The sequence below is a fragment of the Ambystoma mexicanum genome, chromosome 14, assembly GCF_040938575.1.
Source record: "Ambystoma mexicanum isolate Mex_15411 chromosome 14, UKY_AmexF1_1, whole genome shotgun sequence".
NCBI lineage: Eukaryota > Metazoa > Chordata > Amphibia > Caudata > Ambystomatidae > Ambystoma > Ambystoma mexicanum.
In genome coordinates, this window is record NC_090940.1 from 601,171,623 (window position 1) to 601,315,801 (window position 144,179).

A 144,179-nucleotide genomic window follows, 5' to 3' on the forward strand; every position below is an offset into this window, starting at 1 on the left:
CTCTAAACAGTGCGTATATGGGACAGTGGGACTAAAAGTCTTATCGTCAACACAACTGTGTTTCGGCCTAGTATAGCTGAGTTAGTGTGGCTGCTGTTGAGTCGGCCTTCATCAGAACGGTGTAACTTTATAATGAGAAGTATCCTGTGGTCTCTGTCAAAAAATAGACAGAGAGGCAAATTAGGGGTGTGTGTGGGGCTCTGAGCATGATTCATTTGTAATTCGTGGATAGCAAATTAATGCTTAATACTATAAATGATCCAGTGGATCATACCGTATTCTATACGAATGGCGGTAAAGATGAAAACTAGATGTCTAATTCTTCCAGGGATGTAGGGTGCCAAAAAAGTCTTCCGAAATGGTCCAATCTACCTATGAGGGCCAAAAGAATGAATCTTCAATCAGGTCTGATTAGGCAAGATGAATAGCCATAATACACAAAAAGTGTCAAGACATACCCGCTATTGGCAATCAGCAAGGTTAGTCATTGTGGAACTGCAACGAAAATTGCTGGTAGTCCCGCCGTCGGTGGGCGCAACATCCACCTCAGATCGTCGCTGCGGGAGAAGAAGAAAAAAAACAAGTTGGAGTCTCCCCGCTCAGGTAAGTGTAACAGGTAAGTGCACAAACAAGGTCATTAGGTATACTGTTACAAGTGAGTAAACAAACAAGGTCGTTAGGTATATTAAACCCATGACTCCATAGACTGGGTGCAGATTGAGCAGTGGATGGGCCGACACAGTGAGTGAGCAGGTGGAGGAGATGCGAACATGATAATAAAGATCATCAATCTGGTCTCCTGTGTACTGAATGATGATAAAACGGAACTCCTCATTCTGGGCACCACGGCCAATCTCAATAAATTAAGCCACTTATATTCCAACTTCACCATAGACAACAACAACATCCCAGTAGCCAAGGAAGTGAAAACTCTGGGCTTCTACTTAGACTCCACTCTCACCTTCAAAAAACAAGTCAACTCAATGACCTCGGCCACCGCGTACACGTGTAAGTTAATTAGAGCAGCTAAGCCATTCCTTACACCTAACAACTGCATCACTCTAGCAAGAGCCTTGGTATTATCTAAACTGGATTATTGCAACGCCCTATACATAGGCTGCAACAAATACATTACCAATAAGATCCAGATCTTACAAAATAATGCTTTAAGAGCAGCCCTCAACATTCCCAAGAAAGCCCACATATCCGACTTCAGAAGATCCAACAACTCGCTCTCCACCAAAGATAAAATTCTCCTCAAATCAGCCTCCCTAACTCATTAATGCCTACATATGGCCGCCCCCCAGTACCTTACTTCTAGATTCCAGAGACAATCCACTAACCGTCCTTCCAGAACAGCCAATTCTAATCTACTTCAAGTGCCTAGATTCAAACGTATGAAGACTGGTGATAGCAGCTTCCCGGTCAAAGCTGCCCAAAACTGGAACTCACTTCCACCCTCTTTAGGAGAAGACATGCCCTACCCACGCTTCAGATTTAGCCTCATCCAATGGATTAAGGAGCATGACATTTGACCCTCTACCACACTGCCACACCACTATCCATTATTGCGCATAACTGTATATATTTCTGTATCTGTATAATTGTATATATTGTATATAACTGTTGCTTGATGTCCTCTGATAATTTTTGTTCATTTGTATGATATAGCCCAGCACTGTTTTTTGTTAATATTTTGTACTGCAACGCACAGCAATGTAACCTAAGCTGAACAACCCTCTTTTCCATCTTCTGTGCCCTAATACCCTTGGGTCTGGTGCGCATTATAAATAAATAAACAAACAAACAAACAAACCTCTTTAGCCATGATTATATTTAGCCAAGATTCAGTTAGATGTAAATGTCCGCGCACTATAATATGAGCGCTATGATGAAGGAATGATTGGTGTTAGAAGGGTAATCAAATCCTACCCATAAAAGTGGCACATTCTAAACCCGCACTTTGGTGAAGTTATGTAAATGGGAAGTGACAGAAATAGTTCACAGAGTGCAGCGTGTGAATCTAGCTGCGGCAAGATATTGTGATCGTGCTATTTCACCATCGTGTGGTCTGCCCATAACATACACATGGTCCGCATACCTGGGTTATCGAGAGGGTGTAAAAAAAGTACAGACCCCGTAGCAGCGAAGCCTTCGGCTGGATAACAGAGACGAGTGATCTGGTGGTCATGGGAACAGCATTATTTATGCTGGTGGCCATTTTGGATTGCCAATGTGGCAGAAACCTGAAATAATCGCACAAATAATGATTTAAAGGTGGAATACACCTAAGTCACTAATTATGGGGCAAGTAGAGTGTGAATTAATAATATAGATGCCTGAAAATCGACAATATAACAACGGTTACCATGGCAACTGCCCTGTGACGTCAGACATTGTTGCAGGTCACCTATAATCAAATTAAATTGAAATGACACTAAGAGACATCATGGTTGCCATAATACATAAAAGGTAGCTGGTATTAACGGTGGTCTTAAAGTCGACGAGGACTTGGCCGCCACAGACTTCTCTTCATTTGGGTTTGGCTCTCCCCTTCGTCCGTCTGACTTCCTTTCTTCCTTCGATATCTCGTACTCTGTATCTTCCTCTAGGATGGCCTGCAGGTATCCCAGGTACCGGGACGTTACGTGATTCCAACCACGTAGTGGTTTCGGTGTAGTTGCAAGGGCCACCAGAGTATCTTCTTGGTCACACCACTACTTGCTACTTCTCACTCTCACCAGGTTTCAGGACACTAAACGTCCAGCTCTCGGGTTTTGGATCGGCAGCCAATTTGTAACTCAGTTTCCTCCCCTCTCAGGTGTAGCGTAGCCGTGGGCCTTCCCTGGCGTACCTCTGTGTCTCACTCTGTCAGCAGTGTCTGATTCTTCCTGCTCGTCACTTAATGCTGTGATGTCCCCCTCCTCCTCACCTCTATCTTCCGATGAAGAGAGATGCTTCTTCCCCTTCTTTCTTCGATCACTCTGCCTTTTCCAGAAGAGATACGGCCTCCCTCGAGTGGAAGCCACAGTGTCGTCTTGTGGAAACAGGCGGACACAGGGCCCCCTCCCGAGGACGCCAGAAAAAGAGGAAAAAGTCTTCGGCTAAAAAAACCTCTTGTGGTGGCGGTGCCTTGAATGAAGTCCTCGTGAACGGCACTGAGTTGATGAGTAGTGAGGAGGAACGGTACTCCTTAACCCAGGGTAGTGTGCGGGTTGTTGTATCCAAATAAGAGCAGTTCCCCCGGTATGCAGCTAATGGATCACAGCAGAATTGTAGCCCAGGGATGAGGTGAGCAAGATGGCAAAGTCTGCGGCGTTGGCTGGCTACAGAGCGGAGTGGAGAAGTGCTCCGAACAGGGTAGGCTGAACGGAGCTGATAGGCTCTGAGAAACGAAGCAGAATGAAAGAAAACGAGGAAGCAAAAAGGAAAAATGAAAGAGGTAAACAGATCACGAGAACAGAAAGTTAAAGACGGAACGAGGCAAGGACTCGGAAGGGGACAGTGTGGGAAACACTGTCAAAGGCAGAAGCAGAAAGGAGAACCGGCCAAGAGGCGGGGCGGGACCCGCGAACGAGGCAAAGCCGGCTCCAAAAGAACAACAGAAACGCAGGGGGGAAATACAGAGAAAACTAGAGGAAATATCAGAAGAGAGCAACGAAGCACGTAGGTAGATAAGGAACTAGCGTCGGACCCGGAAGGAAAGGTAAGGTCTGGGTTGCAACGCTCCAAGGAAGGAGAGAGGCGTGGATAAGAAGGAAAGAGGCAGCCAAGACTGCAAGAAACGAGAACATTGCAGAGGCAACGTAGAAAACGTAAATGAACAGTTCAATGGCAACGGGTTCTCCATGTGTCCCACAAGCGTCAGGATGGCAGACGAGTGACACACTCTCCCAGCCTGTTGTAGACTCTCGCTTCCTTGTTTCATCCTCCTCGTCTCAGTTAAATGGTGTTTTCCATTTAAAGGGATATTCACAGTTTCTGGTTTACAATAACACATAATTGTTCCTTTTCATATAAGTCCTTGTAGGGTATGCCTGAAGAGGTAATGTTGGGAGGATCTTTAGAGAGTTCCTTGCAGGAATGGGATTCCTTGTCCTAACAGGGGGAGTCCCTCCCGGTGAGGTCCCGCTCTCCTCGACCCCTAGGCCGGGTGTTGTAGAGCAGGCTCACCTAAGTAGACTCACAGGGGGGGTGCCCCCTTGGGGAGAAGCGACAAATTCCTGTGATTCGTCACATGTTGCAGATCTAATGAATGATCAAGTAAAGGAACATAAATACACAATCTTTTGTTGTTGACTGTATGTTATGGTAATTGCATTTTGCCATTACGCAAGTGTATTTATGCTGCCATATTTTGAGTCTACATGAACACTCATGAACAAAAATATAATTGAGTTCAAATGGCGCAAAACTAACAAGAGGTGCTGCACATTTCTTATCATTCTTATTATCATTCTCAATGGATGTGATCATTTAAAACCAGGAACGTCCCATATCCTGCTCCTCTACATCAATTGTGTTTTTCCTAACTCGCCATGCATCACAAGACGGTGTGTTGTTTGTCCTGCCTCATTATGCTGCGCTGCACTGTGATTTGTCTGTCCCCACCCTCTTTTATCTTACAGAGCCAACCAAGCACAGTGAGGGCACCGATGGCGGCTTAAGCAGTACACGAGTGGACCGGCCACAAAATGATGATGCCCTCAGTTACAGAATATAATCTCCCCTTACCTCCAAATAATTCCAGGAAATGTCTATGCAAGCAGCAAGTAAGTGGACAGGCCACAAACAGACGACACTTTGCGTTAGAACTAGTCAATGTACTTCTAAGACTTTTATTGGAAAAAAGATTTCTCAGACATGTCATTGGCAAAATGCCTATGCAATGAACAAGTAGGAAGGCTGGGCACACACATACAGCACATCTAGTTACAGACAGTAAATATAATCTCTTGCCTGCCACTGTCTCCTGTAATGGTGCAGAAGAAGGTGGCGGACACAAAGGTGGCATGTTTGGGGCTAAAGGCTTTTATTGATTGGTAAAGAAAACCTATCTATCCCTAATCCTAGGAGGGATTTCCAAGCCTCTTCTAAAGCAAAAAGGTCACTGTCAGGATGTCTGTCAACTCAAAAGTGTCCACCATTCTGTGTCAAGAAAACCCTACTTCTGTTCCTTACGACAGAAACTAAAGAATAAGGCAATACTGTTCTGGTTCCAGGAAAATGACTCCCTTCTCTTTGGTTATGATTCCTAGTTTTGTTAAAGTAATTCCCAAATCTTAGAACAGTCTCGTTTCTCACACATTGTCAGGGGGAATGCCTCCCTTCCCTGATGGTAAAGTTCCAAACAATCCTTCTATTCTTCTTCTGGATGGGCCAGGGGAATATCTCCCTTCTCCTGGCAACTGGTTGCACATAGCCCGGGGGGATGATTCCCTTCTCGCAGGCCTTTTGGACCTTAGTTTCGCTCCCATAGACCTTCCGATCATCAGACGCGGCAGATTGCCAGTGTCCTTGGAGCTCTCTCCCTCCCGATCAGTGACACAGGTTTGAATCTCCTGCATTCGGTGTGCAGCACACCTGCAATCTTCCACGGCTGCCCGAGACCGAGTGTTTAGTCCATTGTCGATCTTTATACAATATTGCCAGCAGTGTCTGGACCCATTGTATAAGTCATTCCATCTTCATTGTTCCACAGTGCCAACTCGTTCCAGTACTTGGATTACCTAGGCTCCTGTCGTTCTTCTTCGTCTCAGTATTTCCAGGAATCTTGAACAGTACATAGGTCTACTCTCTACAAAGAGGTTAGCAGAGGAAAAAGGGGCTAGAGTATGTTGGTGTGTGATTTTCTCATAAGGGCTGCACCCTAGATGGTTGTCCTTATCCCCAAAGAGGAGTCCCTCCCCATGAGATCCTCCCGCATTATACCACCCCCAGTAGGAATATCGGGGTAGCGGCCTGACCTCCCTGACCTCATGGGAAAGGGCTTCCACTTGGAAAGAAGTGACGACATCTAGTGAATTGTCACACTCCGCGCAATTCTGTTATCCAATTCTGCACAATCGGAGCAGCAATGGCGCATGCATGTATGTCATACAAGGTGGTCACTAGGGTTCTCTTCCACTGGTGATGAGAAGGCACAGTCAGTGATAGCCACTGAATATAGTCATCTTGTGCCTCCCAAGAATTCTAGTACAGAAGCAACAAGTATCTGTACTTGCCAAAAAAGAGCATGCACAGTTACAGACACTAAATTAATTCTCCTCCTGCCTCCAAAGAATTCTGAGACTTTTCTATGCAAGCAACGCGTGTGTGGATGGCCACAAAAATAAAATACTCACAAACAGTCAGAGAACCCAATCAGTTGCCTCCAAAGATTTCTAAAAATATTGATTGACCAAAAGACTTTTCTACTGAGGCAAGTATGTGGACTGCCTACAAAAACATGACATACACAGTTACATACCCTAAATGCACTCTCTTGCTTACAAAGATTTCTTAGATGCTTTATTAGCATTTCCAAGACTTTTCATTGACAAAAATTGTTCAAAGACTTTTCTGTGCAAGCAGCAAGTATGTGGACTGGTTGCACAAATTATTACAGGCACTACACGTGATCTCATACCTGCCACTGCCACCACACAATTCTCTGAATGTGTGGGAAGGCTTAGGAGCACCTACTATGCACATTTGGCCCTGCAGTCCAGCCGGTATCTGGAATGGGCCATGCAAGGTTCAGTAAGCAAAAGGAATCCCAGACTTGCATGGCTGATTGGCCATGAATGCTGGGGCACTGAAAACTGTCAAAGGAAAAGTGGTTTTCTTTTAACAGCAAATGCCAACCCTGAGGCACTCCCTCAGCTGCTTCTGAGTGTGGGTTTAGTGTTTTTACTGACTGGCTTGTCTGGTCCATATCTCCCCATTGCCTATTATGGACTAGGGCACTATACAAGACCATTTACATATCAGTTTGCACTACAACTTCTAGCGTGCAGCCGTTTCATATTCCCAACACCTGGGCTAAAATTCCCACAGGTTGCAAATGTTCCCAAAACCCAGATGATGCCAGGTAACACTACTAGCAAACCCCTGGTCACTATCACTCACAAAAGTCATCATTGTACCGAAAATAAAATCCAGACTGGATTAATGGAACTGGTGTTGGAAATAAAGAGCAGGACAGGGAAAATTAACAAGGACCATGGACTGCTGACAAGAATCCCAACAAACCCAGTGACCTTCGAAAACCCCAAGCCAGACCCCAGCAAAGGAGGGAAGACTGCTTGGAGCCAGCACAGCACAATTCTCAGTGTGTGTGCAGCCAACCACACAACCCCTAACAAACAACTCAGTAAAGATGACTTGAGACACTATAACTAACACAGAGTGACGTGAGAAGAGCCCCCTCTAACTTTCTCCATGAAAAAACATGTCTTAAACCAGCCCACAGTAAACACAACATTTTCAGGAGATAGAGATATTTCAAAGTACTAGAGGCTCTAAAATTAAATCTTCCTAGGAGACAGGTTATACACCTTAGCAACCCCCCCCCAGAACCAACAATCAAAGCCCTCAGACTCTTGAGGAGGGGGGAGAAGCAATCTGTCTGAAAGCATCAATCACAAATACTAAAGGGAAATTCAAGATGGACATCCCATGTCTTGAAATCTTTGCTCCTCCTGCCCGGCTTGTATCACTAACAAATCAGGATATGGGCCAGTCTTCATTCTTCCATTGGCTGACAGCTAACCTCAACCCACCCATAAAGAGAGAGAAGGAGCTTCCAGTGTTTGTTGCAGACCCCGGAAAAGCAGGCATGTTTTTCACCACTCCATGATTGAGACTACCTGGAGCAAGGTACTGTTGCTGTTTCCCAGTACACAGCAGACCCCCTCAGGCGGATGCAAGCTGGAAATCATAATACTAAGAAAAGACTGAGGAGAGGAACCCCTGATAGGAGGGTCATAATATCATCTGACTAAAAAAAGGTACCTGGAGTGAGGGGGAATAAATACATGTTCCCACTGAAGAGGAAATATTGGGAATCCAGAGGTCTTACCGCCTAGGAGTGACCTAAACAGAACCTATTGAGAACAGAGGTCTATGAGAGACCCGATCCATGAATCCTAAGAATCAGAGGCTGTGTGAGACCTCAGAAAGAAGGTCTGTTGTGAACCCAAGTTCGTAGTGAGATCTGAAAGAGAATCCTTGAGAACACACGACCACAGTTAGACCTTGCGAAAGTTCTACGAAACCAAAGGTCGTGAAGAAACCTCAGAAAATCCCAAGGCCATGAAAAAGGCCTCAAGATTGTGTGTAGGCTAGAGCTTGGCAGGCAGTAGGACAGCTTCATGGCTACCCAGGAGGGAGCTGTCCAATAAACCTGGTGTATGCTGATTTTGTTAGAGTAGAATTTGACTAGGTTTATGAACATTTGTGTAGGCCAAACTTGGATATCGCTCTTCTATTTTAGATTAGGGTTAGCCAGGAAACCAAAGGACTTGATAAGGATAGCTTTGAACATTTGTGTGGCAATCTCTTCAGATTTTAGTTGCTGGAATAGATTGTCTCTGAAGGCACAAAGACTTATAAGAAGATGTGAATGCGTTCGGTTTTGACCACCTCACCACCATGGGATGACGGAAGGACCACGAAAAACCTACTTTATATTCTTGAAATAACTGTTAACACGTTATCACTTTGTCTCTGTCTGAGTCTCTCAAAACCACATGACACGCCATCACAGACCCCAAGAACCCTATAGTAAACTCCAGTTAGGGGGAAAGGAACTCATATCCAGAGTTCCTACCTACCGATGTTCTCCCAAGGCGGGCAACCCAATCCACAAGAGCCTTGGTGCAGAAGGGGGGAACTATGGACCTGCTCACTGTGGAGATAATCTGACCCCGCAAAAGATGAGGGGGAATGATCACAGAAGGACATGGCACTATCCCCGGATGTGACGCAGCCAAGGCACTAACAACAAGAAATGACCAGGATCAGGAGGTAATGCATTGCACTTAAAATGTACCTTGGGCAAATCATGCTGATCATCCCGTAGGGGGACAATCGGGCACCTCGGACCCCTTGCTCGTGGTTGGCACGGCACGTAACGCTAAGCACAGGAGGTTGGGCCAGGGCGCTGCATGGAATCATGAAATGGGTACTTTGTTGGTGAGTTAGAAGGAACTAGGGATGACAATCTCTGACTCTAAGATCCTTTCTGAGGGTGAGTATTATGCATTCTTCAAGCACTTAGATCACCTGTGAAACGTAGCACTGTTCTTTGTTTATAGATGGAACCCAGGAAATAGACTTTGTTGTTTGCACATCTAACTCATTTCTCCTCTCGCACTCCACTCTTTCGCAAATTAGCGGAAGGCACGGTCTCACTCCACACACCCTGCACTCGCATATAACACAAACACTATTGCACATCACCTCTGCCACAAGAATAAAGCTACTTTAAACAACAAAAATGTGAACTGTAGCTTCCCACATAACTATCTCCTTAAACACAACCCCCCACCCCCATTAGTCCATAGTATACCTCTGCTACGCCCATACACATTCCATTTAGACATGGGTGACTACCAGGGTCTTTGCCACTGTCGAATAACTTAAGTGCTGAAATGCACACACGCATAATAGCACCTCCCAATTTCTTCAACATTTTTGGACTCCTGTCCCTCTGAGGGCATTCAACCAAAGACGTGTTGGGACCATAATTATGGTGAAAGGCGCTATAACAAATAACAAAATGAATGAATGGATGACTCTGTGAGGGTTGGACCTTACCAAGGAAAGAAGTGCACTGAGACACTATCACTTGTGGAGACTGTGAGTGAATATTTGGACACCCTCAAAGAAGAGATTCCCCAGATTACCTTAATTCTAGACTGGGGCCTGGACGCTTTGACTCTGGGCCCCAGGTCCTGCTGGAACAGCAAATACACTGTACAGTTTTACTTATCCTGACACTTTTTGTTGCTGTAGAAAGCTCCCTTCTTGTGTCGAATAAAGTAAACCTATGGTACCATGAGAATTCACTTAACCCTTCCCTGAGAACTGAAAGGATAGACTTCAGAAAAGCTATGTCCCCATCTGAACACAGTATTTGGTGAGTGTCCTTCTTCGGGGAAAGACTTCATAAACCCTATGGGTGTTCTTTACCATCTGGATATCCAGGACAAATGTCCAATAGCATTCGGAACCTGGCAAAGAGTCTAAAGAATGGATGGAATCATTATATTTTGTGTTTTAACACCTCCGTGCCTGGAGGGCTTCATGTTTCATTATTGTCCTTTGGACATAACTACCAAGAAACTGGATAAGGAAACCTGAACTCTGGTTGCAGAATGTTCTGTTCCACCCTCATTTTGAAAGGATGTTAATACCTCTAGTTGTAGAACAGTGGGGAAGACGTGCAGTCCCTTAGTTAGCACAGTGATGAGGTCTCATTAAAGAGGCTGGGGAATTAACGCAGGGAGATCCAAGGGTCTGGGGACCGACACTCGCTCCTTGTAGCTGGCCCCAAAGGCACTAGACAGGGGACCTGGTTATGGCCTCCCTCCTATCACCAGCCTTAAGGGTAAGATATCCTTACCTGCTCCAAGATCATCACTTAGATTTAAGAGTCAGCAGTCACAAACTGTTCTGGCTTCCCCATCACGGTCTGAGACTTAAAAAGAGTATTCTGAAAGGAGGAGTTTGAAGAATACAGAAGATACAGCTCATGGAAGTGTGACTGCTGTACTCTGAGTGCCCTGTGTTGTTGGCAATCTATGCATGCATGCTGACAATCCGTGTACGCGTAAAGTGAGAATTTGGTACGTGAAGGCTGCTCATGAGCGCAACTCGCTCCGGACCTTGTGTTCACGCTACAGGGTCAGAAAATCAGACCACAATAGGAGTCAGATGTCTGCGAGCCATTACGGGTCCGCTTGGTGGCAAAACTGCATTTATTTCCAAAATGGCGACCATAGATTATGTAACTTTAGTATGCTGAACCCCTGACCCATCAAACCTACCAGACAGAATTATATTCTGGACACCAACTCCAGACCCTGCTTTTAACCTGCACACAGCTGTCACGCATACAGAAAGAAAGACGGACACAAACCATTGATGGAGATATACTTCCTACCCCATAGGATACTTTGTTATGCTCAAGTACCTCGAGCATACTGGAATCTTTGGCCAACCCTGTAGGACATAGGGCCAGAAATCCTGGCACAAAATTGTGTGAGCCATTAGATCGAACTTTCATTTTAAGTGATTGTCAGTGTGTACTACACAAGACGCGCCAAAAAAGAATGGTTGTTATTTCCTATTAATGCCAAAAAAGTTTATTTAAACATGTCTTACATTGGAAACCATTCTGACCAGAAGAATTATTTGCCACCTGTTAGTCACCCCGAGCCCACTACAGTCTTGCTGGCGGATCATTTACTGGGGGGTTTCCACCTCATACCATGCGACCCTTCGACTGTGCCTAGCAGTTACATTTTGTCACCAGCTGAGGAGCGGGTCTGCCTGTCTCCTGTCAAGGCCACACCACAAATGGCAAATCTAGGCTCAGTTAAAGCAGTTTTAAAGACAGGCTCTGTTGTAGTGCGTAAGGAGCTCCTGCCACCAAGGAGCAGAGAATGCGATTAAGATCCTGCACATCATCATGAGTGGGTAGGCAAGCGAACTGAGCCCTCAAAAGTGTCAAAGTGCCATGTTATGCATCTGTACTGTTGTATACCTCTGTCAGGGCTTTAAGTGGGCCGGGGCCGGGCCCCGGCAGTCTCCAAAAAGTGGGACTGAGCCGGGGCCCTGCCAGGGCCCCCCCTTCCACTGCACGCAACATTGGTGGGATGCATTATCCCGTCGCGGCAGCAGCCGCGACGGGAGATGCGCCTGCCATGAAGTCAGGCATCTGACAGAAGTGGCAGCCAACCACAGCGATGCTGTGCCTGGCTGCCACTTCTGTAAGTCATAGTAACTGCCTCTGGTGACCTCTCGCGCGAGGGGTCACCAGAGGCAGTTACTGTCCCTTTGTTTCCCCAGGTCGCCGAGGCGTCTTTAACCCTCGGCGAACCTGGGGATTCCTCGACATTTTTCGAGGTTTATGAAAGATGGCTTGAAAAGTACACAATTCAAGCCATCTTTTGTAAAGCTTTGCCGACGGACAATTTTGTCCGTAGTCAAAGTTTTATAAAAGATGGCTTGAATTGTGTACTTTCAAAGCCATCTTTTATAAAACCGAAATGTTTAAAAAAAATGGCCTGAAAAGTAGGCAAACCGTAAGGTATGCACACAGATATATAACATGCATATATATGTGTGTGCATACCTTACGATTTGCGTACGTTTTAGGTCACGCCCCCCACAAGCCACGCCCCCAAATGAGGGCCCCCCCTCGATTTCTTACCCCACTTAAAGTCCTCTGTAAAGCGCTCCATTGTGTTTCTGTATTGTTGTTTACCTCTTTAAAGCGCTGTGTTGCTTCTCAAAGCTAGGTCTGCACTCAATAAATACCATTATAATAAAAATAATTAAACAGTAGAGTTATTCTACAGCACATCTGTTAGGATTGTGAAAATAGAGAAGGTGAAATCTGCAGCAGTGTGAGGGAATCCGCATATTTACAAAAATGTCCATGCTGATTAGGAATAGCTCAGCATCAACCTTTCATGGTCGTCTCTATGGAGAGAGACAGACAACACAGCATGTCAGCAGGGGAGGGAGGGTCCTAAATCTGTTTTAGCTATTGAGGTAATATTCACTCCATTTTATGATTGGTCTAACAGGAAATCCTGATTGCCTTCATATAGTAAGGACTTTTGACAAATTGGGACAAAGCAAGGTACCAAGCTCAGTTGAGTTGCAGTTGCTTTACCAGACCTTTGTGTGGGTCTGTTTGAATGTTACGTGTGTTGCATGCCCCAATTCAGGTACATTGTCAGGACCATGTGCAGAAGAAATGGAATAAGAAAATGCTCTACCGTAAACAATGGAGATACTTCGACTGAGTCGAGCCTGAACAACATGTACATAGCTTCAACCGATCAAGAATTACCCATCCGGAGCCTGAGTGTTTCTCGACTACTACCTTGTCAGCAAATTGAGGCCTCTTTACCTTAACCCATAAACACTGTGTTTGGCTTTCCTGAGCACTTCTCAATCTGTCGCTGGCACCGATGTTACCTAACAATTTCTCATAAAACAAATTTGGAGTTCCACAGGTTCATCCAATTTTGGGCACTACTCTGAAAATAGTTGCTTATTGTTCTAGTACATGCAATATTGTGCCTTTATCAAATATGTTTGTTCTTCTATTTTGTAAAGATTTGAAAAATGTTGCTTAATTAAACTGGTATGTTTTCTTTGTGCCTCTTTTCTTCTATACATCTATACAATGCACACTGGTTCCAATTCCTTTCTAGCAACTGTACTCCTCAATGTTCTACTCACTGCTTTACCACCTGTTTGACTGCTGGTAATCTGCTCACTGCTTGTTTTAAATATGTTAACTGCTTAGCAGACAGTGCCAATTACAACAAGGCCTGGTTGGCCATACTAGTGGTAATGGCACTGCAGCCCACAATGAAAGCCTCAGGTCCATCACCATGAGCTGGTGGGCCGTTAAAACCTGGCTCAGCCAGGTCTTATTAATGAAATAATAGAAAAGCATGTGTCACAGCATGTTAAGGTTGAGGTACATGGGCAAACATGTTTCTCACTCCAGGAAATCAACAGCTTCCTGGCAGGTGCCAATCAATTAGGTCACCAGGAAGGCAGGCTGATTCTGGCAATACAAGCCTGCATTCCTAGACGGCAACTGGTGTTTCTTCGATGGGATGCCATCTTATTTTCATTCCCAACATACACCCCTGGTGGCGTCTGCAACCCCCCCCCCCCCGCCCACTACCCCCAGATTCCCAAATCCTGCTTACCTGACTCCAGGCACCACTTACCTATCAATGTATGGTCTGTTCACTCCTCACTGCTAGCCTCCTGCACTTGTGTCGGTCACCATGGAAATAGCCCACACGTACGCCTGAGCTCGCTTTAATATTCTTAGACATGAAGTCTATTTCATAAAAAACAAAAAATGCCATTAGCATCCCACATGTTTACTCATGATGTTGGTGCTAAAAACAGTAGTGGCCGGGAGGGTGAAGCTTTCCACGGTGGTAATGACGATAAGCCTTTTGTGAAAGCCTTGCTTCACACATGCCTACATTCTAGGGCAGAGGTCTGCATCCTTTTGCTCTCTGGATGTTTCGGACTAGAACTCCCATTATCCCTAACCAGCAGAGTCAATAGTGAGGGTGCATGTAAGATGTAGAACAAAACATCTGGAGAGCCACAGGTTGCAGGCCCCTGATCTAGGGTTACTGAGCCATTAACGGCATCTTAAGCACAACCCTGTTAACTAACACTGTTGGAATATCAGGGATGCTTCATGCGACATTGAGGTACATTGGAGTTATTTTCAGCAGTAATAAGGTGCTGCTGCATAGATGCATTACCAGAGGTTGGTTTGGGAGAAGGTACAGACAAGGCCAGAATAGCAGCGAGCTGCTGCATGGCAGGCTTGTGGGACTTGCAGTGTCAAAGCTGTGATAAGAAAAGACGCAAGGTACCTATCATACATATGCCAACATTTTGCAGCACCTGGGAGGGAGATTTTGTAACAGAAAGCGGGAGAACTGAATCTCCCCATTGGATTACATTGGGGTTAGAAATATTTTTGGAGGGAGAAAGTAAAAAATAGTCATTTTTTTATTAAAAAATGAAGTCTCCCGTCTAAATTGAGAGGGTTGGTATCACATCACGAAGCTCTGAATACAGGAAAACGGGTTGGTACTTTTACATACATGCCAACTCTCCCAATTTAGGCAGGAGACTCCCGATTTTTCGGTGAAAAATATTGCTATTTTTCACGTTCTCCCGCCTAAAATAACTGTAGCCCTAATGTATTCCTATGGGGAAATATAAGTTTCCCGATTTCCCTGTGGAAATCTCCCTCCCAAGTGCGTCTGAATGTTGGCATGTATGCTTTTAAGCCAATTGTTATCTTAGACTTACATTCTTTCCAATTCAAAAGAACAGAATTTTCACCCAAGAATTTAAAAAGAATGCATTTACAGACATGCCAACATTCCGACTCACCTGGGCGGGATATTTCATCAGAGAAATCGGGAGTCGCACATTTTCCCATAGGGATGCATGGGGCATAGCTCTCAACCATTTATGTTGCAAAGGTGGGTGAAAACAGCGATTTTATTTTTGGTGGGTGAGAGGCCCATTGAAACGAATGGGCATGCAGGAGGCTTGGTGGGTGAGTCAGCTCTATTCAAGGCGGGTGGGTGACACCCGCCAAAAGCGTGTGTGTTGAGAGCTATACATTGGGGCTGTTGCGTAGTGTATACGCCATTTGCGCATATGCAGCCTATAACGAGGCTCGCACATGCGCACTTTGAATAAGGATGGTCCCGGCCAGCAGTTGCAGCTGAGACCTGAGCAAGCAACACACGTCCTGTGTGCATTCTTGATACTCGCATGCCTGCGCACGTGTAAATGCCGGCGGGGCCTCAGAGGTCCCCGCACCCACACAACAGGGGCTAGAAGTATTATAGGCGGGAGAAAGTGAAAAATAACAATATTTTTTCACGAAATGTCAGGAGTCTCTCGCCTAAATAGGGAGGGTTGGCATGTATGCATCTCCCAATTAGGACGGCCAACGATTTACTCTGTCAAGAGCTAACACAGTAGAACGCTTGCTGCACTGCGGATTTTCAACGTTGTATTTTGTACCTCAAAGACTTGGCTGCAACCATTTTAAATACTTCCCTCTCCCTACTCTTCCCTTACCATGTCCAGTGCAACCATTTTAAATACTTCCCTCTCCCTACTCTTCCCTTACCATGTCCTGTCTGTACTCCCGTTTGTCCAAAACAATGCTATGGTTTTACTTCATATTTTTATAATGTTTATCATATTTAATATTGTATGTAGTTAACTACAGCATCAGCAATTATCATATTTACTATGATGTATTTCACTTTTCATACAATTTACTGTAATGTCTACTTAATTATTCTTAACTTTCAATAAAAATCAATTAACTAAAAAAAAATAAGCGAGGCTGTGCTGGTGGAAAGTGAATTTCGCCGACTGCGTCATACTAGGGAACATCAACGCGCCCCGTGCTTCCCGCGCTCCACACCGAGCGTGGTCACCCTTGACCACGCCCTTTCGCCCACGTGACACTGCGCGACACCACGTACGTTTTACCCACACGTAACATGGCCGCCGCTCGCGAGCGCGGAAGCCTCGGTTGCGAAGTGGCCACTTCCTGTTTTGAAGAGGGCAGGGTTATGCGAAGCGGAAAGGCCTGCATTTGGCTCTGGAGCTCCCCTAGGCGGTGGATGCGAGTTATGACATGGTCAGTGGGGTCGTGCTTGCCCTCGCAGCCACTACTTGAAAGCAGTGGTGTGTTATATGGCCTGGGAGATGCCTTGGCTTGAGTCTCCACCGTTAATTCTAAATTCGTTTGCCTTATCTCCCAATGTTATTTTATAAAGCTCATCCACATTTTCCGATGGTTCGTTTGATTTGTATCCCATTAATAATGCCTGGGGATCCTTTTGTAAAAATCACATTGCATGTTTTTTCACATGTTGAAAACCTCAGGAGGTGGGAAGACCTATGCTTTGCAGGGTCACCCTATATAAGTAATTGGGTTGAATATTTTTGGCCAGTTTAAACGCTTGCTGATTGATCCCACTCAAGTCTATGGAAGACTGATCTTGTTGGGTGGGTAAAATTAGTCCAGGTGGGCAGTCACCCTCTATACAAGGGCTGAGTTGGCAGGTAGGTAAACTAGCCCTCGCCATAGCTCTCAACCATTTATGTTGCAAAGGCGGGTGAAAACACCCGTTTTTTTTTTTGCCGGGTGAGAGCCCATTGAAATGAATGGGTTTGAAGGAGGCTTGGCGGGTGAGTCAGTTCTTTACAAGGCAGGTGACACCCGCCAAACGCATGTAAATTGAGAGCTATGCCATATCTCCGTAATTCTTTTAGGCCATGACCATTCAATTGCAGATGGAGCCGCCTGAAGATGTCGGATGGTGGGGGCCTATTTCAACATGATGTTTAGGGCCCACCCTCGCCTTACGACTGGGGAAAACAATTGCATGTGCTGTGTGGTGTTTATATTGAAAAGAAGTACAACGAATGCTGCAGGTTGTTAATAGCTGCAGGTTATCGTGGGCACGCCGGCAAGGAGCCAAAACACGAATGGGGTAATTTTGAGCCTTGTGTAAATGGGCTGTTACGGGACTCTACAGTGTAAAAGCACAGCTCCCAACGATGGGGGGTGAAAGCCCATTCATTTATATGGAAGGTTAGAGAGATTGGCGGGTGAGAGAGCTGCTTTGAGGGCGGGTGACACCCGCCAAAAGCGTGTGAGTTGAGAGGTATGGAAAAAGCCTTTCACATTTTTTTTTACGCTGTAGGTTTCTGTCAGAGCCCATTTTCCTAGATTTGTATGACGGTGAGGAGGGGCAGAATGTGACTTATGTTTCCACCACCTCCCTTCCTCTTCACCATACAAATACTCTAGCATTTGGGCCTCATGTATTTTTATGCCAGCGCAAATGCTGAGAATCCCTGTCTTTTTGATAGACACATAGATCTGTTCCCATGTGCTCGATTGTGGCATAAAGGAGTGATAGGAAATTCTAAGCAAAGGGCTGGGAGGATAGCTCGGGGGTAATGTGTTTGTCTTGGAAGCAAAACAATGCAGAGCAACACAGGTTCAAATCCCGGTAGTACACTCGGAGCCTGGGCTCTAGTATTAAGGGTGTTAAAAAAGATTAATTAAGGCAGTATGATGTCATTTAATGCAGCCTTTTTCACCCAAAAATACCTGTGGGACCTTAACAAAATTCTAATAAATGAATGTCCCATGGAATTAACAATGATATGTGCGGCCATTGGCAAACGCAGTATAACGGGCAGAGCTGCAGCCCTGGCACTTATAGTGCAGTATATTCTATAAGGTTTCTCCCGATAACATAGCTATTTCTACGTGAAAGGGAGCCAAACTCTTGCCATTCCTATTTTATTGGAAGAGCAGATCACTATGAAATGCTTCCAAAGAAAGCCTTGCTTTGAATAGGCATAATCTGAAATATTGATCTAATCAAATTATTTTCACTTCCGTTTATAGTTTATTAACTGCAGTACAAGTAAGAAAAAAGTGAAATGTCTTCTCAGATGTTATTTTAGTTACCAATTGGATACAACTCTGCATGAATAAGTGAAGTCAAGGTTGACTTATGTTCTTTTTTTCAACAGAGTGACCTTGCCTTTGACCTAATATCAGAAAAGTTTGATTTCTTATCAATTCTGAACGACCATCCTGGAAATAGAATTTACCAGCGAAAAATACAGGTAGATTGTTCATTCCTTTTTGTTTGAAGTGTTCCAGGCAAAGCATCTTGCTGCAGCAAATGGACCAGAATATATTGTTTTTGAGTAAATGATTAACATGTGCATTGCTTAACGACCTGAAAAGAACAATGCAGTAAAACCATGTACCACACCTATTTATACTAAATATTTACCTATGGTAATCCAATTCAACTAGCCATGTTACTTTCACACCAGTTCAGGAAATGCATCTTCAGATGACATTATAGAGAATGGCGATCCCCTCTAATTTTTCAGCAAAATATTCAAATTCTCAATAAAAATTATTTCAGAGAATTCATGAACTAATAGGCTGGATAGGAGAGATAGTAGGTAAATCCAGCATGCAGAATCGGACAGCAATAATCATTATGTCAGACCCGTTGTATGTATTCGGTTATAGGCCAGAATAATCTGACAAACCCTTTAGTTGGCGACATTTCAGAATCGTTAAATGTTCTCTTCTGCTGCCCACCCATCAATAATGAAACACAGCCCCACTGATCTAGACTTATAAACCCTCTCTTGTACTTTATCTAATTTGGGGGGGCATATATCGCACATTACTAAACCTTTTATTATCAGGGTCTTAAAGCTTGATCGTCTCCCCTGCTCTAAAACAAAGCACTCTTTGACATTTCTGTTGAGTATAGGGTGGGTCTGCTGAATCTCTCTGATCGCAAACCATTGCTTCTTTTAGTGCTAATTTTGCTTATTACCGGCCCCTGGCTGTTTGATATTTTACACCTGTTGCCTCCTGCTTGTGATTCCATGAGTTTTGTGGATCTCTTGATCTAGAGCGGATGGATTTTTGTTGTTGAAAAAGTCACACATTTCACGGTATCTGGAGACCCACTGAAAGAGCTATCATCATATGCCACTTCCACTGGGTTACCGGTACAATTTTCAATTCAGATCACTGGTACTAACCAGCGCACAAAACAAGAAGTGGATGTTCCCAAAGTGGGGAACTCCCGTCCCCTGCACACTGTCTAAGATCTGTCAAAACAGACCAATAATTTTTAACCATATGGTGTCTGATATTCAAATCACCCTATGTAGTTAATGCTCTTCAAATGTATTATATACTGTTCATACAAAATAATTGAAATAGATTTTTTTCATAAGTATTAATAAACCAAAACGTTCATGATTAACACAAGCTTCAATTTAACTCCTCATTTGATGGCCCAACGCGTTTCGAGTATTCACTCTTCATCAGGGGCAAAATTCACAATTTCAAAGTTTCTACAAAAGCAAAACAAATTACGGAAGAAAGTTTTAATTAATAATATTATAAAACTTAAACAAATCTACTGTGCAACAACAGTTTGTGGCAATCAAAACAATATACATCTTCAAACCAAGCATGATAAATACATGATATGGGTAACACCTATGTAGTGCTTCAACATTGTCATTAACATTATCAACCTAATGGTGTACATTTTAAATTAAATTGGTGAATTCAACACTCCCATCGGTCCAGAAAACTAAGGACTATTTATTTGAACCAAACCTATAGATAAGTGTATGATTGAAGAATAAGTATTAAAGATGTGAAGAGAAGTGAATTCTGCTGACCTTGTGTTTAGGAAGTATTTTTCAAACTGGAATAGAACGTTTTCTTAAAATGGATGAAAAAACATTCAGCAGCATATGTGGGAGGGGCTATCACCCAGGGAGTACAGGATATTAACTGTAAAAAAATAGTAATTGGGGATATTAAGGGCTGAATAGGCACAGTTAACAAAAATAAATTTGTGTTAAAAAAGTAGGTGCTGACCTTATTAGGTGAATGTGCCACATAACACTCCAGCCACCGCAGTAGTTTCCAAAAGGAATGTGTATAAAGCCCGTACTCTATTTCAACGAGTAATCAAAAAGACTCCACATCAGCGAACTGCATGGGAGGGAAGAAAGAGTATACAAAAAGTACTTAGTCTCATGGGGTAATGGACCGGGTCTACAGTAACCCAGAATATAAATCAATTCAAGACTTACTTATTACACGAAAAAGAAGTCGCTCCGCAGAACACGCGAAGAATCGCAGGAGCAGGCGCCGCTGCAGGAGGATGTCCACTTAATATAGCGTCATTAGGGTGACGATTGCGCGTCCTACGACACACACGTCATAGTGTGATCCCGTCAGCGGGAGCTGACGTCATCGTGTGCATGCGTCGTGCTATTGTCCGGTAATTAGCATGATTGAAATGAAAGACGCGGCCGCGTCAGAATTAGATGTGTCAGAAGCACATGAGCGTGATGACAGCTAAAGTTCTCCATATACGATTGTAAGGAGAAGTGGAACGCATAAAAATGCATTCCGAAAACCGGTCTACATCGAGCGCCCAAATAAATGTAGCCAAACAGAAATGTAGGAATACGGTTCAACAAAATCTGTGAGTGTAATCATAGTTGGTGTTACTTAGACAATTGTATATCCATATGGGAAGAATAACTCAGAAGTAGTAGAAGGTGAAGGGGTGGAATCTATATCCTACGAAAGATGGTCATGGACATAGAATATGATCTATTGTTATTGTCAAAAAATAATGTTAACCTCAAATGACAAAATAAAATGTTCACTCTGTTGCTGTTCCATCTATGGATTCACAATCTGATACATGACATGCACATCTGTATGTATACAGTACTTGAATATTCAAAGTAAGCAACTCCTATGTAGTAATGACTTCTGATACAATATTCAACTCATTTAACAGTATCTGGATGTGATGTCTCTGGGGTAGTTACGTCCCATTAAATAAGGTAAAACTGATGGAAACTACTAAATAGAGGAATGGTAGCTGTTTTATAGAAAAGGTCCCAGATAGTAATCTTCATTAATCCCTAGTGGGTTAAGAGAGTCAAGGCGATGGATCCAGTATAATTCTCTTTGAGATCTCTTTTTTAGATCTCCTCCTCTTGGGAGCGGGTGGAGTACCTCAAGTATAACCACTCTCATTTGTGCAACATTGTGTTTGTGATCTCAAAAATGCCTGTAGACGGGTGACTTAATATTTTTGGTTCTGATGTTTGATTTATGCTCCGTCCATCTTTCTTTGGCTTTCCTGGCTGTTTTGCCCACGTAGTATTTACCACATGGGCATAGTAGCGTGTAAATGACATTTTTTGAATCACATGTAGCATATTGTTTGAGTGGAATTTTGTTGCCTGTATTGGCATGTCTAATGTGATCACCCTTAATTACATTTGAGCAGTGTTGGCAGTTGAGACACGGAAAAGTTTCATTCTTTGGTTTGCTCAGGGTGCTTTGTGTAGATTTTCTTACTTGTTCTGCTTTGATCAATCTGTCTCTAAAATTACTGCCCCTTTTAAATGCTAGCATGGGTGGTTCTGGAAAAAGAGTATTCAACTGAGGGTCTGTTTTGATAAGGTCCCAGTTTTATGGATTATCCGCTTTATTTGAAAGCTTTGACTAGAATATCTTAGTGTATGTATTAAGTTGTTTTTGATATTCCTTGGTTTACCATATAGTCAACTTCTAAGAATCAAAAGGATCACTTCCGATACAGAAAAACTACAGGATGAATTTAGGATCCTAAAAAACAGATTTATTGAAAGAGGATTCCCTGAAGACCTAGTGGAAAATGCGATACAGAGAACAGAAACACAGTCGTGAAGAACTTTTGACACAGAAAATAAGTAAGTCTTGAATTGATTTATATTCTGGGTTGCTGTAGACCCGTTCCATTATACCATGAGACTAAGTACTTTTTGTATACTCTTTCTTCCCTCCCATGCGGTTCGCTGATGTGGAGTCTTTTTGATCACTCATTGAAATAGAGTACGGGCTTGATACACATTCCTTTTGGAAACTACTGTGGTGGCTGGAGTGTCATCATGTGGCACATACACCTAATAAGGTCAGCACCTACTTTTTAACACACATTTCTTTTTGTTAATTGTGCCTATTCAGCCCTTAATATCCCTGATTACTATTTTTTACAGGTAGTATCCTGTACTCCCTGGGTGATAGCCCCTCCCACATATGCTGCCAGATGTTTTTTCATCCATTTTAAGAAAACGTTCTATTCCAGTTTGAAAAATACTTCCTAAACACAAGGTCAGCAGAATTCACTTCTCTTCACATCTTTTTTACTTATTCTTCAATCATACTCTTATCTATAGGTTTGGTTCAAATAAATAGTCCTTAGTTTTCTGGACCGATTGGAGTGTTTATTTCACTAATTTAATTTAAAATGTATATCATTAGGTTGATAACAATGTTGATGACAATGTTGAAGCACTACATAGGTGTTACCCATATCTTGTATTTATCATGCTTGGTTTGAAGATGTATATTGTTTTGATTGCCACAAACTGTTGTTGCACAGTAGATTTGTTTAAGTTTTATAATATTATTCATTAGTACTTTCTTCCGTAATTTGTTTTGCTTTTGTAGAAACTTTGAAATTGTGAATTTTGCCCCTGATGAAGAGTGAATACTCGAAACGCGTTGGGCCATCAAATGATGAATTAAATTGAAGCTCTTGTGTTAATCATGAAAGTTTTGGTTTATTAATACTTATGAAAGAATTATATTTCAATTATTTTGTATGAACAGTATATAATACATTTGAAGAGCATTAACTACATAGGGTGATTAGAATATCAGACATCATACGGTTAAAAATTATTGGTCTGTTTTGACAGATCTTAGACAATGTGCAGGGGACGGGAGTTCCCCACTTTGGGAACATCCACTTTTGTTTTGTTATTGTACCAACCCAGATGCCAAGGTTGAGATTATCTCCCCCGCACCTCAAAATATTTGTAAACATTTTTCTTATAACCATTTGAGTATTTATTTCAAACTATTCACAAATATTGTTACTATTAGATGTGCATAGTGCTGTATTTCTTTTCACTAACCAGCACACAGTCGTCCTCTCGGATGTCTGCCCTTTTTGTGCCCCTACTGCTATGCCCATATAACCTCATTTTTGCTTTCTGGTTGTGATAATTTTTTCCCGCTACTAGCCCTAAACATCTTGGTAGTCCTATCCCAAGTCTTTCTAGCATAGGGTATCCAGTGATTTTGCAGCAGAATATTCACAGCACACATTTTGTAGTGCACAATATTCATTGCAACGAAATTCGCAGAAAATATAAAAATGAAAAAACAAACAAGTGGTTGGTTTCTTAAAGGGGGTAATGAGTTTGTAGAGTTTGTGGCTTAATATGGAGCTGCACCAGCATTTTGCACCCGCAAATCGGTAAAAAAGTAAATGATACCAAAAATCAGTGGTAAAAACCCATGAAACCCAGCCTAGGAGCAAGGCAGATTCGTATTGATTTGTGGGACTGTGAGGGTGTTGTGATACGCTCTCTGTGCCGGGCACAGTGCTTGTTTCGGTAAAACATTTTTATTTAGCGCACTCTGTGTTGTTCCCATTTAGTGTCCTTCGTACCTCTCAAACATGCCATTATCTACTGGCCACAGTGGTGTGATTTATCTCAAACATTGAATATTCATTTAAGTAAACTCTATGAATTAATCTGTTAAATTGAGGTCTATTTTTCTTTTGAATTCTGAAAATCTCTGTGGTAAAATATGATGTCACAGCTTTGAATCACTGCGATCCTGATTCAGACTTTCATCTATTTCAGACAGATGACATTAGTTAAAATTGAGCTCGGTCTGAAAGTGCTGGGAACTATTTAGCTCCTGGTTGTAGTATGGAAGACCTTGGTTAGCTTGACCCCAAAAGGGAGCTACTTTTGACTCCACAGGTCATAATAACATATTTATGTGATATTAGCTATATGTGTTGTGGAATGCCCACAAATGCTTATTAGATCACATCTAGAAGATATTTAAAGTGTAATAGGTCATATATAATGGCAAAAATGCGGTAGTTTGTATTACATGTTGGGGTTACATTTGCAACACGCTGTATACTAGCTCCTCATTCCCCAAAGGTAGCTCCTGCTTCCTGAGGGATGCCTGACACCCAGTAGCTACTTTTTAACCCCAGCTCATCAAATCCGTACTTTGATATATGTTGGTATTATCACCTGGTACTATGAAACCGTAATCTGAGGCAGTAAAATCTATAAAACAAGCTATCGCTTTTATGATGCAAGCATAAATACACAAAAAGAGAACACTAACAATTCCTTTCTGCTCAAAGGAAAATATGTAACCTGGTTCTTGAGTTCATCAGAGGTTAGAAACCCTGGTTCTGATTGCTGGCTTTGTCGCTTAGCAGAAAACGCAAAGTCCTGGCCAAATCGCCTCATTTTTCTGTGATTAAATTGTAAATATGCAGGGGGGTGAGCCTGCTACACAACAATACCCTATGGGTGGCAGTAAACAGGTCCTCACAGGAAGAGACTTTTCTCTTAGAGATAAGGACTCCCATTCCAGAAAGCAACTCCCTGAATTTCTCTCATGTGAACCATCAATAACATCCATGTTTCATAGAAGTCCATCAGAGCAAGACACTGTTATTGTAATATTAGCCCTAACATTCATCTTGAAGATATGTCTGCCAAAACCACTGAGACAAAGAAGAGAAGTTTGCGAGTAATACAGACCACTGCACGGTTTAAAGTCAACCAAACGAAGAAGCCTAGACGAGTAAGACCGAATACTCATCAAAGAGAGACTTGATCTTACTCTGGGGAGGACCCCAAGCTTGGATAGAAGAATGGAAGAGGAACTCAAGGTAGAGTGTGAAGCCCACAAAGGTTGAACCTGGGAGGGACCGGGAGCTGCCGAGTACCAAGAGATCCTTGGCAACAAGGGTCTGGCCAGTAGGCGTACCGAAGATGCACAGAGAAAACAGAGAACTGTGTCGTGCAGGGGAAGAGAACCCTGGGCAAAGGAGAACCAAGTGAGCAGTGGCGTGACCTGGGAAAGGTGGACGGTCCAGTCCAGAAAAGGCACTGAGACCACTGCAGCTGTGGCTACGAAGGGCCACACCGAAGAACCAAGAAGGGTCAGCATCACCTTAGAAGCCGTTTTGATGCTGAGAGCTATCCAATGCCGAAGAGAGATCCGGTAACACTAGCTCATGAACAAGAAGATAACTGGAGAGGCGGGAGACCCGGAAAAGCGTACCAGGAGCAGGGACACATGCAGCCTACTCGTCCCAGTGACACAATCAGTATTTCTAAGAGTTGTGAGACAGGCATGGTATCAAGAGATGACACAGACAACAGATTACAAGTTTTAAAAAATATTTTATTTCAATGTCTGGATGCTGTAAGGACTAAGCTGCCCTATAACTAAGGTAGGGATTTCTCCTGCCTGTAATCCTGGGAGGATAGCTCGGCAGCAATGTGTTGGCCTTGAAAGCAAAACGACACAAAGCTACACAGGTTCGATCCCCGGGTCCGCACTTAGAAACCTCTGGGTACTTAAGCGTGTTATAAATACGCAACTAAGACGACAACAAAAAAAATTACGCAACTAAAACAATTCCTGTAACAGCGCCTCAATGCCCGCGGGCTGTGTGAGCACTTTAAAAATGAACAAATAAAGAAAACTATGGGAAGTCTGTGTCTGTAAGTCCAAATCAAAAAGTATGTCTGTGTCAACAACCTATGCTTATCCTCACATCTAGAGAAAACGTTGTGTGCGTATTTAGCCAACAGCATAGTGTTCAAAAGTAAAGTCTCAGCAGTTCTTAGCTTCAGAGTTTTTGGGTTCCCTTCCCCAAGTTCAATACAGTATAGTTCACACACAGGAGGTCTTGAGGTTCCCTTCCCCAAGACAGTGGGCCTCATTACAAGTTTACCGGTCTGGGAACTATGGTACCGGTAAGCTTGCTGGTACCGTAGTTCCCGGACCAGCAAATTACGAGTTGTGCTCGCAGGTGCTTTTCTGCCCGCCAGGTCGGACCTGGCAGGCAGAGTGGCACCCGCGAGCACAGCATGCCGCATGCACCGCCACCATTCACAAATGGCGGCGGTGCATGCAGCTTCCCCATTCCCGTTGAGCCCTGGAATTTTTTCTGGCGCCCTGGAATGGGCAATTACCGGGTCCATCGGGGTTGTAATACGCCAGTAATTGCCCAATCCAGGGCACCAGAAAAAAATGACTCCGGCGGCAGCCATCCCTGTAATACAGGCACGGCTGTCCGCCAGGGTCGTAGTGAGGCCCAGTGTCTCTTAGTTCTTTCAACTTTCAGGGTTCCCGTCCCCAAGTTCAAAACATCGCTTATACTACTTTCATCCGCTCGGTGTTCAATACAAGAAATCAATAGGTCTGTTTAACCCACCTTCTGACTTGCCTTACCAATTGTTTCACAGTTCTTCATGAATAATTGCCAACGTCCTTTGCTGGTTAACATTTAGGGGTCTCTGGTCTAGGTGCGATTGTCAGACCACATGGTACACCCATCACAGGTCATTCAAACAGGAACCCTCAGCTTCTCCTTGACTTGATTTGTGATGTCTATGTTCTTCACAGTGGGGAACTCCCTGCTCTAGGCGCAATTGTCGGACAACACGCTCCACCCATTACAGGTCACACAATCATGAATTCCCTTAACCTTGTTTGGCGCCTTTTTAGGCTCTTCTGACTCCTCGTACTGGTATGCACTTTGGTTATTTGTAACACTCTTCTGTTAATGTGACACTCTTCTGCATCAGTCTTTTGTTTTACCATAGACTTATGGGCCTTTCTCACACTGATTGTTAGAATACTTAAACGATTGTTCAATATTCCATATGCTTTAGTTTTGCCACAATGCTGCTTACATGCAGTCTGACATTCAGTGTGTCTGTTTAACTTCAAATGTTCGGTCGGTGTCTGATATGTTGTGATCTTATTCAAATGATACTTGTTAGCTTCAAATGTTTAGTCGACGTTTGATATTCCGTGATCTTAGTCAAATAACACATGTCAAATATTCGGTCGGCCTTCAATATACTGAATTTGTAGTTTCAATTAAGTTCCGTGTCCAATACAAGTCAAATTCTCTTGGACCGTCACTTGCCTGCAGTCTCTCTGTGACCTCTGACACTCACTGGCGCCTCATGTTTCTCCAGCGGCTGCTCCTTTTGTCCCGACTGTATTGCCCGGCTTCACAAAAGATGCAGACTCCCTCTCTCTCGTGCTCTCTCTCGTGCTCTCTCTCTCTCGTGCTCTCTCTCTCTCGTGCTCTCTCTCTCGTGTTCTCTCTCTCGTGTTCTCTCTCTCTCGTGCTCTCTCTCTCTTTCTCTCGTTCTGATAAGGAGCCAAAGGAATACATAGTCCAGACCCAGAGGAGGGACATTTGGGTTCCTCCAAAGTATTGGAGAAAAGGAACCTTACTGAGACACTTCAAGAAGATGCATTCAAAAGGGGTGCACATCCACATACAGCGAGGTGAATAAGTTAATCTCCAAAAAGAAATGGGGTTCCAGGACGGTGGAAAAGTACCAGAGAAGAAGTAAAGGAATTAATCAAAGATATAGTCAAGAACTATTTGAACATCACCTATTAGGGTCAAACAGCCTATGCAGGAGAAGGGAATCATTCTCCTGGACCTTTGTTGGTTTTCCCTAATGGTAGGGCCGGAATAGATTAGTTTTAAGACGCAGGAAAGACTGTTTGTTTATTTTTTGGACTTCTCTACAGACGAGAAGCACACTATTTAGTTTTGTTAGGTAGGGAAACAAGTAGACAATTTTTCTTATTATTTTAATAACCCACTCATTGAATATGGCAAACACTACTGTCTCCTTCTTCTGACCAACCACATATGGTACCAGTAGTGGGATGCTAGCCAACTGACAAAAGTACAACAGTACATGCATTAATGCCTACATTTGGGATACCTGAGTAAAGGGAGAAACACCCGTTTGAAATTATTTTTGGTGCGTTCCATTTTTGTGCTCTGTGTGCCTTGCGTGCCTCCCCTGATTCCTGCTTCCCCATTTCAAACTGGTACGGCCACTGTTGCTATCGCTAGTGGTCCGTCTGAACGAGGATTCTGTCCAGACACCTTTGAGTGGCCACATCCAAGGTGTCATTTAGATTTGCAGTTGTTGTTTGGTAACTAGGGGCGGGGCGTGCCAGGAGATACGGGGGTGATGTATGATCGTCTGTGGGGGAGGGGGAAGAAGGTCAAGTTTCAGTGTGCCGCTGCGAACGCTGCCGGCATCTGCAGTGGTTTGGAAGTATAGTTGTATTGTCAGGTTTTGGCCAATGCTTCTGTGTGCAGGTCAATCACAGTATAGAGTGTGTGAAGGTTTCAAGAGGAGGAATAAAAAAGCCGGGTTTTGAGGGACTTTCGGAATGCAAGGTGATTGTCAATGTTGCAGATGTGGAGGGGTATAGAGTTTCAGATGGTCGGAGCTTGGACGGAGAAGGAGGATCGTGGCAGTCTGGTGCAGTTGTATTGGCAGATAACTAGGAGAAATGCTGCACTGGATTTGAGTGTCCTGGAGGGGGGGTAGCGTGTGAGTTTGTTTTGGAGGAATTCCGGGCCTGTATTGTGGATGGCAGAATGATTAATGCACATGGCTTCAAAGGTAGCTCGTCGACCAATAGGGAGCCAGTGGAGGACTCTCAGTGTAAGGCTGATGTGTTCTCTGGGGGGGGGGCAATGAGCAGGTGGGCCGGAGCATTTTGGATTCTGTGCAGTTTCCTAAACTGGAATGCTGGTTCACCTAAATAAAGGCAGTTTGCATATTCTAAGCGGGAGAGGGTGATGGAGAGGATGGCGGAGATTCAGTGAGGATATGTGAGTTATGGGAAGCTACGCCTGTGGAAGAAGCAGGTTCTGGATATGGCGGTGATGTGTTTGGGAGAGGGATAAATCCATATCCTGCGTGCATCTAAGATTTTTTACCGATGTCGAGGTATCATGGGACCTATAGAGTGAGGCCAGGGGATGGGTTGGGGAAGGAGTGCAGTTTCTTCGCAGACTGGATTTCTGTTTTTCCAGGGTTGAGGATGAGGTGGTTGGCTGTCATCCAGTGGTCAGTATCCCAGAGGCATGATGACAGATCAGGGCGGATGGAGCCTGGTGATTTTGGGATTTTAAGGATGATCTGGGTATAGTTTGCCTAGTTGTAGCAGGTGAGATTGTGGGAGCAGATGAGTGCGGGGTGTGGGCTCAGATAAATATTGAAGAGGAGGGGAGATGGGAATGCTCGCTGTAGGACTCCTTTCAGCACTGGGTGGGATTTAGAGGTGAAAGGGTGGAGGAGCATGATTTGTGAGTGATTAGAGACAAAACAGGAGATCCAAGTGAGGGCAGTGTCTTTGATTCTTAACGAGTATAGCCTTTCTAGGAGAATGGTGTGGTTAATGGTATCGAAGGCGACGGGTCAAGGAGAACGAGTACAGCGCATCTTTGAGCATCCGCTGTTCTTTTTAGGTCATCCCAAATGGACACTAGGAAGGATGCCGTTCCTTGGAGGGGTCTGAAGCCAGATTGGGCAGGGTCAAAGAGGTTTTTGGCTTCAGTGAAGTGGCATAGTTGCTTGTATGCTATGCGGTCCATGAGTTTGTCCATGAAGCGGGTGTTGGAAATGAGCCGGTAGTTCTTGAGTACCTATGTGATAAGGCATTGGATAGGGATTGGGGGTTGGGTTGAGGAGGGGTTGAGCAACATGCCAATTTGAATTCAGAGAAAATTCTATGCAGTTCCTTGCTTGGGTTGCGAGAGTTCAAGATTCTATTCCCATAGAATGCTTTTTTGGTGTTTATGATTTCCGATCTGTAAGCCCTTGTTAGTCTTGCTAGCTGGGTTTTGTTTTGAGGGAGTTGGATTTGTTCTTCAGGTCCGTTCCAGACGGTGGTTGAGGGCTTTCAGAGATTTTAGGTGGGTGGTGTACCACCTGGGTGTGGGGCCTGATCTCAGAAATGTATGTTTTGTTATGTTATAAGTTATGTTATATGTTCATATAGAGCGCACATGCGCCCTAAGGCATCTTGGCGCTAAACAGAGGTGAGTGACCAGGAACAGGCAAATCAAGAAAGGTAATCAAAATAAAAGGGTCTTCAGGGCATGCCGAAAGGCCAGATGGTTGGAGGTTGCACGCAGTGCCCAAGGCAGTTGGTTCCAGGCAGTAGCGGCAGCCACAGAGAAGGCACGGCCGCCAGTCCTGGTCCGTCTAACATAGGGGACAAGTAGTAGCGGTGCAGACAGGAATGTAGTGGACAAATATTTCTTGGAGATATCCAGCTCCTAGCTTATAGAAAGCACGATGCACCAGGCACATGGATTTAAACAAGATTTGCTTTTCGATTGGGAGCCAGTGCAGTTGTCTCAGGAGCGGTGCCATATGTGTGCGTGCCAGGGGGTGCATGATTACTCTGGCCGCTGCATCTGAAGCATTTGCAAGCAGTTTATTGGGTAGCATGGTTGGCAAAGATATAAGGAGTTACAGTAATCAACTGTACTGAGAACCATCGCTGCTACCACCGGAGCATGAAACTGAGCAGGAATGAAGGCAAGAACCTTCCTCAGAATGCGCAACTTAAAGTGGCCGGATTTGCAGACTGCTCCCACTTGCTCGGACATAGCCAAGGAAGAGAAGAACTTAACCCCCAAGTTTCTCACTACAAGGGACGGAGAAGGGAAGGGGCCAAGAGAAACAGGCCAGAAATCAGGGGTCCAATAAATGAGTGGACTGGTTGTTCCCCCTACGAGGACCTCTGTCTTACTGCCATTAAGTTTAAGAGAGTTATTTGCCATCCAGGCACCCAAGTCCTCTAAACAGCTCCTTTGCCGAGTTGCTGTCTCAGGCCGAGAGAGATCTAGGCAGACCAGAATTTGTGTATCGTCTGCATAGGAATAAAAATGGAAACCATGGACATGATAAAAAGAAGAGGGCAAATATAGATATTAAAGACAACAGGCGAGAGTGCAGAACCCTGTGGGACTCCACAAGAACAGTGAAAAGGGTTCAGAACAGAAAGGTGGCATGAAAACTGACCGAGCAATGGACACGCAATCGAGGCCTAGCTTCTCAGGAGGTGATGCAGGCTGGTTCTTAAGTACAGTGTAGTCCCCGAACCCCCACAAAGGAATGTCCACACACTGTATTACTGAAAACACAGTCTTTATATAATTTAATATTCAAAGGTATGTACTTGATCACAATAACGCACTTTGTGCTCGGAAGTCATTAATGATAAATAAATACAATTCTAAAGTGGTACCACCAATGTTATCAAATCTCATTAAAGTGCATCAACTGTACGTTTAGAATGTCACACAGATTAATAACGAGGAAACCAGCAATAGAGATAGGAAGGGACGCAAGATGGTTGAAACAATAGGCAGAATGCTGGCCCCGTTACCTAGACACAGTTCTGTGTGGAGATCCCCCCCAACCTGGGCAACTTGTAAATAAAGATATATCGCACAAGCCCAGTCCATATGTTCAATAGTCTCATTTCTTCCTGTTAAGGTTTTACCCCCCTCCCCCAATGTACCTGGTGGAGTAGAGTTCTCAGACGATGCGCCGACCGATCCTTCTTGAATGCCTCCCTTTCAGTTCAGGCGGGAGCCACGGATCGTCGAGAGGCGTCAGGGTACTTGGTGTTCGGTGTTGGGGAATCGACGGCCCTTCTTGAGTGCCCTCCCTTTAAGGCGGGAGTCACGGGTCGTCGAACGTCCGACAGTGAACAGGGTGAACTACGGCAGGGAACTGGCAGCTTCGGTATTAGCGGTGCTAGTCGACGACAGAGTGTTGGCGTCCTGCGAGGAAGAGGCGTGCGGGGCACCTCGGTGACGATAGTTCTGGACCGCAAAGAGATGATGAACAACTGTGGTCCAGCAAGGGCGTCGAGTCGTCGGCGTCTCTGTGGTCTTTAGGTGGCGGGAAACCCACCGGTGGATGCTCTTCGGCGCGTCGACGGTCGGGCCTTCTCCAGCGGGAGACAAGCGAGTGACGATGCAGACGAGAGCATCCGATGATCAATTGAAGTTCTTATGCAAACGGGAGGACGGCAGCTCCGGACGGCGGCATCGACAGTGGCGGACAACAGTCCGGGTGCTTCTCCTTGGAGTTCTGCAGCAGTCCCCGTATCGGGTCGGCAGCCTGTCGAAGGTCTGTCTTACAGGGAGCGTTGGCAAAGATCAGCTGTGCACGATGTTCCCTCGTAGCTCGGGAAGAGGGCGCCTTACCAGGTCCTCTCTGGGTCAGTCCTTGGAAACACATCGGCCTTCAGATAGCGAGGGAGAGCCACAGCACTCCTTCCCGTCCAACAGGGTTTCAAGGTTAAGCATCAGTTTCTCCAGTTACTCGTCGTAGTGGACTTCAGCTTCTGAACACCCTTCCTAGCAGTGAGAGGTCCCCAGATATACTGTTGATCTCACATTCATTCCGCTGGGTCACACTCAAGCATCCAATCACGACTACGGGCATTCATGCAGGCAGGCAGCCAATCAGGCACACAGGGTATTCAGGCCATTCACTTCTCTCCAGACACTCACAACAAGTTGTGTATTGGGACAATTACCGATCCATTCAACACTCCAAGCTGCATTCATACCGGTTTCGGGCAGGGTTGTCTCAGTCATTGTGTCAACCACCAGATACTAGACACCCACAACACAGAATGCATATTCGTCACACACTCTATTCACCCAGGTCCCACCCACAGGAGGTACCCACAACATACATCACCGGGAAGGCTCCAGCTAGTCTGGCCGGTCTTCACAACACCATATATGGCATTTCCACCCAACAGCCAGTCAGGGGGAAGGGACAGAGTCAGGGCTTCCCAGGACTTTGAGAAACAAGGTAATGGGTAATAAAAAGCAAGAGGCCAACAGGGCCATCTTGTTTTCCATCAGGAATCAACTGATCCCAATGGCAGGGCCGGGGTATCCCAAAATGGAGAATACTCTGCGCACCTGTCAAATTCAGCATGGAGCTGCCACCAGCCCATACCCTGCTCTGTGGGCCACCCACAGGCGCCCAAAAACATACACTAGGGGCACAGGGTTGTACCCCCACCCATGGGTGCCATAAGGGGTATCCCACGGGTCCGTTCACCAACCAAAAGAAAGAGCGCTGCACCGCCAGGAGTCCCACATGAACTCCTGCGCGGAAAACGCGACAGAACACACGATAAAGAGCATTAAAGGACAAGGATACGGAGGCCCTGTCCCTCTGATGCATTTCCAGCATCACAATCTTTCAGCCAGGAAGGCTGCAAACCAGTTCAGTACCTCGCCTCCTAGGCCCGCGCTCGACAGACGGGAGATCAGGATAGAATGATCTACCGTGTCGAATGCAGCCGACAGATCGAGCAGGAGGAGAGCTTCCACACCGCATTGGTCAACTAGGCGGGTGAGATCATCAAATACAGAGTTCAGAACAGATTCGGTTCCTCTCCCTTGTCTGAAACCAGACTGAAAGATATCAAAATACCCAGACATTTCCATAAAGGATGACCGGAGAGGAGTGACCAAAGCCTCAAGCACCTTCATCAGAGATGGAAGAAGAGAGATGGGACGAAAGTTAGCCAGCACAGCTGGATCCAGAGAGGGCTTCTGCAATAACGGGAACACACGGGCATGCTTCAGAGAGCTAGGAACAAACCCCTCTTTGAAGGATAAATTCACTGCCGATGTAATATGAGTGATCAGGTCTGTGGAGATATTTTTAAGCACATCCAATGGAATAGCATCAGCAGGCGACGCAATGTCCTGTCAGAGAAGACGGGAAAGGAGAGCCTTGGGTTTTTTACAATGGGCGGCTCGGAGGCTGTGTGCTTGGAAGCAGTCCAGTCAGGGTTATCTCTAATGTCTTTGCAGATAGCAGCAATTTTTGAATGAAAGAAGGAAGAAAGGGAATCGCAGAGCGCTTGTGAGGGCTCCATAGAGTTCCTTGTCTTAGTCAGAGTGGAGAGGGATTGCACTGGCTCAAAGAGTGCTTTAGGCTAATTGACCGCATGCTCAATCTTTCCACTAAAAAGATTATTTGCCATCAGACTACCTTTCTGAGAGGCAGAGAGAGCATGGCGAAAAGCAGTTTTATTAGCAACCGTGTAATTGGTCCGCCATTTTCTTTCGGCCTGTTTGCATTTAAGCTTTAAGGTTCTAAGTTCATCCAAAAACCATGGTTCGGATACATGGGCTCTTTCCTTTCATAATTTGACTGGTGCTAACTGATCGGCCACCGTCAGAAAGGACGTGTCTAATATCTCTGAAGTGCAGGGTGTGTGACATGCACAGTGAGAAAGAAGAGAAGCTGACAACACAGGAGTTTCGACCTTGCGCCAGTCCCTTTTCAGACTGGTCAGCTTAGGGGGGCCTTTAGCGGGCCCTGGGGTGAGGATATTGAAAGAAATCAAAAAGTGATCGGACCAGATGACTGACAAAATAGAGGTAATAGTGATCACTGACATCGGGGCACAAATAAAGTCTGTGTTACCTAGCTGATGTGTAGTGTAAGTGATTTCAATCCGGCACTTCAACTAAGTCAATGCCTAGTATGGGATGCCTAATGGAAACCCTTATTTATATATTTTTATGTCAAGTTAGTTTAATTCTGGTTGATGTACCCTTATATAACGCCCCTCTCTTTGAATTCCCCTGGTCTCACTGAACCCAGAAATAGGTTTGTTTTGCAAATTAAAAGATTTATTTGAAGAATTGAACAATATATATGCTTTTATGAATATGAACAATATCTGAATATCACACTTATGAGTATGAACAATGATCAGCAATGGTTCATATTACAATATCAACAATCTCTTTCATCAATTAGGAGTAGGAATAGGAAGAAGAATGTAGCAGAGAATACTTTGTTTGGTTCAAGGAAATGCAATGATAGGAAAGAATGCAAGACAGAAATAAAACTTGATATGACTTCAATCAAAGACAATGTGATCACTCTTTCCCCTGTTACTACTCACTCCCCCCAACATGCAATATGAAGATATGGAATGAGGGCACACAGGTATCAGGAATACAATCAACAATGCAGTTCAATTCCCCCCCCCCCCTAGCAAGCTTAGAGAGAACAGGAATGCTTTAAAAACAGGTCAAAATGCTTTTGAATGTGATTTGCAATGAATGGAAAAATGCTAAAATTGATTTTAATTCGCTAAGTGAGATTCAGAACTAGTGAGAGTTGCTTAGGATTGGTTCAGGTCAACACTAGCAATGATTATAGAATGATTAGCAGATGGAAAACGAAATTCAGAAGTTGAAAGCAAGAAATAGCTGTTTTTACAGGTGGTGAAATTGAGCCAAATTACGGAAGAACTATAAGAAATTGGAATGTCATTTTGGGTTTGTTTGAAAGCTGAGGATGTTAGCTTAAAACTGGGCGTACGGTTCAGAAGTTAGAGGTTTTGCAAAGGTAGATTTTTCAGAAACAAGAGTCAAGATTTCAAAAATGAAAGGTGCGCTTTAAAGATTAGGAATCAAGATGGACTTATACTAAGGGGCTATGAAAGTACAAGATACCCAACGGGACAACCACCAGAACAGGGCGTCTTCCACTCTGATTGTTGTGCGCCAGGACACTTGACTTTCTTCAGAAAATATCAGCGCACAGATGATTATCGCTACAATTATCACAGGCTATATAATTTCAGGATGGACACAAGATTCTATAATGCAGTTCTGGACTGGTTGAAATGGATTGAATAGGATTACTTTAAACTAAGAGATGACTATGTACAGTTCTATACTAAATACTCACTCCTATGGCTTTAGAAAGGAATGGGCCCGTCAAAGATCTGGTCAGGGGTTTGGCTGGGATTCTCTCGCCACCGGACAGGATTCAGGGCACCGGGACTCTGCTCTCAGCAAGGCACTCTGGTCTGCGCGGCCTCTTGGGCTAGATATGACGGGTTCTGGGTTACAGCTCTGCTCTGTGGGTCTGGATCTTGGTTCTAGCACGGGGTTCTTAGCTAGAATAGCAAAACAGCTCAGCCAGGCTGTTGGATTTTGTGGTGCCCCTTGGAAGTTTAGGGGTTAAAATCAGGTTGCTTAAGATTCTGAAGGCCAGCTGAGAAGAGTTCAGCTTTTGGGTTGGGCCTTTCTGCTTCAAAGTTCTAGAGTCTGGTTTCTGGATCTATGTCTGGAGCCTGGATCTTCCTGCAGGGTGCTTCGCCAAGGAATCAGTTGATGAGTGGAAAGTATGTGTCTGTGGGTCCTCAACAGTCCCTATTTATCCATTTTCCAAAGTGGGTGGGAAGGCTGATTGTCTATGCCCAACCCTCTAAGGATCTGATAGGTCAGAGAATTCCCTGTCCCCTGATTTGAGAAGGGAACCGTGTGTCATAGTGATGCTGCCATTTACAACCTAGGGAAGAACCTCCCCTTTGCTTTTACTTGGAAAATCCATTTTCCCCAAAAAAACATATTTCCCATAGGCACAACTTTTTCATATTATATATACACATCACAGATTAATTAAGGCACGTCTCTGTTCCAGTCCCATGTTCCTACGAGTTGCGGTTCACAAATGAGTTTTTTTCCCGCTTTTGGTTGATTACACATTTTCGGATCTGTACAATTTTTTACATATACATGCACATACCATCTGGTCATACTTCTGTCATTTTTCATGTTCCTAGCACAACCACACTAGCTACAATATTAAAAATATTTGTGGTTCAATCTCAGAACATCGCACAGATTCCAGATTAGTTTTAAACTGAGCACATTTTTCATTTTAATAATCTCTAAGTTTCATATTTTTGTCAGTTCGGTACAATATTTTAGAAGTATTTTACTTAAACATATATTTAATCCAATGTCAAATCCACATTTTCAGTCTGGCCCGCCTCCAAAGCTTGGCTGAGTCAGAGAGTCACATGGCTTGTCTTCCTGCCAGGGCAGTTTCTATTGACCCCCAAATTAGCATTTCCATTCAGCTCAAGGGAGCCCTTTGTTTGCACTCAGAGCAACAGGCCAGGGTGCCCCTCCCATTTCCTTTTCACACCAGCCTGCCAGTTTCTTAGCAGAGCACAGGGGGGATATTCCTTTGTTGGGTAAAAGGGTGTGGAATGTCTTTGAAGCTCAGTTTGGGAAACTTTAACTTTTAAACACAATGTTTGAAATTGTCTTGTCTTAAAATATAACTTACATTTTTAACAAATATATCAAACAATTTCTTCAAGCCTTTTTAGAATATAGTTTTGAATTGTATCCACCTCTTAGGCTTCTGATAGCAAGTCTTTCTTTGGCATAGTTTGAGTTCAATGTACAACTTTACACATGAGCAGTTTTAAATCGCCGGCTTCTGACAGAGGTGAGAAATGGTACTACACCCCATTTTTGACAGATTTCTTCCAGCTCAACCATCCTCAAAAGTGGACTTTGTTCAGATAATATATACTTCTGTGGACATTGTATTTATGTGGATTCTTGAAGTAGAATGATGTTCACCACCCAACAAAGAGGTTGGATCTTTTCGGGTGGTTTGTGAGCCATGATTTTTGTAATTTTGACAGCCAGGGAAAAAACAGATTTTTAAAACCGCTGTTTCTTGTGCAATGATTTTGCTCTGTGGGCAGCCAAATGATGGGTTTTGGCAGTGGTCTCCTGTGTTCCCACTGACATAGGCAAAAGTGGATGGCGGCCTATTTTTCAGATTTTTTTACTGCGCACTTTCTGGTGATTTTTAGCAAGCAGCATGCTTTCCGGCGGCCATTCTGATGTTTCTGCGGCAAGCAATGCACAGTAGTGTTGCAGGGCCTGGACTAGTGGGTTGAAACATCCCACAAGCCCCCCTCTTGTGATTTTGCATTGATCGTCCATCAATGGGAATTCGCAAGACTGGGATGTCAGTTTCATCTCTTCTGATTCCACAATTGGCAAAGTTCGTCATCTTTTCCTCCATCAGGGGTGGATCGATCGGTTCTCCTCGCCAGTCCTGATGGGAGTATTGAGCGATACTCCGGGCCCCTCGGATCTTTGCTCCCCGTCCCCGGGTAGTCCTCCTTGGTTAGTCTCCATGGTTTCCAATTAACTATAGGTTATCTCCTAGGATGACAAAGCAAAAATATATTTGTAGACATTTCCCCACCACTATTAATGTAGTGGGGCGGACACATACATTTTGATAATCAGGACACATTCTTTTATAGACTATGTATGGAATATTTTAGAGTTGGAATTTTATGGAGCTGGAGTGGCCCCCTCTGGGGTTCCAGAAGACTCCTCCAGTTGCTGCAGAGTGTGCCTAGGATGGCAACACTTTAGCTGATTAATATGGACCCACTTATCTTCCCCTCTGCCATAACTGCCTTTGGCTATGCGGATCTTGTAGGCGACTGGTGAGATTTTGTCTACAATTTCAAAAGGACCCCTCCAGGTAGGCAGACATTTTCGCTGTTTGGCCTGTTTCCTTTGGAAATTGTTTAAGTAGACCCAGTCTCCTACATTGTATTCCTTTCTGGTAGTCTTTAAGTCATAGTGGGTCTTCATGCTGTTGGCTGATCTTTCTAGATTTCGCTGAGCATAGGCAAAAGCATGTTGAATGTGTTTTCTTAGATTTTCAACCTACTCATGAGTTGTGGAGGAATTTATCAATGTCTGCTCTTGGGTTCTGTAGAGCAGATGCTGGGGAAGCACCATCCTGCGTCCAGTCATCGGCTCAAACAGTGACATTTTAGTTGCAGATGAAGGGGTATATCTGATGGCCTTTAGGACAAGAGGTAATCGAATATCCCAACTTGGCCCAGAATCTGCCACAAACTTTTTTAATATGCTCACAATTGTTATATTATATCTCTCTACTGCACGACTAGAGGCTGGCTGATAAGCAATGTGTAGCTTCCTTTTAACCCCAAGTATCTCCCATATCTTTGTCATTACTTTGATGGTGAAATGGCTACCTCTGTCTGACTCAAACCTTTGGGGTAGTACAAAACACAAAAAGATGTGGTTGATCATCAGGGCAGCTGCTGTTTCTGCCTTGCAGTTTTGGGCCGGGAGACATTCCACCCATTTAGTAAACAAGCATGTCATGGTCAACATGTACTTGTTCCCCCTAGAGGAGCGAATCACGGGCCTAATGAAATCTACTTGCAAATCTGACCATGGCACTGTCATCCCCCTCTTTTGGAGAGGCGGACGGTGTGTGAGGGATGTTGGCTGAAATTGTGCACACACAAGACGCCCTTCAAGTATTGGTCGAGGTCCTGCCCCATGTGTGGCGAGTATGCGACCTCTTAAGATTTCAAGTGTTGTATGAAACCCCCTATGACCGGCTGTGGCCGCATCATGGGTGTGACTTAACATCAGGCTTCGGAATGAGATAAGAACCACCCACTAATCCTGGCCAGCTAGGGATTTCCTCACCAACAAACCGGCTTGGATTCGGAACATTTTTGGACATTTCATCAACACTCTGAGGTCCTCTTTCCCAATGTAATCGCTATCCGTCGGGAAAGTTCTCTGGGTCCTCAATGTGTTGATAAAACTTACCAATTATTGGATCCCCTTTTTGAGCCGTAATCAAATCAGCATCTGGGGTATCCTTACTCCATAGTGCAGTTGAAAAATCACTGTGAGGATTTGTCTGGGACCTAGTGATAGCAGTGACCTGGATTTCCCCCAATAGGGACTCAATCTCTATTAGATCCCTTTGGATGGCCCCGGTTTTGGCCAGCTTATCAGCTAAGTCATTTCCAGTTTTGTCTGGTCCCTCTACTTTGGAATGACCCTTGATCTTTTTCCAGAGGGTGGTCATCCCATTCGAGGTGACCAGATCATCAATATTTTGAATTAACTTCCCATGTTTCAAGGGTTTGTTATTAGCACATAACATGCCTCTGCTTTTCCAATTAACCAGGTGCTCCACAAACCCGTTCCATACATAATCCGAATCTGTGATTATGACCAGTTCGTGGAGTTGATGTTGGACAGCAGTGAGGATGGCTTGATGCACAGCCATCAACTCTGCCACTTGACTACTTCGGGGACCAATCTTGTACCCAGCAGAGGGTCCTGGGGTCTCATTCACCCATGCATTCCCTACGCCGGCCACAAGTTCTTTTTCACTGTTGTTGTCAACATAGTAAGAGCATCCATCCACTTAGACAGTGGGCATTCCCTCACACTTGTCTTCTTCAAAGACTTTGTGTGGGGAATTGAGGTATGCCTCGATGTTGTCCTTGATTTTTAGACTTACGTCCTCGAGACAGTTTTCTCTGGCACAATCATGCAGGTCAGCCAGACCTTGCGCGGAGGGACTCTTCTTGTTTTGGCCATATCTCACCTCCACAGGAACGCCTTGCATTGACAGAATCCAGGAAGTAATTTGGGAATTACTCACATTTCCGACCCGGATTCTGTCACTTTGGAGATATTGCAGAGGCTGGTGTGAAGTCTCCACTATGATGTGTTCCCCCTGGATAAACGGGCGGTAATTCTTCAATGCCCACACTGTTGCCAGGAGTGCCTTCACACAGTCGTTGAATTTTTCCTCCACAGAGGATAAAGTTTTACTCGCATAGATTACTTTATTGACCTTGTCATGCTTTTGGTATAATACTGCAGTCAAGCATGTATTTGAGAACCCTGTCTCCAAGAAGAACTCCTTGTTTCTGACAGGGTAAGCTAGGCAAGGTGCTTGTGAGAGGCTTCTTTTGAGTTGTCTTACTGCCTCTGCTTGTTCTGGACCCCATTCCCACTTGACCCCCCCTCCCCCCCTCAAAAGATGAATCAGGGGTCCGGTGATCTCTGCGTAGCCCTCAATGAACTTTCTACTGTAATTAGTCAGTCCAAGGAGGCTCCTTAGTTCCCGCAGAGTTGTTGGGTCTTTCAATTCCTGGAGTGCTTCCACTTTCTTTTCCTGGGGACAGAGGCCCTGGGGAGTAATCTCATGCCCCAAGAAATTTACACGGGTTCTACATCACTGTGCCTTTTGAAAGGAAAGTTTTGCTCCGGTGTCCCTCAACTGTGTCAGAACATAACGGATCTCTGCTATGTGTTCCTCCACCTTTGAGCTTTTGATGAGAACATCATCTACATAAGCCAGGTAACCCCGTTCACCCAGGTCGGGCATGGCCTTATCTAGAAAAATGTTAAACTCATTGCCGGAGTTGATGTATCCGAAGGGAGTCCGGGTCCATGTGTACTGCTGGCCCCAAAGGTAAAAGCCAGCTTGTATTGGTCCTCCCTACTGACAGGTACAGTGCAGTATCCATTGGTCAGGTCTATTGCAGTGAATACCTGTGACCCCTGGATCTGGGCCAGCCCTTAGTCAATGTAGGGAAGAGGCCATCGGGAAGTATGGACCCCTTTGTTGAGCTCCCTAAGGTCGGCGCAGAGTCTCCACTGGCCGTTTGGCTTCAATATCCCCAGCACCGGATTATTGAAGGTGTTGTGGACTGGACGGATTATCCCACGGGACTCAAGGTTCTTAATTATTTCAGTAAGGGACTCCATTGATGCGAGAGGCAAGCGATATTGCTTCGCAAACACTGGAGTCATGCCAGAGTCCGTGGGAATTGTTGTGTGGATGGCAGTGCGATTATATTCCTATGAGTCCACCGCAAAGAGATCCTGAAAATCCAAGAAAACTAGTTTCAACATTTGCTTCTGCTCCAGAGTCTCACAGGCATCAGCTAGGTTGACTCTCTCTTCAACCATCTGCCTGAGGCCTGGAAAGACTTCTGGTTTCGCTATCTCACCGATCACTTGATTTCAGGAGGAGAAAATTTTCTGGACCAAAAGGCCACAGGGTGTAGTTGGTTAGTTTTTGGGTCTCTTTGCGACAGGACAGCTCCCATGGCCGAACTGGATGCGTCGGTTTCCACAATGTACGGGAGATCTCGGTGCAGGTGCTTCAATACAAGTGCAGAGGTGAATTTGGTTTTCAGGTCCTGAAAGGCTTGTTCGGCCTCAAGAGTCCATTCGAAGCTTTTGTTTTTCTTTAGGAGAGCTGTGATGGGTTGGACTGTTCGGTAAAATTCCGGGATGAATCTTCGATAGAAATTGGCAAAGCCGAGCATGCTCTGAACTCCCTTCACCGAGCTAGGAGATGGCCATTTGAGGATGGCGTCCACCTTTCGCGAGTCCATTCGGACTCCTTGAGGTGTCAGGATGAATCCGAGAAACTCAACTTCTGTGGTATGAAAAACGCATTTTTCGAGTTTTGCAAATAGTCTGTGCTGGCGCAATTTCTCAAGAACTGCCCTAACATGTTTTCTGTGATCGGATTCTGAAGAAGAGTTCACCAGGATGTCGTCAATATAAACAATGACACAGACATCGATAAGTTCCCGAAGAACATCATTCATAAAGTACTGAAAGGCGGCAGGTGCATTGCACAAACCGAAGGGCATCACCTGATATTCGAAGAGCCCAAATTTGGTGCGGAATGCAGTCTTCCATTCGTCGCCTTCTTTTATACGCACCAGGTGATAAGCTCCTCGGAGATCTAACTTGGTGTACACACAAGCGTCTTTCACCTGGTCGATAAGCTCAGGGATCAGGGGCAGAGGATAACGATTCTTAATCGTTATTTGATTTAGGGCGCGATAGTCTATACATGTTCTAAGGTCGCCCTCTTTTTTCGGCACGAAGAACAGAGCTGAAGAGACAGGAGACTTGGACGGGCGTATAAAACCATTGGCTAGGTACTGATCTAAATACTGACGCAAATGCAGGTTCTCAGGTTCCGTAAGAGCATAAATCCTACTGCAAGGTAGTTGAGCATTGGGTACCAGATCGATTTGGAAATCATAAGATCGATGGGGAGGTAACGTGTTAGCCTGTTCTTTCTGAAAAACGTCTTGGAATTCTTGGTATTCTGACGGTATCTGTACAGGGGTAGAAGTTGCTGAGGCTAGACCCATAGCTGGATTTCTTGGATAACAAGTTGGTTCACAATCAGGAAAACTTATCTTCTTTGCTCGCCAGTCTATTCTTGGATTATGTGTTTCTAACCAAGGAATTCCAAGAATTACTTGAAATTGTGGGCCTTGATCACATCAAACACGATTGCTTCCCGATGTCCATCCTGACCCACCAGTGTCATTGCAACAGTGGAATGCGTTACAGGCCCTGAGGCTATTTCGGTTCCATCTACTGTAGTAATGACATCTTGGGTTACTTTCGGGCGGAGATGGAGCTTAATCCTGGAAGCCAATTCACTGTCTATGTAATTTCCAATAGCTCCACTGTCGATGTATGCTTTTATAGCATGCAACTGCTGAGGCTGTTTTGGGTTCACGAGCACCATTGGCATGACAAAATGCGAGGTCAAAGAGTTTGTTTTCAAGCTCGGCAAGCGGACCCCTACGCTTGTCGGTCTAGGTCGTTTCTCGAATCAGGCGTCAATAAATCGTTATCAGTGGCTCCAACAACCTTCTTAGGTGGTTTGACCGGACAATTTCGAAGAAAGTGACCGGAAGTCCCGCAATACAGACAAAGTTGCATTTGCCGCCTCCTCTCTCGTTCCTTCTGCGTTAATGGTCCTTTAACACCGCCGATTTGCATAGGTTTGGATACGTCGGTGCTCTTGGAGTTATCGTGGGTTTTGATCGGTACTCGGGTTTCGTACTTGAACCGATCTGCTTTTCTATTTTGAAGTCTGTGATCAAGTTGAACCACCAAGTCTATGTAGCCTGCGCAGACCTGGGGTGGATTTACTATCTGAGCTAGAACATCCTTAAGCTCTCCGCGCAGGCCTCGATGAAACAATGTGATCCTTTTTGTTTTCTGGCCATCCAGTTTCCACAACCAGTCTATTAAAGGTGGCAATGTAGGGCAGAAGATCCTGATTACCTTGTCGTAAGGATAGCAGTTTGTTATCAAGGGCCTGTCCTTGAGAGTGTCGAGCGAACAATCTTTCCATGCTGGCCTGGAAGCCCTGAAAATTCTGGAGAATGGGATCATCCTGATTTACCAATGGAATAGACCAATCGGCAGCACTGCCACTGAGGTAAGATAGTATAAAGGCTACCTTGGTCTGGTCGTTAGGGAAGGCTCCGGGTCTGCATAGAAAGTGTAAACGACATTGGTTCATAAAGACGGCATATTTCTTGGGATGCCCGCAAAACGTTCAGGCGGGGCCAAAGGCATGTGTCCAGGTTAGATTGATTTGTACCGGGTTATTCAAACCCATTGATGTGGAAGTACCTCCGAAATTAGGCAAAGGAGTGTGCCCTGCCTGGGCCTGCAATAACCTTTTGGCCAGGTCATCTGTTCTTTCCTTGGATAGGATCAGTTCTCTTTTGATAGCGTTAGTCTCCTGGCGGGCTGAGTGCACCTCTGCCCGTAATTCCCCCAAAAGCTGGGCCAGCTGGTCAGTCTCGGAAGTCTCCATAGCGCCCGGGTGGGAAATTGTGGGTAGGCTTCGCGTTCTGTAACGCTCACCTGATTCCCACGGAGGCGCAGGTCTGGCTTCGAGTGCTGATGCTTCTTCAATGGCGAAGCGCAGGACTCTGAAGATGGACAGGAAGGGCCCCTCTACTCTGCACATACCATCTGGTCATACTGCTGTAATTTTTCATGTTCCTAGCACAACCACACTAGCTACAATATTAAAAACATTTGTGGTTCAGTCTCAGAACATCGCACAGATTCCAGATTAGTTTTAAACTGTGAGCGAATTTTTCATTTTAATAATCTCTAGGTTTCATATTTTTGTCAGTTCGGTACAATATTTTATAAGTATTTTCCTTAAACATATATTTAATCCAATGTCAAATCCACATTTTCAGCCTGGTGTAACGCTCACCTGATTCTCACGGAGGCGCAGGTCTGGCTTCGAGTGCTAATGCTTCTTCAATGGCGAAGCGCAGGACTCTGAAGATGGACAGGAAGGGCCCCTCTACTCTGGCTTGCAGGAATATTCCCCTGTGCGTGAAAAGGGAGTATTACCTACTGACAGAATAATGCTCAAGCCTCCCACTCTCTTCCAACCCTCCACGATACCCTTCCACGATTCCCCGTGAAGTCTCGCCTTAGGGTCTGGAAGGATGAGTTCTCCATCCTGCTTCTGATGCAGGGGCACGTTGAAACCCAGTTACTTCACTGGATTGAGGTTTGATGGGAGTTCAAATAAGCTTGAGGTAAGGCGCTGTAAAAGTTCTGTTGCAAGTTCAAAAGTTCAAGCTTAATAATAATGTTCATTGTCTTATTGCAGCAAGCGCTAATGCTTTTGTCTTTTTCCCCTTAGGGGACGGGGTTCGGAATGCCGGAGATATGGCGCTGACCCGAAGTGAAACGTGCAGTTCCAGTAAATGACAGGTAAGTTCTGGATGAGCGCTCGGGTAATGTCTTTGCATTCGCTCATTCAATGTCTTTGTCTTTTTTCCCCATAGGGGCCGGGGTCCGGAAAATGCCTGGAAGCGGCAAGACCCGAAATGAAATGGGAATGACCCAACAGGTAAGTCTTAGAAGGAAACTGAGCTTTTCCTATTCCCTTCCTTCTCTCACCTTTTGTTCTTGTCTTTTTCTCTCTAGGCTCTGGGAAGTGGCTGTGGATCCGGATGATCGCTGCTGAAGATGGAGGCGCCCAGGAAAGGTGAGTGAAATGCAGCGCTGCAGCGATCATAGCGAAATGCCTTTTAAAAATGTCTTCCTTTTCAGGATCGTCGGAGTGATGTCTCCGTGGTGCAGATTTAGCAGGTAAGGTCTCTTGTCTCCCTTTGCAGGTGACCCAGGATGCTGACAGGCGTGGCTGAAGTCCAGATGCAGGAGCTGACACGGTGAGCGTCCAGCTGGGAGGAGCAGAACAACGCGAAGCGTGAGTTGCTGATCGGGCGTGGTTTAAATAGCTTTGAAAGAAGTTCCAGGTATGTATCCTTCCACCGATCAGGTATGTATCCTTCCCCGACCACACCCGGGTGGAAAGTAGTCCCATAGGTAAAGTAGTTCCATTCAGGCCTCAAGAGGGCCTGGATGTAGCAGCATGGTCTGCATCAGGTAAGTGCACATTAAAACACTTGAACACATGTCTAGCTTTTTGAGCCTGGCGCCTAAGGCGCCAGGACAGGGGTCCAACATGAGCCTGGCGCCTAAGGCGCCAGGACTGCGTCCAAAGGGCCCCAGCTTGGGCCCGCTGGCACTCCCCTGGGGGAAATGATGCCTGCCTCTGGGGTTGCTGGGTCGGACCTGGCTCCTTGGAGGTAGGCATCATGACACCTGGCCCACCTCCAAAGCTTGGCTGAGTCAGAGAGTCACATGGCTTGTCTTCCTGCCAGGGCAGTTTCTATTGACGCCCAAATTGGCATTTCCATTCAGCTCAAGGGAGCCTTTTGTTTGCACTCAGAGCAACAGGCCAGGGTGCCCCTCCCAGTTCCTTTTCACACCAGCCTGCCAGTTTCTTAGCAGAGCACAGGAGGACATTCCTTTGTTGGATAAAAGGGTGTGGAATGTCTTTGAAGCTCAGTGTGGGAAACTTTAACTTTTAAACACAATGTTTGAAAATGTCTTGACTTAAAATATAACTTACATTTTTAACAAATACTTCAAACAATTTCTTACTTCAAGGCTTTTTAGAATATAGTTTTGAATTGTATCCACCTCTTAGGCTTCTGATAGCAAGTCTTTCTTTGGCATAGTTTGAGTTCAATGTACAACTTTACACATGACAAGTTTTAAATCGCCGCTTCTGACGGAGGTGAGTAACGGTACTACACCCATTTTTGACAATTTCTTCCAGCTCAACCATCCTCAAAAGTGGACTTTGTTCAGATAATGTATACTTCTGTGGACATTGTATTTATGTGGATTCTTGAAGTAGAATGATGTTCACCACCCAACAAGGAGGTTAGATCTTTTTGGGTGGTTTGTGAGCCATGATTTTTGCAATTTTGACAGCCTAGGAAAAAACGGATTTTTAAAACGGCTCTGTTTCTTGTGCAATGATTTTGCTCTGTGGGTAGCCAAATGATGGGTTTTAGCAGTGGTCTCCTGTGTTCCCACTGATATAGGCAAAAGTTGATGGCGGCCTATTTTTCTGATTTTTACTGCGCACTTTCTGGTGATTTTTAGCGAACAGCATGCTTTCCGGCGGCCATTCTGATGTTTCTGCGGCAAGCAATGCACAGTAGTGTTGCAGGGCCTGGACTAGTGGGTTGAAACATCCCACAGTAGGTTCATAGATTAATGGAGGAAGGTCAAGATCCACCATTAGAGTGTGAACGTTTTCCACCTGATTAGCACTGTTAGGCGATTTTAATCTACCTGTTAATTCTAACACCCAGAGATTGAGGTGGGTTACCTGAAGTGCAGATACAAATTCAGGAAAAGCAGTGTGAAAGGAAGCATCCACTCAGGGAGGGCAATAGACTAGTAAAACAGAGTGTGCATATATCAGAAATAGAGATAGTGGCTAGTACGCATTCCATCTTAAGTGCCTGCTCTGGTACAGAACATTTAACTTTATAGGATGATTTATACATAATGTGTAGACCACCTCCATGATGAACAGGGGAGCGGTCGGTATTACCCAAATTGTTGGTTTACAATTGTTCGAATGAACAATTGACCGAATTTGAAGGGTCCCAATTGACCTTTTCAGAATTTACTATATATATATGGTTGTGGGGGGTTTCCCCCCACATATGTTACAATTGACCTGCACAATTCGGTCAATTGTGAAAAGGTCAATTGTAATTCGAACTGATGTAAAATGAACAATTCGTATACAACCGAGCGGTCAACATGAAGAAAAAATTGTAGTTGGATGGAAGAGCTTGGACAATGGAAGGGTCAAAGGAAGCTCTCAGCCAGGTCTCAGTTAAAAACAGAAGGTCCAACTGGGCCGTGGTCATGAGGTCATGGCAATCTGGGGCATGCGCAACCAGAGAACGCACATTAAGCAGGCCACAATGGAGCAAACCTGAGCTAGATATGAAAGAATCCGATTGATATTTATTGATTCTAGGTATAGAGGGCAAAATGAAGGCTTTAAGCAAACCTGGGGGCCAATTGGTATCAGGCGGTGCCATAGACAGGGGACCTTGGTGACCAGGCATACCAGCAGGAACCTCCTGCACGCCCTTATTTTGGTGCGGTGAGGGGTGTGAGGGCACTGGAGAGCCAGTGGTCGAAGAGTTCAATGAGGACGGGGGGTTCCTGGAGGGAGATAGCTGGGAGTGAGTTGAGAAGGGAGTTGGCTAGATCAGGGGATATAACGACTTTCTTCCAGAGTGGGGTGAGAAGTGCAGATGGTTTAGGTTAATTTACTTGTAATGTATTTATGCGTATGGATGCATGTATGCTTGTGTGTATGTGTGTTGGCCCGTGGAGCTGATTTTGGCGAGTTGGGGGGCTGGCCCTGGAAGGTCACAGCACGTCGAGGGATGGCTCGTTTTGCAGGTCGTCTCAAGACTAGCGAGTCTCACTAGCCTCTGGGTAGGGTTCGTCTTCAGGATCTCCAGGTCGCATGGAAGGAACGGTCAGAACAGACTCTGGTTACACAGCAGGCATCTCCAGTCGCTGGAATCGGTTACAGCTGTCTTTTCTTCATCTTCCTCTTCGGATTCAGCTCCTTTGGTCGACTTGTCTTCAACTTCCAGAATCCCTGTGATGAGGCCCCAAGGGAACCAGAGGATTCTGTTGGGAGAGTTGCAGAATTTATCTTCTTCAGAGGAAAAAAAAAAAACAGGATGCTGGAATATTAAATAGCCTGCAGTCAATGTAAACCCTCTCTCGATAAAACTAACCTCCTTGACAGTCGTGAAAATGCTTGTGCTCAGCAGAGGAATAATGGAAGTGGACATCAGAACATTAAAACTCTGACTTATATTGAATATACTTTTCCCTTCATTTTGAACCAAACAATAACTACTTTAAAACACTTCCCTAGCGGTTCATCTAACTAACAGTGTAAGATTTATAATGCTGAAGCCTGTATTTCTGAAGAAGGTAAAAGGAACATTGGGGACTTCAAGTCCCACAATGCCCTAAGTACTAGGAAGAGGAAGTGAGAGGCACTAAACTGCCAGAGGCAGGCTAATGGTTGTAATGACCCAAACCTGAGTGGGACTTCTGAATATTGGCCCTGTCGGGTGCAGGCCATTAGACGCAGTAGTAGAAGGTAGAGCAGTTGCAGAGGCTGTGGATCACAGTTGCAGCAGAAACAAAACCAATGCAGAAACTGCTGCTAGTTGTATTGCAGATGTTGGTCCTGAGAGGGTGCCCAACATTGATTGACTAATCGGAAGAGGTTGAGCAGTGGGAAGCGTTGGTATGGCAAGCTGTCCCCCTGGAGAGAGAGAGGCTCTCCTTGTAGCGTTTGGTGTCCCAGTGTCTGGCGAGCACCTGCGGTCACAGGGAGCGAGGAACGCTCCTTTCCCGATTGGCATGGGCTGCGAGAAACAACCTGAAGCAGACTGACTGGCTGGAGGCAGAAAAAGCAGCGGCTCAAGCGGATGCGTGTTCAGAGACCAGTGAGTTTACCATTAACGGGTAACCCCGTTATGCTTCGTAGCCAACTGCTAGCTGCTGAATGTGATTTTGAATACCAAACCCATTTTAAGAAGTCCATTTGGTAGAGCAGGAATGTTGTGAACAGAAGAGAAAGAAAAGGTTATAATTATTGTTATAAAGGCCAAGTAAATTGCCAATAGAAAAAGGGGGCAAAACTTGAACAAGCCAATCAGAACCATCATTGCCGCAAGAGAAAGCAATCCTTAAGCAAGCCATGTTTAACCATCGTTGTGAAAGCCAAAAAAGGGCAATACTTTTAAAACATTTTTTTTTCATTAAGTGCATATGTTTAAAACAACCTTTTACATTTTTAAATTATACAATACAAAAGTGTCATTTACAAACAATATATAAAAAGAACAATAGATTAATACATCAAAGTTAAAAAAAGAAATAATTGTGCAAAGTTCATTGTTCATGCCAACTTTAAACGTTATATAAAATGGGTACAAAGTGAGGAGGAGCAGCAAGAGGGAAACTGTGCAGGCATTCAACATTACAATGACAATCTTGGTTTCACCAGTTGCCATATGTGAAATGCTAGAGCGGTGACCACCATCAAGTCTGCATCATAGATCATGCTCCAGGACTGGTCCGACTGAATGTCACTGAAATTTGCATGTGCCTTGCCATATAGCTCAACTAGTGATGGGCACTCGGTAAGAATGTGCCGTGATGTTTCCACGTGAGTTTTACATATCCTGCACAAACACTGCTCCCTCGGAATACCCCTCCATGCGCCAGTGTTTGCAAAAACAGGGAGGACCTCGAGCCTTAGACATAAAACAAAACATGTGTATGAGGGATATCTAAAATTAGTCGGATGCGTACATGGCTGTTCAGTAAATTCACCCTGGTGGGAATATGTTCCATATTTACGGCTGGCGGCCAAATAGTTTAGGGATTGTATTCAATCAAACTCTCTGGATTTCTCCTCCTATCCAGAGAGGTAAAAGTCCACAAGAGAGATGGGACATGCTCCCAGACCAATATCCTCAAAATGTTTTAAAACCGCACACTCCATATCCTTGTACCAGACGCTGTGTGAGCAGCTGCGTGCATGTTCAATCGACTGAGCAGTAAGGAGAGAGTCACATGGGCCTGGCATATCTAATGTTTGGCCAAAATCGCCATACCAATACTTTCCGTAAAGATTGGAGGCCCAGTTCCAATCTAATAGCCTGAACTGGTACCGCCTCAGGAGGCCCAGAAGAGAGTGCAGTATCTTCCTCTATTTTGGTCAACCATATCACTGCCCTTTCAGGGTATATTCCCAGGGCATATATAATTGCTGGAATTATGGAAGCCATGTATTCCCGAATCTTAGCATCATGGGCATCAATGATTTTCCTAATCCTAATCATCAACCATTTCTTCGAAGCCTTTGTAGGGACCCCTTCAGCTAGATGTGTAAAAGACTTTGTATTACGGATGATAATGCCCAAATATTTGTAATAGTCAACCTGTTCCAGCCGCAGATCCCCAATCTCCCAAGAAAAAGCTTTGTTTGCACACGCTCTTTTCCCAAAAGTCATGATCTTGGTTTTATTGATGTTAATCTGTAAAAACATTCACCACGTCATATTGGGTAATCGCGTCCAGGGATCGTTGGAGGCCAATCGGGGTACGGTCTATGATTACAGTTTCATCAGCATATACTAAAGAGTAGATGTCCTCGTTACCAAAGCGGGGGTGACACACATTTTTTACCTTTTGCAGTGCTGCTGCAAAGTTAGAGACATAAAGATTGTATAACATGGGGGCAAGGACGCACCCCTGTTTTAGGCCCATATTAGTAGTAATTTAAGAAAGTAAAGAATAGAAGATTTGATCCCCCACCAGCTTAACTTTTCCCACAGCCTTGAGCGAACAACGCTATCAAAAGCAGAGGAATAGTCAATAAAGCGCATATATATATATATATATATATATATCTCAGACTCTTGGGAAGCCAGAGTATCAATGATCAGGGTCTGTAATGCCGAAATAGGGTGCAACGTGCTACATTTTTTCCTAAAACCAGTCTGTCTTGTTCAACAGACTATTTTCATCTGCCCAAATTGTTAAAAGGTCCAAAAGCAGGGCCGAAAAAATCTCAGAACTACTGTCTAACATTGCTAGCCGTCTATAATTCTCTGGCAGATGCTGAGGACACTTTTTATGAACATGGATCAAAATTCACTGGTGCCAAGACCATGGCAATCTACCAGTCTTGCAGATATGGAGGAAAAGCAAGTAGAGCAGATTGACCCATAGAACTGGGTCACTCTTGAGAGTAATGCTTGTTAATCTGTCGGGGCCAACTCCTCTAGATGATTTTACTCTCATTATCATCTTGGCATCGTCGGCCTCTTTTATTTGATACCAACTGTGGACCCGATCATGGATATATAATTGATCTCCAGAAGAGGCTTATCTTGGTTCCAGAATATCATTTCAGGTGGTTTGCGCATGCTGCTTCAAGAACACACAATATTTCTGTTGCAGGTGACCCTGCACTAAATGGGAGTGTCTGGTGCCAGAACCTTCTGTAGAGCCGCATTCAGCTCCTTTTTTCTTTGTGACCCCTATATCATGGAGGTGCCCCGCTTTATTGGGAGCGGCACTTCTGTGAAGATAACTGCGTGACCGTGGGCCATATAAATTCACCATATTTTCAAGCTCCCGCTCAGACTCTGCAGACCCCCCCACCCGATTTCCCCAAAGAGGTGAAGGCAGTGTTAAAATAATCAATATCTACTGCCGACCAACGTAATCTGTTGCCATGAATATTTACTGTGGGATTATGGGTACGTATTTCCTTGGCAGTAGGAGTTTTTATCTGCAGTTCCAGTTCTAGAATAGCATGGTCACTAGCGCAGGTAGGTAATATCAAAAGCAGAGGAAGATATTTTTTAACTGCTGAATTTACAAAGATGAAATCTATACAGCTGTTATTAATACTGTTGGACCAAGTGTTCAAGCGGCCATCTTGCTCGATAATAACTGGTTGCAGGTCAAATTCTGCCAAGGTTTCATGCTATCTTTTGCCTCTTTTGTCAAATTGTGCTCTAATGGTTCCTCTAAGGGAGGATGGTTAGGTCCTGCAATCTGCATTAAAGTCACCTGTTACAATAATGCCACCGTTGGGGTATAGCAAGGACCCTGATCTAATGGAACCGGCTAATGTGTCACACAAAATAGAAGTAAGATTAGCACTAGTGGGGTCATATAGTGTAATAACCATAACTGGGCCTTTACCAAAAGGGGGGCAGACCATTTCAGCACAGAGGATATTTCTATGTGTCTTAATGTTCGACATTTCCTTCAAGTTACAGGTTACTCGAGCCCCAAGACAAAAGTCCACCCTTGGGACGGCCTGCTGTAGATATAGAGGAAAGCGAAGAAAGTAGTGCATAACCATCAAGGTCAAACAGAGCAGTCAGCCGTGTCTCTTGGAGGAAAAATAGATGAACACTCTACAACTTCTCAAAAGTTGTGGCATTATACAAAAGGAATGTGTTCCATGATATCAGACAGAACGAATTCTCAGGAAAAAAATGTTTATATCCTTGTGTGGGTCAATGCACCTTCATCCAAGAGCCTGCTACACACTCTGACTCCTGCCTCAGGCCATAATCCGTGTTAGTGCCTACCCCCATGTGTGTATCTGCTTCTTCAAGCCCATTTCAGCAAACCTCTCTACAAAATTAAAAGGCCGGAAAACAGCATATTCAAAGCCCAAGGCAGAGGAAGTCTCCATGTGATTGCAGATGCGTTCCACCACTATCGCTGAGTCAAAAGAGGCCACCACCCAATTTGTTGGACTGGAGTATTAAGGAAGTTCCAAGCTCACAATATCTCTGGAGGTAATATTGCAAAGGTCAGGAATAAAATGCAACTATTCCAACAGCCATGAATGATTAAGGAAGGGGCTTGCAGTCCTGGGGTTGGTAATGTCAGGAAACGGTGACAGACACGTTAGGCATCTCGGCCATCCCCTTCTCCTATCATTGCTAAACATGCCATCCCATCTGGGCAGGACAAAGACTGATATGCAAATGGATATTTCCCATCTGTGAAAGGCTCAGTGAGTAAAAGCAGTGGCTGCGAACTCTCAAGTGGTTAATAACCACTGAACAGGTTATCATGTCTGTACTTGCGAGAGAGGGGCGCCCGCTACCTTTGTAAAACTATTTGTTAAGGAACCTGGGATTGGTAACCCTAGGTCTCCTGGGGGCAACCAGACGTGGTCTCCCTCTCACTGTGCTTAGAGAGGCATCCGCTTCACCTCACTGATGATCCCCAACAAGGGTGAAACACGTGTATGGGGTTGTTGGTGGTACTCTCGTTCAGATTGGAATTGCCATTGTATTTCGGTGCTGGACTGCCCCTGGGCAGGACAAAGACTGATATGCAAATGGATATTTCCCATCTGTGAAAGGCACAGTGAGTAAAAGCAGTGGCTGCGAACTCTCAAGTGGTTAATAACCACTGAACAGGTTATCATGTCTGTTCTTGCGAGAGAGGGGCGCCCGCTACCTTTGTAAAACTATTTGTTAAGGAACCTGGGATTGGTAACCCTAGGTCTCCTGGGGGCAACCAGACGTGGTCTCCCTCTCACTGTGCTTAGAGAGGCATCAGCTTCACCTCACTGATGATCCCCAACAAGGGTGAAACACGTGTATGGGGTTGTTGGTGGTACTCTCGTTCAGATTGGAATTGCCATTGTATTTCGGTGCTGGACTGCCCCTGGGCAGGACAAAGACTGATATGCAAATGGATATTTCCCATCTGTGAAAGGCACAGTGAGTAAAAGCAGTGGCTGCGAACTCTCAAGTGGTTAATAACCACTGAACAGGTTATCATGTCTGTTCTTGCGAGAGAGGGGCGCCCGCTACCTTTGTAAAACTTCCTGCTAAGGTTGAGGTCTCATCTACAGAGCGGCACTTGCAAGGGTGCTTTTCCAGGATTGTATCGTCGCCGTTATCGTCACTGCAGGCTTGGGGTGTCGCCATGGCGACTCTGGCATCGGACACGCCTTCTCTGACGTGTTTCGTTACGGTCTCGATCACGTGTTTGCCGTGTTGTCAGAACGCTGCTACATAAATCCGCGCTCGGCTCGGTGCTTCTGATCCCGTATCCTGATACTGACTGTAGCCCCTACATTGTTTGGAATTTTGTTGTTGGACCTCAGCCTGCTCTACGGATTCTTCTTTGTCTTGCCCCCCTCTGCTAATTCGATTTACCGGCTTATGACTGTGGACCGCCACTTGACTTGCTCCCACGTTTGTATTCTGCTCTAGTGACTGTTTACGATTCGGCTTGCTCCAGGACTCCTCTCTATTCATGGAATTGTTTTCTCCTTGCTCTTCAGTTACCAACGCGGATTGCCTCATTTTTGCTTTCGGATCACGGACTACTCGGCTTCTAGAATTGTTAACAGGCATCCTCGTGCTGGCGGCAATACGGATCCTTGTGCTGGACTAGAGACTGCCTTAGCACCATTTGGACAATAGGCGTCCTCATGCCGGCGGGGTAGGGTTACTTCTCCTGGATCACCTTGGAAGGAACTCTGGCTCTGCTCTAATCTGGAATTCAGTAAGGACGAGCTCCTGTAGCACTTCTACATTGGATACACTGGAAAGAGTAAAATAGTTGTTTATATCTACGCTCTTGTCTGGTCTATTGCCTTATTCCACCTGTAATTGGATACCATTTACCACCCACAGAGCTGCTATTATCCACGGTGGCTGGTTAAACTGGTACCGCTTCTCTCTTTACATTGACTACAATACTATTTCAGGTTGGTCACTTTGGTTGCTTATGTGTCTTTGTACCACTGTTATAAGTGTTAACCACTCGCTATTTCCCTACAGCCATCAGGGTTCCAGTGTGCCCACAACATCTTTCAACCAATTGGGTTCTCCGTCTGTCCTTTTGTACTCCTGAGAATTACATTGGTGGGAAGAACTTGCAACTTCACGACGAGTTCAACAGCCCATCACTTGCTTGGGATTCTGACAGGTAAATCCAAGTTGGGCGTGTGCTGACCCTGATTGGGGTTTTGTATGGTATCTACATGCGAGAGCCTATATTCATGGGAGAAGTCAGCTCCAGGTCCAGCTTCTTTTCCCAATAATTGGGGGCGTTTTCCCCCTGCACGTGTTTGAGTTTCGCTATAGCCCCCTTCTGGTGCGAACGTTGTCAACTCTCCTCTAGCATTTAGCCAATCCCCACTTCCCCGTCCAACAAATGGTGCACTCCTCATAGTTTGCACAGCGAGATTGGTACATGTCACGTCAGTACTCAAAGATTTGTTTGGCAAAGTCGAGATCCTCCTGGGAGCAACCAGTTTTGCAGGCTCACAAGTTTTGTCTTGCTGTGCCCTAGGGGCAATTGTATTGGTCAAATTTCGGGGCTCCAACCAGTTACCTAAAGGCCCATGCAAAAGAACTTGTCTAATGCTGCCATCACTCAGGTTATTAGTGCGGGTATAGTAAGACCCTGTCAGTGGAGGAACCTTTGGACATTCTTGAGGTTGGGGGAATTTCTTCAAGGTGATTTTCCTGTTTCTTGTCGTGCAGGTAGCGGGTCTATCAAATCTGGATCGCTCTCGTCTTACCCCCCCATTTCAGATCGTAGTGAGAGTGGGATTTTAAACATAGATAACCTAGTACACAATGCTTCAACTGCGTGTTCTTCTGTAGATGCAACTATGCTGACTCTATCTTGTGCGTCCACTGCCATCTCATCTTTTTAGTGGCCCCTTTTTAAGGTTCGATCAGATTTATAGGTGTATTTCTGCAGCCATTTTGCGACATTTACATAGAGGTGGTAGTTCGGGGCGATGAATGATCGTCTGTGGGAAGGGAGAAGGGTGTGTGTATCGTGGAGTGCGGCATCCACAGGGTGTAATAGTGTAGGTGTTTTTTGGGTCTGGGTCAGTATTTGTGTGCTAGGACCAATCAAAGCATAGAGTGGGAGAGGGATTTCATGGGTAAGAAGTAAAAGCCATGTTTTTAGGGCCTTTCTGAATACAAGGTGATTTTCAATGCTGTGGATGTGGAGAGACAGAGTTCCAGATGGTGGGAGCTTGGAGAGAGAACGAGGATCCACCCAGTCTGGGGCAGTTGTATTGGGGAATAACTAGGAGTAAAGCTGTGATGGATAGGAGTGTCCTGAAAAGTTGGTAGCGTGTGAGTTTGGCTTGGAGGAACTAGGGCCAGTGTTATGGATGGCACAGTGAGTAATGCACATGGCTTTAACCCCTTAAGTGCCAAGGGCGAGGTCTCTCGTCCTTGAATTACCTTCCTGTTGCCAAGGACGAGATACCTCGTCCTTGGCACTTAAGGGGTTAATGAAACAGAAAACATTAGAAGGCATTGAATGGCGAAATACCAAAATAACCAAAAAAGGCCTTGGCACTGGGAGGAAAACCCATTGCAGTTAAGATTAAAGGTCGTTTGTCGACCAATAGGGAGGACAATGTGCAGGCGGGCCGCAGCGTTTTAGATTCTTTGGAGTATCTTAATTGGAACGCTGGTGCACCTTGGTAAAAGCAGTTTGCGTAGTTTAAGTGGGAGAGGATGATGGTGAGGATGGCAGAGATTCAATGTGAATAGGTGAGGTAAGAGAAGAAACGCCTGAGGATGCGTAGGTGGAAGAAGCAGGTTTTGGACACAGAGTTGATGTGTTGGGGAAGGGATATATTTGTGTCCAGTGTACAGCCAATGTTTTTCACCAAGGTTCCGGCGGGAGGGGGGTGGATTGGGCTAGAGAGTATTGCCAAGGGGTAGGTTAAGGAAGATGTACAGTGTTTCTGCAGACTGGGATTTCTGTTTTCCGAGGGTTGAGGATGAGGTGGTTGGTCGTCATCCAGTGGTGAATATCCAATAGGCATGATAACAGATCTGGATATGTGGAGCGTGACGAGTTAGGGAATTTGAGGATGATCTCTGTAGTGTCTGCGTAATTGTAGCAGGTGAGATTGTGGGAGCGGATGGGCGTGGGAGATGGCTGAGATAGATGTTGAAGAGGAGGGAAGAAAGGGATACTCACTGTGGGACTCCTTTGGGCACTGAGCGGGTTCTGGAGGTGAGAGTTTGGAGGAGCATGATTTGCGAGCGGTCAGGGATGAAGGAGGAGATCGAAATGAGGGCAGTATCTTTAATTCCTTAAGAGTGTAGCCTATCTAGGAGAATGGTGTGGACAGTAGTATTGAAGGCGGCAGATAGGTCGAGGAGAATGAGTACAGCTCATCCTTCCACGTTGGCTGTTCTTTTTAAGTCATCCCAAACAGACACTAGGAGGACTCAGTTCCTCTGGGGTGTCTGAAGCCAGATTGTGCAGGGTCAAGAAGGTTGTTGGCTTTGGTGAAATGTCTGAATTGCTTGTATGCTGTGCGGTTCATGTGTTTGGCCATGAAACGGGTGTTGCAAATGGGCTGGTAGTTCTGGGGAGTGAGTGGGATGAGCGTAGGTTTTTTGTGGAGTGGTTTGATATAGGAGGTTTTGAAGGCTTCTGGGAAGGTTCGGGATGTGAGGGAGGGACTGATTGAGGATTGAGCATGCAATACTGCCTGCACAGGTTGATGTTAGGATGTTTTAGAGGAGAGTGAGCGGACAGGGGTCTTCAGGGGATCCTGACATGCAGCTTTGTGCTAGGGGCGAGAGGAACTCCTGGTTAGAGATTGGGGAGATGGAGGCAAAGGTTTGCATAGGGAGGGAGTTGAGACAGGGGACCGGAGGTGGGCGTGCTACTTCAGAGATGATGGAGGTATGTCTGTCGATAGCGATGTTGTGGAACTGTTCAGGTAAGGCATCGCACAGGGATTGGGAGTTAAGTGGAGGAGGGGATGAGCAACCTGGCGACTTGAATTCAGAGATGATTCAATGCAATTACTTGCTTGGGTTGAAAGAGTTCAGGATTCTTTTCCCATTGAATGCTTTTTTTGCTTTTATGTTTTCTGATCTGTAGGCTCCAGTTAGTCTTGCTAGGGCGTTTGGTTTAAAGGGGTCGGGTTGGTTCTCCAGGTCTGTTCTAGATGGTGCTTGAGGGTTTTCAGGGATTTTAGGTGAGTGGTGTATCACTTAGGTGTAGGGTCTGATCTTTGGGAGGGCTGTTTTGTTGGAGTGAGTGGCGTGAGGGTGCTGGAGAGCCAGTGGTGAAGAGTTTGATGGGGTGGGGTAGAGACCTTCCTGCAGGGAGAGTACTGGGAGTGAGGTGAGGGAATTGGCTAGATCAGGGGTGATAAGGACTTTGTTCCAGAGAAGGGTGGGGATGGCGGCGGGTAGTGGTGGCCGGGCATTGTCTTGTGAGGGTGCCGGAGGTGAAGACGGTAAGGAGAAGATTGCTGAACGATCTGTCCATGCAAACCAGGTCTCTCTGATGAATAGGATGTCTGGGTTTTCGTCTGCGATAAGGTCAAAGATGTTACATTTGTTTTTAGAGACCAACCTGGCGTTGATGAGAATGCAAGACATTTGATGTGGTGAAAGGGGGGGGCATGTATTTCTTGTAGCACAGGGAGTCTTGGGGTGTGTTGTTGGCGATGTGGGCTGTGCTGGGGGGCGTGTGGTTGCCCAGGTTGTGGTGGGGATTGCTGAAGGAGTGGGGATGGAGGGGGAGTGGAGGGCTTGGGGGGGTTGACAGGAGGTGTCGGGAGAGGAGGGGAATAGAGCCAAGACCGGGTTGGGAGCAGGAGGGGAGATTTGGGTGCTATATCCAGGGGGCAAGGATTGGGATCTGTGGTGGAGCATGGGTGATGCTGAGAGGGGCTTCAGATGGCTGAACCATGTGCCTTTTCTTGTATTTCTTGTGGCCCACAGGGTGTGGGTGAGAATGGGGGGTGCTGTTGAGGTCAAGGTGTTGGCCAGGGCCACCCTTGCTCTGCTAAGTGAAGGAATGTGTGAAGTGGGCAGTGCCGTTTGGGGAAGGTGGGACGTGCGAGCAGAGACAAAGAGGTAGCAGGGGTGGAGGTTGGCGTGGGAGCATTGGTGAGGGTGGGCGGTGCGTGATGCTCGGGGGGTTGATTCAACTTCAGCTTTCCAACGTGCCGCTCTGGCATCGGCAGAGCAAGATCTTAGTGAAGGATGGAGGAGGGGGGATCTGGGTGGTTTGGCTATGTGTGTTGGTGGGGCATGTAGCTCAGAGTGTTATGAGGGGTGGAAGGGGCTGCATGAGGGGGTGGAGGTTGGGCAGTGCAGGGACGTGGATGGGGGTTGATAGGGTGTGCATCGTTCAGCATACTTGCGTGCCAGCATGCAGCTCTGGTTTGGGCAGTGTAGGGCATAGTCTCTGGAGCACAGCAGGGATGAGGCAGCAAATTCTAGTAGAACACAGCACTCCGAATCACAGGGAACACAAGTGGCAGTGTGTCTCGATTTAGGAGTTCACAGCAATGGAAACATGATTAGTTTCGAATTTGGCAGAGTACCTAGACTTAATCTGAGGCCTGGGACCACACTATCTGCAACTCTCTTACTAAATGTTCACCATACAGACCTTTGCGCTGCTCTAGCACCAACTCTTTGCATGTAAAGGGTTTTGCTAAACAGAGGCAGGAGGTTGATTGCTTTCTTCAGCTGGCTGCCTTGAATGGAACAGCCTCCCCCTCCTCTGCATCTTGAGCAGGACTTCCTTAAATTCTGCAAGCTCCTCAAGACTTTCCTTTTTACCTCCCCCTTATCACCTTCTCTCCTCTGCTAATCTCACAGTTGTTTTGATTGGGTACCAGGGCCCTTATGCATCTACGGGGCCCTGACCTCCCACAGCTTCTGTCTATCCTGAGCACTTGATTCGGCACACCCTCTGTCCTGGAGGCTCGCACTTATCTTCCATGCACTTCATCTGTTGCTCACCCAGCACTTACTCCCACTGCCTTCCCTTCTGCACTTGCACATTATGAATACTCACAAGGCATAGTAGGTGTGTCATTTCTTTTTCCCCTTCACTGTATTTAATTATCTGTATGTCTATTATTGTATCTCATTCCCACGTCGTCGTCGTCCCCGTTGCCCTGTGGGCTCTTTGAAACAGAATTCTCTTTTTTTATAAGCGTCTAACAAGCGAACAATAAATAAAGCTTTGGGGATGTACCTAGACTTTACAGAGCCCACCAGGCAAAGCCCTGGTTAATAGGAGCAGAGCAGTTTAGATGCAACTTAAGTGAAGTGACGGGAGAGACCAAAATTTGAGATGCCTGAGCGGTGGAAGGGACGCCCAAGTTCTCCGCCACTGCAGCAGACCGAGGACCACCTAGATTAGGAAAATAGCATTAATCGGAGGAACACCCATGTATGAGACTCAACATGTGGTGTTTGTAGTGGTGTATGGTTGCAGATGTGTGCGGATAAATGGCCTTACCTTTGGCCATCTTCCATAAGCATGGACTGTGATACGTACCCATGCGCTCTAGCAGGGTTCTTGGTTTCGTAAATGTGGCATGGATTCTCTCCTGTGTTCTGCTGGAGATTATTCGGTTATGCTTACCGTCATTAGGTGATTACATGGAAGTTCTTTAATGCCCCGGCCTGCCTGGAGTGGTTGACTAACTCAAGATGGCAGCGTTAGTCGGGGTGCTAGGGGGAATAGCCATGTCTTAATGGTGCTCCGGAAGGCCAAGTGGTCCTCTATGCGTTGGATGTTTAGTGGCATTGAATTCCAGATATTCGGCAGCTTGTCGTTTTGAAGGAGGGGGATCAGAAGGAATATGATTTGGGTGTTGTCTGCGTAGTTATTGTAGGTGAGGTTGTATGAAACGTATACGTGCGGGAAGAGGGCTCATGTAGAGGTTGAAGAGAAGAGGTGATGGGCCTTGTGGGACTCCGATGTTGACAGGGCGGTCGGTTGAGGTGTAGGGAGACAGGTGGGTGATTTGGTATCTGTTGTCAAGTAATGAAGAAATCGACCTTAGTGCTGTGTCCGGGATCTACGTGGTAATTCTGAAACTTAAAAGAACGAGTCTCAATATAGCGAAGCTGAAAGCTTGTCAACGCGAAAATGTCAAATCCTGCCTTTCGGATAGGACGATGGTTGCGCATTTATGCAGTAAAACCCATTTTATGCCAAACCAAAGGTGCCTTTGCAAGACCCCTGCCACCCCTTCCTCCCTCTATGCCTCACCTCACATCCTCTTTGTCGGCTTGCTTCATCGGCTCTGTTCGCTTTTCCTCATTCGTACAGGCATTTGTTTCAACTCCCGCAAATGTTTTTCTTTCTTCTCCCAAACTTTGTTTTGTACATTGACACCCCCCTACAATACCCAAACCAGTTCTCCAACACTGCATTTAAGGAAGTGGGGGACACTCCGCAACCCTCAGTCCCGCTTTGCAGTTTTTTTTGTCTGCAACATTTTCATTACTGCCCTTTTCGCAGTAGATGACCACGCGCAGTTTTTTTATTCTGTATTTTCGTACAATACCCTTTGTCCCTTATCCAAAGTGAGTGGAGTCTGTCAATGAGGATGCTGTGGTCCATAGTGTCGGAGGCTGCCGAGAGGTCTAGGAGTATAAGTGCAGCAAGGCACTGTGTCTGCAGTGCTTTTGAGGTCATCCCATATGGGGATTAGGGACGATTCTGTTCCATAGAGGGGTCTGACGCTGGACTGGGGGGTGGGGAGGTTCGAGAAGGTGATTGGATTCAGTGAAAATGCAGAGCTGGGAGTAGGCCATTTGGTCAGTGAGTTTTGCTAAGAAACGGGTGTTAGAACTGGGACTGCATTTGGCTGAAAGAGGGAGTCTACGAGGTTTATTTTGAGGAAGGGTTTGATGTGTGATATTTTGAATGCTGCTTGGAATGTGCCTGAGGTGAGGGAGGAGTTAAGGATGGATCTTGTGATGCCGCCTACAGAGTGGAGGTGTTAGGACAGTTTTTCTAAAGTCTATCTGTGGTAAGAATGTATAAGACTATCCCTTGGACTACAGAAACTCCAACTCCTAGTATAGGTCTGTACCACTCAAGGTACTGGTAGGTGGCAGAGCAGCAAGGCTTATCTTAGGAGGCAGAGAAAGCTATAGGAAGGTAAAAAAAGAACTTGTAGCGTACAGATGGGTCAAAGAAACACTTGCACACTCTAAAGTTAAATGGGTTCATTCTTTATGTAAACAAGGCAAAGATAAATCTTCAGATAAGGTAAGCAGGATCATAAACAGCAAACACAAGCAATAATTCACACAAGCATTTTCGTGTAAAAAGATTGATAGCATTAATACAATTCAAGAATAATTAAAACACCACTGTTAGAATAGCTCAGGATATTCTGTTACATGAGTAAAATTAAGTTACAGTGCTACATAAGCAGCTAAGCACATTTCAGAGCTTATGGTTACTCTTTAGGATGGTATCACCAATTCAAGGGTAATTGAAAGGTAAGAACTCGGCAATTACTTTTCAGAATGGCCTTATGCAATTCAAAGTAAGAAGGATAACTTTAGTTACAGATTACATTTTCTCAATATGCCTAGGGAAACATGGGAAGAAGCTGCAGTACCAATTTCACAAACTGCTCAACATCTTAAGGAACACATGGCTATTGTTTGTTTAGTGGTAAACAAATATCTAGCCCAAGAAACACAAAAAGCCCACTACGACAGACGAAGTATTAATATTTTTACCCACTTCCAAGCAGAAGCTGTTGTCGAAATGGTTTGGAACTTAAGAAGTAATACAAAAAAAAAGGTCTGTGTAATTATGTGATTTCTCAACCAGATCGAAGGCAGAAAAAATATCACATCAGTTTACTGAACGAGAGGAGGGTATATCCCACAGAAAATGCCTCAATAACAATGACCACGTTAATGACCAAAGTGGGCCAAGAAAACAACCGTATTTTGTTTGAGTTACATCTGACCAGCAAGAAGACATTAGGGATTTTATAAACAAATTCCCGGATGTATTTCACTACCAACCCACGGCACGGTTAAGAACTTTGTACATACCAGTCAAACTCCTCAAGGTAAGATGGTGAATTTAAAACCTTATGGGATCACAGAATCCCAAAAAGAGATAATCCTCGGGAAGTGGAAAGTATGCTGGAGGCTGATATCATCGAACCATCGGAAAGCCTTTGCTCTTCGCTAATAGTCCTAATGTCAAAACCAGATCAATCATGGAGGTTTTTCATCGATTTTAGGAAACTGAATGCCATCTCATAGTTTGATAATTATCCTGTGCCTAAAATCGATGACTTGATAGATAAGTTGGGCCAAGCCCAATATATCTCCATGATTGATCTCACAAAAGGCTATTGGCAAGTCCCTGTAAATGCTCCCGACCTGGAGAAAACGGTTCCATGTAATAATGTTACCACAAAAATATCGCTGAAAAATTCGTTTTTTTGTGGCGACATTATTGCATGGAACGTGCGGGGGACACCCCCGCAGCCCCCAAATTTTATTTTTATTGAAAAAAATATATATTTTTTTTGCCCCTATCGCCACATATATGGTAGCCGTAAATAATATCGCCACAACATTTTCCCCCTTGGGGAGCCCGAGAGCCCCAAATGGGGAATCAGCTGTAGCCAGAAACACTGCGGCATGTAAACCCAACCGCGTGTGTTTCTGCCTGTGTTTGAAAACGCTGCGGTTTTCTTTCCGAGTTTCTGAGGCTCCTCCGAGCCGGAGGTGCTTGAGAAACTTGGAAAGAAAAACTGCAGCGTTTTCAAACACAATAACGTTGTATTTATGTTTGCGGTCGCTTCAAAAGTTTGTAAAGCTGCAGTTTTATTTTTAAGTTTTCCGGGCTCCTCCAGCCCGGAAAACTAAAAAAAATGCAACTAGTGTTTATTTTTATTTAAAAAATAGCACTTACCAAGATGCAGCTGCAGCTTTTCTGCCTGTAGTCTCCGGTCCCCGTCATCCACGTACAGCACCAATGAAGGAAAAGCCACCCAGTGGTAGCTTTTGTTTACTACAGCTGGCTGGCTTTTCCTTCATTAGTGCCGCCAAAGCGAGTACAGCGGTGGGCAGCCATTTCACAAAATGTATGCCCCCATGTGCTTTCTTTGAGCTTGATTTGCTCAAAATGTTACATAGGGACTTGCAAAAAAAAATTGCCATTGATTTTTTTTTTTCTTTTTTTTTTTTAATATTGCCTATCTATTTTTGAAATAACATTTTTGGGCGAACCATTCCTTTAAGTGGGCCATGTGAGAAACCTGACCGTGTCTCCCTAGCTAGTCTCTGGAGATCTGTCATCCAGGTGGTCAGGACACGGCCATCACTATTGGATCCAGTTCCTGGGGATGACCATTGAGGGAAGATCACCTGAATAGGGGGGACCTTGGGGAGTGGGACACCGACGGCCGAGACACATTATCCCCCTTCTTTCAACACCTTTTCCCCATCCTACCACGTAGGATATTTCAAAACACTGCCCTTCCCCTTTTCCACACAAACACTTTCGCACAACACGAAAGACAACAGATTAACACCAGAACCGCTTATCTGACGTGTCCCAATACCAGGGTCAGGCAATCGACCAGAATCACACACACCTGACCGCCCTTTACCTTTTTATTCCCCATAGGGATAAAAGGTGGAGCACAAGAGCACAGGACAAGCAAGGCAGACGCCATGACGTAAGAGCTAACTCAGCACAGCAATTCAAGTAGAGGAGAAAGACGTCACAGACCGAGAGGGAAACGAGGAGAGAGTCGACCTTGCCCTTTCCGACCAAGGCCCGTAGGACCTCAAGAAAAAGGAACGATAAGTCTGCGAACAATAGCCAACGTGTATTGCAATAGATGTGCCCGGTATGCAAGACCCACCTCTGCTGATTACCAAGCCGGGGAGAGACGCTGGTCTCGGTGTTACAAACCTTGACTCCAAGACATCAGAAAGCCAAGCAGTTCATCACAGCTGGTTAGTTGAGGGCAGTGTCGATAAGACACCGAACTGTGTTGAATGAAAATTAGGCGAGGGATAAATTGAAATTTGAAAGCAAAAGGATACCACTGAGAAAGAGGTAGAAAACCGAATACAGAGGAGTCCAGCACCATGTGGCTGTTAACGCAGGAAACTATGGGCGATTACCCAAAGGTAAAAAGACTACCGTAACCAGAAGGCCTTGGGAAGAGGCGAAGAACAGTCAAAGTGGTCATACAGGGGTCTCGTAAATTCCCCTGTACCATTGAACGTCTTTGACCGACAGAGAACTGTGAAAGCCAAGGGAAGTGAATCCTGCATGTTGAAAATAAGTACATGAACAGTGTGTTCTAAAAGTCGGCGAGAGCGCACCCGGCAGAGGGAAGCCGACAACCAGGGGCAAAACCTGTTTAAAAAGACATTGAGATTTGTTAAAGCGAGAAAAATTGTGAAACAAGGGGAAGGGAAGTGTTCCCCATCGTTTACTAGGGTCTGAGCCCGGCTGAGGGAGATCCATGGGTGGAAAGTTGCCAACAAAGTTCGCTGAGAAAGGGACTGTATTTGTTAATTTGTTGCATACGTCTTCTGAGGCATCAGCTCCCAGAAGAGGGGGATCCAGGGGTGTAGCCATCACCAAAAGTGTTTGTATGTTGAGAGAATCAGGCCTCGAAGGCAAGAGACTTCATTATAAAGAAATGTAATCATTGAAGATCCTGATAGCTGATGTGGAACTGATAGCTCGTGCTGGAAAGGCTCAAGCGTGTGCTCTGCTCCAAAGTCCCACCATGTTCCGTGCTAAAAACATGGGGAAGGGAGACGTCAAGGCAATCACATCCTTATAAAGAAAGATGTGTTCTTAAATCCTATGATATCCTATCCTACATTCTTTTTCTAATTAGTTGTAAGGATTTGGCAATAGGTCTTTCTTAGCATATGCCCTTTTATTTTGACACAACGCCACTAGGACTGCCTTATTTTTCATTTGATGGTCGACGCTTGCGCCTATCTTAGATTTAGGTTTAGTTGAGGTGTATTTCCACCCTACATTGTTCATAAACACCCTTGAACTGTGATCACTTATGTCCGTTTTTAGTGTGGTCACCATGAGTTCCTTACAGCCATCACATATCACAATATTACCTTACAGGGCGAAAATGTAGGTTAGTGACCCACCATTTTTCCTCTGGCTTAGTTAAGCCGTAGGAAAAATACTAACCCTCGGATAATGTGCTGGTTCCTTGACCTCCACCATTCTGTTTCATTGTTGAGCACAGAAAAGGAAAAGAGCAAAGAAATGTTAATTTTCTTAAACGATTTCCAATTTGTGAAGAAGGGGAAGCCAGACTCATAAAGGAAAGAGTATGTGACGAATCGCAGGGTTTTGTCACTTCTGCCCAGAGGGGAGCCTTTCCATGCTGCGGCTAGGGAGGTGAGCCCTCTATGCAACATTCCCCATAGGGGTGGTGGTAAGCAGGACCTCAGAGGAAGAGACTTTCCTCTTGGGGGTTAGGACTATCATTCTTGCAAGGAACACTCCCTGAAATAATTTCTTGTGAACCATCAATAACATCCATGCTTCAGAGAAGTCCATCAGAGCAAGCCACTGTTTGTTTGCAGGAAATAGCCAAGAACTATTTGAAAAACGCCCCCTTTTAGTGCCAAACAGCCTATCTAGGAGAAGGGAATCATTCTCCTGGACTTTTGTTGGTTTTGATAGGGCCAGAATAGATTAGTTTTGAGATGGAGGACAGAATATTTACTTTTTCGACTTCACTACTGGCAATGAGCACACTAGTTAGTTTTGTTAGGTAATATGAGAAACCTGAGGACTTTCTCACTCGTGGACCCCGGGGATTCTTTGTTTAGGTGGCCATGGCACAGCCATCCCCTTTGGAACTAGACTCTGGGGGTCGACCAGGGAGGATCACCCGAGCAGGCGGTCCTTGGGGACAGTTGAAGGAATGCCCTTGGAAGAGACGCAGTATTCCCCCCCACTTTCTGACAAACCACTACCCAACACTTCCTCCACCTTTTATAGGTTATTATGAATCCTGCCTGTAGCCCCCTCCCCAGTTCCAACAGGTACTAACATTAAAAGGAGGCGTAAGAGAAGAAATGTATCCCTATTCGACATCCCCAAAGTCACTATGGGATATTATCCTCTAAAACCCATTCACCTTCAACCACACTTCTGCCCCCTTCACTCTGACAAATTCTTTAAAAAGTTTCCCTCCATCATTAGGGAAAACTAAAACTCCCATACTTCCTCCCCATTGCCTTCTTTCAAAACCACTGGGACGGAGAAGAAGAGGAACAGCTATGAAGAGTGCCCATAGGAACCAATATACCATGGATTCCTCTGGGCAGTCTCCATCTTGTCCCATTAACGAAGATAGGGAGAGTCAGGCCTCCCTGTTCAACCACACATGCCTGACTCCAATTAACACTCCCTGTCCGTATAAAAAGTGCAGCACTGAGGCACTCTTTGAGCGAGCTGGGGATGCAGTGTGGACCAGAGGAGCTGAAGAGCAGAGGAGAGTGAGTCTGGAAGGGAGCTGAGGGCCAAAACGCTAATCCTGTGTCGTTGAAGGGATGCAGCAGGGCTGAGGAGCTGTGCCTTCCAAGAGCCAGACAGGGCAGATCATATCCTGCTGACTCTATCCACAGGGAGTACTTGTTTCCCCTGGGCATGTGAAGGGAAGCCTAGGAGCCTGAGGGGCAGGTGGGAAGACCCTGACCTCGACCAGTAAGCTCCAAAGGAGTTGCTCGCCAGCACCGCACTAACCAGGTGAGTCTCATGGCACGAGAGAGGAAATCCCGGTGAGCCTGTGTGTGGCTGGAGCGGGAACCTGCACATTGAATTTGAGAAAGAAAGCAGGAAATTAAGGACGTGAAGTTCTTTTTTTTTAATGAAGTCAATCAAAGTGGTCCTACAATGGTTTAAGGAAAACCCATAGTCGAAAGTCTTTGAATGTTGATAACAAAATGAAAGCAAGATTAAAGGGTTCCAAGCCTGACCGAGGGAGACCAATTGCTGTGAAGTGAAAGTAACTGCAAAATAAAGTAACGGAGTGGTCCGGCAGAAAACAAATGTACGCAAGACTTTTTGCACTGCGTTTAGGGCCAAACCCGAGTGAGGCAAGCCTAAAGGAAGTGAATTGTGATAACCTTTTACAAACGCAATGGGTCTGAGCCCGACTGAGGAAGACCGCAGTCCGAGCAAGAACGAGGGAGTCCAATTGTGGACATTGTGCTAAAGAGGTCTGAGCCAGAATGAGAGGGATCCGTGGTCTGAGCCCGAATGAGGGAGACCAATTGTCAACATTGTGCTAAAGGGGTCTGAGCCCGAACGAGGGAGACCAATTATAAACCTGTGAATGTGAAAATCCTGATTAGAAAGGAACTTTGGTGTTTGTTTGTTATTCAGGCCCTCTGCAATAAGAGACTGTCATTGGGAGAGAGACTTTGGCAATGATTTGAACTGTTTTCTCGTAGCCGAGAAGCCAGTGTGTGTGTGTGTGAAGCTCAAGCGTGCCGCCTTGTCCCGTGCTGAAAACGTGGGGAAGGGAAGCCAACTGCTGAACTATACTGACATTTCATTTCTTGAACACTTTGCTTTTTGCTTACATTGTTGTCCCACAACATTTGTTTTTAGAAGTAAGTATTGGCAATAGGTTTATTAGTATAGGCCCTTTTTATTTTGACAGACTCCACTAGAACTTTGTTATTATTATTTGATGGTTGTAGCTTGCTCCCATCTTTAGATTTCGGATTAGATAGGTGTTCAACCAACCCCTTTGAAATTCAATAAACACCCTTGAACTGTGATCACTTGTGTTTATATTCACTATTGATACCATGCCTACCTTACAATATGGAACCCCATAAAATAGGGATAGTTAAGCAATTTTTCTTATTATTTTAATAAACCACTCGTTGAATATGACAAAAACTAGTTTAACAGCCTGTGTACACAGACCAGAGTGCAGGTTGTCTTTAACACAGTAGGACCACTATATATTGTAAGGCAACAGCTTACCCTTGTGGTGACAACAGGCAAAGCTATGCAAATTACTGAGCAACAGGTCCCTCTAGCCAAGCATTCTGTGCTTTCAGGCAGTCTACTGCGCATGACTGCATCGGACAAACCTACATCTCGCCTTTTATATTATTAGAGATGTGTCTGTCTCTTTCCTCTGACCTACCACGCCTATCAAAATAACTTTGAAGTTCTGAGTACATTTTTATCTCAATTCCATGATACAGGACCTAGTCTCCGTCACATCCTGGCTTCTGCAATGCAATCTCAGCATGACCAGCCAGAGAAAACGTTTCCAAGTACAGCACAGTACCGTGGAGGTGCTCCTGCTTAATAAATGTAATACGCAAGCTCCCGCTGTGCCTCGTGTCTCTATCCTTACTACTAGTGCATGAAACATCCACCAAAAAAGAAGTGAGCTCAAAGTTGAACATGTTTTCTTGAAGTTGGGGTGGGGATTGGGGAGGAGTGGGAGATGGAAGTAAGCAATAGTAGACATGGGTTGGAGAGGGGAGAACACGTGGATGAGCGAATGAAGCTGCATGATAGGGAATGTTGTTTGAAGGCAAGTGATCATGATTATAAGGTATGTATGTCGTTTCTTCTTCTGCATTCACTTGACCATACATTAGTTTTGTCACATTTACCTCTTCATACCTTTTTCTTCTTCTAACATTCACTTTGTCATTACAGGGGAGAACCACTGTTCCTTCCTTTTGTAACCCATATTCCTCCCCCTAACCCCACCTTGACCCTAATCTTACCATATCCATTGTCACCTTGACAATGTGAAGATGCAGACGAAGTAATGGTAAGTAAATGTCTGACGAAGTGAAAGTAGAAGAAGTTTTCTAGGTGTAATGAAGGGGAAATACTGTTTGGTTTATTTGAGTTCTGAGAGTTTTTGAATAATTGCAAGTGAGGAGGCAAATTGATGGGGAATTTGCATCTATAAAGTTGAGGATTTCTGGTAAAATGTAATACCTCAAGGGTGTTCTGTGGGTGAATATTTGAGAGATTATGGAGAGAAGTAAAGCAGTGAAGTTTGAACGCGGTGCCTTGTGCATGAGAGTAGAAGATGTGAGGACAGATGAATGAATGTAGCATTAGGATGTGCTCACCTAATATATGTGACAACAACAGTTGTGCTGGGTTACCCGACTATCGAACACTACATCCGCTAAGGACACAGGTCAGCCATTCATTCCACACACCCTTCATTCCTGGAGTGTAAAAGGAATGCTGTTGGAAGAAGTAAATACATTTATTATTTATTATTTATGTATTTTAGTGATATATTTAAAGATGGAGGTAAATGGTTAAGTTATTAATAATAATATTTGAATGGAGATGTGCAATGGTTCTTTGTTCTAAATAAAGCACATTATAGTAAAGAAATAAAATGTACTACTCTCGTGAAACTTGTTTGCCAAAATTAACAAACGCACAGTCCTTTTTCTTCTTAAGGACCTCAGCCAAAGATATGCTTCTATTAGAAAAACAAAAGGAGATGGCAATTGTTTTTACAGAGCACTGGGATTTTCTTATTTGGAGACACTCATTGGCAATGATCGCGCAGAGATAAATCGGTAAGTTGTTTTATTCGCTTTTTTTCATCCAGTCTGAACCGGCCTTAGTTGTAAAACAACTTGCAAAAGGGAATGTATGTAGTTCTTGCTGTGACTCATTGGCCACTGATATGCTTTTCACACGTGATAAGAGCGCATGTTCTTCTCTCTTACGGGTGTGAACACTCCAGTGCTCTGGCATTACCTTCTGCACTTACTCTGACATACAGCCACACCACCATTTGAAGACCACTGCCATATCCTGTGAGACAGATTAAGTTAGTTTGGGCACACAGACTCTTTGCCTGGAGGTAATTGGTTATGATTTCCCCTGTAAGACGAGCCTAATCAAGAGGTGTGAGGACAATCCATTTGTATCTGGCCTGTGTTTGGATCACTCTGCTTCTTGACACTGAAGAAATCAATTTGAGTAACTCTGCTTTGCCTGAAAAGCTTTCCGCCAACTTGGGTCTCCTATGCTTGCTTGCAAATTTAAGCCTTACACGTTTGTCAAACGTGGAGGCTGTGCCATCTTCATTTTGGCTTCCCACCTCTGGTACAGTCTCCTCAAAGCCATTAGGAAAGTTCCTGATCACCTGACCTTCTCCCAAGAATGTCAACGTGGGTAAAGAAAAGTCAAGTTGAAAGCTTCTAGCCAGCCATAGAATATGTTTAACCTCAATTCTACACATACACAAAGCACAGCATTTCTTACTCGCCAAGAGTCAATTGCTAATGGCAAGTGCACATTGCAAACCCCTATCTCAAGACCAGTCTCTTCCTTCTTCAATGTATCATTCTAATATCAAACTACTATCTTGCTTATGCACTTTAGAACTCAGGAATACTACCTATAAATGTAGCAACTGTCCAGTCGCAAACAGAGGTTTCTGTTTTGGAGAACAGAGTTTTCAAACTCTGTAGGATTTGCCATCAAACCCAATTTTTAGGGAAGCCGTACAGCTGGAAAAATAAAATATTGTATATATTGGTGTGCCATGTCTAACCTTCATTTGATAACTTACTGTGCATGCTTTTGCCTACCTGTGAGCTTTATTTTCTTGTAGAATTTGCCTTTGATTCCAATTTAAATCTCGAGAACTTTATCATCTCTAATTGCACTGCTGCAAAGATCAATCTCTTTAACATCTGTGAGATGTGGCCTCTTCTCACCCCCCATTTGACTAAATCTCCAACATGAGGAGTCTCCTTAAATACTGGTTGAGCCTCCAGCTAGACTGCCTTCTTTGCCTTTTGCAACTTCCCCACCCGCACCTTCTACAAACTCCTCGCTCCTCTCACACCTCCTTCATGCCAGCTGGCTTTCCATGCCCTACAAATTGTATTGACATCCATTCATGGGATGAACCCCATCACCTGACTGCTTCCCTCTCCCTCTTACTCTCCTCCTTGCACTCTTCGATCTAGCGCCCTTTTCAGTCTGGCCCTCGCACACCCTGGCTACCATTACTGCACTTACTATCATATGCTTGTAAATCGCCCTCCCATACTATCTGAGTACATGGCATGCTCCGTAAATTGCCCCGGGCTAGGTTCCATTTTAACCCCATCACATCCGGTCATGTGCCACAACTATCCATTGCTCCAATCCTTCGTAGAGTACTTGCTTGCTGCTCTGCCCAGTCTACATTTTATTACTCTAGAAGTGTTTTCTAATCGAAATAAATTGTTCATATTTAATACAAACACATAAAAATACAAAATCTTGTAGTTGGATCCTCTCTGGTTAATAACAAATATGGGGATCTGTATGGCTTTTTGCAGGCGCGACTCTGTCGCAAGCTTATATTGATTGTGGCCTGTCTTAAGTGGGGTTTTTCCAGATACAGGACCTGATTGGCATTTGTACATGTGACCCTCTGCCCCTATTGCAGCTTTTCAGAGTACACTTTGGTTGACCCTCATAATGGCACTACCCTCTGTTTTGTTACCAAACCCTGCATGACATAGATTTGAAAATGTGTTTCAGGGCATGGATAGTCTTCTTTCTAGGAATACTCTTTTCTGCTGCAAATGTGTGTCCTGTTAATACACTGCTCTTGGCATAAACCACATGCAAGGTTGCATGCAAAATGATTGAATGATTCTTAGGTGATATGTGTACATTTTCCATTTGGAACAGTGCCGTATCATTGCTCAAATGTTACTGAAAATGATCTTTCTTCATTAGACTTGGTGCATCCGTTTAAATAGGGTTATTTGACTCCTACTGTTGAGCTTCAAAGTATTCCCCGTGCACAGGATGCTTTGACAGTGCATATCCATGGGATGATTTTAGCAAAACAGAATGGCAGGAAGGTTCTGAATGAATATCATAATCTGGCATTGTTCTGGGCAGCCCCCCCCCAAGCCCCCACCCCCAGATGTTCCTGAGCCATCCATTAGAGACTGGGAAAGACGATGCGCTTGGTTGCACCCCTAAAGGAAGTCCAGTCCGAACTCCTACGTCACATCCTTTCTGCAGGAGACCACAAACAACCCCAGACAATGTTCAGCATCACTAGGTATTGTTGGTGAGATGTCGCTTGGTCCTGGGGCGTGGCATTAGGAAGATGCCAGGAGAGTGAAAACAGTAGAACATTTATTACATAATTCGACAGCCTTCACAAGTCGGATTTGTCTAAAGATTCTAAAGTGTTGTAACTTTTTTCACAAAGAAGCCCAATTATTTAACACCTACACAACTTTCATAATTCCTTATTTAGCAGCATAACTTTTTTAAACTGCTAGTTGATTTTCAAACAAACGTACACGTTTTACAAAAATCGCAATAGTGTTATACCTTTTTTTACAATGTGTAGATGACGGTTTTATCATTTCTGAAAGGTATTTACAGTTGTTTTAAAAAACGATGACCACTTTTAAAAGATAACGTGAGTTTTTGAAATAAATCGGAATTCTTAAATAACTTTCACATTTATTTATGATTTAGTAGGGTCATGGTGGAAGACGAGCCATCTCTTTCACCGGAATATAAACGGCGTGAAAAAGAAAATGGCTCCAACTACTGGTTTTTGTACAGCTTATCAAAGTGAATTATTTATGTAAAGGATTATCTCCGTAATGACCTTTCTGATTGTCACAATGTGCATTTGTTATGCAGTGGCAAAGGATATAAAGAAATGCACAGCCGAAAAAAGTAGCGTATGTTGCATAAGAATGGCATTGAGACACCTGGACAACCAACTTCCCACCAAGGCCAAGTTATTTAATGAAGAAATACATGTTTTAGGAGAATGCAATTAGTAATTGTCTTTCTAGGGATAATCATGGTCTTCATAAATGAGTTCATGAGAGAATCTGCTTTATAAATTGAGAATGTATGCATATTTGTTTTAGATTCAAAGACATTGTTTTGAAAAGTAAAAATGAGCTTACTGCGGCTGGATTGGAGGATCATGAATTTGGAAACCTCTTTAAACACGTAAGTTATTGCAAGCGAGTTTAAATGATAAAACAAAAAACGATCTATATCTGTACTGTAATTGTGTGAAAGAAAATATTGAGCAACCACATGAAATTGATGGTTATTCTTTCTGTGGGACCTATTGGTAGTTTGGAGAACCTCACTCACTTGCCCTCCTGTGAGGTGGTGACGGAACGTGGGTCAGGCAGCCTATGTTTTTCAGTCATTTGGTAAGTAAATGGTGCCTCCTGTCAAGTTTTGGAATAATGTCCTCACTCTACTTTGTAACTGACTATGTGAGTGTGCCTTGCCTGTTTTCCCAGACGGTCCGGGGAAGGTGCTCCAAACCAAATGGATCAGGAGTGGGAAAGGACATCTGCATAGGACAACAACTCCTCCTAACTTGAATCCTTTCAGAAGGATTCACATCCATGGCCACTTAATTCCCCAGTCAAGATTGTTACCTCGCTTTTATCCTTTCAAGAGAAGGTGGGACTCTGCACATGGTGGCATATGTAAGCAATCCATGATAGGATGCTTGGCAATTTCTCCCCCCACACCCCTGCCATATGTGAACCTGATTTGTTGCCTACATATCAGGGCATGGTTATTGATATGTGATGGCTTGTCTTGTCTATTTGTTTTGCGTTTTCATTTCATGCTCTTTTTCAGATACCCATAAAATACCTTGTGTCCAAGTCCACGATCAATGGGAACATTAGATAAATTGTTTTGCATTGGTGGATCATCAGAATTCGAGAAGTTGTTTTGATAACCCATTTTCACCATCGTAAACCTATATTGAAACTTGTACATCCCTGCTTAAGCAATGTATCTTTGCCTTCAGTTAATCAGAAATGTGTGTTCTTTCTTAATTGATCTGTTCTACTTTACATGCTCTTGACATAATGTGAGGGGTCAGAAATGAGAGGCGGTGTCAGGATTCCTGGTGTCCTCGTAAGAAAGCAAGAACTAACCGTGACTCAGCTACTTCTGTCAATCACCCTAACACCCGTCCTACAACATTGACACGCTTTTCTCATATTTCAAGATCCGTACGACCCGCTTCCATTCATTCACAGCAACGCACCACTTACAGGTATTCATGGAAAGGCAGAGGTTCAAACCGGTAAGATACATATGGGAGGTTGCCATGGAAATTGTGGCGTCTGTATCGTAAGACACGTTGAGTTCATTCGACACCTCACGTCTGTCATGTGACTGATAGTATTTAGGCTCCTCCTCAGTCACAATCGGTGCTTCGGATTGAAGTTCGTCTGATTGTTGCTTTGCTTTGCATATTCTCGGATTACCTTGTGTTTTGATCCGTGGACTGTTTTGCTTACCTGATTCATCTGTCTCGACCCTTGCCTGCACTACGCTTATTTCGGAATACCGCTCCCTTGTTTTTGACCCGGAACGCTACACGGTTCGCATGGTCTTCTGTTTTCATCTTTGGTTCTGTCAGCCCATTGCCAACTCGGATTTCTCTCGGACTGCTTTGGATTACGATTTCACTTCAGGTTACCTGCCAAATTGCTCTTCCACATCTGTCTGGACGTACTGAAACCTTATTGAGTTTTGCAATACTCCCTATAAATCCTGCGCCTGAATTACAGACCGCTGCGGCGCTGGGAAGCCATTATGCATCCGCGTGCCGTCTGGCATAGGGAACTGGACTAGAGACTTTTGCTTCCTGTCAGTTTACGTCCTTGTGCCGTCGGGTAGGGCTCTGGGGATATTGCATACTCCTACCTCTCCACGCCGCTTGCAAGAAAGGACACTTGCTGCTGAAGATTTACACTTCACCTCTCCTCATATCTGCTACTGGTAAGGATTAGTTAATACAGAGTTACACACCCCTCGTTGTTAATTGCTAATTTATACACTGGATTCTGAATACATCTGCTATATTGCAGGTACTTCAGTGGTTACCAGTGTTCACCATTACTACCTGTTCTTCATTCAATATCCACTGGATTCAGGTCAGATCACACCCTGTTTAATTGTTTTCTTTTCACAAACCATGTTTCCTTTTAGTGCTAATTACAGATTCTTGTCATTTGTCCTAACAGCCTAGTATTGCATCGCGTCCACATCTTCCCAGGTATAGATCCCTCTAGTTTGTTCTGTTATTCAGACAGAGGGTTACACATTGCTTAGAAGAATTCTTCTGCTACACTATGGGGGTCAAGTGTACTGTGAATTCTGACAGGCGGACACAAAGTTTTAACATTTATTGAAATAAAAGGGGTTGGACGAAGGCCACTGTCCCTTTCCAAAAGAGTTTCCCTACCTAGGAAACTAAACCTAAAGATCAGTATGCGTCTCGGCATCAAAATGTTACTAGGCGTCCTCGTGTCCAAAAGGTTTCTGGCCCTTACACTATAAATGAACAACTATAGGTGTGTGGTAAATGTTTCTGTTTGGACTGAGTAAAAAGTGCAAAAAATCAAATATAAAAATCCAACAAATAGTTTCTGCATCCAGGGTCTGGTTCTCTTTCGAATAGTATGGCGAGAGTGTCTCTGTCAATGAGCCTTTAAGAATAGATGAGATGTCTTTTTCTCAATTAGTCTTTCTTCAAGATGGAAAAGAAAATTCTTTCTCCTTCGATAATGTTGGTAACTCCTGGTATACTCCCCTGCCAGGAATTCCCATTGTGGGTCTTGTAGATCCTCTGGTGTGCTCTCCTGCCAGGTACCATTTCCCAAAAGGACTTTTTGCGTGATGGTTTTCTTCACCAGAACTACCTACAATGTTATCAATATTTTCTTCCCCATCTGGGTTTTGCAGATCGCCTGGTGTACTCTCCTGTCAGGTATATCTGCCCAAAAGGACTGTTTACCTGATTGTGCCTTTCACCAGGACTCCTACAATATTCACAATATTTTCTTCCATTTCAGGTTCTTGCAGATCCCCTGGTGTATTCTCCTGCCAGGTATTCTTTCCCAAAACGACTGTTTGCCTGATGCCTCCTTTCCCCAGGACTTTCAACAGGTTTCATTTTCCTTTTCAATGTGTATACCTCTTTTCCTGTTCACTGCATATACCTCTTTAGCGTGTGGCAATGCTTGTTCCAATCTTCTTCAAACTGACCTCTCATGTAAGGAGACTTGTACAAATGCTGCCCTTTAACTTCCTTCTTAATGTTTACCTTCTGCGGATAACGTTTACTCCAGCTTTCTCCATATGGCTCTCTTTCCCATGAGAATTTGAATAAGTTTTGCCTCTTAAATTAATCTTTTGTATACAGAGCAATTAAACTAATTTGTCCATATGCCTGTCCACACACCCTTTGGCCCCCAGCACTTTTGGGCAGACTCACTGGTGCCGATTGGCATCTCTTGACCGTGGCACTCTGCTGTAGCGAAGCAGCAACTCCTGGAGGGCTTCCCGGCCTCGCTGACTCTCGTTCAGTTCCAGCATCTGCTTTCTGCATTAATGTGTCGGCGGAAGTGAAGGGTTTTCACTGGCATGTGCTTACACCATCCTTGCCGTTGCTGTTGCAATCCCAGCGGTCCCTCTGAAGCATCTGCTGTACCTCTCCCGGTCTCCCATCTCTCCGGATAAGTGGGTTTCCAAGCGTCTGCTTTGTCCAGCACAGTTCACTTCTTCACTTCTGCTTCTGCTGACTGGGCCGCCTCCTGTTAAGCTCGCTCTGCAGCTAGGTTCTCTTTTTCTCACCTGCAGATGCTCAGCAGGTTTAAATGTCCAGCACAGCTGAGTTCCCTCACAACAACTAGTCTGCATGTTTAGATCGATTTTTCGTTCATTCCTAGTTAACTCCTTCTTCATCTTCCTCATCTCAGTACTTGAGGCTTTATGGGATCTGAAGTCCCTAGGATGTTTAGGCTAAGTTTCTATTGTTTCAGAAAAGGATGACCATTTGACCATTGGAAAATAGGAGATGTTAAATGTGTTTCATGTACACATTGTGTACATGTGAGTGGTATCCTGCTTAGTGTGACTGGTAAGAGATGGTCTTGACTGTTTACCACTGGAAGGATTGGAAAAATGACAACATGCCATCAAGAATATAGGAATTATGGAGAGAAGAATACTGTGTTTCTCCAAAGGGAGTTGTAACAGGGCTCCTCCAGGGGCATGTAATCAATACGTTACCAGTAGTTGTCCAAGGAGGAGTGTACACCAGGCAAGAAGTACCACTGTTTATTACAGCTGGGCAAGCACAAATCAAACAGCACAGTGGAACAGGACTGGTTAATGAGAGCTGACAAACGTGCTCATACCGAACATTACCTTTTATGCAGCTGATGCATTGTGTGTACGGTTAGAAACAGTTGCACTTCAAAATGTACATCTTCACTACTCTCACTAAGCTGACTGGTTAGAATGTGTTATGCCCCTATGGCTAAGTATATGTTAGTTGGACGTGATTGGTGCAAAACAGACCAGCCCTCACCTGGTTCACCCCCTCCCAGTGTGGCGCCACATTGCCTCCCGCTCCACCCCACAAGGTATCTGCTATTAGTAATAACATTATTTTGCTGACCTCCGGATCTTAATTCGTCTGCCATTGGTCAGCTGAGAGACCTTGTAATCATCATTGTGGGGACACAGTGTGCGTGTTGCTTTTCAGGGACACCAATAAACCGCTTGATTGACTCTTCACGGATCACACCTTCATCCCACATTCTTGTTCTCATACTCCCTGGCCAAGGGGCAATTTGAAACCGCTGCTTGTGTTATGCAAGTGCCTCCATGTATGGTGTTAATTTCCCAAGCCACCACGCGTAACCGTGGAACTGGCTCTTCAACCTTGATTGTATCATCCAGTGCTGTTCCCAGCGAGGGTGGTCTGCTGGAGACATGCAGCCAGAATTCGGCTCCCTGCACCTTCAGCTGCAGTGTGCTTGCAGCGTGAGTTTTGACTGGCCTGCTGTAAAAGGCCTATCTAAAGCACCCCCATGGCGTGCGCTCGCCTGCCATTTTCACCTTCCTTGTTCTCGTGCAGCAGGTTCCAGCGTGTCCTTTTTGTCATATGTATTGTGGGCACCCCCCCCCTCCCCTTGTTCACCACCACGCTTGGTCCCTGGGTCTGGGTACAGCTACCAGTGATCCATTAACCCTCCCTTGGGGGTGTCCCCACCGCCCCCATTATTTTCACAATTGGTAAGTGCGCACCTCTGCCTGGTGCTGATCAGCACCTTTATTGCATTCCCCCTTCAATCGATCTTTTGATCTAAATCTTTTTCCCTATAATGCTTTGCTCTTTTTCTTGAGCACCCATAACCGTGTTACCCTGTCCATGTCCCCTTCCTCATTTTCGTATCCGTCCAGTGTGGACCCTATTATTACGCAATCCTGCCCATCTAGAGAGCATGCTACCCCAAAAAGTATCATAATCCTCAGCATTTGGTGGTGGCGCTGCAAAGACCACATGCACTTCCTCCTCACCAACATTCACCCTGGAAGGCTGCATCTCTAATCCGCTGTCCCCATCACTAATTTTATTATCAGGCATTATATACCATACTTTTCCCTTGCTAGAATTACAATTCTTGATCCACTTTCCAACACAGAAGGCAACGAGCATCACAAGCACAGGGACAGTTATTTTAAACATGGCTGCTAGCCACTCGGACACCTAGGCAAATAGTGAGTCCAACCAACTGTCCGGGTTGTGTCATGTGTCTCTGGCCATCTTTTCATGTAGTGTACGGATTTCTTAGACCGCTTCGGTGAGTGTGCCATTGGCGGCATCATTGGCAGGTGTTGGTGTACAGCAGCTGCTCCCAATGTTATAGCAGAACCCGCCCTCCATTGCAGTCATTAGATAAAGAACGAACATAGTCTTAATTTAACTTAAATTCCACTTCCTCTGTCTTGTCTTTAAATTTCTTCACAATCTTGCTCCCCATATCTCTACACTCTCATTTCATTCTACACTCCCTCCCGCTCTCTCTGATCTGCCAATCTTCCTTCTCTCTGTCCCCCCATCCCCATACGCCTCCTCTCGTTTTTGTTCCTTTCAGATCCTTGCCCCCCTTCACTGGAACTCCCTACCTCTCACTATCCGTTCCATCCCCACCTATTCCTCCTTTTGTGTCTCCTTGAAATCTTTTCTTCTCCACTCCCCTCCTTGACACTCCTATCCCCTCCTTTCACCTTCCCCTCTCCACCCTTTTAACCTCCTCTTCTTACCTCTCTCTTCCTGCTCCGTTCCTCCTAAGTCCCCTCTCCTCCTCTCTCATCCTCACCCTATTCCTCTTCCTGTTTCCCACTTCCTTACCCTTCTCCAACCCCTCCTCTCTTGTTCATCTTCACTGGCAAATTGTTCTACTTACTGTTTTACTGGTTTGATTCATATTTTGTAATTGCTTCTACTGTTTTATTGCATCCTTGTTGCTATAACGTAAAGCGCTTTGGCGTAAAGTGCTATATAAACACAATAAACGTAAACACATAAACATATTATGGAGGGCCACAAGACGTAATGCACAGAGTTCCTCTTGCACTGCATTCAATCCTTTTTCTGATGCATTTGCCAACTATGGCACCTTGTAGCTGCAAATCTGCAGCCACTTGGCATTTGTGGCTGCATGTAACCCCAGGGAGTAGTAAGGACTTAAAAACACTAATGCCTTGTTGAAAAGTCTCAGGTGTTGTGGGATTGCATCCAAACTTTATGATGATTCTGCTGAGATGTAATTACTACTCCTTTTCCTTCTTGTCACTTGCCTCTTTTCACCTTCCACCTTTTTTCGATCGTTTCCAATTTTCTTATGTTACAGTGTAGGGAGATTGTTGAAAGGTAGTACGCTTGCCTGGGGCACGACCAATGCAGGGTTATGACGTGTCACAAGAGCACAAACCCCTCCTCAATCTGGAGGTAGCTGGGCATAGTCTCTAGATCCACAGTCCCACAAGTAATTCATCATAGCCACCCTCCCTTTCTGCAACACTGGGATATTCGTCTTCCCGCAGCCAGTATTAATCCCCATTATGATCATCCCTGTTGCTCTGAAACTCAAGGAAAGCTGTGTATATGCACTGGTCAATGTCTCTCGTCTATCCATGTCAAAGCATGTACTTTAGCATTCATATTACCCTGCGTTCGTCATTTATCATCTTCACCACCCCTTCTTCATATCCCACTAGACATTCCGCGCGGCACTGCCCCATCCCCGTTCCCATTTCCCATTGTGAAGCACCGAACCCCCAATCCATATCAGGAGTCTCGTGTGGCACCACGGGATATCATGTCCTGTTGAGTTCTTAAAATGTACCCTTCTGTGAGCAGTGGCCAACTGTTTCCCCCCTTCATGCCCCTTCTGTAATATAGTCCAATATTACGTGCTTCAGTGCTTCCTCCCTGGTCATGCTTTCGAGCTGTATATAATTATCTGCATATACCTCTTTCCCTTCGTCTATCCATTGTATGTGTACAGCATGCCCCTGAAACCGTCCCGAGTCCTACATAATGGCAGGTGCATTAAGCATCCCCCCTTCTCTGCTGTTGGCTCTTGCGGCAAGAACTGTTTTGGTGTCCCTGTAATGTTCGGGATTAGCGAGCACACATAGCACCTGCTATTAGTGCTCTCTCACCCCACCCGTTTCATCTCATAATACCAGACATTCCCAGATGGCCTGTCCCCTCCCTTCCCAATGGAGTTGTAGAACTTCTCAGCACTGAATATACTTCTTTTAGTAAGTGTCTCTTTCCTGTTGTTGGTAGACAGGCCTCCACTCGCTTTATGTGGTAGAAATGAGGAAAAGACCGAAGAGAAAGAAACACAATCCTATCCCTAACAATTCCATTTCATGTTTGTATTTTCTCCCATTCCCCCTCCTCTTGCGACCCCTCCTTCTCCTTCACTTATGGCTTTTCTGTAAAGTCTTGTAGCTGAAAACGGCGTCAATGACAGTTGGGTAATACTTCCCATCAAGTTTTTCTCACTCTTCCGCAGGGTGATGCGGTTCTCTTTGCATATGACGGAAACGTGAATCCATGCTCTTCTTTGCTTTATTTTCACTGCTGTAGTTGTCGCATACACTACTTCATAGGGGCCAGTACATTTCGGTTCCCGCCACTTCCTTAAAAATTACAGATGATTTTTTTATCTCCTGGATAGAGGGGTTATATCTGCAGGAATTCTCCCTCATTGTCTGCACTTGTACACTCCTCGACGTTGGTCGACCGACTTGTTGAACGTGCATCTGGAGAGAGACCTATATGAGGGCATTTGTAATTTCAGTTAAATATGTTTGCATTTCTTCTTCCAGAACCTGTGCCATAGTATTAGCATTTGGAATTGAACATGCCGGAGGAACAGGCGCATGCATCCTTCTGCCAGTTACAATTTTGTGCAGAGTGAAATGATCCGCACCGGGCGAGTTGCGAAGAGCAAAAAGCGCTAATGGGAGGCAATACAGACAGTTTTTGCACAATGATGTGGTTAGTTCTGCCAAAGGTCCTTTAAGCAAGCCATTAAAACGTTCAACAATCCTGTTCACTTGTGGCCAGTACACTGTGCATAGCCTCTGTTTTATTGCCAGGATGTGTGTTTTTTCCTTGAAAAGGTGTTTGGCGAAATGTTGTCCATTATCAGACCTCATCTCATCGCATACTCCACATCTTGAAAACACCTCCCACAGTAGGAACTTTGCGGCTGACTTTCCTTCATATTTAGCACAGTGTCTGGCCCAAATCCAACGAGAAAAAGGACAAACAACCTATAGGAGGTACATCTGTCTTGCATGTCCACATATCGAAATGCAAGTGCCTGAAGGGCCCCTTCAGTCGCAGCAATGCCCACGGTACTGTTTTCAATGTATGACATGATATAAACAGCTGGCACACCACACAATTCCCTGTGAACACTGCCACTCGTTCATGTAGTTTTGGAATATACCACCCCTTATTTATCTCTGCTGTTATGTGTTCTTTGGACACATGGGAGGGAAAATGCAACTGTTCTAGCGCTATATTCAGCAACTTCGTTGGTATGACTAGTTTCCCTGTGATATTCTGCCTCCACGCCAGATCTGTGGGCAAGAGTGGACAACCGCTATGTACCCACAAATTGTTTTCATCCTGTGGCTCTTCTCCTTGCAGTTCTATGATCTGCACGATGGGTATTGTGCTTAAGCTTTCCTTCTTATTCAACTCTTGAACCTTTCTCATCCCTGCCGCCATCATTGGTATTCTCTCTTTTACTACTGGGTATAGTCTAGTTGTCCCTTCAGGTAAATAGGCTGCTTCTTTTCTACTCTGTTGGCCATTTTGTTTCCTACTGGTATTGTTCACCTGTGTGGGCAGCACATTTTATCATTGCCACTTCCACTGGTAATGTCAGTGCTTCGATCAGCCGTCCTAACAATTCGGCATGCTCTACTGGGGACCCATCGCTTCTCCTGAACCCGCTCCTATCCAATCCTGAATTTATAGTGGACGTGACATAAGCCAAATCTGAGACTATATTGGCTGCAAGCCCTTCCACCATATTTAACGCGCTGATCATGGCCACTAGCTCTGCCGCTTGTGGTGAATAATGGGATGGTAATCTCTGTTGTGATGCATCTACATACTCCCTGTTCCTGTAGTACATTATTTCAGCCCTACTAGGCCTTCATCCTGTATTGGGGGTCTATACTTGAGAACCCATCAATAAATACCATGTCTCCTCCCTCTATTTCTTCCTCCTTCACCCTGACGTTCCCCTCCATTCTGTCATATGTGCTGCACAGTCATGCATGTAGTCTTCCCTCCTCTGCTGGTTCTGCTGTGATTGTTGCTGGGTTTACCACACAGCACCTCACTACCTCAATAGCTAGATTTGTCAGTATTATTTCATATCTTGAGGCGCTTTGTGTCGTCAATCCGAATGGGAAAACAAGTACAATTTTTCTTTGTAATTTGGGGTTGCCAGCACTGGCGCATCGGCTAAGGCCTCTTTCAGTTCAGCAAGTTCTCATTCCTTTCTGGTGTCCATTCATATAGTTTTTCTCCTTCTGTACTTCATTAAAGGCCTGTAGTAAGGGCATTGTGAATGTAGAATTGTCTAAGACCTACACCCTACAGTAATTGCATAGCCCCTGGAACTTCTGCATCTCTTTCACATGTGAATTGCTTCGACCCTGTCCTTTGTTATTTTGTGTCGTCCTATGTATATGATCTGCCCCAAGTATACAACTTCCTCCTGGCAGTTTTGTAATTTCTCCTTGTCCACTTTATACCCTTTGTCTGCTAGTAGCGTCAAGAGATGCACCAAATCTGTCCTGCACTGTTCTTCGTTCTCCCTGCACACCAATAGATCATCAACATATTGAATGACTGGGCTTGGCATTCATAGGTTGCTTAGGTCCTCTTTATCGGGTATATAACCATATTACATGGTGACATGGATGACTGTATTATGCCCTGTTGACACATGCATGTAGGAATGTAGGGTTGAATATATCCCCTCAACTGCTTCTCGTGACAATGGGTATTGTTTTGCTCATGGGAGCAGTGCCCCTTCCTTTAGCTTTATTTTTACTTTTTAATACCCCTACATCATGGGACCCTTTTGTCCATAATCTCTGTGGGACCTTGTTTAAGTCATTGTTTGTGGCTGCTTCCCTTTACCAGCTGTGTGAGTATTGGCACCAGCTTTTCTACCACTTTGAATGGGCAGGGAATTTGTAACTTGAATACCATCTCTCCCTCTTCCTGTTCATCCATCACTCCCCTAATTGTCAGTGTTGGATCAATGCATATTACTGTACGCCATTCCATGTTGTCATCATCTGTTCCTCACAGTATCAGTATATCTTTACGGATCACCTCTTCAAGCTGTAGCATTACTGCAGTACCCTTTGTGTCTTCCTTCTGGCACTGGTATCGGAATAGAAAGTCTGATTCCAATTTGAACACCTATCCTTGTTTCCCTGAGACCCATCCCAGCAATATCTCGACCCTGTGCAAAAATATACTGGGCTATATGGGCTGTCCTCGTAATGTGCTTTGGGCATGCGCCGCTAAAAGGAGCGCTGTTACTATTGTGTAATAAACGCCTGTCATCGAGCACACCATCCCCTTTTCTGCAAATGATATTGTGGCGTTCAGTTTACTCAGTAAGTCTCTCCCTAGTATGTTAATGCGAATGTCTTTGGAGTACATCAGGGGTGCTACCACGTGCTGTGTCCCTATCGTTAGTGATGGATCCTTTGTTACTGGAACGGGAAAGGATTGCTTCCTACAATCCTGACCCTGGTGTAATGGGGTACCACATTCTGTCCTGACACTATTGTGCTTCCACAGCCAATGCTGGCGTTTGGGTTATACTAGGAAGCGCCATCTCGCCATGCCCCCTTGGTCCTGCTGTCGCCCTTGCTGCAATTGTGCTACGTGGGGCTGCATCAAACCCTTGCTGCTGTGCCTTTTGGATCGCCTGTGCCTGGGCTTGTTGCCCAAAAGAGCACGTGCATGGAAAATCCCCCACATTTCTACATATAAAGCATGGCACAAAAACCCTGTATCCTCCTCCTCCTCCTCCTCCTCTTCGCCGCTGTGGGTACCCCCTCCCCATTGGAGGAAACTCACCTGCATTCGCCTTCTCCACAGGCCCACCCACCCACTCTTGTGAGACGCACTGGCCATCTCTCCAGACCTGCCCTCACACTCTCCTTGAACACACTGGCTCTCTCCATGTGCCCGCCCACCCACTCACTCCGGGTTTAGTAATTCACTGTCCCTCTCCACAGGCTCACCTTTTCCTATGTTAGTGTAGGTGGACATTGAGCTACTCCCTCTGCTCTTGCTCACGCTCACCTTTAGAATGACAAGCGCAGTATTATATACCAGGTACCTGTCGGCAGTGACCCTTCCACCTTGGTCAATGCCCCAAGACAATATGAACACAACTTACTAACGCGCACATGTCTTTATCTCCTTCAATGCCCGCTTCAACAACTGTACGATAAAATAGCACCTGTCTCCCCCAAATGATGCAACTATACAATTACTGGTACTACGCACAAGTCCCGCCTAACAGGGTTCGCCTCTTACTACTCACCTCTCGTGCTCTAACGCATGCATACCGACACACACACATCAACTCCCTACAGAGCAATGTCCACTAAAAACAACTATTATTATGGCCGATCGTCCTCTCACCTGGAGGATGCGTTCTAAACACCATAAAATATGGTCCCTCTCCCCTCTGTGGGCATCCAACCAGGATGCAGAGCGTTCTTGCACGGATACACTCGCGTGCAATCTTCCCTCTAAGCTGTGCGCATGTGCGCTTGCCCAGCTTACTTCAGGGTGCCGCTCAGAAGAATTTCAGCAGCGCTCACAGACAATTCCCACCTATTCAAAAAGATGTAATAAGGACAAGCCACGGCAGCTACCTAACATTTGCTTTCTCTCAAAATTAAGATAAATTATACTAACTATCCTTGATATTCTGGTCTAATCTTTTTACATTGCCCTACTATACAAGCTTGATCTTAAAAACCTAAAGTCCCTAAAAACAGAATACACTGACAAGAGATTAAAAACGAACATGAAAAAGTGGTTCCATGAACAGAACATACAACTAAGATATGCCTGCGCACATTGGTCAAATCATCGTACCTCCCCATTATTGAATCCGATACTTGATTCTACCACATGACTCGAACTCCGCCCACGGCCACATTCAGGTATTACCAGACAACCTTGACTCTGCCTACCTTAGCTCTGCAAAAGGTTACCAGACTTCGATACTAGTCTTGTTTTATGTTTGTTATAATATGAATGATGTTCAAGCACAATCATTTCTGTTACTCATGATGCCTTAGCAAAAGCATCACTCACACTATGTAACCCAAGTTCCAGCAGGCTTCTAGGGTATGTAACCTCATCCCATGCTTCCCATTCGTTGTACATGTCACACAAGCCCTTTAAAAAGCCCCCCTTGCAAGTTAACACATTATAAAACTCAAGTATTAATTTGCCCGGTAAGGATTTTGAGTAGACAAATGCCATGCTCAGTGTCTCCCACTTCAGCATTGCTGAGATTACTGTATAAGTGTAGAGCAACATTTCAATTTCATTTACTTAGCCTGCAAGGGATAATTGGTATGGACTCTGCCTTATTCGTATATAAAAGGAGTCCAACAATATTCAGATTTTTCACACAATCGGCAACCTTTCAAAATGTTCAGTGTTACATGGAGCGTAGACCTTAACAAATTATATGTTTACTCGCTGCTATACAAGAATGGTTTCACCAAGCACTTGTATAATCCTACCCAACAATTGAAAGGTGGGGTATGTTGCAAACTATCTTGTATGTACTTCATAGTAATTGTGCACATGCAGACTTATGACCATTTCTTCAACTCCACATAATATTATTGTGAGGCTTTACATTGGATTTTCTTGCAATGTATTGTAGGTATGCAAATATCCCTGTTAGTGTTTTACTGCTACAATCCCTCACTTTTTAGAGTACTGTCAACTAATATTGGAGGCTAGTACAGGGGCCGGGGAGGGGAAAGGGTGGAAGGGCACAGGAGAAAACTCCCTTGGGGTGAAGAACAAATCAACAACTTTCAACAACCAAATCAGATGTTTTGGCAGTACAGTAAAGGAAATGTTTGTTTGCTAAAGAATGGGAAACTATAATAATACTCTAGGAAACTGCACCTTCTCTTTCTGCCCATGCTCAGCTGCTGAGGGATTGTCAATATAATCATAGGTTTGCATTTATTTTCTCTAGCATCACTATGCATCTTGTTCAACTGATAACGGTGCATTTCAGAGAAGGAGCCCCTAGTTAAAGAATAAGGTACTCAATATATTGTACCTGTGAGCATTTCTACTGTTGACTTAAAGGGCAAATACATGTAATGTTCTTCAATGGGGCACCAGAAGAAAACTCAGTAAGGCTCTTGTTGATTTTTGTCTAGGCTGTGGTGAGCAAGGGTGGTCAAAACTATAAGCTGTATTATGTTCCCTGTAACTGCACTTCATTTATCAGGTTTACAAGCAGGGTTTGTATACGATTTTACTCCATACTTTGAATCAAAGGATTTTTCAGGGAGTAAGAAAATAGTTGGCTTTTCCAGTAGGGATATTTCATGCTTATTAAAATATGTTCTTTAACCTTAAAATTCCTCTTGAGATTGGGCAGTAATATTTTCAAGTTTTTACCAGTGCCACTGCTCTGCTGGTCATTGATGCGCAAAGATGTTAGTGGAACTTTGTTGGTAGAAGCAGGGGTAGATTCCTATATGTTCATGGCTTCCTGTTTTTGTTGGGCATATTGCCCTGTTTTTAGGGAGTAAAATAGATGGTGTATATACCACCTAGCTGTAAGGCCGGTTTTGAGTAAATGTTGTCACAACTCACGGACCAACATAATGTGGCTAGTGAGAAGAGGCCCAGGAATTCTGATCATCATATTCTGTGGTGCAGTTATTCTGATGCAATTATTGTCCTTACACAAATTATGAAAAGCATTTTCTCATGGCGCTTTCATTACTCCATTAAAGTGGCACATGGACTCTTATTGGCATGTTTTCTGACATATTCCTTTCATTTACAATTATTCAATTTGCGAAAATTGCATGTCTGATTTTTTTTTTTTGTTGACAAATCAGTGATTAGCGATACTTGTTTTTGTCATAAAAATGAGTTGTTTTCCAATGGCATTAAGCACTTTCTGTATTGTCTCTGAGTAGTGTTAATTGAATAGCCACGACTAAACCTATTGTTTATCCTGAGCATGCAAATCTTTTTGTTTTGCATACACAGTTTTCTCTCTGCGCAGCAGTACTTTTGTTAGGTACTATGGCATATCTTGAAGTTTTGGATCGGCGGAATCACATTATGACGGCTGAAGACTAGTGAGGGCACATGAAACATGGGACTCCCTGCGGACGTTGAGCCCGTAAGCACGAAGGAGGGGGCAGCAGAAAGCACGGAAGGACCCGCAGGCAAAACAGAGCCCAAGTCTGAGGAGATAGCATGGTCTGCGGAGGAGGGAACCAAAGGAGGAAATCCATCTCCAGGGTGGAGGGCAGACATAGGCGCTGACTGCGTCACGTCTCGCATGAGATTCAGTAATGGTGACCCGAATTCACGGTGAGAAAAAGTAACAAGGTGAAGGGCTGGCCTGTGCACAGGCGGCGACATGTTGCACGAGAGTTGCGGGGACAGCGGCACGAACATGCAGCCGGAGCGAGGGCCAAGGAAGACGAGAGTATGGCCAGGAAGCTGCGGGGGTTGTGGACGCGGCCCGACAGGACCGGCGTTTGCTTGCATTTCAGCAAGTCACGCACTCCAAAGGGGTTGTTGGGCCGAGATGCCACAACGTGGGGGAGGATCAGGGAAGATCAAAGGGACCATATGTACGGCCGTGTGAAAGTAGACTGAAAGCAGATAATTCAGAGAAACAAAACATTAAAAACATTTGCGCCTTACCTAGGGTGGAGGGCTCTGAAAACAAAACAACCTGTCTTCACCTCGCGGCACTTGGCTGGGATGCATCATGGCGACCAATGCTACGGTACGGAAGGGAAGGGGTGGGGCTTGGGAGGGTTTTTCAAGCCTTATGGGAAATGAGAGCCCTGATTGGTTCAAGGGGATCCAGCCCCTATATAAGTCAGAGAGAGAAGAGGGACTGACGGGGAATTCTCTTCTTTCTTGCAGATCCAATTTGGAAGCGAGGAGGCAACAAGTCCATATCAGTGGCCTTATGAGGACTAACCCGAGGTTTCTGCCTTACCCTCTCAGAAAACCTACCACTAAAGCAACTTCTGCTGAACCAAGAGATCTGAAATCTTGATTTATTTCTATGTTTTTCTCTGAGTCAATAAAGACAGACCTTTGTTCAACTCACCTGCCGAGTCTGACTGATCTGTCAGCGGTGGGATTGAAAACGCCATGGAGGCCATCATCAAAGCCCTCACAGAAGGACAGCAACAGCTCCAGCAGTCATTACAGGTGCAGACCCACCAGGCTCAGGCTGACAGACAGGCCTTGCAGCAGGCTTTATAACTGCAGGCGGCCAACCAAGATGTTATTAAACAGATTGCGGAAACAATGGCAGCTACCAGAGGAGCTTCCATAGCTCCTACCAACGTTCTACAAAAATTCCAGCCAGGAGACAATCCGGGGTATTTCTTTACCAACTTTGAAAGGGTAGCAAGAAATTCCGAGTGGCTAGTGGAAAAATGGGGCCACTTCATCGCTCCCCTCCTGACAGGGTCCATGCAAGGGGCCTACCAGGCAGCTAATCCTGCAGGAGATGCCACATATGCCGATCTAAAAAAAAAAAATACTGGAAAGGATGGGGGTGGACGAGGAAGCCTACAGGGCTAGGCTGAGAGACACGTCTACGCAATGGAGAAACACCCAGGAAACTGTACTATAGAATACATGACTTGAATGACAAATGGCTAAAGCCAACTTCCAGCACTGTTCAAGAAATCATGGACAAAGTCAAAGTAGAACAGTTTGTGGAGGCCCTACCGGCGGCAATGCAACAGAGGGTACGTCAACACCATAGACCCACTCTGTCTGAAGCCATTGGCATTTCTACGGCCTTCCAGAAGGCCGGTCCAAACCGGTTGGCCCCGTTGGATATCAATAAACCCGCACTTCGAGGAACGACAGTCCCGGATGCCAAGAACAGTCGCCCGGAACCAGGTACAGCAGCCTGGCCCCCTTCTAACAGGCAACCTCAATGCTTTGACTGTGGCGAGTGGAGGCTTATAGCCCGATTCTGCACAAGAAAAGCCAAAACTGAGCTGGTGGAAATCTGGTGTGCCCAGTCCAGAGAATTCAGACAGACGGGAACCATATCTCATGGAAGTCCGAGTAGATGGCACTCCAAGACAAGGTCTTCTTGACTCCGGAAGCGAACAAACTGCCATAAAACTGGAAGTAAGTGGGCTTGATGTGGCAGGAAGACAACGTATACAAATAACATGTGTACACGGGGACACTAAAGCGTATCCTTCTAAGGAAGCAGACCTAGAAGTTAATGGGGTGAATTCAAGAATGAGAGTCGCCATAATGCCAAACTTGCCAGCCCAGGTGTTATTGGGGACTGACCTGCCAACATTCGGGGAATGTGTTAAAGAAGCTGAGTGGTTAACCACAGCACCCTATGCACATAGCGAGGTCCAACCTAGTACTCCCAAGCATATAAAGAAAACCAGGAGAGAGGCGAGGGAAGCTAAGCGTCAATGGGAAGAAAAAAAACGGTACATAGGGATAATAGACTGGTTATCTGAAGACGGCATAAAGACATTTCGAAGTGAACTGTTAACGGACCCAACGCTGAAGAATGCAAGAGAACAAGCCGTCCCTAACCAGGATACTGAGATAGGATACCCCTGGTTCAAAACAAGGAAAGGCTTAATATATCGCATAACCAATGATCCAAGTAGAGGGGAAATGGAACAATTACTGGTGACATTAAGTTCTAGGCCAATTGTGCTAAGATTAGCCCATGATGACGTGGTAGGAAGACACCTTGGAAGGGAAAAACCCAAGAGAAATTGTTAAAAAGATTCTTCTGGCCAGGGGTATACAAGGAAGTGTTTAAATACTGTGAAGAGTGTCCGGTTTTTCAGAAGACGAGCCCACATAGACCACAAAAAGCCCCTCTACACCCGATGCCTCTTATAAGAGAACCATTTTCAAGAATAGGTATGGACCTGATTGGTCCCTTGGAGCCGAATAGTCATGGACACAAGTTCATATTGGTCGTAGTGGACTATGCCACCAGATACCCAGAGGCCTTCCCGATGAGGGGTATTAGTGCACAACAAGTATGCCAACAGTTGGTTCAGTTTTTTTCCCGGGTTGGATTGCATAATGAAATAGTAACAGAAGAAGGCTGCAACTTTGTGTCTAGCATAATGAGGACAGTGTGCAAGCAGTTAGGTATCAAGCAGCTACATACGTCCATCTACCACCCTCAAACGGATGGGCTAGTTGAGAGATACAACAGAACTATCAAATCCATGCTCAAAAGAATAACAGCACCATCTGGAAAAGATTGGGACAGAGTGTTACCTTGGGTTTTGATGGTTCTCAGAGACACCCCCCAGTCATCAACTGGGTTCTCGCCCTTTGAACTGTTATTCGGACATAAGCCGAAAACAATCCTTGATATAGCCAAGGAAGATTGGGAAGCACAAGAGGAAGAAAAATCTCTTACGGATTATGTCATAGAAATGAAAGAACACCTGACTAAACTGAGAGAAATGGCTGAAGAAAACCTAGGAAAAGCACAGTTGTCCCAAGCTACATATTACAATCAGAACGCAAGGATGAGGACGTTTCAAGTTGGTGATAAGGTCCTGGTTTTGCTGCCTAACTCCTCTAACAAAATGCTGGCTCAGTGGAGGGGACTATATAAAATCACAGCAGTCCTGGGCCAAGTGAACTACCTTGTTGAACAACCCAATAGGAGGGAAAAACAGAACTATCACATCAATCTTTTAAAATAATGGAATGAAACAGAAAAAAACCTCCCAAGGATAAACCAACTAGAGGTGACAAGGACGGAAACAGCCTTCCAGGTGGTGAAATGGGGAACGCAACTTGACACAGAGAAAAGGAAAGAACTTGAAGGTTGCTTACAATCTTTGGAACAAGTGTTCTCTTTCTATCCCGGAAAAACAACCCTGGTAGAACATGCGATCAACACGGATCCTACTCCAACAGTAAGCGTTCCCCCTTATAGGTTGCCGGAATCAAAAAGAGTAGCCGTACAAGCCGAGGTGGAAGAAATGTTACATCTAGGAGTAATCGAGCCATCCACCAGCCACTGGTCCTCACCAATTGTGTTAGTCCCCAAACCCGACGGCGCCACCAGATTCTGTATGGATTACAGAAAACTCAATGCTGTATCCACCTTTCAAGCTAACCCCATGCCTAGGATTGATGAACTTATAGAGCAACTGAGTACATCACAATATATCAGCACTATTGACCCAACCAAAGGTAACTGGCAGACACCCCTACGAGAAGAAGACAGGTTGAAAACAGCCTTCTCTACCCCAACGGGTTTATACCAATTCACTGTGTTACCCTTTGGTTTACACGCACTCCAGCAACTTTCCAGGCCTTGATGAATAAAATATTGGCCCCACACACAACATATAGTTCAGCATATCTGGATGACATTATTGTGTTTAGCCGAACGTGGAATGACCTCATTGGACATTTGGTGAATGTAATGTCCACCTTGGGAAGGGCAGGATTGCACATTAACCCAAAGAAAACCATACTCAGAGCCCGGGAAACAAAGTACTTAGGCTACCTGGTGGGAGGAGGGGTGATCAAACCACAGGTGGACAAAGTGGAGGCCATCACAAGACTAACCATGCCGAGCAACCGGAAACAAATAAGAGCATTTTTGGGATTCGTAGGTTATAGAAGGTTTATACCCATGTTGTCCGCCATTGCGGGGCCCTTAACGAATGTTCTTAAATCTACCTATAAAGAGAATGTACTGCAAGACAAATCAGCCAAAAAAGCCTTCCAGACTCTAAAAACTGTCATTTCAACGATGCCGGTTTTGAGATGTCCAGACTTCGAAAAACCATTTTTGTACAGACTGATGCATCTGGAACAGGATTGGGTGCCGTGAACGCCGGTTTCCTTTATCAGTAGGAAACTCCTTCCGCACGAGGTGGCATATTCTACATTGGAAAAAGAGTGTCTAGCCAATGAAATGAGCCATTGAAACCTTAAGATACTATCTTTTAGGAAGAACCTTCAGTCTTCACAGACCACGCTCCCCTGCAATGGTTGGCCACGAACAAAGATTCCAATCAGAGAGTCCTCAGATGGTTCCTTACGCTACAAGCATTTTCCATCAAGACTGTATATAAACCAGCCTCGTTCCAGGTTGTTCCAGACTATCTTTCCCGGAGCATGGATCGGCCTGAGTGGCTTGAATCCTTGGGGGGGGTGTGTGTGACAGCCTGAAGACTAGTGAGGGCACAGGAAACATGGGACTCTATGCGGACGTTGAGCCCGTAAGCACGAAGGAGGGGGCCGCAGAAAGCACGGAAGGACCCGCAGGCAAAACAGAGCCCAAGTCTGCGGAGATGGCACGGTCTGCAGAGGAGGGAACCAAAGGATGAAATCAATCTCCAGGGTGGGGGGTAGACATAGGCGCTGACCGCGTCACGTCTCACATGAGATTTGGTAATGGCGACCCGAATCCACGGCGAGAAAAATTAACAAGGTGGAGGGCTGGCCAGTGCATGGGCGGCGGCGTGCTGCATGAAAGTTGCGGGGACCGCGGTACGAACGGGCAACCGGAGCCTGGGTCAGGGGAGATGAGAGAGTGGCCAGGAAGCTGCGGGGTTGTGGACGAGGCCCAACAGGACTGGCGTTTTTCGCATTCCAGCGAGTCACAGACTCCAAAGGGGTTGTTGGGCCGAGACGCCACAACGTGGGGGAGGATCGGAGAAGATCAAAGGGACCATATGTACGGCCGCGCGAAAGAAGACTGAAAGCAGATAATTCAGAGAAACGAAACATTTGCGCCTTGCCTAGGGTGGAGGGCTCTACAACAAAACAACCTGTCTTCACCTTGCGGCACATGGCTGGGATGCATCATGGCGACCGATAGAACAGAAGGGAAGGGGTGGGGCAGGGCTTGGTAGGGTTTTTCAAGCCTCATTTGAAAGTAAAGCCCTGATTGGTTCAAGGGGATCCAGCCCCTCTATAAGTCAGAGAGAGAAGAGGGACTGACGGGGAATTCTCTTCTTTCTTGCAGATCCGGTTTGGAAGCAAGGAGGCAACAAGTCCATATCGGTGGGTTTATGAGGACTAACCCGAGGTTTCTGCCTTACCCTCTCAGAAAACCTACCACTACAGCAACTTCTGCTGAACCAATAGATCTGAAATCTTGATTAATTTCTTTGTTTTTCTCTGAGTCAATAAAGACTGACCTTTGTTCAACTCACCTGCCTAGTCTGACTGATCTGTCACACACATATAAAATAATTTTTATTTAGCATACTTTTTCAGAAAGAGTTTTAAGATGCTCCTTTTACACTGATTTGTAAAGAATTGCGATGGTTGGGAAGGGAAAATTGCCTTCCAAACTCTTCAGAGATGGTATCTCACTATGCATGCTCAAAAAGTGCCTTACATCGTTATTCAGTTGCACACAGGGAAAATGTGTGCTCAAAGAAAAATCATTTCCGGACTTAGAGAAAAATAATTAGAGGGAACATTGCTGGCTTGTCCCAGAAATCCCTGAGTCCCTGCCGGCACCGAGCCTCCCGTGCTGGCTCACTCCTCCCTCTGAGTGCGGGCGGCACTCAGGACCAGGCAGACCTTAGCAAACTCTGTATCTGCAGGGCCTCCTTTGTATTGCACGTGGAACTTGTCTGTGGTCGCGGCACTGCGCCCCCAGGGAGGGCGGCCATATTACCCTCAGTTAACCGATGCTTAACTTACCAGTAGTTGTCCAAGGAGGAGCGTACACCAGGCAAGAAGTAATGCTGTTTATTACAGCTTGGCAGGTACAAATCAAACAGAACAGTGGAACAGAACTGGTTGATGAGAGCTGACAAACTTGCTCACAGCGAACAATACTTTTATACAGCTGATGCACTTTGTGTACGGTTAGAAACAGTTGCATGTATATCTTCACTATTCTCACGAAGCTGACTAGTTAGAATACGTTAAGCCCCTACGGCTAAGTTTATATTAATTGTACATGATAGAGGAAAACAGACCGGCCCTCTCCTGGTTCACCCCTCCCAGTGTGGCACCACATTGCCTTCCGCTCAACCCCGCAAGATATCTGCGATTAGTAATAACATAATTGTGCTGACCTCTGGATCTTTATTCATCTGCCATTCGTCAGCACTGAATAAGCAAAAACATGATACACCCTGAACTAATGGTAATGGAGACCTTCACACAGCATATGCCTGCTGTGAGACCTTGCAATCATTGTTGTGGACGCACAGTGTGCTTGTTGCTTTTCAGGGACACCAAAACGTACCGCTTGATTGACTCTTCTCAGATCGCCCGTTCATCCCACATTCTTGTTCCCATACTCTCTGGCCAAGGGACGATTTGAAACCGCAGCTGGTGTTATGTAAATGCCTCCCGGATGGTGTTACTTTCCCAAATCACCACGCGTAACCGTGGAACTGGCTCGTCGGCCTTGATTGTATCGGCCGGCGCTGTTCCCAGCAATGGTGGTCTGCTGGAGACATGCAGCCAGAATGTAGCTCCCCCCATTCCCCCAGCTACGGTGTGCCCACAGCATGTGTTCTCACTGGCCTGCTGTAAAAGGCCTATCTAAAGCATCCCAATGGCGTGCACTCATCTGCGGTTTCCACCTTCCGTGTGCTTGTGTAGCGGGTTCCCATGTGTCCATTTTGTCAGATATACTGTGGTCCCCCCCCCCCCCCCCTTGTTCCCCTGCATGTTTGGTCCCTGGGGTTGGGTACAGCTTCCAGTGATCTATTAACCCTCCCTTGGGTGTGTCCCCACGCGCCCCCATTATTCTCGCAATTGGTAAGTGCACTCCTTGCTTGCCGCTGAATCAGCACCTTTATTGCAGAGTCACCACCTCTCCTCGACAGCCATCTCCTCCCAGGTGATCCTCCCTCATAATACCACCCCCAGCATCAGGATAAGGTAGTGACTGCCTTCCCCTTGCCACCTGGGGAGGAGTCTTTAAGCTGGGAATCAGTGATGACTCCATAGGATTCATCACAATACCCATAGAATGCTTTGTTTCAGTATTAAAATCCTTATAGCTAATAGACCGCATTAGTTGATGAATCACAACATTCTTATTGAAATCTGGGTTATAGAAAAAAGTCAATCATTGTTTATTTCCAATAAATATGTTTCTTAAAACTACACACAGAAATGGAAGAATAGTGCATAGATTCCACATAATTCAGATATTACAATATTTTTTTTAAAAAAACATAACCTGTCCACTTAATTCTTTCACTTTCCAAAAGCGCTACGAAGATAAAGCTTACTAGAGACCATTGTTAATCGTAATTAAGACAAGATATGAACTAGTAAAATGTTGAAAAATTGCATAATTGGATATCAAATGCGTTCAATGAACATCTGAGAGCATTTGTTGTGTTATTGCAAAATTTACATTGGTTCCTTAATGCTGTCCAGCCCTGCATAGCATTTGCGTTGCAGGGATATTCAATGTATTCGGCCCAATTAAAATATACCCGTCCTGTCCTACAGACCTTTTCAATGTGTGCTGCTTGAACAGCACAGAATCGGGTTTTTTTCCCCCTGCTATGCTCTTGTGAAACAACTCGCAGCACCAGAGGAGCAAAAAAACATGGGTGATCCAGAGAGATGGCGAATCCTGAAGTAGAGACATGCCCACAAAATGCTGGGGAGCTACAACAAGGCCGAGAAGTCAGATCGGGAGCTGGAGAGACATCAGTTGCAGCGAAACAAAGACTACCAAAAGACATGATACCACCAAGAGTGACTGGCAGAAAGGAAACCCATATGCTGGGAACATGCAGAGTTGCTGAAGAGGTTGGAGGAAAGACTGAAAACGGGCAATGAGAATACCCAAGAGTGAAGGGAAAGACCCAAGAATGAAGGGAAGTTTGCAGAACCCAGCTACGGAAGAGGGAGAAAATCAAGAAGAAGGGTGAAAGATGTTATCCTGAGCAAGTCCGTGTGGGACTACATGATCAACAGAAAGCACAGAGAAAGGGGTTTTGAAGAAAGGCAGATCCAGTGTGGGTACTGAGAACACTGAACTCTGGAGCTTGGTGGCAGAGTACCTAGCCTCCCATGAGAAAGTGAATTAATTGAGAAATGCTGATCACTAGAATCGGGTGACAGGATAGTTAGTGCATATGGAGGAAGGGACTGAATGGGTCAGTGGGAAACCCTAGAGCCTGAAGTTCTTAATGAATGGTGCGAAAGTGGGGGATTGTGAAATGCTTAACTCTGGAAGTTGGAGCAAGAGATCTTAGTCCACACAAGGAAAGTGATTGAATTGCCAAGTGCTGCATTTCTAAAACCCATTAAGAAATTGACTGACCACAGAAGCACCGAACCCTCAAACTTGGGGGCAAAGTTCCTAGTTCCAACTGTTTAAACAATTGCACTGATAAGTACTGAATTCTGGAAGTTGGGGGCATAATTGATAACGTTCTTTGACAAAGTAATTCATCTGAAAAATGATCGACCCTAGTGTTTAAAGGAAACCTTTTGGTGCCTTTTAGTGATTGGTTTGAGCAGCACTGAAATCTAGAGCATTGTGGCAAGGTATTAAACAGGATGTATATACAAAGCATTGCACACTGGAGTATGGACTCAAAATTCCAAACATTGAAAAGTAATTCCAGACACACATGTTAAGCCCTGAAATTTGACAAATGTTCCTGTTGACATTAAGAACTAGACTGAACCGAGAAGCATTGCAACATGAAAATTGGAGTCACGGTTTTTAAAACTCATTGAGAAGGTGGTGGAACTGCAAAGCACTGAATGTTGACACTTGACGGCACAGGTCCTGGTGCAAACTGAAAACATACCTCAATTGAGGAGCCGTATATATTCTGCAACTTGGAGGCAATGTTCCAAGAAGGAGAATGACTGAAGAAACATTCACGCCCACAGACAATGATACAGTATCCAGTGAAAATGTTGCCAGCAAAATTGTATTCCGCAAAAAAGTTTGGTGAAAATACCCGTGCAGTGAAAAAAATCGCTAAACAAAAAGTAGTAAAAATATTCTTCTGCAATGTAGCCAAACAAATTATAGTTAAGGAGGCTTTAGGGGGGCATGTGATCGCCTGATTTTGGGTAGTATTGGACTACGGGAAGGATAGGGGTTAGAGTAAACATTTTGGTTATAAATAGGGTAAGTGTTAGGATCAGGGTGATTGTGGGAGGGCTGGTGATGTTGGGGTTTGGTTAATGGTCAGAGTAGATTAAGTGTTAAAGTAGGTGCTATGGTAAAGGTAGGAATAATAGAGTAATGGTTTGTGTAAGTGTTAAAGAAAGGGATAGGAAAGTTGTAGAGGGCTGGTGATGTTGGCATATGATAAGGTTAGAATTAGTGAATGTTTTCGTATTTATTATGAATCTTTATATTCTGAAGAACATGATCTGTTGGAAAGTGATCTGGTAGAGTTCTTTGATAAGGTTGAAGTTCCTTGTCTGTCTGATGAGGCCAGAGAATTTCTGGATGCTCATATTTGGGTGGAGGAGGTGATGGAAGCTATTAAAAAACTGAAGTCTGGTAAGTCGCCTGGTCCAGATGGATTACCGACTGAGTTTTATCAAACTTTTACTGAACATTTCTTATGGAGGGTGTTTTATGTCCTTCAATGAGGTAGACAGTGATTTTGGGGATCACCAAAGAGGGGAAAGATGCATCGAATTGTCATAATTATCACCCCATATCGCTTTTGAATGTGGATGCAAAATTATTTACGAAAATTTTAACTTCCAGGTTGGATAAATATCTAGGTACTTTAATTGGTTGGTCTCAGGTGGGTTTTATGAAGCAACGTCATTGGTATGATAATATTAGGACCCTCTTTGATATTTTCAATGTGTCATCTACAGGACCAGATGATTTAATTTTCATATTTCTAGACGCCGAGAAGGCTTTTGATAGTGTGACTTGGGCTTTTTTGAATTTTACTTTGGTTAAGATGGGTTTTGGGCCCTTATTTATAAATGCTGTTGGGGCTTTGCAGTTGGGTATTGGTGCCAGAGTCTGGGTGAATGGGGTGCTTTCATCTTCTTTTAGATTATTTACAGGTATGCATGGGGGATGTCCATTATCGCCTTACCTTTTTAATTTAGCCCTTGAACCATTTTTATTATATATTCGGCAGTCGGGCTGTCCCTCAGGTTGCATGATTGGTGAAATTGAAGTTAAGGTTTTGGCTTATGCTGATGATCTAGTGATTGTCCTTGGTAATCCTAATGAGGGGGATAACATCTTAAAGAATATGATTACTGAGTTTGGTAGACTCTCAAGTTATAAAATAAAGTGGGAGAAGACAGTTGTATTCCCATCTCGGGACACTCAGGTGCGTAGGTGATTATTAGATTGGAATTTTAGATGGGAAAATTGTTGGGTGAAATATTTAGGGGTATTTTTGTCTAGAGACATGAAAGGTATGGCTGGGTTCAATATTGATAAAGTTTTGGAAAACATGAGGAACATGTTCCGTAGATGGAGTAGACTTTCCTTATCCATCTGGGCCAAGGTTAATGTTATCAAAATGGTGCTCTTATCTAAAGTTCTATACATTATTCAATCGCTACCTTTAAGGTTTACGAAAAAAGTTCTGGGCCATGTAGATCGGGTCTTTCAGGAGTTCTTATGGGGGGTTTCGAGGAAACCTAGGATACCCAGGTATTTACTTTTTAGAAGTGTACATGATGGGGGATTTGGTTACCCTGGCATTGAAAATTACTACAAATGTTTTTTGATTAAAAAGTCAATATCTTATTTCTAACTGAATGAGTCAGACATTCCAGTTTGAGCTCAGATAGAAACGTTTAGGATGAAACACTTCCGAATTGAATCTCTGTACTCTCTTGGTAAATTGCCTAAATCAGTCAGTACTTTGCAGACTGTGCTTGCTACCAAGGATGCAGTCACATCATTGATTGTAAGTGGGGGGCAGGGACTTTATTTCTATGAGGAAGCCTCCATTCGGCAGAATCCGGGGTTGCAGATCAATAATAAGATGTTATGTTGGAGGAGTTGGATGAACAAGGGTATATTACTTATAAGGGATGTTTGGGGCGAGGAGGGTATGATATCATTTGAGTCTCTGAAGAGGAAGTTTGTGCTACATAATAGGGAATTGAGGAGATATAGATTGTTGAAGGATTTGATTTCTGAGAGATTGTTAATGCTTAATGATCCTTTGTTACAAAGACCGGAACGGTGTAGTTTTATTGTAGGTTCTCCTCGTGAAGTTTCTAGTTATTTGAAATTGGTTCCGGAGGAAGAGGACTTTAGATCTTCATGTAATGCTCTACGTCTTATGTGGTGTGATGAACTGGGTGGGGACATTTCTATGAAGGATAGGGAAGTCCTATGGAAGGTTCTGGTTTGGATGAAGGTTGATCTGAATCTTCGATATATTCAACAGAGGATTCTGGGGCGTCTATTTTGAACTGCGGTTAAAATGCACAGATTAGGCTTAAGAGAAGATAATAAATGCTGGAATTGTTCCAAGGACGAAGAAACTATGCTCCATATGTTATGGGATTGTAAGGGTTAAAGATTTTTGGAGTGATGTTTTGGATAGAGTTGACTTGGTCTGGAACGTACCTTTTCCAAGGACACCGTCAACAGTGCTTCTAAAATCGCCAGTGGGCACTCGTCATTTCAGTTATGCGACTCTGTGTTGGGCTACTAAAGTGTTTCTGGTGGCGACTCGTCAAATTTTACGCCTCTGGAAAATGAGGAAGAAACCAAGTATTGATGAATGGTTAATGCAGGTGCAGTTGCTCTCAAGGTTTGAAAGGATTAAGTATTATGCTTTACATAGAGAAGAATTTTATAAGGAGCAATGGAATGCTTTTAATGAGCTCTATGCGCGTGTTAAGTGCTAATAGGCTATGGATTGATTTTGGAGTGGTTAATTTGCTATTGTTTGTTATGTTTGTCTTGTGTTGTGTTTGTGTTCTTCCTTATTTTCCTCCGATTTTTGACTGTCATTTCAAATTGCGATTGTTGCATTTAGTGGGGATATTTGATTAATTTTGCTTATGTATTCTCTTCTCTTAATATCAACTTGTATATTGCTTTTCCGTTACATTTGTAGTTTTATTGTTGTAATAATTGTTGTTTTGGAATGATGTATTTCTTTTGATAAATTTCTAAATAAAGTTGTCAACAAAAAAAAAAAGAATAAACCTACAGGTTAGGGTAGAGGAATCCTTAGGGTGTTAGGGCTACGGTTAAGGTAAGGCTAATGATAGCATTAGAGCAAGGGTATGGATTAAAACGAGAGCTATGGAATTTGTGGAGAGCTGGTGATGGGATTGGAGTTCGGTTGGCTATTCGTTTTCTATTTATTTTGTGTTTAGTATTGCGTCGCACGAAAATAAAATGCTTTAGCGCGCTGAAGGATTAGTGTTAGGTTAGGGGTTAAGGGTAGAATAAGGGTTGTATTAGAGTTTGGCTAAGTTTTAGGAAGGGTGATTGTGGATGTTTTATTAAGGGTCTGGGCCATTGTTAGGGTTACAGCCTTGCACTTTTGTATATTTAAAAATAGCTTTTTTGGTAACTGTATTACTGACAATATGTTCACACTTTGCATTGCCTGTATTGAATGGCTACATTTAAAAAATACTTTTTGCTGACTACATTTTCACATGACTACAATTCCCAGGGGAAATGTTCATATGGAACCACATAAAGTGAAACTCCCGATGGTTGGAAAGTAAACCTATGAGAACCGTGGTTGACCCACCTGACTGGCACTAGGATCCCTGACCACAGAGTAAGAGCTTTTAACAAAAGAAATCTTGCTCAAGTCTCCTTCTTGATTTAAGAAATGGTCACACAGCAAAACACCATTTATCATGAAAGAATGGTTTCCTTCGGTCATCACAGAGCATTCTTTCATAGTTGCAGTGATCTGCTTTGTCCCCTGCCCTTTCCCACCATTATGCAGACCCTGAGACGTGCCTCTCGCCATCTTGAATACCTTTTAGTGAACTTCCAAAATATTTTCCCATTGGCTCTGAACAAAGCTTTTTGATACTATGTACTACTCCCTTTACCCAGCTCTCTCCCCTGTTCCAGCGTGTGTGAACTTTACGATGACTTTGTACACATTGCTCAGATCAATCACTTTTTTACTTACCTTACATATCGCACCAACTAGCCTTATTGCTGCTGCGGAGGTCTACACCCCAGTTATGGGAATATCCACTTCAGTGTTGTAAATTTCATTTCCTACCTTCTTAAATGTGAATCTTGCATTCCTTTCATGCACAGCATATGACCGTTGGAAGTGGTTGTTACTTGTGCGTTGAGACGAGCGAGTCAACAGGCAGTTGGCATGTATCAATTTGCCAACAAGGCAAAGGCTTTTATTCACCGTAAACAGAAAATGCTGTTATCTCCACAAACGTCTGTTCATGATCACTATTGGCAACTTGATGCATCAAAAATGGTGTACGAAAAGAAGCAGCCCAAAAAAGAAAACCCAAACAGAAAGTCTTAGTTCCATAATTTAGGGTTCCCTAAAGTCTCCTCAGTCAGATTTTACTCCTGTCTGCTGGGACCGCTGGGACTTTTCAGGGAGGCACTTCCCCAGTAGACCAATGCCCAAGTCTAGCTCCAGTATCCTAGGCTCCCTCACCTGGAAGGACCTAGCAATGGTCCTTTCCCTCCTTCTCTCTAAGTCTGGTGTAAGATCCCTGCCTCTTATCGCCTGCTTTGGGCCAGAACCAGGCCCACAAGAACCTCTGTGTTCTATCTGACTAACCTCCTCCCTTCTATTTTGCTTCTCACAAATTGTGCTTCTCTGCTTCATGTCCTTTTAGTTTCCCTTTCTGCCCCCTTTCTCTGTCAAGTCTCTCTCCTCTGCTCTCTCACTCTAACAGATCCCCTTCTTTCCAAAACCTTATTTATCTTATTTAGTTCCTTATTAAATTCCCCTCTCACTGCAAGTCCTTCCCAATGCTTCTCTGTAAACGTCTTGTCTAAGCTCCTTATTCTAAACATGATGTTCCTCGCAACCAAACTTGTCACCATTCCTCTTCTTCTTGATGTTCTCTGTTGCCTGTCTCAACACTGCACTCAACCTCCCCCGCCTGATCTACTCTGTTTCCAATCTCTTCATTATTCCCAACATCCTCCACCTCCTCTTAATAGGCTCTGCCTCTGATATTTCGTTAACCCCAACCTACCATCTGGATAGCATCTGCCTCTGGGTGATACTTCCAACACATTATGGGTCATTACCACCCTGGCGGTAGGGAGTTAACGGGGCCGGTAGAGCTGCCGGCCCCGTTAGCCCCCTACCGCCGCATTACGAGGTTTGCTCGCGGGACCCGGTAAGGACGCCTGGTAAAACCAGGCGTCCTTAGCGGGTCCCATGAGCAGACCAGGATGCACACAACCCCATTGAGCCCTATTGGGCTCGAATGGGAATGGGGATGTACAGGGTCTGGGTTCCTGGAATGGGGAAATACTGGGCCCTCCAAGGTCAGAATGGCCCAGTATTTCCCCATTGCAGGAACCCGGATCCGGTACCCGGAATGAGGGTAGCCATGCCACAAATAGCAGCATGGCTGCCTCCAGGGTCATAATTACCCGTCACTGCCACCAGCCTCCCTCTCTAGATATACTCTACCACCATTTTCGCCTCAACCACACAACCTCCTCCTTTCGAATACTCCATCTCCAACAACTTTCTCCTCTGTCTGGTCCCCAACTGTTCCACCATCTTAGTCTGCCCTCTGCCACCTCACCTACCGTTCAGAAGCTCTCTTTATTTGCCGCCTCCTACCCTTTGGTCTCAACAATTCACCTTCCACTACCTTCTCGTCCATTAGGTTCGCAACATCTCTTCCACCTCCTCCTTTCCCTCTAGCTTCACATACTCTCTTCGGCTCTGGTCCCCAATCTCCTCCATAAACTGTCCCTGCTCACCTATATTTCATGGCCAAGCTCGGTCTGTCTTTTCTCCCCGATCTCCACCTCCTCTCTTCAAACCTGTACTTCAACAACCCACCCTTAGACTGGTCTGCCTGGGGTTTATAGGGTTCTTCCTCCACCCAATGTGCAGAACCGACACTGCTTCTGTAAATCGGTTTTCCATTTGATAGAATCCCCAGTCAGGATGCAGCAGGACTTCCCGACTCCTCAAATGTGGCTTTTAAGTTTTAAAATGGCTTCCCTGATGTTCGGCACTGGAAGTTTATTTAAAGAGTGCTTCAGCCTCTCAACTGATAAGGGTCTTCTTGTGAGAATCCTCTGCTATGCCAACAGGGCAGAGGCTGGGCACTTTGTCACACATTGCTTTGGCTTTTCAATTTAAACATTTGTTGTCATTGTGAATAAACTTTTTTTTGTCAGTAAGTTTAAATAAAAAGTCTGTGTGTTCAAAACCTATACTTGCCCTTGCAACTAAATCTATACAATGTGTAGGGATGTCCGCAACAAAATAGTGTTCTGAGTTCACTTAATACCTTTTTTACATGACCGTCTGTTCTTAGTTTTTCAGTGTAATAAAATTGGTGGAGAATGGTGGCTCAGTTTCCAGCCTCCTGCATGCATTCAATGACGAGCGCCGCTCAGACAGCATCGTTCAGTACCTCCGACTGCTGACTGCAGCTTTCCTTAAAAACCGGGCAGAGTTCTTCCAACATTTTGTGGATGATGGGATGGACATCAAAGATTTCTGTGCACAGGTTTGTGAGGGGTCATTGTGTGTGTGTGTGTGTGTGTGTGTGTGTGTGTGTGTGTGTGTGTGTGTGTGTGTGTGTGTGTGTGTGTGTGTGTGTGTGTGTGTGTGTGTGTGTGTGTGTGTGTGTGTGTGTGTGTGTGTGTGTGTGTGTGTGTGTGTGTGTGTGTGTGTGTGTGTGTGTGTGTGTGTGTGTGTGTGTGTGTGTGTGTGTGTGTGTGTGTGTGTGTGTGTGGCGCACCACCTTGGTAGACTTCTTGGACATGCAGATAGATAATTGTTGGTTCTATGTCTTTTCATAGCCGCCTTTTTTTAAATCTGCACTTTGTAGTTTTGTTCGCCATGAATTAAACCTGTTTTTTTAAATGGGGGTTGGTGGGTCACCCATCTACCCCCCCTTCAGACCCTTCCACTAACACATATTGGTGTATATGTAATTGTTTGAATACGGCCAAAACTACACAAAGGGCAGAATTTAAAAATAAGTCTTTTAAAATGATATGACGATATTGTTACACATTGGAGGATTTTAGTTGCCGCCCCTTCAAACACTCAACTTTCACCGGCAACAAAAACTGGCAAACATGTGAAATTACATACGACCAAATTCTGCATTTTAGCTGGCAGGAATACGAATTGTCCATTTCCACCCCTTCCCAAAAATGTAGCAGAATCGTTCTTTTTTTTAAATTTATTTTTATTCAAGAAACATACATTTTTTTCTTGGGGGAAGGTCACTTCCACATTGCCCCGCCTCTTCCCTGCTCCTCCTCCTTCCCTTTCCCCGCCTTGTAAACTCCCGCCCCCCCCCCCTTACTTTTATACTTTATTTCCATACCAGCTATGGAAACTCAGTAGAATGAATGAATGAATAAAATTGGGGAAAGGATTTATTTCCGATTTTGATTGAAAATAGCAGAACTTGTGCAAGTTGTTTGTCCATGTAAAAGATCCCTCATTAAACAAAAGCAACTAGGTAAGAGGCTCTGCTGCAGGTTCAGTATAATGGATCACTAGAAAACCCTTGTGAAATTAAGTTCCTGACGCTGTGTGGAAACTATTCCCTATTACTAGTTTATTTTGTTCACTTTTATACGGTGCAGCATAATGTTGGTAAAGGTGCTTTGTACAATATACAAAGATTCCCATTGCGTCTGTAACCCAATCACTGAACTTCTTTTTCACTTGCTGAATTTCCAGGAAGTGGAGCCCATGGCCATGGAATGTGATCACCTTCAAATCACGGCTCTCTCGCAAGCCCTTGCCGTACGCCTGCAAGTGGAATATGTGGACGACACGGACACCGCTGTGAATCACCACAAGTTTCCAGAACACACCAGTCCTTCGGTTTATATGCTCTTCACAAGGCAGCATTACAACATTCTATATTCTGCCTCCTGACAGGCACAATTCACTCAAAGAAATCCATTTGAACTATGGTCTTCTGAGTCATATCTTCCAACTTCAGAATCAAATGAGCAAAGCATATGGGGGTGATGGGAGCAACGTTTTACTGTAATGTGAAGTACAACAGAGATTATGATGATGTACACCTCTCCTGGCGCACTCATTTATCAAGTGTTTCCGCCACACTCACGCCAAAAGCTGTTGTTAAATGCTTGTTTTTGAGAAATAACCACCTTTAGCGTTACTAATTAAATATGCCTGCATATGGTCCTACTCTTCAAGCATTGGCACTTTAAACAACACTTTCTCTTTTACGGACAGACGTTTTTGCAAAGATGTTGTGCAATGTCAAGACTGGTTTGACATATTTGGCGGTTGTCACAGAAAGTAAATTACACATTTTTTAGAGTTATGAGACTTGCACTGAGTGATATATAAAGTAAAGCATACACCTAATTAGCAGGATTAGGACTACAAACTGCACCACTACACCTTTATCAAGGGCTGTCCGAACAGAGTCCAGGCAGAGTTTGATATGATGTTTATCCTGTGGGAGTTAGTGACCTCCCCAAACAATCTATAGAGGGACCAGATCTTAGACACACGCAGCAATTGTTTGGTTCTATCTGGAACTCTTGTTGGAGATCCATCAAGAAAAGGACACATCGACATCCTACAGAAGATGTAGCAAACATTGCTAAGTTTTAGCTCTGTAGAGTGGTTGCAAAACACACAAATCAATATAAATTAGTTACCATATTAGATCTTGTAATATATTTTGTCTGTGGAGCACAACTCTAGCCATGAAGCCTGCAAGCCTATGACATTTCCAGAATAATCAATGAATATGTCAATCTATTCAATTGAAATGTATCTTGTGAAAATTCATTTTGAACATAATGGCCCTCATTCCGAGTTAGGAGGTAAGTACCGGTTATTACCGGCATGGTGCAAATAGCGTGTCCGAGCTGGCAGTAGACCGCTAAAAGCGACCTATTACGGCTTTGCGTGCACGAGCTTTGTGCCATGCTGTTAATATACCTAGCGCCATGCCGCAAAAGGGCCCCATAAAGCCCTTACCGGCATCAAGCGCACCGTACATAACACCACTGCCATAGGGTAAAGCGGCAATAGCGGTGACCGTAATCAGCGGTCACCGCTATTTACGGTCACTGTTAAATAGCGGAACAGGAAACAGTGTCATCGCACAGGAACTGGAAGGAGCACGGCTGCCATCTTTAAAAACACAATCTATTGCCATCTTCACCGCACAGAACCTGGAGCCATCCAGTGAATACAGACATTGACCATCAATACCAGCATCATGCCGAAAGCACCAAAAAAGGAGCTGCCCGCCTCAGGAAGGAGCGCTTTAGCCCGGATGAGCTCCAGATGATGGTGGACACTCTCCACGAACATTCAGACACCGTTTTTAGCAGTGACATGCGGAGGGTGACGATTGTTAAAAAGGAGATTTGGGCCATCGTAGCACAGAAGGTGAGCGCTGTGGGTAACACCCCCCACACCACCAAGGACTGCCGAAAATGGTGGGACGACCTACGGCTGAGGGTGCGGAGCATCCTTTCGGCCAACAGAAGCCAGGCCCTGGAGACAAGAGGAGGGCCAGGTTCCCCCATGAAAATGATGCTGTGGGAGGAGACGTGTGCGGCCATGATAGGCCCAGAAGCCATTGAAGAGGTTGGTGACATGGAGTGCGGGGCAACGTCATCCGTCGATGGAGGTGAGTGTCCAAAGTCAATACTGACAACGCATTTGTAATGAAAGTCACTGCCAAGGGCTGGGCAAGGTGTCACGTCATGGTTGGCCAAACCCCCCGCCCCCTTCAAATAATGCCAGAACAAGTGAGATCCAGGCAAATGCCAGGTGCAAGGCTGTAACCCATATGGCACATACCACATCTAGAGGCCTATTCCGTGAGGCACACAGGGCAGTTGATGTAAACATTGTGCATGTGAGCCAGCACAGTACCTGGCCAACATGAGTGATACCGACATATGCATGCATTCACCATCCAAGCATAGATCAATGTGCCACTCACCACCCAAATGGCGACAACCCACTAGAATTCCATTGTGAAATTGTACGTATGGCCAAATGCTGAATTTAAAATCATCGCTCATGCCGTCTCTCTTCCACCCCGACAGGCAGCGAGCATGACAGTGAGGACCAGGCAGGCAACTGGCCCAGTACCTCCAGGGGCCAAGTCAGGGCCCGCCGTCTACCTGCAAGCAGGAAGACACCGCAAGCCACACCACCAGCTCCCACAGGGCCCATGGAGGATGCACAACCCCTACTCCACCCTGCACTGGTGCAGGACACATGCCCCACGCTGCAATCTGAGGAGACCAGTGTGGCTGGGGAGAATGCAGCCACAGGCCCCCTCAATGTTCCTAACAGCCCCTCATCTGTATGCGGAGCAACTGAGGAGGACACTGATGTGATTGTCCACACCCCTGACGCCCAAACCAACCCCCAGGTGTCATACAGCGACTCCAGTGAGAGTGATACACCAGGGCATACAGGGCAAGCAGCAACACTGGAACATGCCAGTCCTGTATCCACTTCCCTCACTGAAGCAACGGAAATACATGCAAACCCAGTTCCCGGCGGGCCAACCACATCTGCCACATTAGCCATGGATGCAGAGCGCTCTGAGCAGCTCACAGCCTTCATTAATGAGTTCATCCAAGACAATCGGAAGTCCAGTGAGGAGTGGCGTAATGAACTCAGGGCACTGGGTGAGGTCATCACAAGCAGCACGAACCGGCTCTGCGAGGTCCTTGACCGGATTGCAGACGCCCTGGAGGCTGCACCTCCTGCACGACAGCCCCAGCAGGAGGACAAACATTCTCAAAGCTCCTCCACCCAGACCAGCCCGCTCCGTCGCTCACAGCGTACATTGCACCGCCGTGACATGGATCCTCCTGGCTCTGGGAGCGCACATTGACAATGCTGGCATACATGTGTGGCCTATGTTGTCCTTATGGGACTAGTGTGGGGTTGTTGTGGGGGGAGGGAGGGGAGGGTGAGGGTGTGTTTGGGAGTTGTGTGGGGAGGAGGTGGAGGGAGGGTGGTGGAGGATTTGTTTTTCACGTTTGAACCTTCTAATTCAATACACCGGTTGTTCATCAAATAAACAACAGAGTGGACATTCATCATTGCGCACGTGTCATTTAATGTTTCACAGTGCATAGTGTACATGTATCCCCACACCCAGTGCCTGATGTCCTGACATCCTCACACCCTCTGCTGACTTGTGGGTCAGAAATATTGTTAAATCAATGATTGCCGCACGGCACGTCCCTCCTGTGCATCGGCACTGCGATGCTGTCCTGCCACTTCTTCCTCCTCCTCCACTTCATCATCGGGTGGTAGCAGCTCCATGTCAGGGGAAGGGGGTACGTTCTGACGGATGCACATATTGTGCAGCATTACACATGCCATGGTGATCTTGGCCACCTTCTCATGGCTGTAGATAAGTGCCCCACCCCACCGGCTGAGGCAACAAAATCGTGCCTTCAACAGGCCAAATGTCTGCTCAATCACCACACGTGTACGGGTATGGGAATGATTGTAGTCCTCCTCGTGCCGGTTCTGTGGGTTCCGGACAGGGGTCATGAGCCACGGCTTCAAGGGATAGCCACCATCACTTGCATGAGAGGGGAATGAAGGTAAGTGTACATTCATGGCGGACAACTGTACTAGTCTTACATGGCAGCAGGTAATTTCTGCCCATACCCACATGTCCCTGGATGCATTGGCCCCATTTCTGACCCCGCCAAGTGACCTGTGCAATGGGATGATGGAGTGGGTAGCATCCTCAGGATGGGTTATGGTATGCGCTCATATCTTGTTGCACGTGCATCGTATATGCATGCAGCAGTGTTGGAGTGAAATCATTGCTGTGTTGTGTCCTGTGAGATTTGGTAGTAGGGAGTGTTGGCTATTGCCAGGAGCATATTCGTACCACGCTGTGGTATCCCTGTTGGGCTCAGTTCAATGCACTCTCAGTGATGACTCTCCAGTGTGGTGATATGCTGGAGGCAGCGACATAGTGCATATGCAGTGCATAGTGCTAGATGCCCTTACGGTGTGTGAGGGCCACCGATGAGTGGTGCATGTGTAGTGGGTTGTGGCCTGGTCACCTGTTAGTCATGTAGTGTTATATGCCGGCCTTACCTCATCACTGTGGGATTTGGTAGTCATGTGCCGTTTCACTGGCTCTGGGGCACAGTGTTCGTTGATGTGCTCATCGTGCACTGGCGTCATCATTTCCACCCAAGTGAAGTATGCATCCCCCCACCCCCCTCCCCACTCAGGTGGAGTATGCAGCCACCCACCTCCTAACCCGATGCACTGCCATGGGCCAGTCAGGCAACTCACCAAGCAGCCAGGCACATCGTCCATCATGTCGCTCCATATAGCGTGGAGTTCCGCAGGACCAAAGAGTCATGAGTTGATCTTGGATATCAGGCACAGCAATGTATGATGATCTTGCTGGCGTTACATACCATCTGCACCTTAATAGAGTGGTATTGCTTGCGGTTGCGATACGCCACCTCAATGGCATGCAGGAACACAAACTCCACGTGGGTGCAGCCAAGGGCACTGATACAATTTGGCATGCCTGCCAGTGCATGGAAGGCAACTTTTGTGTCAAATATCTCCTGGGGAATCCGTGGTAGGGATATGTAGTGCCTTGTGTGCTTGAGGAGGGCATCAGCACTTGGTTCAGTATCAGTGAAAATAAAGGTTGTGATATGCCATGCATGTGCCCCACTGTGTGCTGGTAGATGCCTGTGGCAAGGAAGTGGCACACAGACACTACCTTCAGTAGAGGGGGATGGCGCTGCGTATTTCTATGAGGCTCACTATGTCGTCATGGATCAGGTCCACTATGGTGGTGATGGTGTCACGGTCAAGCCGGTACAGGGTGCAGATCTGCTCTGGTGTTAGGTTGAACGGGGTGGCTCTGATGCGAGGGATTGGGGCTGCCGGCGTGGTAACTGTGGCTGCACTGGTGGGGCATGCTGAGCCTATCTCACCCTTCTTCTCCTGTGTATCCTCTGTGGTGGGGGCTGTGGTGGTGGTGGTTGTTGCTGCCTTGCAAGCAGGGCCTCCAGCTCCAGTAATGCTACTACTATTGGTGTCATCTTGGTGTGGGAGGGGGTGTGGTGTGTGGGTGTGCTCCTTTTGTGCTGTGCCAGACTCCATTGCCTGTGCTGATTGTGTGCACCTGTGGCTCTTGGAAACACTGCTCAGGGTTCTTAACACCTTCTCGGAGATGCCGGTATTTACTCCATGCCATTAAGGTACTTTTCGGGCTTCAGTAGGCCGTTATTTGCATGTCCACATTATTTGGGATCAGCTCTGGTTTACGGCATGCTGCTAAAATTGGCATGGTGTGGCGAGCGCACGCGACCCTAGACCGCTATTAACGGCATCGTACTTTACGGTGCCGTAAATGGCGGTCTGGTTGGTCAGAATAGCCCGTAGCGGTAAGCGATGCCGGTAATCCTTTACCAGCATCGTTTTTCCCTTACCTACCACCTCGGAATAACCCCCAATGTAAACATATTTATGGGCCTGGAGGAATGGAGTTATGTGCCACAGTATTATGCTAAAGTCCAGCCACCTAGAGACTGCTTTTCACCTGTTGCTGCGTTAGAGAATCCCCTGGCATCCACAAATGGAGCTAAGGATGACAGGCAGGGAGATGAGCTTTGTAGTTAAAGGGCATGTTGGATTCTCCAGTTTTTTTTGTTGGAAAGAGATCTGCTGCTGCTTTGCGTCCTTAATATATCTTAAAGTCAACAATTTCTGGTCAATTTTGTTTCAGAGATTTTGCTAAGAGAATTAGCCTTTTTTTAAAAAAATACCTGAATGGCATCTGAAGTATTCTTTTGGCAAAAAGTTCAATATTACATGCACATATCAATGTGCTATGAAACTGCATTTTCAAAGCAACACAATTTAATAACAATGGTTTTTGCTCATTTTATTTTCTTGTCCTTCAGTCAAGTCAAGTTTTTTGTTGGTGCGCGGTACAAATACCTTTAACATTTAAATGATTTTTAACATGTTTTCTAAAGGAATAATTCCAGTAAAAGTAAGAAAAGAAAAATATTTGAAGGACCCCGCCTTATAGTTTCCATGTAAAGACTAATTCAATTTAAAATGAAAATGATCCAGCACTTGTGGTCATTCGCCAGTTATCACCACTTTTCCCCAGGGGGAGACCTTTCCAATGAGGATAGGGAACTGCAGCCGCTACCCAATAGTGGTCCTAGGGGTGGTATAATGCGGGAGATCTCATGGGGAAGGACTCTCCCTCTGGGGATAAGGCCGACCACCTTGCGTACAACCCATTAAACAACCATCACACCAGCACATTCCTTAGTGCCCCCCACCCCCATTTCAAACCACTATTGTGGGTAAACCAATGTATTTCTGTAGTGCCTGGGATACAGCCAATATCTAGGTTGAAGAAGAGCACAGAAAACATGAGGAATACCGATGGTGCTAGAAATGAGATGAGGTGGCTCACAGAGGGCATGAGGAATACAAAGAAACCATTGATAACAGTTATTGGCATGCTGGGGCAGAGTAAGCCTTATAAAGTGGAAAGAAAAGAAGGACTCAGAGCCTTCCCTCCTGGTCTGAGAACCCAGGAGTTTTCAAAGTACGCACTCGACCTGAGGAGAGGGCTTTGCAGAGGACGCCAGCAAGTGGCTGTGGAAGTCCATGACAGGTCCTGCATTGGCAGGACCGAGACCAGCAAGAAGCAGGCGAGGCAGTGGCACAATCTCCAAGAGGAGGTGGACCACACTGGTCCCTAACTGTGCAGAGACTGCAAGGATCCACAACACGTAGAGTCACCACAGAAGCAGTAACGAAGCAGATAGCTGCCAGAAAAAGACCGAGCCCAGTCCGGCGCTGTGCAAGCAAATCCCAGAAGGTAATGGAAAGCAAGGGCAGACCGGTAGGGACGTGAGAGGAGTAGAGAGGTCTTCGCTTAATACCCGGATTGGCGTAAGGCATATCAGAGGGCCATCAAGGGTCAGGGACGCAAAACTAGATGAAGACTGCATCTGAGGAAGTTTTCCTCATACCAGGGGCAGAGATAAGCCCACTGACCACCATAGAAGAGTCTGGGACTCGCAACAGAAGAGAGCCTAGCAGCCGTGGAAATCGTCCTCGTACCAGTGGCAGATATAAGCTCACTGATCACCAGAGAAGGGTGTGGGACCCTGATAAAATAAAACAAGCATCAGAGGACACCATCCTCACAACAGTGGCAGGATATGCACCCGGACGATAGGAGAAGGGTCTGGGACCCTACCATCACTGAAACGGGCATCCAAAGAGAACTTCCTTGTTGCAGTGGCAGAGATCAGTCCGCTGGAATTCAGAGAAGGACTTGGAACTTTGCTCATATAGTGAAAGACTGGCAAAATACAACACAAGTTGAAAAAGTGCTCTCATGCACCAGGAGAAGGAAGTCCTTCTCCTAGTGAGAAAATGGAATTCTTTCAAGTACTCTGAAGAGATGCCAGGGGAAGGGAGTCTTACCCTCTGGCCTTGCTATGAACTACATTGGAGAGTGCAGACCAGTACCGGGAGAAGGTAGCCATTCTCCTGGTAACATTTCTAATAGCTTACTCAGTAATCCTGCATTTTGAAGGGGTGTACCATCACTTCTTTTGAACCCAGTCCTTTCCCATCTTGCTAGCCCTGAGTGCACCATGGAAGTCACGTAGGCCAAATCGGAGAACGTTTTCACTACCTGGCCCTCTGACATGTTCAGTGCCTCAATCAAGGCCACCAGTTCTGCTGCCTGTGCAGAGTAGTGGTCTCATAGTCTTGTCCGAGTACACTATCAACTTGTCTCCTTTGTGTATTCCATGTCTGTGCCCTACCACTGCAGAACCCGAATACCTCTGACCTGTGGTCTGAGCAATACTGGATCTTTTGTCATTGAAAATCATGTTCCCCCCTTCACTCGCCTCTTCCTTAACAAGTGGGTTACCTTTGCTCCTGTCTGCACGCTATGCAGCCATGACTGTAATCTCCCGCCTCTATTTGTTCTGCAATAAACTCTGCTGGATTTATAGTCCTGTGTCCCACCACTTCTATTGCTGGGTTTGTCAGTATTACTTCATACCCTGAATATCTCAGAGTTGTCAATGTTGATTTTGTTTTTTCGAGTATTGCGAATAATGCATGCTCCACGTCCATAGTTATCGTGGAAACCTTCTCAATTGCAAATGCAGCAGCAAGTGCCTGCTCACATGGGAAATGTCCATGCATCACTGCATCTAGGAATCCAATGTTGTATGCAAGTGTTTGTGTCCATGTCCCTTCTTCTGCGTCAGCAAAGCTGTCATTACGTTTCCCTATGAATGGGAAAACAGGCAAAACCTCTTTTTGTAATTGGGTGTAGCCAGTACTGGTGCACCTGCTAACTCATGTTTTAGTTAATCAAAGCTCTCACCCAATTCAGCTGTCCAATTTATATTTGTTTTGTGTTTCTGAGGTTCTTTTAATGCTTACAGCAATAGCCTGGTGTAAGTGGAGTACTCAAACACCCATGCCCTGCAGTAGTTGCTCAGGCCCAAGAACTGCTGCATCCCTTTCACTGTTTTTGGTTGTGGAGTTTTATGTACGGCCTCTACACTTTCTGGTGTTGTACCCAAGTACACCACTTCTTTTTGACAGAACTGCATTTTTCTTTGTCCACTTTGTATACTTTGTCAGCTAACAATGTCAGTAGTGTCACTGAGTCCTTTCTACACTCCTCTTCTGTCAAGCTTCACACCAATAAGTCATCAACATACTGTATCACGGTGCTTGCAACCTGTAAGTTGCTCAAGTCCATTTGTATAACTCTGTTAAAGATGCCTGGTCCTTCACAGTACCCTTGGGCCATTTTAGAGTGATTGAACCTGTTCCCGCAATACAGTAACACAGTGAGATACCTGGAGTCTGGATCTAGTGTGATGGAGAAAAATGTGTTCTTCAAATCTACCACAGTGAAATAGTGTGCCTCCGCTTGGAATGCTGCAAAGAATCATCACAGGATTTGGGACCAATGGATACTCTGCCCCAACTATATTGTTAAGAGGTCATAAATCCTGTATGAAACATCACACCCCCTCCCTTTGCTTTCTTGATCGCCTAGATAGTCGCGTTTCAAGGTGATGTGCTTTCCTATATTATGCCGTGCTGCTAATGGGCATGCAGTGTCTCATAAATGCCTTCACCTGCATCTCGAGAAAGGAGCTACTGCTTTACTCTTGGCAATAGTGCTCCTTCTTTTAATTTGATGTGTACTGCCCGGCCCATTTTAGTATCCCTACATCATGGGATCCTGTTGTCCATAAGCTTTTTGCCACTTTTTCCAAATATTCCTGCAAATATTTTGTATTCTTTTTGTTATCCGAGTCATCTGGAGAACTGCCCTTTCTTTTATGTGTACTGGACAAGGTATGCTTGAATCAAACACTACCTCTCCTACATCATTGTCTTTTGTTGCAAACAACTCTGTGTCACTTATTCCTTTTAATGTCAGAGTGGGCTCAATACATAATATTGATCGCCATTCCATGTTGTCTTCATCTGTGGCAACCAATATGACCATTTCCTTCCGTGCCACTACTTCCACTAGGTACAACAGTGTGTGTGCGCCGAACTAACAGGAGGCACACCGTGGCCTGAACAAAGATTTATTGGACAGCCAAAACACCCTTCCCTCAATTCCTGGTAACCATCCCAACAACACGTCCATGCCGTACAAAAACACCTCCATGTATGTGGATATCCCTCTCATCATGCTGTGTGTCTAGTATGCATGAATCAATTCTGCCACTCTAGCTGCATACATTCCAGGTGTGGAGCACACCATCCCTTTCTCTGAAAATGAAATTGTGTTCAATTTGCTGAGTAAGTCCCTTCCCAGAATGTTGATGGGTGTATCTTTCGAATACAATAATGATGCTATGATATTCCGTGTCCCCATTGTCTTGGGTAAATCTTTTGTCAGAGGAACTTTAAAAATTCTCCCCGAAAAGCCTTGCGTGTCCAAACTTTTGTTAGATAATGGAAATCCTTCCTTTATGCATGATCTGATTGCTCCAGTATCTAAGAAAGAGAAATCCCCTCTGTCCTATCTTAACTGCTGCCTCCAGTTCCTCCTCTGGGTCCTCAGTTACTCCTAGAACAGGACACACTTGCACTCTCCATGGGCACCTGTTAAGATGGATTTCTGAACTCGGAACTGGAGGGGCAGAGGTTCAGAAGGCCAGCCTAGTTTCTTCGAACAGGGTAACCCCTGGACAAGCCAGACCAATCGGGGTAGCGATGGCGGCGGTCAAGACTAAGTCTCAAGGGGGGTGAGGGTGACTTAAAGCCCGCAATGAGCACACAAAGCAAGGACACTTGCAAATTACTCCAGACAGGTGTTATATTAAAAATATAGACACATTTATTACACGGCCTTTGTAACATCGACCATAGCAAAGAATCACAATAATAATAAAGTAAACCAACACATCACAATCAATACAATATATATATACAAGACCGAGGGGTCTAAGGAGTTAGCAGCGCGTAATATGTAGACCACCTAGATGGGGAGGAAAACAGGCAGTGCAAGTAATCATTAGACCCAGTTCGACATCTGAAATACATCTAACTAGGAGGAAGTCCGAGCCCTACGAAGAGAGAAGCCTTATGCTCAAAAGTACCTGCACGCGCTGGTGCCAATGGACAAAAGAGGGCCTCTTCAAGGATATCGAGCAGTTCAGGAAGGTGAATGAAGCGATGCAGAGCAAGTCGCCACTACTCAAGCAAGGCCTCCACTTGTGGGCAGAGGCAGGGTTAGAGTGCGGGATAGAGCCGCTATTTCGCAACAGCGGTAGAAAAGAAACAGGCTCCGGCGCAAGGGGCCACCGGTTGGGGTATGGACTACTCACCGGTCCCCGACGCAGGCAGACACAGACTTCTCCAGTTCAGTTCACGATTCACGATGCTGGCAGGTTCGGCTGCGATCATAAGGACGTCACGACACCGTGTAGATTCTGTGTAGCAGGATGCAGGGTCGAGGGTGTCCAAAATGCAGTGGACGTGCACAGGTTGTTACTGCAGCAGGGCAACACGGAAACCGCGTTTACTCTGGTCCGGGCGCACTCATCTCATCTCGAGGGCTTCCCCAAAACGGCGGCGGTGACAGAGCAAAGCATCCTGCGTAAGATGGTCAGCCCACTGGTTGGCCCAGGGACACTTCCGAAGAGGCTTGCTTGCAGGCTTTGATGAAGGTACCGGAAATAGTTGTTCCCACTATTGCAATGGGTCGAAGCTCCTTCGCAGACCTTCTGGGACGATCAGATGCAGAGGGGCCTCACAGGACGAAAGCGGCTCAGGGTGCAAAACCTTCAGTGGGTCACCAGCGGTTCCTCGACTCAGCTTCTTGTTGCAGGATACTTGGCTCCTTATCCCTTGTTTGGTGTGAACTCGGGAGATCGACATGGTAGTGGTGTTTCCAGCCTCCTCTTATCCAAAGTTCCCTTCGCGCCAAAACGGAGAGGACCCAATGGGAGATCTGCTCACAAACACTCACACCATACGTGGACCTATCACAGACCACAGTGATCCCAGGCATTCAGGACACTGTAGACTCTCTGGCACCCAGGATGTGCATTGGGACCAGACATCCCAGCCCACATCCTGGAGGCACACACAAGGCATGCAGAAGCCCGCGAAAGCGTTGTGTTTCGCGGGAAAGTGCATGACCAAATAAGGACTGCCCTGGGTCGGCTCGACCTGGGGGAAGGTGAAAGGGGCAAGACGGTCAGCGGACAGGACAAAGAACCTCGTGGCATGGCCATTTTGGGAGCCAGGCCACCTACGAGACCTCTCGCAATTCATCACCAGACTCATCAATGCCTCTTTATCCTCAGGAACAGTCCCCAGTAACCTTAAAGAGTCCTGGGTCCTCCCTCTCCTCAAAAAACCCTCCCTTGACCCGTCCATCCCAACCAACTACAGACCGATTACCACCGTCCCATATCTGCTCAAGATACTAGACAAGACAGCATACCAACAAATTCAAAAGTATCTTGAAACAAACCACCTTCTAGGAATAAGACAATCCGGCTTCAGACCCCAACATGGAACTGAAACAGCTCTGATAGATTGGAAAGCCCAAATAGACGTCCTTAGAGATAACGGGAAAACTGCATTACTACTCCTGCTAGACCTCTCTGCGGCGTTTGACCTAGTTGACCATAAAATCCTATGTAATCATTTAGACTCAGCTGCCCACTTTTCACAAGAAGCCATCAGTTGGATTGAGTCATTCCTCAACAACAGATCCATGCGAGTCTTCTCCTCCTCTGCCGCCGCCGAACCCATCCCCATTACATGTGGAGTCCCACAGGGCTCGTGCGTCTCCCCCACTCTGTACAACGTGTTCACAAAGCCCCTGTTTGATGATCTAGATGGCCTGGGTATCACCTACACTAACTACGCCGATGATACACAGATCCTCATCCCGTTGACGGGAGATTACAACCAGGATTTGGCCTTGGTGAACAGGGTGTATCTCATCATCCAGGCATGGATGGCTTCGCACAGTCTATGCCTGAATGATGACAAAACTGAACTCATCATCCTTGGTTCTACGTCCAACCTAACCAAACTCGACCACAATTATGCCAACTTCATCATAGATGGGAACCTAATCAAGGTTTCGAAAGAAGTAAAAACCCTAGGAATATACCTCGACTCCTCCCTAACCTTCCACAAACAGGTTAGCTCGATGGCATCCTCTACGGCCTACACATGTAAGCTCATAAGAGCAGCCAAACCCTTCCTCTCCACCCACAGCTGCACTACACTAGCCAGAGCATTGGTATTATCCAAACTGGACTATTGTAACGCCCTCTACATAGGAGCCACCAAACAAATCACCAACAAAATTCAGACGCTACAAAACAACGCCCTTAGGGCAGCATTCAATATTCCCAGGAGGGAACACATTTCCAATATCAGGAAATCCCATAACTGGCACAGCACAACAGACAAAATCCTGCTTAAAGTAGCATCGCTCATCCACAAATGCCTGAATAATGCTGCCCCACGCTATCTGGCAGACAGAATATGCAAACACAGCCCCATCAGACCCACCAGAACCTCCAATGCTAATCTGCTCACCGTCCCCAGGTTTAAACGCACTAAATTGGGTGGCAACAGCTTCCAGGTGAAAGCACCTCAACTCTGGAACTCCCTACCACCATCGCTCAGAACTCCCCAACCTTACTCACTTTTTAGACGCAACTACATCCATTGGTTAAAGAACACGAACCACTAACACCTCTAACACCACACGGCTGCTCTCCGCGTTGCATGCTTTAAGAGAATCTGTAAATTTGTAATACTAAACTTGTATATATTTGTAATTCTTTAAATACATCTACTGCATTCTCTCCTGCCAAACTGTACACATGTTCCTTCATCGTCACACTGTAACTATGTAATGTAAAGTATAATTATGTAATGTAAAGTATAAGCATCCTGTAACCAAGCTTTGAATCACCTTGCTGCTCATGCGCCCTCATACCCTCGGGTCTGGTGCGCAATACAAATGAATAAACTAAACTATTCATGCCAAACGCGGTAAGCGCGGATAACATGGCAAAAAAGGGTTCAAAACACAAGAGAAACGATAGCTGCCACCAGTCCCATCCGTGACACACTTGCACGGTTCATAATAAGTCCATCGAGAGTTTCTAGGTCCTTTGGAATGACTAGAGACCCAAAAGCGCGGTAAAGTAAGTTACACTGCACTCTTGTTTCATGTTACACAAAAGCTGCAACATGGGGAAAGGACTGAGGGAAACAGTCTCCCAGTACTGACTGTCTTAAGGGCATGTCAGTTTCCCCATAAGAATTGAGCGAAAGCCCAGAGGAGTGCGGCGGAAGGCTACACTTCTCTGGCAAAGTCTAGATCAGGGTGTAAAACAGCAGCAAAAAGTTTGGGGTTTGCCACATGGAGGGAAAATTACATACAATTATGAAATCTTTCCTAACAGCACCCCTATTGGACCGCCCACCACGGTCACTCTGGTGTATTGGGGCACAGTGTTCTGTCCCAGTAATGTTACCCCTTCTGTACTTGGGTCTGTACTAGTGCCTGGAGTATGCTTACTGTACCTAGGTTTCCTGCTATCTCCCCACCCTGCACTTGCACGTGTCCCTGGGTGGATATACCGTGTGGTTGTGTGGGCTGTATCTGTAGTTGCTGCTGCAGTATCACCCATAGAGGTGTGTCATGGCCCTTGCCCCTGGCCCTCACTGGCAAGTCAGCCTTCCAGTTAGGGCCAGGTCAAAGGCCTTAAAACCTCATCCAAGACTCTCTTGGAGTCCGTCCTGGCGCCTTTGGCTATGGTTATGAGCCTTTGGCGCCAGGCTCATAACCATCATGAAGACCAACATTAGAATGGGACTATTTACTTGGGACTATTTAACTTGGGGCGGGGGGGGTTCAGCCAACATGGAGGCACACACATAGCTCAGTTACAAGGAACTGAGCTATGTGGTCTAGTCTTTTGGGTGTGGCAGGCCTGGGACTACTTTACCTGGACTACTTTGGGTGTGGCAGTCCTGGGAATATTTTACCTGGACTACTTTTCCTGAGACTATTTTTTTTATTTTTATTTGTGTTTAATCAGTAGACTTTTTACAAAAGCAGTCGTGTACAAAAACAATTTCTTCAAGAAAAGTTCTTTCCATAACAAAAAGAAGAAGACAACTTTAGATAACTAGCTAGCTAGCTAACTGTGAGGGACGTGTAGAAGTAGAACTGAATTTATGTATTTCAGAATGTTAAAGGTTGCCGGCTGCCAACAGGTTCTGTCCCCACCCTATTAATTTGGCCCAGCAATTATCTTGGTCGCTTAGTGCGAACTCACTCAGAATGCTCAGCAAATACAGTGCTCTCAGTCCTCTAGTGCCAGAACATTCTAGGATCAGGTGACAAATTGACTCCGTTACTGGTCGATCAGTACAAAAGCGGCATTCCTTTGTTGATGAAATACCTCTGATAGCCACTTGTTTGTAAAAGGTTCAATCTCGCTCTCATAATCAGATCCCTTGCCTGACTCGATGGAAACTTTTTGATGTAGGGCTGTACTTCATTAACTCTCCTTAAATTGGGTGGCAGATGTTGAATCAGTTTGTTGTTTGAAGCTGTTTCTTTAGTTCTTATCCAGTCTAGATCTTTCAGTTTTTTCTGGATTTTTGTTGGATTTGTGAACAGGGTTTCTTCATCACTTTCCACAGATGCTAGCATATCACGGTTTAAGGTAAACCAAGCCTTCAGCATTTTGTTGGTACCATTTCCAGTTTCTTTCAGTATCAAGTTATATATTGATTGATCCTCTGACATTCTGCACTTCCGGTATAGCATCAAGGAGTTAATTTTTACTATGCCTTCCAGCGACAGCAGACTTAGTTCTTGTCTTATCACTGCCCCAGATGTGGAGTTCGGGAGGACTAGTGTTGATCTCCAAAATAGGGCTTCTAGTTTTGGCCAAAGTGTAGCTGGTAAAGTTGGCATTGCGTCCGCCCCATATGTTAGTGATGGAACAACCTTTTTTTTGTAAAACCCAAGAACTGGCAGCAACGAAAATTTGCCAAATTTCCTGTTGATGGCCTTGCCTTGCCCAATCAGTTTTTTTGTCTTCAATTTTAGATGGTGCTGCATCGCCTTTTCATGTCTCGAGCTGTCCAGGATCACACCCAAATATCTGAATTCTGACACCTTTTCAATTGATTCATTTGCCAAATGCAGTGACACCTTTTCAGTTCTTTTGGTGCTGGTCGAAATGATCATGAATTTGTTTTTTTTTTCATTTATGTCCAGGTTGTTTGCCCTCATGTAATCCTCAAGGCTGCTCAGCTGACGCTGCAGCCCGATAGGTGTGTGGTCCAATAATATTAGATTGTCAGCGTATAACAATCTATTTATGTGGACACTTCCCATTTTGGGGGGAAAGCATTCAACTGTTGAGTTCACTTCTTGTAAATCTCCCAGAAAGGCCAGAAAGAGCACTGTTGCAAGGGGACACCCCTGTTTAACTCCTCTGGCTGTTGGAATGGCTTTAGAGAGTAGCCCTTACTGGGTTAGCTTCACTTTCATACTGGTGTTAGTGTACAGAGCCTTTATTGGGTCCAAAAGAGATTGTGGACAAGCCCAGGCTTCGAGCTTAGCCCATAGAAGGGCACGATCTACACGATCGAAGGCCTGGGTGAGGTCGATGAAGATTACAAAAAGTCGTGGGCCTCCGTCCAGTACTCTGCTCTTTAAAGCACTTCATAGCAGGATGTTTGCCGAGGTTCCCAGGTTTTTTAAAAACCTATTTGAAGATAATCTCTGCACGATAATCTCTAAACATCGTGTTGTGCATCTTCACATTTTACAATGTTTCATGCGATTTTCTGTTATGCCAGTACCCAAATGTCCATTCAATGTTAGAAATACTGATACACCTTGTGTGTTAAATACTCTACTAACAAGTAATGGCTGTCCTGTGGTATCTAATATTGATTAAACCAGTCGGATTTAGAATTCCTGTTGACCCGCTCAAAACGAGTGCTTATGCTCATATTACTGTGTTAAGAATACATGCGTGATGTTAAAGTGCCTATATTGTGAACAAATCAAAATTGCTGACCTTTGTTGGCTTATCCAAAGTCAAAAAGCTTTTAGCTAAATGTGCGGCGCAGCCGTTTCACATCACGTACACAAGTCAGCCTGTATCAAAAAATGACATATAATCGAGTGTGCCGTCAGCCCGTTTGCATCTGCTTTTATACTGTAAACCTTTCTGCAACGTAGATAAGCTAGTCTACCATTTAGCGCTTACCTTGTGTTTAGTGCTGCAGCGCGGGAGACGTGCCTCGCTGAATCATGATACTCTGTCAAATCACTACCTAAGTAAACACTAAGATGAGTTCAAAGTGAGGCTTAGGTTACTATAGTAATGCCTCCTCCAAGATGGAGTCCTGTCTATGTATAAGACGCCATCTTGCTTGGGGCTAATTCTAACTGTAAACAAGTGGATGCTGCATGCAATTGGACTATTGTGACATGCTGCAGACATAATGTCTGGCAAACAGTAAAAATGATTGTGTACTATATTGGTACCCTTAATTATATTGAAAAATCAAGAAATAAACAAATAAAATGTACATGATAATGAAATTGCTGCAACATGATGAAATAGTCATATAAACACGTGGAAAAACACATTATATAAAAAAACATTACAGACACACATATAACTAATTAGTAAGTCAGCTTGTGCTGATCAGATGTCGGAATGTCGTCCCTAGGGAATGATCTCCACCTCACTTCTGCACGCAGTACGTGCTGGTCCTGCTTGGTCAATCACTAATACCATGGTGTCTACTTATAGAAAACAATTCAAATCCAATTCTTCATTCATTCCCCTGGGTGATAAACTGTCCAGCCGATCTATCCAGTACGCCTCTTTGTTGACGTCTTATTCGCGGATCGATGCCTGGTTGCTGGTTGCTTAGTACTTCCAATATTTGGAATCTTAGCTGGGCTACCGTATGCTTTTTTTGGTTAAAATGTCTAGCCACTGCTGAGTTTGGATTCCTATTTCGTATACAGGACTTATGTTCACTCATCCTTTGAGTTCAGCTTTCGTCCGGTTTCTCCTACGTGATAAAGTCCACAAGGACAGCGTTTGCAGTATATGCAATTTTCAGAGTCACATGTTCCGAAATCTCTAAGTTTGATCTTTTCTCCTGTGTGGGGGTGTGATACTGTGTTCCCCTTGATGACACTATTACAATTATTGCAAATCAGACATGGGTAGGTACCTTGTTTATATTTCTGTTTCTTCCCTTCAGTGTCTCTTGTGTTCACCAGTAGATCACGTAAATTGTTTGAGCGCTGGTATGCAAACACTGGTTTAGTTTGGAATAAGGCCGTTGTACGTTCATCACTGGTGAGTATTGCCCAATGTTAATGTTTGGTGATGAATTTCTTAATTCGTGCACTCTGGGTCGAAAATTTTGCCACATATACTATTGTGGGGGCTTCTTTTTTGGGTTTCCCTTCCAGTATATTCTCTCTGGTTCTAGCTGTCACTTTCGAAGATGCCTCATCTAATTCTTCTTGGTGGTATCCTTGTTTGGATCATTTGTTTTCCAATTTGCGTAGTTCATGGTGAAGTTCTTCTGGATCACTAATGATTCTTTTCAATTGTAGCATCTGTCCATAGGGTAAGTTCTGTAGCGTTTTCTGAGGATGAAAACTCATACGATGTAGCAAATTATTCCTGTCGGTGGGCTTAGTGTACAGTGAGGTTGTGATCGGTAGTTGATTCACCTTTACTTCAACATCAAGGTAGTGGATATTGGGATTTCCTATTTCCTCGGTGAACTGTATTCGTGAATCAATCTGATTTAGATATGTCAAGAATTCCTTTAATGCTTCAGTGGATCCCTTCCATATCCCGAAAATATCATCTATGTACCTCACCCACACTTTCAGTTGGTCATTCCATTTCTGTATTTCCAAAATATGTTCGGTTTCAAACCGATGCATAAATGCGTTGGCATACGCTGGTGCCATTGTGGCTCCCATGGCGGTTCCTGATATCTGCAGATCGTGTTCTTTTTCATAGGTGAAGTAGGAATTCATGGAGATAAAAGTGAGTAATGTCAGTATAAATTCCTTATACGCTCCTATGTTGTCTTCCTTAAGTAAAAGCCATTCCACTGCTGCCTGTCCTAAGTCATGGGGTATACTCGTATAGAGGCTATTCACATCATTGGTGAACAGAATATCTTGTTCTTCTAGTTGGATCTGTTCCAGGATGTTTAAGAAATGATTACTGTCTTTAACATATGTAGAAGTTTTTTGTATGATCGGCTGTAAAAAGTAGTCGATGTAGGTTCCCAAAGGTTGTAATATCCCTCCTGTCGCTGCGACAATTGGTCTTCCGGGTGGGTTGTCGAGATTTTTGTGTATTTTAGGGAGTGAATAAAAATGTGGAGTTTTAGGTCTTGGGTTCTGCAGGAATTGTTTGGTTTTGTGTGTAATCATGCCCAATTCTTCCGCTCTTGTGAGAACTGCCTCAAGGTCCGTTTTGATTCTGTTCGTCAGATCATGATCTATTTTGGCATAGATTTGGCGATATCCTAGTTGTCGTAAGCATTCTTTTTTATAGTCTGCTGTATTCTGGATAACTAACGCCCCTCCTTTGTCAGTCGGCCTTAGTTATTTTGTCAGCCATGTATAAGCCTTTGATGATGGCCATTTCACCTCTGCTGAGATTCTTGTATTTGGGCGTACCAAAATGTATCTTTTGTAGGTCTGCGAGAACCATTTTTTCAAAGATGTCGACTGCAGGAACTGTAATTGGAGCTACAAAAGTACTTTTAGGCTTGGAATTCTACTAACTCTGGTGTATCTCTATCGGATTGTTGCTCATTCTCCATTTCTGCAAAGAATACCTTTAATTTTAGTTTTCGTGTGAGTTTATGTAGCTCAAGCTTGGTGTTAAATAAATGATTCCGTAGGTTGGTACAAATTTGAGCCCCTTTTGCAATACGCTGTTTTCTTGGTTGCTAAGGGTCCTGTCTGAGATATTTACTATGAGGTTGTCCGTGCTTGGTGTCTCGTTTGGACCCCGGGTCCTTTTCCTCTTGCCCCTCCTCGTCCTTTCCATACCTAAAAGGAAAGAAGCAAGACATTATTATTCAAACTAAGGGGAACATAAGAACTGCATATAAAGAGTGTAAAGCAGCAAACCTACGGAGTCGCAGCAGGCCTGGATTCCCACAGAGGGGCTTGCACCAGTAAAGTAACTTGGTCGCTGCTTGCCCCCCACATCTACACGCCCCTGCCACGAGGAACAGGACGGAGAATCCACCTTTTACAATATTAAGACCCATCTTTAAACAGAGGCCTTACCAAGGGACCGGGAGAGGGTTTGAGAGTGCAAATCATCCAACCAGGGCTGAGTGGCGTCCCTGTGGATACCAGGTGAGTGTAACAGGTGCCTGTGTATAAGGTTGCTGTTGTTGCCCTGCTTGTGCTATTAGTGGGCATGTCCGTGCAAAGTGACCAAAATGTCCACATGCAAAGCACTTTCCCCCAAGCTGTGGCCCCATTCCCCTATGTGTCTAATATCCTGTACCTGACTGATACAGTCCCATGTAACCATGTATTCTCCTGACTGCACAACACCTGGCTGTTTTTGCAGATTAATAAATGCAGGTTGTTGCTGCTTCTGCACCGTTGCCCACTGCTGATTGGGTGGTACTTGAGTGTACCCTCCTGGTTGCATTACCGTTACCACTGCGAGCCCCCCTTACTGCACCTGTGGAACGCCAACTGGCCCTGTGAGCACTGCTCCTTCCATCTCTATTTTAGCCAGTTGTTTCTGAACTAATTTGTGTTTTCTGCTCTTGTTACATTGTCCTCTGTCTCCTTATCCTTTTCCTGCTTTCTTTTGCATTAATGAACGATTGTTGCCTGTATCTCAGGTCACCTTTTTGCCTCAATTCCCACTATATTCTCTAGAGATGTCTGCACATCTGCAGTGAGCCCCCTTACTAAGATGTGGTAAAACAGGGGTGTTTTGTCATTCCAAGAATGTTTATTTTCCTGTGTCCACATTTCTTGTATGGACTGTATATATTCCACTGGGTCCTCACCAGGCTTCATTTTATGAGCCAATATTGAACCCGTGTGACGTATCTGGATACAGTTCCCTTAGAGCATTCCCAACATCTGCTCAATGGTTATTAAAGGGTGCTCCATCATGTACGTTGGAGCTTAATTTTATCCCGGCATATCCGGCCTGTTGCCATATTTTATCACTTCTCTCCCCAACCAACACTGCCAATAAGCTCTTCATATCTCAGATAGCCAATGGGATTCCTGCTGTCTCTTTCTCGAATCCATTTGCTCGCCCCTGCCATTAATGAAGGTAAACTGTCCCTATCCAATTTCTGCCATGGTATGTAGTGAATCTCACCCCTTGCTTTCTGCAAACGGAGCATCTGTGTGCGAGCTCTGAGTTTATTACCATGTTGTGGTCTTTTCGAGACTGTTATCCTTGTTTTCCTACTCCAAAGCTTATTTCCCCAATCTCCTAATGACTCCTCTCTTTCCTCCTCTTCTCTCTTATTTCGTCTCCTTCCCCTGCTCATGCCCATTAAATTGGGCATGAGCAGGGATTTCTCGGTTTGCCTGAAAACAGAGTCAGTTACTGCTGGGTGCTCTTTTTAATGTCGATTAAATATTTCCGCCTCCCCTTCTCATCCTTACTAATGGTACTTGCTTCACCCTCATCTTTCCTTTCATGTGGTCCTACCTTATCTTGAGGGACTCATTTAGGATTTGTATATCCTGCAGCTGGTTTAAGTAATGGGTATATCGTGTATGGAGGGGCGGTGCACTTCCCTGCACCACCTCTTCCTTCCCCTTCTCTTTCTCTTTTCCTTTTCTTCGTAAAACTTCCAAAGTCCTAAAATGTCCTGCCTCTTTTTAAGCTTTGAACCTTTGTAGGTTGCCGACAAATATGAATACATACTGTCGATAATATTTTTATTGAACGTTCCCTCTCCAGGCCATTCTTTATAACATTTCCTCACTGTGTCATGTATTCATCAAAATGGTATTTATCGTGTCACGATATTGAGGCAATGTCATACACATGGGATTAAGCAGTGGATCCATCCAATAGGACGTCATTATCCCACCCTTAATCCTTATTGTCGCAATACTCTTCCCTTCCTTTTCCTCATTTCCTTTCATTTAAACCTTTAAAATCTCAAACCTTATTCAATCAATCCCACTCACTCAATTTTATAGTTATCATCTACTCATTCGCCTTATTTTCATCCACTCTGGCCTTCTCCCTGCCCTTTTACACCTCGCACCCCACACTTATGCACTGGCCTTCTCCACAGGCCTGTCTTGTTATGTTGTATTAGTACACAAATGACCTTCTCCCCAGGCCCAACACCTTAACAATGCCCTACATTAAGACGTTAAAAGTGCAGTTACTCCTTCCTTCATTTGACTGCACCTTTAAATTGTGCCATGCATCTCCGTAAACATATACATATTATTTCAGCTCTGGCCCTTCTGACATCTCCATAGCCACATTAAACAAATACTACAACCACTTTCTACAACACTAATAAATAAACTGCTGCTACTCACAAAACTAGTGTGAGTACGTCCCTCTAAAAAGTCTTCCTCAAAAAATAAAATAACTCAACTATACCAATTGCCTGCACTACGCGCAACTCTTGTTTAACAAGGTCTGGCACTTACTATGCAACCATCTGCTCTAACGCAGATGTGCCACCGTCCACCTGCTCCCTATCTGATCGGCAGACCTAAAATCGAAGACTACTACGGTCAATCGCCCTCCACCACTTTTGAGGGTGCTTCGCTATACACCATAAAATAGTCCCTCTCACTCCTTACGCTTCTCATGCACGAGTACACTCCCGTATCCTTTTAAGAGATTCTTCACTTCTCTCGAACTCAGAGACTCCCTTTAAAGGCCTGTACTCCAGTCAGAGTGAAGGCAGCGCTGGACCAGGCAGACCTTTGGGAAACTCAGCGTCCAGGGACCTCCTCGTTGTTTGAGCTCTTAGTACTGGCCAACATACGCTGTCCTGCACTCCTCCTGGGGCATGGCTGGAATCTTGCTGGGACCTGCAAAAATGTGTTGTGGGTCGCCTCGGGACTCACCAATAAAAGATTACAAAAGTATTCAAAAAGGAGTGTACACAGGCAAGAAGTAACACAGGTTATTCAGGGCACAGACGCAGCCGGGACAGCTATATTCAAACAGATTGTGGAATAGAACTGTGTGAAAATGTTCTGACAAAGAAACACCCCTAAATTTAAAACATTTATAACAGTTGAACTAATTAACAGTGGTAACTTTGCAACATGAAAAAATATCCCCACATCACACTGATTGGTGCTCGCACATTATATCCTTATAGAAAGACATACATTATGTTCTGTAATTGGGTCCCCAAACTTTCCCACACTGCCCTTAATTTTAATTTGTGACGTCACAATCCAACCCCCACTTCCCACATTGTAATGACAATTCATCGAAACATTTGAGATGACCAGAGGAACTTTTTTCCATCTGTCCCGATCATCTCATCTATGTTCTCATGAGAACGCTCTCTACCATGGCACTGTCACAGCCTTGATCCACAGACCAACTGCTTTACAAATGTTGCATATTAAGAACTCTTTGACCTTCTTCCCAGGCGAAACGTAGTAAGGGGCAATTTGAAACCACTGTGGTTCTTTTGACACCATCTAAAAATCAAGTTTTGAAAATCTTTTTGAATTATAAAATGGTTATGCCCTCCTTGCCTGTCGGCAGGACACATGAGTTTTAAACTGTGACCTCGAATAGATTACTATTGTTTGCTTCTTACCATACCAGCCTGAGATTGTGGGACATGCAATGTGTTACAAGCCACTGCGGCTTCATAGTAGATTAATAAAAAAAAGCAAACACGTTTTCTGCAAAAGCATGCTGTAAGGCCTATGTACCGTGTTTCAGCCTACCTCTAAGTTTGGTTATACTTACCTGTGCCCCAGCATCTCTTTTAGATGTACATTTTTTATTTTGGGCTTGACTGTATAACGATTATGAGGGAGCCCCCCTCCCCTTTTACAGTGCTTCTCTCTCAATTAATAAGTGCGTACGTTTATCTTGGACTGCATTTCTAAATTCATCATGGTTAAGGGAAAAAAAGCCTTGGTGTAACAAAATCAGCCACAAACATACCTACGATCCTGATGTTCAAAGGAAAAAAAGAATTGCGGTCTGGACTTAGCTCTGCTTACAAACAGAGCTTTCCCAACTGTCTATCTAAAACTGAAGCCTCTAGAATTAAACATCAGTACTAAAAAATAGCTCTGTCCTCACAAACATCAGATGCTTTTAAAAGATAGTTGAGCATGTTACATGTCTTACTTAATAATAAACAGGACGTTTATCTTTGGGCACTGACCAATCATTACTCAGAGCAACAGATGTACCACCTAACAAATGTAATTTTAGAGGAGACTTGGATCTCTCATTACACTAAGGTTTACTAAAAACCAAAATATGTCCCCAAAGCCTCTTTAATCTTACGAATGTTCAGTGGTCCCTTCGGATTGAACACAAACTAATATAGCTATTGATTGGGAAGGTGAGCAATTCTAGAGCCCCGGGCATAGATGGTTGACTATGGGAGTAAAAAAAGAATCACCAAGTTGTCGGTCGAAAAATTCTAAGCACCTTTTTTAGTGAAGTGATCAAAAGAATGTCACTCCCCGATTCTTGGCACATCACTCATGTAGTGCCAATATTTAAAAGGGGAACTCGGGCTAACTCCTGAAACTATAGACTCATAGCACTCTTGGATATCAGCAGCAAGACGTTCACCTCACTAATTCTTAAATAATTGTAAGCATGGGCTAATGAGAATTGAAAAATACCAAAACCTTAAACATGCTTTAGATGACACGTGGGCTCTGGTCTTAATGACGGTATTCTAGCCTGCTTGCAGAAAACAAACTGGTAAATAACAAGCCGATATTTGTGTGTGTGTGTGTGTGTGTGTGTGTGTGTGTGTGTGTGTGTATATATATATATATATATATATATATATATATATATATATATATTACTAGTTCGCCAGACAGGCATGATAACACTCATTCATTGTTGAAAATGAATGATCCTGTAGGTCGCTGTACTGCCTTATCCTGGCGTGGAGCACTTTTTTGCGTTGCAAATATCTTGGAAAGCGTGCATCCTAGGGCCTTGAAACGTGTTTTAAAGTCCCATAGTAAGCCTTATAAAGTGGAAAGAAAAGAAGGACTCAGAGCCTTCCCTCCTGGTCTGAGAACCCAGGAGTTTTCAAAGTCTGCACTCGACCTGAGGAGAGCGCTTTGCAGAGGACGCCAGCGAGTGGCTGTGGAAGTCCATGACAGGTCCTGCATTGGCAGGACCGAGCCCAGCAGGAAGCAGACGAGGCAGTGGCACGATCTCCAAGAGGAGGTGGAGCACACTGGTCCCCAATAGTGCGGAGACTGCAAGGATCCATAACACGCAGAGTCGCCACAGAAGCAGTAACGAAGCAGATAGCTGCTGGAAGAAGACCGAGCCCCGTCGGCACTGTACAAGCAAGTCCCAGAAGGTAGTGGGAAGCAAGGGCAGACCGGTAGGGACGTGAGAGGAGTAGAGAGGTCTTCGCTTAATACCTGGATTGGCGTAAGGCATATCAGAGGGCCATCAAGGGTCCGGGACCCAAAACTAGATGAAGACTGCATCTGAGGAGGTTTTCCTCATACCAGGGGCAGAGATAAACCCACTGACCACCAGAGAAGGGTGTGGGACCCTGATAAAATAAAATAAGCATAGGAGGACACCATCCACACAAGAGTGGCAGGATATGCACCCGGACGATAGGAGAAGGGTCTGGGTCCCTTCCATCACTGAAACGGGCATCCAAAGGGAACTTCCTTGTTGCATTGGCAGAGATCAGTCCACTAGAATTCAGAGAAGGACTTGGAACTTTGCTCATATAGTGAAAGACTGGCAAAATACAACACAAGTTGAATAAGTGCTCTCATACACCAGGCGAAGGAAGTCCTCCTAGTGAGAAAATTGAATTATTTCACATACTCTGAAGAGACACCAGGGGAAGGGAGTCTTACCCTCTGGCCTTGCTATGAACTATATTGGAGAGTGCAGACCAGTACCAAGAGAAGGTCGCCATTCTCCTGGTAACATTTCTAATAATTTACTCAGTAATCCTGCATTTTGAAGAGGTGTACCATCACTTCTTTTGAACCCAGTCTTTTCCCATCTTGCTAGCCCTGACTGCACCATGGAAGTAACGTAGGCCGAATCAGAGAACATTTTCACTACCTGGCCCTCTGACATGTTCAGTGCCCCAATCAAGGCCACCAGTTCTGCTGCCTGTGCAGAGTAGTGGTCTAGTAGTCTTGTCTGAGTACACTATCAACTTGTCTCCTTTGTGTATTCCATGTCTGTGCCCTACCACTGCAGAACCCGAATGCCTCTGTCCTGTGGTTTTAGCAATACTGGAGCTTACATCAATGAAAATCATGTCCCCCCCCTTCGCTCACCTCTTCCTTAACAAGTGCTTTACCTTTGCTCCTATCTGCCCGCTATGCAGTCATGACTGTAATCTCCCGCCTCTATTTTTTCTGCAATAAATTCTGCTGGATTTATAGTCCTGCGTCTCACCACTTCTATTGCTGGGTTTGTCAGTATTACTTCATACCCTGAATATGAGTTGTCAATGTTGATTTTGTTTTTTACAGTATTGCGACTAATGCATGCTCCACGTCCATAGTTATCGTGGAAACCTGCTCAATTGCAAATGCAGCAGCACGTGCCTGCACACATGGGAAATGTCCATGCATCACTGCATCTAGGAATCCACTGTTGTATGCAAGTGTTTGTGTCCCTGTCCCTTCTTCTGTGTCAGCAAAGCTGTCATTACGTTTCCCAATGAATGGGAAAACGGGCGAAACCTCTTTGTAATTGTGTGTAGCCAGTACTGGTGCACGTGCTAACTCATGTTTTAGTTAATCAAAGCTCTCACCCAATTCAGCTGTCCAATTTATATTTGTTTTGTGTTTCTGAGGTTCTTTTAATTCTTGCAGCAATAGCCTGGTGTAAGTGGAGTGCTCAAACACCCATGCCCTGCAGTAGTTGCACAGGCCCAAGAACTGCTGCATCCCTTTAACTGTTTTTGGTTGTGGGGTTTTATGTACGGCCTCTACACTTTCTGGTGTTGTACCCAAGTACACCACTTCTTTTTGACAGAACTGCAATTTCTCTTTGTCCACTTTGTATCCTTTGTCAGCTAACAATGTCAGTAATGTCACTGAGTCCTTTCTACACTCCTCTTCTGTCAAGCTTCACACCAATAAGTCATCAACATACTGTATCACTGTGCTTGCAACCTGTAAGTTGCTCAAGTCCATTTGTATAACTCTGTTAAAGATGCTTGCTCCTTCACAGCACCCTTGGGACATTCTAGTGTGTTTGAACCTGTTCCCGTAATACAGTAACACAGTGAGATACCTGGAGTCTGGATCTAGTTTGATGGAGAAAAATGTGTTCTTCAAATCTACCACAGTGAAATAGTGTGCCTTTGCTTGGAACGCTGCAAAGAATCATCGCAGGATTTGGGACCAATGGAAACTCTGCCTCAATTATATTGTTAAGAGGTCAGAAATCCTGTATGAAACATCACGCCCTCCCTTTGCTTTCTTGATCGGCTAGCTAGTTGTGTTTCAAGGTGATGTGCTTTTCTATAATATGCCATGCTGCTAATGGGCATGCAGTGTCTCATAAATGCCGTCAACTGCTTCTCGAGAAAGGAGCTACTGCTTTACTCTTGGCAATAGTGCTCCTCCTTTTAATTTGATGTGTACTGCCCGGCCCATTTTAGTATCCCTACATCATGGGATCCTGTTGTCCATAAGCTTTTTGCCACTTTTTCCAAATATTCCTGCAAATATTTTGTATTCTTTTTGTTATCCGAGTTATCTGGAGAACTGCCCTTTCTTTTATGTGTACTGTACAAGGTATGCTTGAATCAAACACTACCTCTCCTACATCATTGTCTTTTGTTGTGACAAACTCTGTGTCACTTATTCCTTTTATTGTCAGAGTGGGCTCAATACATTATATTGATCGCCATTCCATGTTGTCTTCATCAGTGGCAACCAATATGACCATGTCCTTCTGTGCCACTACGTACAAAAGTGTGTGTGTGCCCGAACTAACAGAGGAGGCACACCGTGGCCTGAACAAAGATTTATTGGACAGCCAAAACACCCTTCCCTCAATTCCTGGCAACCATCCCAACAACACGTGCACGCCGTACAAAAACACCTCCATGTATGTGGATATCCCTCTCATCATGCTGTGTGTCTAGTATGCATGAATCAATTATGCCACTCTAGCTGCATACATTGCAGGTGTGGAGCACACCATCCCTTTCTCTGAAAATGAAATTGTGTTCAATTTGCTGAGTAAGTCCCTTCCCAGAATGTTGATGGGCGTATCTTTCGAATACAATAATGATGCTATGATATTCCGTGTACCCATTGTCTTGGGTAAATCTTTTGTCAGAGGAACTTTAAAAATTCTCCCCGAAAAGCCTTGCGTGTCCAAACTTTTGTTAGATAATGGAAATCCTTCCTTTATGCATGATCTGATTGCTCCAGTATCTAAGAAAGAGGAATCCCCTCTGTCCTAGCTTAACTGCTGCCTCCAGTTCCTCCTCTGGGTCCTCAATTACTCCTAGAACAGGACACACTTTCACTCTGCATGGGCACCCCTATTGGACCGCCCACCACGGTCACTCTGGTGTATTGGGGCACAGTGTTCTGTCCCAGTAATGTCACCCCTTCTGTACTTGGGTCTGTACTAGTGACTGGAGTATGCTTACTGTACCTAGGCTTCCTGCTATCGCCCCACCCTGCACTTGCACGTGTCCCTGGGTAGATCTACCGTGTGGTTGTGTGGGCTGTATCTGTAGTTGCTGCTGCAGTATCACCCATATTTGTTGGGGTGTGTCATGACCCTTGCCCCTGGCCCTCACTGGCAAGTCAGCCTCCCAGTTAGGGCCAGGTCAAAGGCCTTAAAACCACATCCAAGACTCTCTTGGGGTCAGTCCCGGCGCCTTTGGCGCCAGGCTCATAACCATCATGAAGACCAACATTAGAATGGGCTATTTACTTGGGACTATTTAACTTAGGGGGGGTTCAGCCAACATGGAGGCACACACATAGCTCAGTTACAAGGAACTGAGCTATGCAGTGTAGTCTTTTGGGTGTGGCAGGCCTGGGACTACTTAAGGTGTGGCAGGCCTGGGACTATTTTACCTGGACTACTTTACCTGAGGCTATTTAAAGCGAGCCCAAACAGCAGAACATGCTTTATATTATTCTGCTGTGGGCAGCGTAACGCTCACCGTGTCCAGTTCTTTGATGCCAGTTTACCTGAGACCAAGGACCTGCAGAGAGAGAAAGAACACTACGAAACTTACCTGGAACAGTATCCTGTCTTCAATCCATCACCGACTTCATTTCCACTCACCTGAAGGTACGAACTCCATCATCCGGCACCGCATGCATCCTGGAATACCATAACCTGGAAAGAGGAGAAAGAACAAGAGCATTAGTAAGCGTTTCCTCACGTTTCCTCCCGAATGAAGAAAGCCACACAAGTCTTACCTGGGTAGGCATCTCCTGGTCAATATCATTGCTGGAACATTACGGCGCTCGGGGAGGAACATCGCAACCTGCAAAGAGAGAAAAGACAGAGGTAAGCAATATAAAAGGCGAAACAGTGCCACGCATCGCTCATTACTCACCGGACAGCATCGCACACACCGCGCTTTCACCTACCGGCCCATGCTCATCTTCAAACTGCATGACAACACCAAAGAAGCAAGGCATTATTATTTGAACTAAGAGAAACATAAGAACTGCATATAAAGAGTGCAAAGCAGCACACCTACGTAGTCGCAACAGGCCTGGATTCCCACAGGGGGGCTTGCACCAGTGAAGTAACTTGGTCGCTGCTCGCCCCCCACATCTACGTGTCCCTGCCACGAGGAGCAGGATGGAGAATCCAACTTTTACAATATTAAGACCCATCTTTAAACAAAGGCCTCACCAAGGGACCGGGAGAGGGTTTGAGAGTGCAAATCATCCAACCAGGGCTGAGTGGCGTCCCTGTGGATACCAGGTGAGCGTAACAGGTGCCTGTGTATAAGGTTGCTGTTGTTGCCCTGCTTGTGCTATTAGTGGGCATGTCCGTGCAAAGTGACCAAAATGTCCACATGCAGAGCACTTCCCCCAAGCTGTGGCCCCATTCCCCTTTGTGTGTAATATCCTGTACCTGTCTGATACAGTCCCATGTAACCATGTATTCTCCTGACAGCACAACTCCTAGCTGTTTTTGCACATTAATAAATGCAGGTTGTTGCTGCTTCTGCACCGTTGCCCACTGCTGATTGGGTGGTACTTGAGTGTACCCTCCTGGTTGCATTACCGTTACCACTTGGAGCCCCCTTTACTGCACCTGTGGAACGCCAACTGGCCCTGTGAGCACTGCTCCTTCCATGTCTATTTTAGCCAGTTGTTTCTGAACTCATTTGTGTTTTCTGCTCTTGTTACATTGTCCGCTGTCTCCTTATCCTTCTCCTGCTTTCTTTTGCATTAATGAACGATTGTTGCCTGTATCGCAGGCCACCTTTTAGCCTCAATTCCCACTATCTTCTCTAGAGATGTCTGCACATCTGCAGTGAGCCCCCTTACTAAGATGTGGTAACACAGGGGTGTTTTGTCTTTCCAAGACTGTTTATTTTCCTGTGTCCACATTTCTTGTATGGACTGTATATATTCCACTGGGTCCTCACCAGGCTTCATTTTATGAGCCAATATTAAACCCGTCTGACGTATCTGGATACAGCTCCCTTAGAGCATTCCCAACATGTGCTCGATGGTTATTAAAGGGTGCTCCATCATGTATGTTGGAGCTTAATTTTACCCCGGCATATCTGGCCTGTTGCCATATTTTGTCACTTCTCTCCTCAACCAACACTGCCAATAAGCTCTTTATATCTCATATAGCCAATGGGATTCCTGCTGTCTCTTTCTCAAATCCATTTGCTCGCCCCTGCCATTAATGAAGGTAAACTGTCCCTTTCTCCAGCATGGGGTCTGGCATGGATTCACATGCTCATGAATATTCCCCGTCGTCAGGCCGGGAATCCTCGGTATAGAAAAAAATCAGTATCAGTTTCGTTTCTGATCTGTATTTCTCAGTAGTAACCAATCACTGGTCTCTGGGTCATATTGCCCCCAGCCAATGACTGCCCTCTCCCTAAGCCCCACCCCTGGCAGCCATCCTCAGATTTTTACCGCACGTTCAAGTGTTGGGAGTCCTCGTGCTTAGCTCTTGAGCTTTTGCTGCGTTTTCACACTTTTTTCAGGTGATTTTCTCATTTTTTCGGTTAAATAGAGCCTCAAGCTCCACCATTTCTACTTCCGATCAACAGGGATCCGTTTCGGAGTTTCTACGCCCCTCAAGGGTGAAGATTTCGTTGAGTTACGCTTTTGGAGGATTCCGGAAGTTCCGAGGCCTACCGCGGACATGGCCCAGGAGAAAGGGAGCTCGACGCCCGGGAAGCTATTCAGGACCTGCCCTGGATGCCAGCTTCAGAACGTTTTCAAGGAGGACGAGCATTCGTTATGCCTCTACTGTCTCCATGAGGACAAGACGCACAAGGAAAAGGACTGCGTGTTTTGTGGGAACATGACGGAGCGGACCATGAAGGATCGCCACCTCCGCCTCGCCAACTGGCTGGAAGGGAAGAGCCTGCCAGGCCAGAAGAAGAAAAAGAAGAAGTCCGAGCGGTCTTCTAAGTCCTGTGAGGGTGCTCCGGCGACGGGGGCCCAACAAAAGGCTAAGCACCGCGAGTCCGCGGGCACCGGGAGCACCGAATGGTCGGGCTCCTTGGCTTCCAGGCAGGGCGCATCCTCCCCGGCGCCATAGACCACGAGCCAACGCTCTGGCTCGGGTAAGAGGAAGTCCGAGAACCCGGCGAAGCTTCTGGAGAGGCCCCGGTCGATCTCGAAGATTCTGGCAGAGGGGGAGCGAGGCTCGGACCCTCCCCCCAAGGTGAAGGCCCCAGGCGTACAGAAGGTGACGTTGGCCTTAATTCACCCTGCTAAGACCTCGATTGAGGATGTCGCCGCGGCCCTGGCTCAGCCTGTGGAGGCTACACCAGTGGAGGTGCCCTCGGGTACCAGAGTCTCCCTGCCACCGCGGAGGGAGTTGTCTTTCAGGCCCAATCGAGAAGACCCCCACGAAGTCCTCGTTGGAAAGGCGGGGAGGGGTTGGTGGCCATCGTGGATACGGACACGACCTCTGAAGAGGAGCTCATCCAAGTCGTGGAGGAGGCCCAACCCATCGGGAGGGATCACGATGAGGGCGACGGTGACGCAGACGAGGCTCCTTAAGAGCCCTCGCTCCCGTCGTTTCCGGTGCCGCAGGACACCTTGGTGGCCATTTTGTCAGCCATCCAGTCCTTATGCTCGGAGATAAGGACTAGGTTGCCCCTTCCCCCGACGGAGGTGCCTGAGCCAGACCCGACGGAGGAACCGGAGCCAGGACCTTCGGAGAGCCCACCACTTAAGAGGAGGAGGACGAATCCTAGGCCTCCTCTCCCGCCTCTGCGGCCGCCACTACCCACGGGGATGATACAGGCATGGACACGACTACGACGGGTACGGATGACGATGGAGGCGACGACAGGACGTGTCCCCCGTCGCCCCCTGCCCAGGCGTCCCCGCCCGACGAGATTGGATCCTTCCATGCAATGATTTGCAGGGCATCCAAGCTCTTCCAGCTCTGCCCTGAGGAAAAGGAGGGTTTCCTTTACCAACGGCGCGATGCTAAAAGGAAGACGGTCCTCGCCGTACCGCTTCTTGATGACATCTGGGATGAGGGGCTCGCCCTCCTCAAGAACCCTGCCACGGCTCCTGCGAAGAGGGACCGGTACGAGAAGAAGTACCGGGTCCCCGACACTGCCCCCTTGTGCCTTAGGGCGCAACCTACCCCGGACTCGGTCGTTTCGGCGGCGGCCAAGAAGAAAGCGGGGGGGCATCGGCCTCAACTTCAACCTCCCCTCCGGACGGCGAGGGTAGGAAGCTGGATGCAATGGGACGACGGGTCATCTCATCTGCAGCGACGACCATCAAGGCGGCCAACGCCCTGGCCATCGTAGCCCGCTACGACAGGGAGTTGTGGTTCAAGATCGCCCCTCTGTTGGACTTCCTTCCGGATGCCAAGAGGGCTGAGGCCCTGGAAATCTTGCAGGAAGGTGAGATTGCCTCGGACCACGCCATTACGGTGGCTATGGACATCGCCGACACCGGTTTCCGTCAGTTGAGCAACAGCGTTTGCCTGAGACGACGAGGATGGCTCAAGGCAACGGATTTCCGCCAGGACGTTCAGACCAAGGTTTTGGACATCCTTTCAATGGGAACAACCGTTTTGGCAAAGCGGTTGATGAATCCCTTCAGGCGATCAAGACGGACACAGAGACGGCCCGTGCACTGGGTGTGCTCCAACAGCGACGGCCGTCCTTTTGGAGCTCCGGAGGCAGACAGGGTGCCTCCAAGGGAGCCGGCAGCAGCTCCTCTACGTACCGTCATGCGGCAAGGTCTTCGTCGCAGGAGGCCTACAGGGGACGCGGCAAGTCAGGTGGATCCCGCCGTCGTCGCCAAGGTGGTCAAGGAGGCAAAGCAGCCTCCAAGCAAGATTGAACCGACCGTCGGGTCGGGCCCCCGCCGAAGCACCCCGGTGGGAGGCCGGCTGACGAAGTTCGTCGGCGTGTGGGAGTCCATCTCCACCGACCGTTGGGTGCTGGACACCCTGGCCCTGGGGCACGCCCTCGAGTTCCAGAAGAGGTGCCCCCGCATTCCTCCCGTGGCCAGGAAGGAAAATCACGTCCCTCAATTGCTGTTGGAAGTAAGGGCGATGCTCAGGAAAAGTGCCATCGAGCTCGTCCCGAAGAGGCTTAGGGGCTCCGGAGTTTACTCAAGATACTTCCTCGTGAAGAAGACAGGAGGATGGCGTCCCATCCTGGACCTGCGACGACTAAACAAATAAATCAAGGCGCAGAAGTTCCGGATGGTCACCCTCCAGCACGTGCTGGGACAGCTGGAGGAGGGCGATTTCCTGTCGCCGTTGGACTTGGAGGATGCTTACTTCCACTTCCCTATTCTAAAGAGACACTGAAAGTTCCCTTAGGTTCGTGGTCAAAGGGCGGCACTACCAGTTCAAGGCCCTCCCGTTCGGATTAAAATCGGCGCCCAGGGTGTTCACCAAGTGCCTAGCACCGGTGGCGGCGCGGCTGCGCCTGCAGGGGATCCACGTCTACCCCTACCTGGACGACTGGCTCATACGGGCAAGGACAAGGGAGCTCACCATGGAACACACTGCGAAGACCGTCCAGCTGCTCACGGACCTGGGTTCTCCATCAACTTTCCAAAATCCCACCTGGTCCCGTCGCAAGTCGCCCTGTTTCTGGGAGCACAGCTCGACACAGTGGCGCGGCCGGCCTCGCCGTCGGAGGAAAGGATAAGGACCATCCTAGGAAAGATGCAACGTCTGCTGGCCACGGACGTGGCCAGAGTGAGGTCTATCAAGTCCCTCCTCGGAATGATGTCCTCCTGCATTTATCTGGTGCCCCACTGCAGACTTCGGATGCGGCCCTTGCAAGAATTCCTCGACGCCCACTGGATCCAGGCGACGGGCAGCTTCGAGGACAGGACCCCGCTCGACGAAGCATTCCGTCAGGCGATACGATGGTGGGGTGTCCGCGCTCCTCTGACAGCGGGAACAGGTTTCCTAGCCCCGGCCCACCAGGTGACGGTGACGACAGATGCCTCCTTGGAAGGGTGGGGAGCGCACACCGTGGGTCTCCACGCGAGAGGCCTTTGGTGCTCGGAGGAGAAGACTCTCCACATCAACATCTTGGAGATCCGCGCAGTGTTCTGGGCCCTCAGGTCCTTCCTTCCGTCCCTCAAGGGCAAGGTTGTGAGGATCTTCACCGACAACACCACCACAATGTTTTACATTCGGAAGCAGGGCGGACCCAGATCCCATTCCCTGTCCAAGGAAGCCCAGGATCTGTGGCATTGGGCCGTTGCCCAAGGGATGTTGCTGGTACCCTTTCATCTGGCAGGGATAAAAAACACCATCGCCGACTCACTCAGCAGAGAGCTGCGCTCGTGCCACGAGTGGGAACTGCGCCAGGATCAAGTGGACCAACACTTCCGACGATGGGGCAAACCCCAGATCGATCTCTTTGCGACGGCGGCGAACTCCAAGTGCTGGAGGTTCGCCAGCAGGTTTCCCCAACCGAGGAGCATGGGCGATGCTTTCTCGTTCGCCTGGGACGGCCTGTTCCTTTATGCATTCCCGCCATTGCCATTGCTACTCCGGCTCGTCAACCAGCTCAAGAGGTGCCGGTGCAGGATGATCCTCGTCGCACCGGCGTGGCCGAGGCAGATCTGGTTCCCGGACCTTCTGGACTTGTCAGCGTCCACACCAGTCAAGCTGTCGACGGACGCGGATCTTCTCTCCAGAGAAGGAGGCGCCATTATTCATCACAAACCAGAGTTGCTGAACTTGCAGGCCTGGCTCCTGCAGCACTAGAGTTTGGAGGATACGACATCCCGGCCGACTGCAGAGAGGTTCTTGCAAAGGCCAGGGCATCCTCAACTCTCAAGTGCTACGGACATAAATGGAAGAGGTTCTCTGTCTGGTGCCGTGCACAGAAGATTAACCCTCTGCGTACTACGGCCCCTCAAGTATTGCCGTACCTACTGTCTTTGGCCAAGGCTGGCCTATCTCGCGCTTCCATCAAGGTACATCTTGCTGCCGTCTCACGTTACACCAGAACTAAGGACGGGCGTCCTTGTGGTCTCATCGTCTGGTGAAGGAATTTATGAAAGGACTGTTCCGATCATTCCCGCCGATGAAGGCCCCTGCCCCGGCGTGGGAGCTCAACATGGTGCTAACTAGGCTCATGGGGGGGCCCCATTCGAGCCTATGCATTCAGTGCCGTTGAAGTTTCTGTCGTGGAAGACAGCATTCCTCGTGGCCATCACCTATGCACGACAAGTGGGAGAGATCCAGGCCCTGTCTTGCAAGCCTCCTGACTTGACTTTTCACGACACGAGGGTGGTGCTGAGGACGCACCCCTCCTTCATGCCCAAGGTGCCGTCAGACTTCCACCTCAACGAGCCCTTGGTGTTGCCAGTTTTCTTCCCGTCGCCGGCTGAGAGGGCTCTGCACTCGCTGGATGTAGCTAGAGCGCTGAAGTTCTACGTGGACCGCACAAAGAGTTTTCGGAAGACATCACAGCTGTTTGTGAACTTTGGACCTGTGAATCAAGGGAAGGCTCTCTCGAAGACTTCCATTTCCAGATGGCTCTCTGGCTGCATCATGCACTGTCACCGGTTGGCAAACCGACCGTTGCCAGGCCGTCCGAGGGCCCATTCGACCAGAGCGATCGCTGCTACTACGGCGTTCCTGTCTGGTGTGCCCCTGCTCGACATCTGCAGGGCTGCTATGTGGAGGTCGACGCACACCTTCACGAGATTCTACTGCGTCGACCGGGATTCCAGGGAGGAGTCCAGAGTCGACCAGGCAGTGCTGCGCAACCTGTTCGCCTAAGGTGAGCCTGGTGAGGAGGTAAGAGTTGCTTAATGTTGAGTTGTTGTATTGCTTGATATTGAGCCTTTTCCCACCTCCCGTGGTTGTGCATGTGTATACTGCTATGTATTCTTATATTCATGAGCATGTGAATCCATGCCAGACCCCATGCTGGAGAAGGAACAAGTTACTTACCTGTAACTGTTGTTCTCCAGCATGGGTCTGGCATGGATTCACATGCGAACCCTCCCGCCTACCCCTCTGCGGCTCTTCTCTTGGT

At 45.5% G+C, this 144,179-nt stretch overlaps 2 protein-coding genes and 1 long non-coding RNA gene across 3 annotated transcripts; 2 read left to right on the forward strand and 1 right to left on the reverse strand.

Moving 5' to 3' along the window:
* Positions 1–356: 356 nt before the first annotated feature.
* On the reverse strand, positions 357–15,425 carry LOC138527359 (uncharacterized). The gene is made up of 3 exons (XR_011283908.1): positions 15,169–15,425; positions 13,968–14,083; positions 357–557 (listed from the first exon to the last, which is right to left on the reverse strand). It is a non-coding gene; the product is annotated as an uncharacterized lncRNA (long non-coding RNA).
* Positions 15,426–16,298: 873 nt separating this feature from the next.
* On the forward strand, positions 16,299–107,788 carry OTUB2 (OTU deubiquitinase, ubiquitin aldehyde binding 2). The gene is made up of 6 exons (XM_069637981.1): positions 16,299–16,444; positions 18,361–18,456; positions 71,175–71,296; positions 74,636–74,720; positions 105,913–106,107; positions 107,301–107,788. The coding sequence occupies exons 1-6, from the start codon at positions 16,442–16,444 to the stop codon at positions 107,499–107,501; spliced, it is 702 nt and encodes a 233-aa protein (XP_069494082.1). The 5' UTR covers positions 16,299–16,441; the 3' UTR covers positions 107,502–107,788.
* A 267-nt stretch (positions 107,789–108,055) lies between these two features.
* LOC138527000 (uncharacterized) lies at positions 108,056–110,557 on the forward strand. The gene is made up of 2 exons (XM_069637980.1): positions 108,056–109,248; positions 109,673–110,557. The coding sequence occupies exons 1-2, from the start codon at positions 108,900–108,902 to the stop codon at positions 110,473–110,475; spliced, it is 1,152 nt and encodes a 383-aa protein (XP_069494081.1). The 5' UTR covers positions 108,056–108,899; the 3' UTR covers positions 110,476–110,557.
* The last annotated feature ends 33,622 nt before the right edge of the window (positions 110,558–144,179 follow it).

Coding starts and splice junctions, on each gene's coding strand:
- OTUB2 (XM_069637981.1), top strand. Junction 71,297..74,635: donor GATCGCGCAGAGATAAATCG/GTAAGTTGTTTT, acceptor TATTTGTTTTAG/ATTCAAAGACATTGTTTTGA. Junction 106,108..107,300: donor TCAAAGATTTCTGTGCACAG/GTTTGTGAGGGG, acceptor CTGAATTTCCAG/GAAGTGGAGCCCATGGCCAT.
- LOC138527000 (XM_069637980.1), top strand. CDS start 108,900: ATGATGGTGGACACTCTCCACGAACATTCAGACACCGTTTTTAGCAGT. Junction 109,249..109,672: donor AACGTCATCCGTCGATGGAG/GTGAGTGTCCAA, acceptor CCACCCCGACAG/GCAGCGAGCATGACAGTGAG.